Genomic DNA, 144,179 nt, shown 5'->3' with positions numbered 1-144,179 from the left:
GTACATATCAACCAAGTCATCTTGTGGACAGTAAAACGCAAAGACGTCTGTTATAAAGTTTACCATCTTCCGTTAATCACATGAACTCAGACATCCTTCAAGTGAAGAACTCTGTTTTTACCTCATATGCAGAAATAAAAAAAATTATAAGTTTTAAAAAGATGGACCTAACTAAGTTTGACGTAATGGACTAGCGTCACAAACGTAATAAACAAGGACATATGCACCTAGAAGTTACAACATCCCTTACATATAGTTACAGACAGATGACTGCAGACAGGAGCGATGACAACATGTTATAAATTCATCAATCGATGTCAAAAATACGTTCATTAACCGAGTTGTATGTGGACTCTTACTCCTATTAACTTTCCTTAATCGACAATGACAGTGATGAAATTTAGCCTAAAACATTCCACGTTCCATAAGTATTGGTGGCAACCTGTGAAGAAAGAAACAGTCTGAAGAATCTTGAGGAAAGCTGACCGTCAAAATCTGGATCTTCCTGTGCCAGAGCTCAAGGGGAAGTTACTCCAAGCTCCATCAATACCTAGGACAATGTCAGACTTGAATCAATACAATTGATATCTTCTCAAAATTCTGACAATATCAATTATTTTATACCAAGCATGCACCTGTACAGCAAAAAATGGCCCTCTGGCATGTATGGCTTTACATCCTACAATACACAGAATTACAGTCTAGGTGGTGATTGGGTTTTTATTTCATACTCATATTATCCATTATGCCCCGATTCCGGTCCATCATCCGCCATCAGAAAATGTATATTTGTACAGTAATTGATGTCTCCCTCGAAGTCTCTCGAAGGTCTTCGAGCAAGACCAAGTTGACCCATTTCCAAATGTTGCTTGGTAATCCCGCTAATTTATCGCCTGTAAAGATGTACATCTAATTTTTGTTTACGTCGCATTCATGAATGTTTTACCTGTTTCACGACGGAAACACATGGAAACCTCACCAATTCGCATACCAACATGAACGTTCTAAATGAATAATCGCAAAACCTATTTCCAAAACAACGTTCAACACACACTACCAAAGAGCTAAATAAAATATAAGAAGTAAGAAATTAGGGAAGAATTTCAATGAGAAGCAATCAACAGTTCGTTAGGTACCTTTTAATACCAACCAGCCAAATCACTGCATGAAAGGGGGCATCAGGTACCAGACCTGTTAACCGGTGTCCAGCCGACCACCCGGTACGGTTTATCGTGTGACTGGACTATTGTATAACCTGGGAATTTGTACTAAAACGATATCATTTTCGAGATGGATTCTAGCTACACAGAAACAAAGATACCGTCGTATCAATTTGACCACATAGCGGAAGACGTTGAAATTCGGATTTATGACATTGACATCTCCGACCAGATTTCAGATTCTGAGTTTTAACACTGAAATAAATTGTGCTGACAGCTCGTTCATGTTGGACTTATATGACGTAATTCGGCGAAGATTACCGAGTGTTGGCGAAAAAAAACTGCATGAAACCAGCCTCATTATCTAGTGATTTTATTTCCCACATTACCCAGATTAATCAAGCATTTTTCATTATTTTTTTAAGTCAATTTAACAATATATACAGGAGTAGCTAAATATGAATAAATAATAAATTTGCACACACATAGTTTAACTGCTTGAGCACCGACATCCGATGTTAAGAACACTTTAGGCAAAATTTTTTGCTGAGATCGCGATAAAAAAATTGTCAATCTGTAGCTTGACCGAGGTGGACGATCTTCCAGTCCCGAAGAATAGCAGACTAAAGAAACTTCACCTTCCAAATGATCCTTTTTACTAGGCATCAAACACAAGGTCCTTATCTGACCTGACTGAAAAATGCTCCCTAATGCAGCTAGTTTAGAACAGTAAATTGTCCTAATCGGTCAAAGCGGCTAACATGTAAAAGGACAGACGTCGATAATACTACACTGTAAATAGTACCGATGTGAATTTACAGTAAAACTTGCTGGCAATTTTCGGACCAGCGAATTTTACTGTATTTTTACATCGCCACAGTAAAGAATTTTATGAAAACCACAGATGTAAATTTAAGGTAAAAAAAAAAACAGCTGGTTAAATAACAGAATTATCGATAATACAGATAAAATTTTCTGCGGGGTTCGAACCACCGACCGCAGTCAGGAACCAAGTCGCGAGCAATACATGTCAATCGTATAGACCACTCGACCAACAGGCCTTCCACAAATATAGAAGGTAGCTGACCGGTAGACTTTACAGCGAACATGCATTACCCCTCTGATGATCACAAATGACGCAACTCTCTTAGGTGAATATATCAGACAATATATTTATCTGTCCATGTCTGATATCTGTATATATCTGAAATATTCATCTAATGGAGTGGCGTTAATTGTGATCATCAGAAGGGTAATACATATTCGCTGTAAAGTCAATTACCTTCTATATTTGTGGAAGGCCTGTTGGTCGAGTGGTGTACACTGTTGACACGTATTTATGACGATTTGGGCGTGACTTTTATTTGATTCAAAACCCGCAGAAAGAGTAATCCTTAATAACGATAATGCCGTCACTTAATCCACTGCTTTTACTGTAAATTTACCTCTGTAGTTTTTACAAAATTCTTTACTGTGGTGATGTAAAAATACAGTAACATTCGCTGGTCCAAAAATTGCCAGCAAATGTTACTGTAAATTTACATCGGTACTATTTACAGTGTAGCCATTGTATATCGCCGGTTTCAAATTCATGTGAACAATGAACTATCAACAGCAAGTGCAACGCCCACGATGCTGGGATTCGCTTTTCAAAACGATTCACCTTCGATTTTGGATTTGGATGGTATTCCTAATGTGATTTAAATTTTTCTATAACTACTGTTTTAGTGTTGCGGAGAAACATTGTGTTCGCTGTTGAAGTCATGAGGCGTGCCAGGCACGCCTATACGTTCTGCCAAGCAAATTTATACAGAAGCCAAGCGAATTCTTTTGTTGTTTCTCCTAAAATTCCAGATTCAGTTATGTAACAAAGGCAAATGAATGTTATAAAACACTTTAATGACATTATTTGGTCTGTTGCACGCTAAAGCTTTCAATAAACCCAAACCTTTATTCAGATGGCTTCAAAACTGTCAAAAGTGATTACCACTCGTGTAACACTTTCTATTTGGTAAACGTTGATGGTAACTGCACTACACCGGCGATGGGCATTACGCGTTACCCTTGAATCTAGAATTGAGAAGGTATATTAAGCATGAAATTAGGACTTATTCATGTAAAGAATAGTAGGTAGCAGATATCCATAATGATGGAAAGACGGAAGAAATGTTCTAGGCGAATACAATTAAATCCTTACCTGAATCGTGTACCATGCTAGTATATAAGCTGACAATAATTAAGCTAAGTATCCCAGTTGTGCTTTGACTGTAACCGTTCATATGTCCAAATTCAGCAGGATGAATACACATATCCTAGCCCCGACTTAAGCTCAATTAGTTCCACTTATAAAGCAGTGCGCGAGAGATCCCGGACACTCCGTCCATATTTCAAGTCTAGATTTAAGCCCGATTTCGTCTTGCTGAAGACTAAAGTCAGACATTTAGTCTTAAATAAGACAGATCATTTACCTGTGTTGGTCCTGTGTCAGCATATTGTGAATGGATGACGATTCATGCCTAGTATCTTTGGCACAGAGTTTTAGTGAGTAAGCCTTATGTACATGTCCACTATGAAGGGACCGGTAAGCTATATAAAGAAACCATCATCGTGATATGGCCGAAATAACATCAAAAGCCACGTTAAAAATCCTGCGAATACACTTGGATGTTGCAGGCTATAGATCAACCTAAGCTTGCCGAATGTTTTCATTTGTAATCCATTTGTTCAATTGGTATTTCACGCAGTATTCTCGAATTTTTCAATTCAAAAGTCTAAAATCTGCAATTAGTTTTGCCTGACGCAGCTAATTTTGAATACAATTGGTGTCTGCTGAGGTTTTTGTTTTTCCATTTACTCATGGTTAATACAGCTGAATAAAACAGACACACAAGAAACACAAACATCACAGTTTTATTGATCGTTAGTCAACTATGCGCCAAAATGATGATCTAATACAAATCTACCATTTTCAAAAGCACAATTTATATATCAATCTCTGACATAATCTGGTAATTGAATCGCAAATGAAATGAATCGCACGAAATCTACTGAAAGAATATTCTGTAGGTGAAAACATTGTGCAAACGTTGTTATTAGCAGAATAGGCATTTTTCATATTTTCTGCAAACCCGACATATAACATCATTCATTTATGCAAATGATATGCACGACTGCGGTCTGAACTCACTCTGTTGAAATGTCGGCCCAAGGTCACCCTACATACAAAGGGTTGTATCACGTATTTAAATTGTGTGGAGACGTCATGACGTTGCAGAATGTCGGGTCTTGTAGAACAAAACTGGACGTACACGTATGAAGAATGTCTGTTGCACCACAAGTAAGAGTGACAGGTTAAATGTAAATGAAAGTCAAATGGGCTGTAAAAAGGTTAAGCGACAATGTAAGTGCTGGCAGTACACGTATGAAGAATGTCTGTTGCACCACAAGTCAGAGTGACAGGTTAAATGTAAATGAAAGTCAAATGGGCTGTAAAAAGGTTAAGCGACAATGTAAGTGCTGGCAGTACACGTATGAAGAACGTCTGTTGCACCACAAGTCAGAGTGACAGGTTAAATGCAAATAAAAGTCAAAGGGGCTGTAAAAAGGTTAAGCGACAATGTAAGTGCTGGCTACAAGATATATACTTATCTAACCCTCAGTGACAAAACCAGTGCGACATGTTTAATGTGGCCTCGAACGTGTATACCTGCTGTTACTGACAATACAAAAGTTTACAGTGTCAGCCTTGCACGGTCAAATAGGTCACTCTGTGGAACGTAAGCAAACCGTCAGCACTCCAGAAAGAGACAGGATTGACTAGGTCAATATCCATGGATCTACACTCCGTTTATTGAATGTTGAAGCAGCATCACGTGGTTTATTTACGTTCCAAACTCGAAAGCGTAGACGGCTTTACAAACCTATGTCTACATAATAGAGGCAAAATGCCTTTGATGGTAAACGCAACAGCAAAGAAAGTCGGATTAAAATTTATATCTGAAAGCTTGACATGAATATAACAAAGATAGTCCAAAGTTTTGATGCAGGAACAGAGCAAATTGAAACAACGATGAATAGTATCTGGAGTATTACAATTGATTGCAATGAATAATATGAATAATATATTGTCTTTATAAGTGATGTTGTATTCATTCCGCCAGGCCTTTTAGAAGAATATCTTTTCTATATTTAAAGTCACCAAGGCCCCATGAACACGAAAAAATTTGAAATAAGAAAGAAAAAAAAAGACAAATGTCACCGCACAAATTCAGTAATCTATTATCAGAATGAGTTTGTGATCTAAATATACGTATATAGAGTGATATATTTGTCTGACGATTTCAGTTTATAAGTATACTACGGATATATACGTGTAAGTTGTACGCGCCTTACTTTAGCACTGCTGGCTACTGCGATCATCATCTCATTGATTTCGTTCACTTTCCTTTCCATTCCATAAGGATGATATAATTCGTTATGAATACGACGCCATTTTGTTCGTAGAATATCTTTACAACGGGTTTTTTTTAAAGACATCGTTCCCCTTTGCGAAATTATGACAAGGTATTCTGAGTTCAACAAGTCAAAGCGCAACTCGAAAACCCATTGCCATGTGCATCACTTCACATAAAAAGAAGAAAGAGAGGACAAACAAATGTTTTCGACGTTTTACATTTTCTCAGATACAGATGTTACTTAATTTTGAACGGTGGACACATCAACTGTTTTTCCAGTGGAGCTATCGGTCTGAGTAATTGGGACCCGATCCGGGACAACACAGAGCCCGAAAGCGAGCTCGGACGAAGCTGATCCGAAAAATGTAGACTATGGATCGACGATAGCGTTCAACAAGTAAATGGTGATTAGAAACTGGGAGAGAAAGAAGTTGAGTTCTGGCTGGTAATCGAGGTGTTGTCCGAGGTACGAGAAGAATAGCACGCCGGGACGTAGAGGATCACGTAGGTGAGATGGATCAAGAAGAAAGTTATATTTAGCGACCTCTGCTGGGCGTTCCTTTTGGACATCTCTCCTCCGCCTCCTTGTTCACTCAAATTTTCCCTGCTGCGTCTCCGGTAGCAGACGATTATCAGGAAAATGGAGGCGTACGTGATGACGGTGAGACAGACTCCAGAGAGGAGCAAAAAGGACAACACGCTCTCTGACCAAACGCTTTGTCCGAACGCTGACCTGCAGGCGGTGTACAACGTCTGACCTGGGGAATAGCGTATAAAGATTATCGGTAGGCTCAGACCAAGGCTCAAGCCGAAGATAAGGCCGATGACCACCACTTTCAGCAAGCGATTGTATTTGAAGCTGTGATAGGCCAAAGGCCGGCAGATAGAATACAGCCTGTCGAGGGAAACAACCCATGACGAAATTACCTGGTAGAATGCGCTGAAATACCCAACGGTCATGTAGAACAGCTTTCCGCATAAGTTCGTGGTGGCAGGATCCAGTCCGGCTTTTGTCAGTACTGTTAGTGTTATTCTGGTTCCAATGCTCAGAGCCAGGACCATGTCGGCAAAAATGGAGTTTTGCAGAAGGAACTTGACTCGCAGTTTTTCCTCTGGCCTCTTGGATACGACGTTGAACACTAATCCGTTCAAGACCAATGCTGTTATAGTGATACACATCATTGCTGATTCTACCAATATACTTGCCAGTCCGAAGTCTGTTCGCGTTATGTCCACGGAGGAATTATTGTTTCCGTAACTCCAATCCGTGTAAACCGTTTCATTGCCACCGCCGCCAAAGTATGCATCAGTGTTGTTCCCGTCCATCAAATTTGGTTCGTCATTCATAAAGTCTTGGAAAACAGATACACTTGTAAGGTTATCCATAGTCTTTCTCCCAGGTAAAACTATATATACAGAATAGTATCAAATCACTGAGATAATGCACAGAAACTGTTTCTTGGAAACTTTTATCTTGAATCGACGTTTTAACTTTGCCCTTTCAAGAAATATGATGTTCCTGAAACAGAAGAAGAGAAATCCATAAAATGCATTAACTGGATGCATTGTTGACACTGAAAAGTGGTAACGTTATCTTAATCAGATCACATGATATGTCTTTAAAGTCGATAATGACCTTTTACCATAACAGTTAAGATAATTTTACCCACGAGCCTAGTAACTTGGCTTTGATTATTATCTTTCATTGTATATCTGACTTTAAAAAGCATGGAACACGTCTATTATATGAAGGTATGTAAATGTTAGCTTATGCCTGTCTAATGTGCATTAATTTCGCAATACGAACAAAGTATACACATTGATTCATGTGTAGAAACTTCCAACGTGCATTACTCCCTCTGCCTTCAGGACTCATCCTACTCCTGCATAAGTCTATGAAAAAAGCCTCCATAAACCAGGTTTGAAGTGGATAGGCCAGAGGAGTGCTTGAACAACAAGATATTAATTGCATCTAACAAAATAAAGCAAAGCTATACCGCAAACAACGTCGTCACTCTCGATATATAACAGCACAGACATATAGAGAGTGGTCACCTTTTCCTGTCCCTTGCCTCGGCCGCCTTCAACCGAACATACCGAAATCTGTATACCGTTTGGAAACTCCGAGAGAGAACTTTCCTTTATCAACTGACAATTATTTTGGATGTGATAAAAGTAAAGACATGAAAGTCTCCACCAGAACTACGGTTTGTGCGTGTTTTCTTGGTCCAATTTATTCAAGTGTGTGAGTAATGAATGTAAATTATAGACGGTATATTGGACAGCTGGGCGGTAGCAATTATTCCTATCTTATCAAGAACCAATTTTATCGATGCGTGTGGTGATCCGAGGCGGGGCCAAAATTAATCAAGTGTGCGCCGATTTACTTCTACACCATGCTTCTAATTATCATCCCCGAGCAAAAGCACTTTTCGAAAAAAAAACACAGCAATCCCATCTTACATTAATTATAGCGAAAACATAGTCAACGCAGGACTTATTTCAGAATGTAATTTTACAATCGATAATGCTTCTATCTCCTTTAAACACTAACTCAAGGTGTGAATTGAAATAATATCTTCCTCTTGAAGTTCAAAGACTTATACGATAAAGATGGCAACCTTTCACTAATACATAGCGACTGTATCATGAAAATCTCTCCGGTAGTACGTGGGAAGGTCTGTCAGCAGCCTGCGGATGGTCGTGGGTTTCCCCCGGGCTCTGCCCGGTTTCCTTCCACCATAATGCTGGCCACCGCCGTATAAGTGAAATACTCTTGAGTACACCAATCAAATAAATAAATAAATAAAGTTATGAAACTGACTTTTTAAACACAAATTGGGTAATGAATGTAAAACTTCTCAGGAGAATTTCAAAGTTCAATTTTTCACAAATATATCGCGATTTTGTCATTGTTTGAAATTAGATTGAAAATTTGTTTACATTGTTGTGAAAAATGGAAAATGAAGTCAGGTGGATAGAGCACATATACAAATACGTTTACCTTACACGAAACAACGCAATCAGTACAAGCGAATGTGTTTTAGTTTTGAGACACTTCTTTCAATAAATATTGTCTTAAAAGACTACGTGCACTTATGGCTACATAAGTTTGGTAGATTATTCAGCATGCGGGCATGGTGTTTGTCATGCGTAACAACTGTACTGTATGGATGACCAGAGCTTTATTTCCTAAAAACCTGACAAAGAATCTTTTTCTCCAAACAAACCATTCCATAGCCGTTCGTATAAAGCTGCAATGTACCAAAACAAGCGAGATACCTGTTTTGGGTGCGCATGACCGGATTATTTTTCCGCTGCGAGACAAAAAAATGTATGTGGCAATGTTCAAAAACTGTTCCACTAAATACAAGGGTAACCATTCATGGGATGTTTCCATGTTTATTGATTTGCTTCAATTTCTCATTAATAACATCTATTTGAAATTCGGTGAAATTATATTCCAAAGTTTCTTAAGTTTTACAATGAGTATAATTCTCTTGTAAGTAAATATGGACAGAGCGTCTAGAATCTCTGTCGCTGTGCTTCATGATTGTGCCAAATTCCACATAACCCTGGACTAGGGGCTGTATGATCATCGTGCTGAATTAGATCGCCACGTGGGATGTATGAAAAGTTGCAATCAAAACGCAAGAGAGATACATATATATTTTGTTGTCGACAAGTGATATTCTACACGGTCTGAATACTGATTTCACTCAGTGGGCTAAAACATACCTTGCGTCTTTCCATCATTAAAAACTGTTGACTGCTTCGCTTTGCATGACGTCCTATTTTCGTACTATATATGCTTACTTAGTTCTTTTGTGGTTTAAATTCTGCGACGTCTTAGGGAACTGGCCTTGCCATTATTGACCTGGAACGTCCTTATTGGAACGTCTTGTATACGAATGTCTGTTTCCACGACTGATTGAAACTTTACATGGACCCGGACATAGTTTCAAGCCGCCAGCTTATACATAAGTAAAAATATAAATACAAATATACCAGAATTGATCAGCTTCATCAAAATGTAACACTGTAGTTTACAGACATAATTAGTGATCATGTGCTTTGTGTATGCCAGTTATGACCCGTTCTGCGTATGCAGACTGACGCACTCCGCGTAACGGCTACGTGGCGTAAACATACGCTGGTATTACCGCCATGTTATTACCTCCCATGTGTAAATTGGATAGTAGCGCCTTTCCATCGAAGAACTCGAAGAATGGGTCTGAGTGTTTGAAAAGTGAGTGCATGACGAGAGAATACATGACAAGTGAGTACATTTTGAGAGAATGCATGGCAGGTGAGTACATGACGAGAAAACACATGACGAATAAATGCATGGTGAGAGAATACATGACGAGTGAGTGCATGGCGAGAGAATCCATGACAAGTGCATTCATGACGTGAGAATACATGACAATTGAGTGCATTACGAAAGAATGCATGACATATGTGCATGACGAGAGAATGCATGACAAGTGAGTGCAAGACGAAAGAATGCAAACTCTAATATTCGACGAATTTTTGGTTGATTCGTGTAACCTTCAATCTTGATTTGGGAATAGTATTGGACGGCTTCTGCCTTTCACACTACAGCCGTAATTTTGAATAGGTAGAGCTAAACATTTCAGGCTACATACTAAACGACACAATGACTGAATTGTTGTGATACCTTACAGGTTGATCCTATAGCCCAATATAGTACAGCAATTCTGGCCGGATCGTACACCGACGGTCGGGGCATCGTACGCCGACCGTGTTTCCACACCCTCCTAATGGTTTGTCCAAAATATATTTGAACTGAATTTTGAAATATGCAAGTGCTATCTTAATATAAATTCTGTGAGACTTAAGTCCAGACTAAATGGCTGGCCTAAACGTTAATTCAGTTTTTGCTCAAGTGGGCTCTGTATTTTTTTTAAATTAGCCACAACTTTCAACATCTTCGCTGAAACATAGGGAATGTCATATGCTGGGACTACACAACTCTGGTCATTTCTCTGGTTACCTCTAGGCTTCCTTTCAAACACTGGTATACAAATCGTTTACCATAATGTACGTTCTAAGGCAATAATCACCAGAGCAATTTCAGGACTAAGAAAGTATACAAAGTAAGAAATTAGGACAGTCATGACACGATACTCCTGGTAATATCATCGGCAAAGTGTACCACTTCTTGTCCGTCTCATGCACCAGAAATAATACTGTGTCTGTAATCAAACTAATGCTGTACTTTCCGACGGTGTACAATTAGTACCTCACTGATAAGAGCTATGTACACACAAAGACAGATACACCATGTTTGTATGAATCAATATAGCACCCTGTACGAATGACACGCTCATTTGACGGAGTAGAACGCTAGCACAGTCAACATGTTCATATACCCATTGAAAGAGAATACAAAAGCATGTATCAATCAATGTGCCTAATCACGTGTCTACTACACCGTACCAGTGATGACTGTTTAGATTAGACAAAACCGCTACCTCGAGAAGTCCACTTATTTCTCACAAAATTCATTACCTTTATTTGTTTTAGATGTATGGAAGAGAAAAAAATTTGTTTACTTGTTTGTAGAGTTGAACAGAGAACGACGCGCTACTTCACTCACAAACACAGTGTTCCCCACCTGAAATCCAACAAGCAAGTTCGGTCTCTACTTGTTTCTAGTAAAATAAACAGCCTTCACGCGAAGTTTCTTAAGTTTCCTCATGAGTACAAGTCTCTTGTAAGTAAATATGGACAGAGTATTCAGAATTTCTGGCGCTCTGCTTCATGATTGTGTCTAATTCCGCTCAACCCGGGGCTAAGGGTTATATTTTCATCGTGCTGAACTAGATCGCCACTTTGGATATATGAACAGGTGCAATCAAAGTGCAACTGAGATACATATTTTGTTATCGACAACTTATATTCTAGCATGGTACACGATTTGAATACTGATTTCATTCAGCCGTCTACAACATCCGTAGCGTCTTTCCTACATCACTGGAAACTGTTGGCCGCTTCTCTTTGTATGATTCCGTCCTGCTTTCTTTCTTTCTTAGTTCTTTGTTAGTTTGTGTTAAACGTCGTTTTGAAAATTGGCCTTGCGATTATTGACCAGGAACGTCCTTATTGATTGACGGATGGTATACGAATGTCTGTTTCCACGCATAGATTGTCTTCTCTGTGCTTGGATACAATTTGTTAGTTCCAGTACTATAAAGCAGCCCAAGGCACATACTATATATATCAGATATTTATATTTGTAACTTCAGTCTATTCTCCCAACATATCAAAAGCAACGCATTTCTCGTATCGATTTTGTCTTTATTTTTCTTTTATTTTAACGTATTTATTTATTTATTTAATTAGTGTTTTACGCCGTACTCAAGAATATTTCACTTATACGACGGAGGCCAGCATTATGATGGGCGGAAACCGGGCACAGCCCGGGGGAAACCCACGACCATCCGCAGTTTGCTCTCAGACCTTCCCACATACGGCCGGAGAGAAAGCTGGACTTGAACACACAGCGACCGCATTGGTGAGAGACTCCTGGGTCATTACGCTGCGCTAGCGCGCTAACCAACTGAGCCACGGAGGCCCCGTATATTGAAGTAAAAGAAAGCTAAAATATGAAGTAAGGTTCAGCATACAGACAACTTAAAACTATGTAGAAATATACTTTCATTTATTTCTTTAAATTTTAATGAAGAGAGTTAAAGCCGTTTAAACTTTTTACTTTTAAGGTGGGCTTTATGGGCCATACTATCAGAGTTTAGAAACTCTGACGTCACACGAAGTTTTTCCAACTTTAATCACGACACTGAATGTTGTAATATCTGTATTAACCCATGAGTAAAATATTACTGTTCTCAGTAATGCTCTTAAAAACTCCTTCCTTCTAATGAACATCAGGAAAAAAGGTGACGTGACGTCAGAGTTCCTAAATACCGTCATAATGGCCCATAGAGCCCACCATAGAACTGAAATAATTGAATGCCTTTCAAAACTCTTTAAAAATCTAAACAAATAAATGAAAGTATTTATATACATAGTTTTCAGTTGTCTGTATGGTGAACCATATTTCATATTTTACCTCATATTTAAGCTTTCTTTTACTTCAACGAGGAGTATCCCACAGATATCGTGTTTTCTTTATAAACTGACGGCCAAAAGAAACTTTACGACTCCATAAGTTAAATTTAACCAGCCTTTTCAGCAAATTAATACCAAATTATTGTTGGAAAACATTGTACGAAGCATATTCCCATGTGTGACAAGCGTCATATACGCCCACACGAATTTGTTTTGAGACAACGAAGAAAGTTGAAAAGTCATGTGACCCATGGATGGACGCAACTTTACAAGTAATAAGTGTATTAAAAATGTTACACACAGTGTGCTGGACTTGCACACTGACTAAAAACCACCAAAGTAATGCCTCCGTTGAATCCAGCACGACGCGAGAGGGCCATGGGTATGGTATCCATGGGAGCCTCCCATGTCCACATTGCAAGGACCTTCGGCTGCCCTCGTGTAACTGTGTCAAACTTGATGCAGCTTTACAGACAGACAGGGCATACATCGGACAGGCCAAAAACAGGCCTAGGGTAACTACAAACAAACTGAGGCAAACAAACAACCGCATCATGCGTCCAAAAGGTAGTACCGTTTGGTGGCGGCAGCGTGATGGTGTAGGGTGGGATTTGTGGAGAGGAACGGACACCACTGGTCATCATCTACGGAAACCTAACAGCTCAACGTTACGTGGATGAAAGTCTACGTCCCGTTGTGCTGTCATTCCTTCAACAGCAGCCACGTGGTGTCCTGTACCAGCATGACAACGCCAGACCCCATACAGCTCGAGTTGTGCAGAGCTTTCTGGACGTGAACGACGTCAAACGTGCAGTTCCCCAGATATGTCCCCCATAGAACACCTTTGGGATATCATGGGTCGTTGTGTAAGACGACGGCCACACCTTGCAGCCAACCGACAAGAACTGGCACTCGCTCTCCAAGATGAATGGCAACGAATCCCTCGTCATCTCATCAGACGACTGACTTTTTCTGTGTCGGAGAGTTTTTGTATACATTGAAGCAAGGGTGATACTGATTGGTTTTGATTGATTTTTAAAAAATCAACTTTTTGTATACTCTGCCCATTGTTACCCAAGATGGAATGGATATTTTTCTACCCCTGCTCTGTTTGTTCACTTGTAAAATGATTTGAGGGCTGCTTTGTCCGTTCTTACTCAAGACTTTCACTATCTTAAGTCATTGGTCTTTTCAATATATTAAACTTCAGGCATCCTGTTTTTTGCTTTGGCAAAATAAATTGATTTGAACTCTTTTTAAAGTTTCTTTTGGCCGTCAGTTTATAACTGAAATATTATTCAGTACGGTGTGAAACACCAGTCTAATAAACTCTTTGTAAAGTTTATTTTGCCCGTCAGTTTATTACAGTTGTATAACAAATATTTTCAAATCGGGAGAGGTAATACTGGTCAATATAAAATGTTAGACGATAGTTCTCTTGTAATACTTCTTAAACATTGTTTGTACAGATGCTCGTTTTGTGTCGGTAGACTTCAGCCAAGACGACATCCTGCGGATTGGGAACAGAGGTCAAGAATCTGAAAAATTAAAGAACACAGCAATATTATACAGAAGCAGAGCACTTCATTTTTTTCCCCATATGTCGATTAGTGTCGCACTTGGCAGATTTTTCTTTTAGATACATTACCATGTGATTACGGTTCACACGTTACCATATTTATTTACAGTAGCCGGAAACAACATTTGCATTTATTTATTTATTTATTTATTTATTTATTTATTTATTTATTTATTTATTAAATAAATAAATAAATTCAAAGCTTTTTGGCTCCGGTTTATGTAGGCGGGGAATGTCGAGCGAGTACAGCAATTCCACGACGGTGTTCGTGTAACACATTCCCATCGCATGAACTATATATGTTTAAGCATAATAAGCTATTAATGTCTGTCTTAAAACCCATCCTTCAGTAAAATCGTTGAACCAAGTAGTGAACCAATTACGTCCTGCAAGCAATGAAGTGATTCTTCGTCGCAGTTTCACGCAAACACAAAACAAAATGTATAATGACATTCACTTAAGGGAAGACAAAGAGATAAAACTTGGCTACAAGCGTTCATAAGGTGATTAAAGTCCTTGGCGTAAAAATAGGCGTAAGTCGGTGACAAACAAAAGTTTTTTTTAAACAAGATCACCTGCAGGCGAGGTACAAGTTTGACGAAACAGTGTTATGTCTGTCACAAAGTATGGCATTAGTGAAACTAACGATCTTGAAAAAATGTGCTCGGTTACCAAAAATGACATGAAAGGAATGCATTATAAGTTTGGTAAAACTGGCTAAAAGTATTAAAAAGACAAGAGGCCGTATTTCACGTGCCATAAAATTGTCCGAATCATATATATTTATAAGGAAATGTTTTATTTAATAAAAAATATCAAAGTCAATGGAAAAAAACTGGGATGTTTAATAATTGAGTTCTTTAACACGGCTAGATATCGACATGATGTTTACAAGCCAGTCACAAAATATAAATTACATGAATCGAATAACCTTGAACTTATAGAGTAAAGTCAAAAATTCTTCTCAGTGCCTATGTGTATATTTGGTATAAATTTGATAAACCTGTTTACAACGATATGAACAGACAGACGGATTGGCACCGGCGGCTACCACAATACCCATACGCCCATTTGAACCCAGGGGTAAAAGAAAGCTAGCTACGATATTTTGTTTGTCACTAAAGAGGCATTGCAAATTGACGGAAAATCACAAAACGAGAAAAATAGCAAAGATTTCTAAGAGCAGCTTTGTGTTCGACTCCACGTATAGTTTTTTCTCAGTGACATATTCAGTTTTCTCTTTTATGATGGAGTAAAGTGGAGTGCCTGGAGTAAACCCCTGCAAATATCAGGAGATGTCTGTCTTCAATAATCTCTCTAAAAGAAGATTTCTCTCTTATACAACGTGAGTGTCACTGAATTATTATTAAAATTATTATTTCCCGAATGAAGACAATCATTTGTGTTTTTGAGGTGCATAATGATTGAAAGTTGAATGTAACTACCACAGAAACATACATGTATGTATCCAATCCGGCCGTACGTCGGAAGATCTTTCAGGAATCTGCGGATGGTCGTGGCTTTCTCCCGGGCTCTGCCCGTTTTCCTCCCGCGCTGGCCGCCGTCGTATAAGTGAAATATTCTTGAGTACGGCGTAAACACCAATCAAATAACAAAATAACACTTGATAGGAACGAGCTACACATATCGGTACCGTTCAATCTGAACGGTGAGTCCAAAGACGCATTACAAGCAACAGTCAAAACAGTAGAGATCAGTACAACTCATCGTTTTCTTCGTTTGAAGTTCGGATTGACTTACTTTTGCACAAACCACACATGTATGGGCAGTCTTCTGGCACGTTGCCAAACTGTTGGCAGAATGAAACTGGCCATTCCTTTCCACAGTAGTACGGATCTTCTGTTGGACAAACTTCTGATGATGGATACAATAATATACAACCAGTAAGAATTAAACAAATAAAGAAAAATTTGATAAAGCTGAATTTGCTTCGTGAAAAGAAATATTGTTTCAGTACATAAAATGATTGTATTATTTTCAGTGGACAATATAACTATAACCTATAACATTTCTAACTTACTTCTCGAACACCAGTTTCCTTGGTAGAGTTTTGTACACGAACATTTGCATGTGGAGAAATCCATCTTTCCGCCATTTTGACATTTTCGTCCTGGACAACGTTCTGTGGATCAACAGAAAGGACAATATAACACAATCTGAGAGAAAGCGTCGAAGAGCAAATGCTAATCGATTGTCAGATGGCGTTTGATGGTCACCGTTTTCTTTTTCTCGTCATTTCACATAAATGATCTGAACATCGATTAGAGTGTCTTGGTTTGTCCTCATTTGCAATGGTGTCTCGTCTTTAGCCGGTGAGGTACATGTAACCGTTTTGTACTTTTGTTTTTGTGTTTTTTTTACTTTTTTTCCTCCACACATGTGTATTGGACGACACTTCATGCTTTTGTTACATGCGACAACTGCGGCAACCATCGTCACAAACTGTTACGTTTATCGGTGTATCTGATGACAAAGGGGATGCGCCTTCCTCATACTGATTGCATCACAAGTGCTTTCTGGACTAGCGACGTCTAATAATTTACAGCTTTCCACACTGCAATTTGTTTGAAACTAATTCCGCGTAAGAGATGATGATAGGAGAATGTGCAGCATTTTACTATTTTCACTCACTGTACTGTAAGTTTTTAGTATTTTCTAATGTTCAGTTCATAAACTGCACAAGAGAAAGTTTAAATCGGTAAATAACGGGGGTTTTATTTCAACCTGGATGAACGATGCTAATGCAAATATTTGTCATAGACCCACAGTAACAGAAAAGTAAAAAAAAGGGACACAACTTCCACTGACAGAAAAATTATTTTAGCCCAACTTGATTTCATTGTGAAATATGCAAAAATATAAATCGTTTTATTTGTAGTATTTGGGTGATTTCTGAAAACTGAAAATATACTATACAGCACAAATCAGTGTTGGAGGAGTGATGGATAGAGACTTTAATTTAATGGTTCACTGTTCTTACACTCAAAAATTAATCTATTAATTTTAACCGAGTCTGCAGTCTGAGTGATGCTGGAATGTATTCTGTTATCATAACACAATATACTATCACATTCAACGTGGTATCCTGTTAATCTAATATTACCTTTATGTTGAATTAATAGAATATATGTGTTGTATTTAACATAACAATCTGCTGAAATAGCAAATTACACTCTAGGACCACTCAGACAACAGGCTTTCTGTTAAAATTACGGATTAATATTTTGTGTGTTTGTTCAATTCCGGAGGTGATATTTGAAAATATTCAACAAAAAAATTTGACTGTCGTCATACAATGGTGAGTAGCGTGTAGAAACTTAATCTTTCAGTTTTTCAATATATCAACAGTGCTCTAACCCGTCTTTGCGATAATATACGCTTGCGATGCCAAAAAAAAAAGAAAGGAATTTGAACAACATTGTGGAGAAAAACAAATCCTATGCAAACCGGTGAATATGTTTTTGATCTTACCTATCTAGATCATATGTATCACCTTTCATGTGTGTTGTCCAATCAATTTGAGTGACAGGTGCCGACTTGAAATTGAACATCAAGCAAGGGGTTTGCTTGATGTTCCATTTCAAGTCGGCACCTGTCAATCAAATTACCTGTTGTACAAAACCCGATGGCATCGTCCTACATTCTTTGTTTCAGCATTAATGGTTATGAAATTGAAGCAACACAAGCCGTCTCTCATTGAGTCCAACAGGACTAGAGAGAATATCAATTACATGTCCCATCTTATGCTGTGAATATACATCCAGAAATGTGAATTTCTTCTACACCTTTAATTTGACTTTACTCCCAAACGATAATCAATGCATAAAGGTATGCGTGGACCGTGTGTTCATTTTAACATTATATTACGCCGTCAGCTCGGTAAAGTTGGCACGATATTGCAGCACAACATTCGACACCATATTCGCCAGAATGCAGCTCATGCAGCTGCGAACATGGAGTTGAATGTTGTGTTGAAAACTTGTGCCAACTTTACTTTGTAAAACAACATTCATATGTATATAGGTGCATATTGTGCATGAATGTTACATGTAAAAAAGGTAGTTAAAAGCTCACCCAAAAGGACACAAATTTCATCCTTACTGCAAGCCTACAATGTTGGAAACATAAGACATATTTTCACATTTCAAACAATTTAAGTGTCCAAAATACCTTTTTAAAATGGGTGTCCTTGAAACTATAACCGGCCCTAGGGGTACATTTCTACGGTCAGTTAACATACAGTTCAAGTCCTAAAGGTCCTTTAGTGAATATTCATCAAGTCAGCAACTTGCCACACCGTCAAAGGGCATTTCGTTTGCAACATATCTGAAACTGTGCGTGTATGTAAAGGTGTATAGTTGTGGTCAGGAAACAAGGAGTCACAACAGAAGCAACAAAGTCGCAGATGTCCAGTATGCGCAATAAAGGACAGTATCTTGTTTAATCTTTATATTCGATGCCATATTAGACTGTCTCCAACATGCCTAGGTGTCAAAAATGTCCTCTACAAACTCATTTTACGAGAAAGATACATGACTAGTACAAGTCACAGATGCCCTGGAAAGGCGATTAAACGACACTATGTTGTCCCTTCCTAATATTCGACGTAATCTCAAACCGTCTCCAGCTTGCTATGGTGTCAAAAATGCCTTCTTAAAATGCCATTTGCTGACATCAAAACAGGTTTTATAAGGTCCCTTATAGCCCAAAAACATACAAGGCAAATCGCCCGTAGCAGGAAGCGGGCGGTGTAAAATGAGAACAAATACCAAGAATGAACTATCTGCTGTCGTTTACTCGCCTTTCCAGGCCGTCTGCGTCTGGCACTGTATGTTTTCTGACCCTTTACGTGGCCCTATGAAGCCTGTTTTGAACTAAGCAAATTTCATTTTTGAAAAAGCATTTTTGACACCGTAGCAAGTAGCAGACGCTCTAAGATAGCATTAAATATAAGGAATGAACTTCATACTGTCATTTAATCGCCTTTCCTGGGCGTCTGCGACTTGCATGTTTTTTGTAAAAAGAACTTTTAGATGACATTTTTGACACCTAGGCATGTTGGAGATTGTCTATGAAGGCATTGAATATTAAGAATAATCAGCATACTGTCGTTTAATCCCCATTTTAGGGCGTCTGCGACTTGCACTGTATGTTTTCTATGTATAAAATCATACCTTTCAGTCGGGTATCTTAATGGTACAATGAATTTTAGAGGACATTTTTGATACCAAGGCATGTGTGTGGGGGGGAGGGGGGGCGGCAGTCTAAGATGGCATTAAATATAAAGAGTAAATATGATGCTGTCCTTTATTACCATTACTGAACGTCTGCGACTTGCGTTGCTTCTGTTGTGACTCCTAGTTTCCGGATTACAACTATGCACCTTTACACACATGCGCAGTTTGAGTTATGTTGCAAACGAAATGCCCTTTGACACTGTCGCAAGTTACTGATTTAATCCGTATTTACTCCAGAGCCCATAGGGTTTTGACTGGATGTTAACTGACCATAGAAATATACCCCTTAGGCCGGTTATAGATAAAAGAACACCCATGTGAAGAAGGTATTTTGGACACTAAGCTCGGTCGAAATGGGAAAATATATTTTATGTTTTCACTAAGAATGAAATTTGTGTCTCTCTGGACGAACTGTTAACTACCTAGATAGCACGCTATTATACATGTCACATTCGTGCAAAAAGATGTGTTTATAACCAGCTGAATGTTGTTTTACAAAGTGAAGTTGGCACAAGACTCCAAGACAACATTCAGCTCCATATTCGCAGCTGCACGAGCTGTATTCTGGCGAATATGCTGTGGAATGTTGTGTTGGAATCTTGTGCCAACTTTACCGAGCTTACGCTGTCCCGAAAATCGAGGCGAGACCCGAGATGGTGGACGCAAAAATTTCCAAACCTACAAGTTTTTACTGATACATTCCTATTATACGAGTTGACATGAATGTAGCTGAGTAAATACCACCAAATCCACCCCAAAACCAGATCGTCAGCAAACCTCACCTGTCTGACAGACACTACCCTTGTACCTCGATTCACAGTTACACTTGCAACTGTCCACATCCAACACTCCATTGTTGAGACATTTTTTGCCTTTGCACGGAGCTGAAATTAAGTGAAAAAAATTAGTGATACATTGACGAATAGGTTTTTCCTTTAGACAGGCCGAATAGTTCTGATCATGTAAAAGTATAACATGGTCAAGGGTTACAAAACGAACTATGGGGCCTAATGGTACAGAAGCCTCTCAACAATGCGGTTGCTATGAGTTCGTCCATTTCATGCTAACTTCCTCTCCGGTAGCACGTGAGAAGGGTCTTGGATATCTCCAGGCTCTGTCAAGCCGGCGAAAAACAACAATCAAATTAGTAAAATAAATAAATTGCAGAAATGTTTTTACATTTTCTGTGACAAAAAGAACCGGATAAGAATTACCTTTGCACAGCCCACACATAATAGGGCATTCCTCTGGCACATTGCTGAACTGTGAGCAAAAGTTTACAGGCCACTGTGTTCCGCAGTAAAATGGCTCTGATTTGGGGCAGTTGACTGAAATATCAAGGAAAGGATTGATTGCTTGAACGAATGATTATGGCTTTACGCCACACTGGCAATATCCCAAGCATATTTTAGAGAAAACGTCCACTTTAGGAAATAGTCTAAGGCCTAAGATATGAGGATAATAGCAGTCAACATGAAGACGAAAGTGCATACTTACAATATCAGTTAAAATTCTAAAAAGAACCAACATTTATCTGGGTAATTAATAAAGTATATCCCACAAAACAAGTCAAACACCTTTGATTACTGGATGACATTAAATAAATCATTGCATACAGAGACGACTGGATAGCACTTTGGTCGAATATCCCCTAAGAATACAGTGCCAACCAAAACATGTTAGATGTATGCAGTCGGGAGCCATTCCGATCATTTATGATATTGTTTATACAACTTATTGTTTAAACGAGAATGCCGATTTAGGCATCCAGTTTGAAATGCATGACATCGAAGAGACAAGCCCTAGGTGCAGGAATTATCATAATAAATATCATAATACTGGTTTTTAGTCTTATTACTTGAAAATACAGATAGAATTTAGGTAGGAGTAGTCATGGAGGAATCTTAAGAATTAAGTCGTAGTAGTGAGTCGCTCATGCTCTCTAGTCGTAGAACTAATGCGACATGCCGTTTTAACTAGAAGTACTTACTCGTCTGACAAAATTTTCCTGTATATAATTTTGGACACGAACACGTGCAAGTTTTGAAATCCAATACTCCGCCGTTTTTACAATCCGCTCTAGGGCATTTTTCTGAAAAGGAAAGATTTGACAGTCTGTGGCACTGTACACAAACTTTTGCAAATGCATGCAAGTTTGCATTCTAGCATCACTAATGGTAAGGCTTTACATACAGCTTGGGTCAAATGGTTTACTCTAACGAGTTTAGTAAAGACAAAATAGAGACGAAGGCTACACCGCTTTTTTTGGGACAATATATATGTCATAGTTCTCGCTGAAATGAATTATTCTGATACTTTATGAATTCATTTCTGGATAACGTAATTTGTTCTTACCGAGACAACAAAACCTTAGTGCAAAACCACAGATGCTGTCAGGCTGTATTCTTAATCGTTTGCTTACCTAATCCCAACATGAAACGATGTTTTAATAGTTAGTGATATTGGTTTACCAACCTCTTTGACACTTGTCACCAGTATATCTGTCGTCACATTCGCACCTGCAGGAGTCCACATCCAGCCTTCCATTGTTCAGACACTTTTTGCCCCTACACGGTGCTGGCAACATGGGTAAATGCATAATGAACTATAGTAAAATTACTACGATTGATTAGCATATGCCTTAACTGACACAAACCTGGCTGATTCACTGACTGAATGAGTGCTTGATTCTATATATCGCCGTACTTGGCTTGATTTTATGGTTGGCGAAATGTGTTGCCGAATTACTTCCCGGTTTCCTTCACCCATTAATTTGAAACCTCCCTCGTATAAGGGAAACATTTTGATCATCAATTTATGTACTTGAACGGAGTTTTACGCCGTGCTCAAGAATATTTCTCTTATACGACGGCAAGCTACGTGCAATTCTAGAATGTTGTTGTTGTTTTTGTTGGATTTTTTTGGCGGGGGGGGGGGCGATTGGGGGGCAAATCTTACGTTTACAGACTCCACACATAAAAGGGCATTCGTCGGGAACGTTGATGTACTTCTTGCAGAAATCCACTTTCCACTCAGTTCCACAGTAAAATGGTTCGGTTGTCGGGCAATTTTCTGAAAAGAAAATTATGCAAAATAGCTAACAAAAAATTCTAGCAAGTTTTACTGTACTTCTAACCTGGAGAGTTTGGTAACAATCTGCTTACTTGGAAAATTTACATTAAATTAGTCGTGTTTTGTGATTGGCATTCTAACTATATCGTTGGAAGGTTAGAGCCCATTATACCTAGCTCCAAGCTAATGCCAAGGTGATAACAGCACCACTGTCTTCAGTTATTATGCACATTCTTATATACACACTCCCAGATCACGCATTAGCGTTTCAAGCCCATAAATGCATATAGCATTTTTTCAGAAGTATGTATTTCCTTTAATGCAAGCCTGTACAATTATAACATTTTCAAATGCAAGTTGTAGAAATAATCATGGAATTGAAAAGACAATATAAAAAACATTGCACTAATTAAGCGTGCGTTTTCATAACATACATTTGTAGTACATCGTGCAATTCTAGGAGAAATTTTCTCCCACTAGAATACAAGAATTTTGTTAGCATGTTAACTTTAACCGGTACATGTACATTCAAGACAATAGTCACAGAAACCGTCGCTTATTTATTGTATTTAAGACTTTTACTCACTTTTCTGACACAAATCGCCCGAGTACAGTTTTGAACAAGAGCATTTGCACGAGCGGAAGTCCATCTGGCCACCGTTTTGACATTTTCTACCAGAACATAAGTCTGCGGTGAAAACATAAGGATTGTTTATCTTGTAATCAAACAAATAAATGATTAAGGGATGTCAGATTTTAAAGTTCCATTCATAGAAACTTAACTTTCTAATCTCTAAAAAGCTTCGGACAAGGGATACATATAACAACCCTTCGAATTGCTAGTTAAATGCATGAAAGGACAGAAGTATAGAAGGGGCCGAACGTGTCGTATTGGGGTGGAGCAAATGGGGACCAATAAGACGCGCCAATGGACCAATGGGAGCAGCTCCTTCGGCTCCTTCAGCAGGTGCGTGACGTCACGCGTGAGAGCAGCTCCTTCAGTTCCATTTTGCACCAAAACTGACACATGGGTGAGCTCCATTTCGCGCCAAAACTGACCACTTTTCCAGACAGAGCAATTGCCGAACGGTTTGTACCACTCGGAATGTGAATGACATCATGTCTGGTTCCAGGCGAATGCTGATAGGAAATAAATTCGGCACGGAAAATCTACTGTCCACTCCGTTACTGCAATATTATCTCGTTCACTTGGCTGCTGCGAGGCTTGGTATTGATCTTGAAACGCACGGTACCGTTGAAGGGTGTGGTGATATCGCTGTATTTTCTCATCGTTCGAGAGAGTCGTGTCGTGGAGGATCGATTGCATCTCTTGCATCCGTCCTTCGCGCGCTGACGTCACGCGCATGCGCCTCGCCTAAAAACCCTATATAAATGAGTTAATTGCTCAGTCGGTTACCGCGCTAGCGCAGCGTGATGACCCAGGAGCCTCTCACCAATGCGGTCGCTGTGAGTTCAAGTCCAGCTCATGCTCGCTTCCTCTTCAGCCGTACCTCGTCTGACAGCAACCTGCGGATGGTCGTGGGTTTCCCCAGGGCTCTGCCCGGTTTCCTCCCGCAATAATGCTGACCGCCGTCGTAAGTGAAATATTCTTGAGTACGGCGTAAAACACCAATCAAATAAATAAATGAGTTAATTGACAAGACAACGCATTTCACCCGTTAGGTGTGACTGTTACGTCCCTTCTCTAGTCTTATCACTTTCATTAGCATTTCGGTTATATGAAGTTGGTGTCTCTTTATAGCAATTTGGGATGTGAAGTGCACACAAAGCATTTCATGACTTAAACTGTACGACAAGCTGGCCAGAATAAATGATTTATCAATCAAACTGTTATGTGCGCCTATACTATTTCTTATCGTTCTCTTTGTCTGATATCATTTTAAGCCAATATAATTTACAACATCTGTCACATTCTTGAAAGCCACACCCGTAGCACATATCTTCTTTTAACACATCTGACACTCACCTCCCTCGCATCTCTCCCCAGTAAAGCCAGGCACACATTCACAGCCGCACGTTTTAACATTCAGTTCGCCGTCGTTTCGGCAGGTTTTACCGCTACACGGAGCTGAACGGAAATAAAATAAACATGTGACTTAAATGACAAACTATCTTGTACGTATAACTGATTGTTCTGTGAAGAGAATGTTAGAATTCTTAACCTTAATATTTATATTTCAGAACATGCGTCAATATGCACTGAAGTTCAACACTGTAAACATAGCAACAAGCAACATATTTTGATGGACTTTACCCTGATTAAAAACAGTTATTTTATCCGTTTGCACTCTCAAAAAGGAAAACATTATACAAAACTTCAACCAAATTCATTTTAATTAGAAATGAAAAGCTTAATATAGAGAAAGTATTTGAAATTAAGGTATCATACCCGGTACCTTCATATAAAACCGTAACCGGTAAGAAACAAATTTTTAAAAAAACGTGTGCATAATAAATCTGAATACAAAAATCATTTCCCATAAAAAGTGAAACAAGAGTGAGACAAAAAATAAAGAGCGCGTCATAAAAATACATTGTATACACTGCATGGATTTTGTTTCCTTCCCTTTGGCACTAATTCAATCTGGATGAATACTTTCATTTGTTTATTCTTCAAATCTATTCATAATCGACCATTGGGTTAAATAATCCACTTTCAAGTCTATGACTGAGTCTTCTATCTTGTCAGTTAATTAACTGTCAGAAAACCGATTGGCTGGTCAATTAGACGATCAACTGAATGGTCGTCAAAGCATGCAAATTACTACTATGTAAGCACAGTTAGAATGAAACCAGAGACCAGATTTACCGGTTACGAGTGACAATTTGCCTGGTTTCACGCTGTCGTCGCCGTTCTGGCTTTGTCGTAGTCTTTTATATTGCGAATGGCGTTATTTCTGCAACAAAACTTACCTTTACAAATACCACACATTATGGGACACTTTTTACGGCCGTTAGCATACAATCTGCATACGTCAGGAGGCCATACAGACCCGCAATACCATTCATCTTTGCTCGGACAGTTACCTGCAATCATGATTTTTGGTGAACAATACCATTTTCCCCTCATTGATTGTATAGCACTTTTAAATATTCGCGCTTCGTAATTCTGCGAGGTGTATAGGTGTAGGACATGCCTTGGAGGTATTATGTGTTTGGCTGCTCCTGGTTAAGGTGTAATCGCTTCGTCTCACAAGGCATTTGTTCAGTCCCGTCTTACACAGGCCACTTTCAAGATCCCAGTTCTTCCATTGTTTTCAGACCGTGCGTGACAAGACTGTTCGACCATGTCCTTTTCTGTGACCTTGCCTGAAGACCACTTGTTTTGCACCAATATGCACACGTGAGAAAGTTTGCCAAACAAAAGATCGCTCATTTACTCTAGGCATTCCCGTTCCGCCATAGTAAGAAGCTGTGCAAAAATCAATCCACACCCAAAATCCTCAATAATTTTAAGAAACACAACAGCTAATACTTGCGGTGAAAATCCGCGTTACCAACCACCATAGCAATATGCCCAAATCAACATCACATTCATTTGCACCCGTAACTTTTAACACAGACTACAGACGAAGAAACATTTCTACTAAATCTTAGAATGCTTGACCATTGATATATCGCATCTCAATCTAGCGCATCAACAGTTATTCAAGAATTGTTCCCGGTGTACCAAAATAAAACCACAATAAGGCTTACATCAAATATTTAAATGTTAAAATGAGTAAACGAACAAAATTCGCAACACCACGACATGTAACAGACACCAAATAATGACTGCTCCCTCAAGACGATATAAAATCAACCCAATATATTACTTTTCAACTTCCGTCGCTCGATGACTGTCCGCCTACCAATGGCTGGTTCTGCGTGGGGATTAAAGTTTAATAATTAATTGAAAAAAATTTCCTGCAGGCCTTTCTATTTCTGAAAACCACTTATACCTTAGGTAGGGGGCCTCCGTGGCTCAGTCGGTTAGCGCGATAGAGCAACGTAATGGCCCAATAGCCTCTCGCCCATACGGTCGCTGTGAGCTGAAGTTTAATAATTAATTGAAAAAATTTCTTGCAGGCGTTTCAAGTTCTGAAAGCCTTTTATACCTTAGGTAGGGGCCTCCGTGGCTCAGTTGGTTAGCGCGATAGCGCAGCGTAATGGCCCACTAGCCACTAGAGGTCGCTGTGAGTTCAAGTCCAGGTCAAGGGAAGGTCTGACAGCAACCTGCGGATGGGCGTGGGTTTTCTCCAACCATAATGCTGGCCGCCGTTGTGAACTGACGACCAAAAGAAACTTTACGACTTCAACGTGAGTTAAATTTAACCAGCCTTTCAGCAAATTAATAGCAAAATATTGTAGGAAAACATTGTACGAAGCATATTCCCATGTGTGACAAGCGTCATATACGCCCACACGAATTTGTTTTGAGACAGAGTTGAAAAGTCATGTGACCTATGGATGGCCGCAACTACACATGTAATACGTGTATAAAAGCGTTACACACAGTGTGCTGGACTTGCATACTGACTAAAACCACCAAAGTCATGCCAAGTCAAGTCCATAACAACGCGAGAGGGCCCTGAGTACGGTATCCATGGGAGCCACCCATGCCCACATTGCAAGCACATTCGGCTGCCCTCGTGTAATTGTGTCAAACTTGATGCAACGTTACAGACAGACAGGGCAGACATCAGGCAGGCCAAGAACAGGCAGGCCTAGGGTAACTACGCCCAGAGGAGACGTGTACCTGTGCACCTTACAACTGAGAAACCGCTTCATGACAGTGACGTCATCATCAATCAATGCCTTAGGTCACCGGGTCAGTCGGTAAACCGTGTCCAGGAGATTCATGGCTCACGCAATTAGGGCCTATCGACCATTCAGAGGGCAGTTGTTGACAGCCGAACATCATCGCCAGAGGTTGCGATGGGCTCGAATTGTACGCCGTTGGCAGCGACGTGTTTGGCAACGTGTTGTTTTCACGGATGAAAGCCGCTTTCACCTGTTCCGCGACGATGGCAGACAGCGAGTTTACCGTTGAAGAGGCCAACGAACGGCTGTATCATGTGTCCAGGAGGTGGTACCGTTTGGTGGCGGCAGCGTGATGGTGTGGGGTGGATTTGTGGAGAGGGACGGACATCACTGGTCATCAGACGACTGACTTTTTCTGTGCGTCGGAGAGTTTTTGCATGCATCGAAGCAAGGGGTGGCCACACGCGATACTGATTGCTATTGATATTGACGGATTTTAAAAATAAACTTTTTGTATGCTCTGCCTATTGTTAAGCAAGATGGATTGGCTATTTCTCTACCCCTGCTCAGTTTGTTCACTTGTAAACTGATTTAAGAAATGATTTGAGAAATGCTTTCTCCGTTCTTACTCAAGACTTTCGATATCTAGTCATTGGTCTTTTCAATATATTAAACTTCAGTCATCCTGCTTTTTTGCTTTGGCAAAATAAGTCGATTTGATCTGTTTTTAAAGTTTCTGCTGGCCGTCAGTTTATAACTGAAATATTATTGAGTGTGGCGTGAAACACCAGCCTAATAAATAAATAAATAAATATACCTTTGCTAATCAAACTCTATAACGAATCATGCATGAAATACCCAGTTAAGACTCTGTGAACATTATCATCTGACCAGAGTCACAAAGTTGTGGCATCTGTATGCAAGTTATTAACGCAAGAGAATTTCACATTTCCTGCTGAAGCAACAAAACATTTCACCTCAAATCCACTCAGGTGTTATAATATTAATTTATTTTATTAAACTTTATATAAGATTGTACTCGTGTAATCATACACGTAACATTACACTCAAGGGTTTTGTGTGCAGATCTCAAGAAAAAAAGGTTTACTTACTGACTTCACATCTGTCCCCTGTATAGAATGGCGGACACGAACATTTACACGACTGGAAGTTGGTCAACGTGCCACCATTTTGACAGATGATTCCTGGACATCGTCCTGTTGTACAATATAATATATCTTACCAATAAAGGCGGTTAATTATACTTTTGTGATGCAGATTTGAACAAGAAATGATCCACCGTGACAAAGTCTTCGCTTCATTTGCAGAAACCATTTCAGGTTTAGGCCACACTTTTTTTCAAAATGACTATCGACTGATGTTTTATATGTGTAAAAACTGAAGTCGTATTCACAAAAACTCACCTTAATTGTAAATAGCATTCCATATAGGCATGTTATTATAAGGTTAAATGTTTGTGTAAGAAAAAAATATGTAGTTATAATTTGGATCAGGACAATAACCCTTTTTAACACCGTTAAAAACACCGTCTTACCAAAATGTATGTAGAAATACAGAAGGCAAAGCAAACGGATAAATTCACTTGCACAGGACAGGAATACAGCTACTGTTTTCTTGATTTCCATCAAATTTCATGTACACACAAATGATAAATATTTAGAGTTATTGTAAAGTAATCTCTTGCATTTATAATTAAAATACTTTTAAATTTTAAAACTTACTTTTTTCACAATAGCTGCCGGTGTACATATTTGTACAGGAGCACCTACAGGTCCGGAAGTTAACAGATCCGCCATTTTGACAAACAATTCCACGACAAACCTCTGAGTGTGAAATGAAAGTATATCATGAGCAGGTCATAATAATATGTATCTTTATTGCAGTCGGCCATTCTTTGACCTCGGGCAGATTAATTATGTTAAAATTGAACTATACGTTCCCTTTTTGACACCATATATTTAACTATAAATTATTTCCATTCACCTATTTAGGTCTAACACCCTGGGTTGAAAGAGGTACAGGCTTATCATTATATATTGATTATTTGGCCAGCATGCTTGTACTTACCAGTTTGACAAGCTGTACCAATATACCCTGCCTCGCACTCACACTTACAGGTGTCTATATCTAGCTTGCCATTATTCAGACATTTTTTCCCACTGCAATGAGCTAAAAAAAATTCACGCCATTAATGGACCCTTCATGCAAATGAAAACGCAAACACCATAACCCAATTGCTCAAAAATGTATTGTAAAAGGAGGGGCGTTCCTGCTTCATTGATTTTGCATCAGGATGAAACTGGCTTCACTATTCAGGTCTTCAGGTTAAGCATTCCTTAACCACTTAATTTGGAAGACATTCCAATTAATAAGAGAATCTTTTCTATTTTACATATTATTCATGCAACACCATAATCACACGGCTAAATTTCTTTCAGTAAATGCTGCAGTTCTGAAACGAGATACAAGAAATAAAAGACTGGTTATAGCATTCGTCACATCAGAACTGTTAAAGTTTTACTGGCCAGACAAAACAATTTAATTGTGGGTAATTACCGTCACATATACCGCACATGTACGGACAGTCTTCCGGTACGTTGTCGAATTTATTGCAGAAGTTCTTAGACCATTGTGTTCCACAATACTCTGGGTCCGCTTTCGGGCATTTTTCTGACAATCAGACATTGAAATGTAAAAATGTTTATCATTACAGAGGTTGAAAGTGTGAAAATCCGTACTTTAGAAAGAACTTTGAAGCAATCCGGTGTTAATATAATCATATCTTATGGTAAAGGAATATAAAAATAACTTATATAAATAATATATAAATAAATTATAAATAATATGTAAATCCAAAGGACCTATTTATGCATCAGTGTTTTGCTTTATTCGTCAAAGCTTAACAGTTTTGAGTAACTTTTAAGAACGGTATAAGTGTATGTTACCTCAAACGTACACACGCGCCATTTAAGTTCAGACTTAGCGTACATAATTACGCTCAAAGTGGCTTGGTATCAAGGTGAAGTAGTATTCAAAACAATCAAAACAGCACATATCAACATCCTTCATGTCTCGTTCAAGTCAGGAATAAGAAACAACCAAGTGCCAGAAAACAGTTGCCATAGAATCGATATGGTGGATTACCAATGACACCTCAGTAAAGTTTGTGATAACTTACTGATTTCACAAAGATTTCCTGTAAATGGCTTTTTACAGGAACACTGACAGGTATCCGGATTCAGCAGTCCGTTATTTTGACAGGACTTTCCGCCACAAGGCGCTGAAAAAAAGACACACGTGGGAATATTTTATTTATCTACACCCTGAAAATGTGCGTTTCGTTTACAAAGATATTTCTGTTACACTTCGTAAACGCGTCGTGGTGTTAATTCGTAAAGACAATGTTTTCAAATTAAAGAGATATGTTTATTAAAGCAAACGTGTGAAATGTTTACACAGTAACGTTGTGAATAGAACACAAATAGTCCAGTGAACAACTGTAAAAATGTAAACACGTTTAAACATTTACTATGTAAACATGTCACAGGACACTCAAACCCACTAAAGAAGATAATTCAAAGAATTAGTGCAATTCCACTTAATTAATCTTGTTTATGCCACCCAGTGCATTAAAATTTGCAGGTTGACCGAACAATGTTGTACGGCGATGACGATCCCTTTTCAAATGGACGTCACTGTTGCAATAGCGTCATACATAGGAAACGATCATTGTTTATTACTGAGCGTTACACGTTCTTTTCATGATGCACTCACCAGAACACAGGCCACACATGATGGCGCAGTCTTTCTTTACATTACCAAACTTGTTACAGAAAGACCTTGGCCAGACAGTTCCACAGTAGTAGGGGTCCAAACGTGATCCACAACTCACTGTGAAAAATCATATTAGTTTTGTTACAGTTGTATCACACATATGGAAAAGCGGTTGAATATGTCTCAGGATTTCGTCTCGAATGAAACTATGACTTTTGTTTTCAAACATAACGTATATAAAATGAACTTGATGACACTTTCAGGGTATTCCCAAGCCATAACTACCTCTACCATCACATTTAATCCTTAAAAGATTAATCTAAAGCTAGATGAGTGAAATCAGATTAAATTTATCTCTGGTTCAGTGGAAATGTGAGCATTTGAGTATATAATTCATTTTAGTGTTTACATAAATCTAAAGAAAAAAAATCGAAGTAATTTTAGATGTAGTTGGCGTTGTAGGTCTGCTGAAATTATCTCGTGTGACATGTAGTAGTCTCAATCGAAGTTCATGCAAACCTACACGAAAGAGCACCATGGACCGTCTGTAAAAACTATGGTCCCGGATAACAATGAAACGAGTGGAATCTAGAAAATACCTTGCCCAGTGATACTGAATCCACGCATCGAGTGAACTAGAAATGGATTTCACCAGTTCTCTACAAAGAGAAGCCAGACAGATGGAACAACAGTGCCCTCTGCACTTTTTATGAATTACTACATCTGCTTCCCTTCACAGAGGAGTGGAGAACCCCACTGAAAGGGTAACCACCTGACTTGCCTTAGTGTACTGAAGTTAACACGTGTTTCACAACTGACTTTTCAAAAGATATAGTTTGGAACAAACATTTACTCACGTGTTTCACATGCTTCTCCCGAAAATGGGTATACACAAGAGCAGGTGCAATTTTCTGAAATTATTTTCCCATCGTTTTGACACTTTAGGCCAGGGCATGGATCTGTAAATAGGGCGAGAAGAAGAAAAAAAATGAGACATCAGTTAACGCACAGAAATGTGCGGGTCAGTGGCAGGAATATATTTAATTATTTGATTCAAGTTTTACACCATATATTTCACTTATACGATGACGGTTACTGTGCCTTCCCGTGTATGTCAGAGATGAAGCTAAGGATGAAGATGGCTGTTAAGCATAGTCTGGAAACCGTGAAATATGCAGGTCAGTGTCAGGAATATCAGCAAAATTTATCAAGTCTGTGGAACATTTTCAGGAGAACAGACGTAGTGAAATGTACGATGAAATTGAGGATCACAAAAGTAGGAGAAACAGTATCAAAGACATGTGACCAAGTGAAATATGTATAACATTGATAAAAAAACAAATACCGGAAAATTTTTCATTTATACGTTTTCAATAATAATAATAACAGTACTCAATATATCTACAAAGAGGTAACTTACCGATCTCACACCTGTCTCCAACAAAGGGGTGCGCACAGGAACAGCTGCAATCATCCGCATTCAATGCCCCGCCATTTTCACAGGTAACACTAGGGCAAGGGTCTGAGAGAGGACAAAAGTAATGCTTTTCAAATGGTTTGACCTAAAGAAATTCGGTCCTATATATACCTGTGCAGTTTATTGTTATTAATCACTGCCTTTGTGGTGACGTTCTGCGAGGAAACTGATGATGTATTACTCTTTCATTGGAAGGGAACAACTGACAATTCAGTTTTTCCCGTAGTTGCCACTGAGCGAAAGTTTCAGGATATCATGCTCTCAAAGTAGTGATTTATTCTATTGTAATTGCTTGATTGTTGCACGTCGGACTGCGCAAACATCCATACGAGCGACGTAGATCGCTCAGTGTCACCAATGTCCTACAATCTGTGAGAGGGAGAGAATCTACAAACTTCTTGTCCAAGGCCAGGTTTGAACCCACATCTCATGTGTTCTAACACCTGAAAGGCACGCACCTCTTACCACTAGACCACAGATCGCTCCATTAAAGTATTAACAAGGTATAGAAATTGTATGGTCAATAATATGAAACAGCCTCGTTCGTTCATTCGCTTAGAACATTCCTGGCGTCTATCCAGCAAAGATGGAAACTGGTGACTGCTTGGTATGAATTTTGTGCCTTATTTACTTTCTTAGTTCTTTGGTGATTTGTATTGAACGTTGTTTTGGAAACTGGCCTTGCGATTATTAACCTAGAATGTCCATTTTGGTTTGACGGCTGGTAAACGAATGTCTGTTTGACACATGAATTCAATGTTTTGACTCTATGGGCAACACACCCACAAAACATTATCATCAAAGTTTCATCATTTATCAAATGTCCTAACAGCCTGAACAGTAACATATTCTCATTTATATTCAGTCGATTCAGTCGATTCACATTTTCTGATATATGTACATGTATATGTGTGATTAAATCGACTAAAGGATAAAATACACGATTTACTGATACTTACGTCTTAAACACCTGGGTCCAAACCACGGCTCCTTACAACGACACTGGCATGTATTTATGTCCAGGAAGCCTTTGTTAAAGCAAAACTTGTTTCTACAGTCTGTAAAACAACACACAACAGCATAATCTACAGTCTACCGTTTCAACTCGTTCTTACGCGGATTTGAACATAAAAAACAACACAATGTATCTAACATCCCATCAATTCAATTCTGTTTACTGAATTAACGTGTCTTTAATCTATCATCTAAAATGTTATATCCTAACAATTCAGGTTTCCAGGTCTTTGTTACGATATACATTCGTTACACATACAGTCAAGCAGCACACTTACCACACAGCTTTCCACCAACACAGCTATTTGGACAATTTGCACATGACCTCCCTTCGTTATAAGGTCGGGAGAAACTTCTTTGCCTGTAACAAGAAAAATGACCGATATGCCATATGCTATAGTAGCAACGCATTCGCATTTCCAAAACCCACACAAAGATGAAGAACAAGAGCGTCACCTCAAATAACAGTATCTAGAACGTGTGCTCTCTAAGAGCGTCTGGATATACAGCTTAAAATGGAATCTTAAATGGAAGATAACCCTATATGAGTTTGTTTATTGTAGAAACATTTCTCATGTAACTTAGACAAACTAAGAAGAGTTTTTGCGCTTCGCATTCGCCTAACAATGCAACATTGGAGGTCAACAATTTGAATTTTACAGGCCTGTTTACAAAAGAAATTTATCTTAAATATTATTCTTATAATGTGGTAAAATTTCTTTTATACTGAAATACTGAACGCAATAAAGAAAAAAATGAATAAAACTTACGATAGTAGATAGTTACAGAAGTAATGGTTTTTATATGACGATTGGCATCTGGCAAATCCACATCCAATAAGAACAGAGGAAGCTGTAGCCAGCTGAAAAGCACATAAACCATTCTGTGAGTTAAGGGTAATGCACATGAGTGTCTGTTCTTGTAAAATATCTACTGATTTTTAGAAGAGTATTACACTACTATCAGTAAAACTTATATACACCGGTACCAGTATGCACGTGGGTTCGAATTCGTAGTTTGGAATAATTTTGTATTTTGTGGATAAACTATCGACGAGATATGCTTGACGTTAATTAAAAACCTTATTATTCTCTTCTGCATGTTTTGAATGCTTCTTAGAACAAGGTAATTGTGAAATGTGAAAATTTAGAATATGACGGACGCGTCATCCAATACATGTAGTGACCTGGCTCTTCGCAGCTGTGAAGAGCCTGTTTTTGTAAACGTTGTTGTCAGTTGTTGATTGATTGCCTGATTGTTGTTTAACGTCATTGTGACCCATTGGTGGAGGAAAGCTGAATGACCCGGATAAACCACCAGCCTTTGGTAACTTTCTGACGAACTTTCCCGCGAGGGACGTACATACATGCACGCCACGTGCCTCGTGGTCTTCAAGGAACTTAAGCGCAAACCGCCTTACGAGCGCCATAGACCGCGTATTTCTGTAAAGACCACTACGAAGTGTGAGAGCGGGTGAATCCACAAACTGCATGTCCAAGACCGGGACTGAACCCTCACTTCGTGTTCTTCGTGTTGTCAATATGACACTGGAGCATCAGATAAACCTCTTTGCTATACGCTTAGCAGGGGGTTGATTTAAATAGAATGACAGTCCCGTAATCTTTACCCCTTTTTGAGTGAATGTCGCTAGTAAATCTTTATCTACGGCTACAAGTATTTTATTCCGGGAGATACTAAACTTCTCCCAGTTCAGATTCCCCAGCGTTTGAACATTCAAAACTTAAGCCTCTGAGCCTTTACCCGATACCTGTGGCTGTTATTCAGCACATTCCGCAAACAGTCCCGCTCTGGGTAAAGGCATTTCCATCAGCTGCCTCCAGGCAACGATCAGTGTACGCCATATTTGATCGATTACCAGGCCGCAGATGTGACTTAGTCGAATTTTTCATCAAATGTGGTATAAAATGGATTCAAATAAATAAGTACATTGGAACAATCACTCAGACAAATGGCACAGACATATTACTTTTGTTGTGTGCATGCATTATTCTAAGGAATGAAACATTAGAACATCATCGCATATTCTGACCAAGCCAGATGAATCTTTCCTCACAACTGTGTCTGATCTGATAATCCCCATTGATTCCATTCAACTGAGATATGGTTTATTCTGTTTTAGAGAGCCAATCAAATAAGCATATTCAGGAATCCTAAGTGCAAGAGGAGATGATTCCACTAAGAGGGTTTAAGTACATATCAAACTTGTAACAAACTTAATTTTGTACTAACAACGGAGAAATTAGTCCTGTAAGTGATAAAAGATTCTGTCTGAAAGTAAACATGTACCAATTAACCCATGTGTGCTTTGACACCTAGCAAAGTACCAGGCAAATCAATTCGCAAAGCGGGATGTATAAAAGGAAATCAATAACACACCTGATATTAATTTTCTTTAATCTAAGTTACTAAAAGCGATTGAAGCCCACGCGCTAAAAGTTCAAACGATGCCTCCGACCCTAAACTAGCAAAACTAAAATCCTGATTTTCCAGACTTTTTCTTCCCTGGCACCTCAGTGTGAAGGGTTGGTGATGCAAGCATTTCTTGCAGTTAAAATGCATCAGTCCAATTCCGTTGTTGTCTTCCCCTCATCAATGACAGCTGTTTACCGCTTCTGCTTGCAAGAATTCGTCCTGATCTTTAGCTCTGTTATTCTTTCGTAGTTATTTAGTTATTGCGTTGTTTTGAGAATTGATCTTGCAATAATAGACCCGGAATGTTTGTATATGTTTGACAACTTGCACACCCATGTTTCGACACGTAGATTCGCTGGTAAATTCATTTAGCATTATTTACTTATTTGACAGCATTTTATTTGATTGATTGATGTTTTACGCCATACTCAAGAATATTTCACTTATACGACGGCGGCCAGCATTATGGTGGGAGGAAACCGGGCATAGCCCTAGGGAAACCCACGACCATCCGCAGGTTGCTGTCAGACCTTCCCACTTACAGCTTGGAGAGGAAGCCAGCATGAGCTGGACTTGAACTCACAGCGACCGCATTGGTGAGAGGCTCCTGGTCATTACGCTGCGCTAGCGCGCTAACCAACTGACCAACGGAGGCCCCCGACAGCATTTTAACACCATACATATGTGATGCCAGCCAGATTGATAAGCGCGTAAGGAAACCGGTATATACCAACGGCCACTCGAGACACTAGTGAAACGTTCCACGAGTTTCCCCTATCTCATTTTTGAAATGCAAATAGGCTCTTGCTAACTTCATGCGAGACGACACAAAAGAGCCTGCACCGTAACTGCCATCAAGGCCGCGTGCACAATGGAGGCAGAAGAAACCAGAAAGGTGAGAACAAGACTGGGGCTTTAGCATCTTAACCAAGCAAGTCCGATCTGGATTGGGCTGAAAATATCCCCAGCTGACAGAAACATCCACTGGAGAGGTAAAAGTACACAAACCATCGTGATGCATGTAAAATCATCTAGTGCTGGCCAATCCTTATTTCAGCTTTAACAAGTTGTCAACTGGTACATTAGTTGCCATTGATCCCATTGATATTAATTTATTTTGATTGGTGCCTAACGTCATTCAAGCATTTTTTTCTTCAAAATACGATCTCACGGTTGGAGGATATTCGAGTGTCAGTGTTAAACCACTGACCATTAGCATGTTACCGACGAAATTTATCACGCGTGACGTACAAATGTGTACATCACATCTTGTACTGGTTGAAGACTTTCTTTCTGTAAGCACAGCGATGACCACGTACCCACCTGTGTATAGTGGCCTATTTCCCTCCAGCCTTCAGGTCCCAAGTATTTGGCGGGGTCTTGCCCGTACCTATACTTGTTAACCTCTTGGTACCAGCCTTCTACAGCCCCATCCCAGCTAGCATAACCGAACGCTCCGTTTTGTCCAGGGTACATTCCGTAAGCTGAAGGGTAAAAAAATTTCAGATATACATCTTTTTTTCTATTTTTAATGTGCACGTTTGAGAAAATGGACGTATGACCTACCAAGGAAATAATTCATCAGCAAATAGAGTAAAACTAGACTAGTGACGACAGTGTGAAAGTTGGCAAATGGCAAACGGTCACACGTAACCAGTGAAATCCTGCCATTTTAGAGAACCTGAAAAATTTATCTCAAATACATATACAAAGTAAGGCATAAGAGAAAACTGTCAACATTTTCTGATTCAGGCAGTTTAATTATTTATTCTTCGCGTGTTGTCTTCATGCTGCAGAAGGTAAAACATGGCAACGATAACGTAATAATGTGTAATAAGTCACTCACTGCTGATGTCATGGACATTTGACTTTTGCTATAACTGAAACTTAAATTAACATTTGACATTCTTTAGAAGTTGGTGATGAATCAAGTCAATGTAATATGCTTGACAAAGGTGCTCTACACGTGCACTGAAACGCTGGGCTAAATAAATAAATCAAGTTTTAATCCATGGCATGCCTTTGACTAGACACAAAATATTCAGGTTGTAATCCATGGCATGCCTTTGACTAGACACAAAAAATTCAAGTTGTAATCCATGGCATGCCTTTGACTAGACACAAAATATTCAAGTTGTAATCCATGGCATGCCTTTGACTAGACATAAAATATTCTTGGTATTAAAATATTTAATATTTATACCCGGTATATATCTGCTCATCTCCAGAGAGCTTTCGTGTCCAACAACGCACTGTTTGGCCCATTTTTCAGCAATTTTCGCAAGTTCGTCGTCCCAGTACTGGTGATAAATAAAACTGGGCATAAGTATTTCGATTTATTGTGATGATTTCAGGTATATGCTTTGACTTGAACAAGAATTTGCATTTAGCATATTGACAAACGAACTACATTATATTAAACTTACACAAACTACTTCTCAACACACATAATGGATACATACAATGAGGCAGTATGCACGTCACGTTTTAAAGCGTCCTGAAAAAGACGATTCAATGCGACCAGAAATTATTAGACGTTCTGCAGACACCTGGGGACTGAAACTCATGAAAATATACAACACTCTGCACATACATTAATGTATATATAAATACTATATTTTCGGACATTATCCTCATTATCGCCCTTAAATAATGAATATACAGGCTTGCCAGCATGCATATGGGCACTCTGAAATATGTTTACCATTTTCATCATGTTTGTTGCCGTGGGAACGACTCGCGCCCTGTGGTAATTATGTAACTCAAGGATTCTGGCGATGTCTTTGCGGCGTACACCTGAGCTGCCTTTGATGTAAGTCAAACTATCCCTGGCACACATGGTGCTGTTTGTAACTTTCTCGTAACCATTTATACACGTCGATCCCAGCTGAAATGAGCATTTATAACAATGGAAGAATTAGTAAGCATGTACTGTTTGACTATATCAAAGTATAAACTTTATTTGACATATATATGCATGCTTGGGTTTTAACATCGTACTTACCAGTTTTCACTCATACGACGACGAGGAGTCTTGTGGGATGTGTAAATATACTGTGTCTCCTTGTATATGACAGTCCCAGTGCTGCCGCTACTGAAGCATCGTACCGATGACACCAGACATGACACCCCGCGCCAAGCGAGGCAACAACAAGTATCATTTCCGGTATGACCCGACCCGATTTTTTAAACAATATTTAATTTTGAGGTATGTTATAAAACATTTTATGAAAGAACCTGAACTCATGTCTACCAGTTTCAGTGTATAATATGTCACGACTGGTACCACGACTGGTACAGTTAAATAGGTTGCGTAATGCATCTTAAAGAAGATTTTCTAATATTTCACCTAGATGTGCAAAACAATTACCTCATAATTAGAAAACAATATCATGAGGCGGAATAAAGGACTGATTTTATTCTCCGACTTCGAGGCAGATGCTCCAACCATTAGGCCACCGAAATGGTTGAGTGCAGCCTTGATTTACTGATGTATATACTTGCGGTGTGCATTCATAGCAGATGTCGATGATCATATACTATATACGCAAAAGCACGGCCAACAAATGCAAAGCCGCAATAAACTGGCCTTTATACACTTTTATACAGAATTTCACCAACTTCGTGAATATCCGGCATGAATGTGAGAATGTTTTCTGAAATAATAACATGAAAAACAGTCGTGCAGAAGTTGTGACTGGATATGCGGGCTTTGGTGAGGAGTGTTCCTAAGTTGAGGGCGTTTGACCGCGTTGGCCTGTTGATGGCGAAACCATTCTGCGCCATAGCATTTCTACATTATATGTGTCATGACAGTTAGGTTTGATTTACTGAGTTACAGCCTTTTGTTACAAAGACCCAGGAGCTTTGTTACCGCAATGCGTGGGAAGGTCTGTCAACAACGTGCGGATGGTCGTGGGGCTCTACCAGGATTACTCCCACCATTGTGCCGGCCGCCGTCGTATAAGTGGAATATTTTTGAATAGTGCGTAAAACACAGATCAATTAAATAAATAAGACGATGGCAGGTGATGGCGTAAGTTTTACCAAGACGTCAAAATTTTACACCCGAAAAGTCTACGTCTGAAAAGAAATAGAATTAATCTGGATTAATCTTAAATAGTCAAATGAGCGGAAGGTGTCATTCAAGCACGGTAATTGCATACGTTCATACACTTGTAGAATTACCATTGGGTAATCGGGTGGAAATAATGAGGTTGAAGCTTGATAAAGAAAGAAATTAATCAACGCTTAAATGAACACATTTAAGTAGTGACGAGTTGGTAAATAACCGGTTTTCGTACAGGTATATTGATACAGAAATCATATAAATCGAAGGAGAGCAGGACATTAAAGGAGCGAACATCTAATTCTTGTGCAGAAAAGATACGACACGCATGTGGCATACTACAGTTTGTATCAAATGATAACGAATTTACCTGTATGGCATTCGGATCCGGTTTTCCAACTGCAAGAAAAACCAACAAAGAAAAAACATATTTTATCTATTTCAAAACAAAAAGTAGGTGACTTAAAAACAAAACACACACATTTAACATAAAAGAAAATTTAGTTCCAGTACAGAAGCATCAGAGTAAACAGACCCTAAGTTACAGTAAACAAAAATCTGTTCTACATGTTTTGGTGAACCAGTTATTTTCACCTTGAATTTGCCACCTTCAAAATCGTGAGCATCACTGCATGAAGAAAGCTCTGAGGCAACTGTCGTGAGCAGGGGCAATGAATGTTGCATGAATTAAATATACATACATCATGTGTGAGATAAAGGAGTACTTTATCTGAAGACATAGACTCGTGTGTATCCCGTGCAGCATTTAATCTAATCTTTTTTGTTGCTGGTGGTGTTTTTGTTGGCTGTTTGTTTTTTGCATGCTTTTGTGGTTTTTGCTGGTCTGGTTGTAGCATTTGACATAATAATGACAGGATTAAGGCATTCATTATTCATATATATTGTTCATGAAAAGGCATGTTTGGACCCACACTTGAATGGCTCAGACTGAATTATTATACTCACTACACTTGAATCGCTCAGACAGCATCATTAAATACTAACTGCACTTGAATCACTCCGACTACATCATTATATACTCACTACACTTGAATCGCCCAGACAGCAGTATTATATGCTTACTACATTTGAATCGCTCAGATGGCATTATTATATACTCACTGCACTTGAATCACTCCGACTACATCATTATATACTCACTACACTTGAATCGCTCAGACTGCATTATTATATACCGCACTTAATACATATGAATCGCTCAGAATGCATTATTATATGCTGTACTCAATACACATGGGGGCCTCCGTGGTTCATTTTGCTAGTCTCTCACCATTGCTCATGCTGGCTTCCTCTCCGATCGTACGTGGGAAGGTCTTGCAGCAACCTGCGAATGGTCGTGGGTTTCCTCCAGGCTCTGCCCGGTTTCCACCCACCATAATGCTGGCCGCCGTTGTATAAGTGAAATATTCTTGAGTACGGCGTAAAACACCAATCAAATAAATAAATAAATCAATAAATCAATAAATCAATACACATGAATCGCTCAGATTACATTACATACCAACCACATAAATCGCTCAGATTGCATTATTATATACTCACTATATTTGAATCGCTAAGACTGCATCATTACATACTCACTACATCTGAATCGACCAGACTGCATTATTATATACCGTTATTATATATTCACAACAGGTGAATCGCTCAGACTGCATTATTGTATACTCACTACATTTTAATCGCTCAGATTACATTATTATGTACTCCCTACACTTGAATGGCTCCGACTACATCATTATATACTCACTACATATGAATCGCTCAAACTGCATTATTATGTGCTCACTACAAATGAATTGCTCAGCCTCCATCATTATGAACTCACTACACATGAATCTCTCATATTGAATTATTATATGCTTATTACATTTGAATCTCTCAGATTGCATTATTATATACTCACTACACTTGAATTGCTCAAACTGCATTATTATATACTTAGCACACTTGAATCGCTCAGACTGCATTATCATATACTCACCCGATACTTGTGTTGTGACACAGGACCAAATCATCAGTGTCCAGATCAGCTTCATCTTTTCAATCCAAATATCTGCAAACAGAAGAAAATGTATTCATTAAGAACGTTCAAAATCGTAATGTGCCTTTTTTAATCGGCAGTGTATCGATAATATAAAAACAGTGTTAACATATATATAAACTGGTGTGGTACACCATTTGGAAACTGATTTCATCCATTCACCTAGAAATACCTTGCGTCTTTTGGACATCGTTAAAAACTGTTGACTGTGTCTCGTACGACCAGAACAGATTGAAGTAAGAGTGTTGTAGAGCAGAGGCGCGGCCTGTGCGACTGCTCCACGAGAAGCAGGATTTCTCAACGATATTAGACAATAATCACGTGATAAAGAGATTCTACGACAGACACACGAGTATTGTACGACTAATCCACGAGTGTTCAACGAGTATACAGAAGTGGTACGACTTTACTACGCCAATGTCACGATTGTTCTAAAACTAACGTGCGAGTCTAACACGAGCTTCCCCCGATCGAGAAACGATTTCGACTATACGACTGTACTACGACAACAGTAGGACTGCAGCATGACTTGTACGATAGAGTGCCGAGTACAACAACTGCTCTACAACTATACCGCGATACATTTACGACTTAGCACGAGTAATCCAAATTTTCAACTTGTTCCAAAAAAAAAATCCGACTCACCAGGAGTGAGCCAGATCAGCACGACCTTCCAAGGATAAATTCATGACCTTTCACTGACAACGCCCGCGTCGCCCCGACATTTCACGAATTAAACACGTGGCGCACTCGGCACTAAAAATCGGCAAAACTCGGCTCCGTGTGAGAGCCCCTTTAAACTGTGCAGTAAATGACGTATTGTCACTGGCTAACTAACCGTACAATGAATGACTGGAAAGAGATCTGAAAGCGACGTAATTCTGAAAACAGACAAGCTTTTTCTGCCATACCACTTGCATTACGAATTCATTGCCCACAGCTATAACCTCCTGTATTTTATATGTTTGTGTGTCCATTAACAGCGAAAGATTGCAAAACTATAAACTATGAAGACTACGAACTATTTAAAAGCATTTAATGCAGTGGTGAAAGATTTACGAATGAATGCATTTCTGGGAGACTAAAAATAACAAGTTTCCCATATTAAGTATCTTGTATACATTTTTATATGTTTGTATGTTCATATATATTAAAGGATTGCAAGGTATTAACCAAGCAATTAGATTTAAAAGCATCTAATGCAGCGCTGAAGGATTCATGAATGAATTTATTTATGGGAGATTGAAAACAACATGTTATGCATGCTAAATATTTTCTGTCGGTGCGTTATAACAGACGTTTGACAGGACGTTTCATACAAGAAAATTTATACTCTCGTAGAAATATTAAATCACGGCAACGCTCTTTCATATTGTAAGAAATCGAGGAAATGTAACGGTTAACTATCCCCAATGCCGTGTAGTTTATACATGCCACATTCGGTACTTCTACACGAATCTCATATTTTCCATTGCTGGACTGATCGTGATTTTGGGGTGTTCTATGTGGCATGGAAGATTTTTCAGAAAAAAAATCTGAGTTGAGCCTTAACTAGTCCTTTATCAGTTGTTGTTGTTTCTTATTAAGTACCCAATTGACATTGTCAATATTTAAGTGACACGTTTGGCATCAATAGCCTCTCGTTTTCTTTGATTTCTTTAAATCCTTATGAAACCTAAATAAGGGATTTAAATTTTTACTTTTTACGCTTTCCTGAGTTACCGTTGGCATCAAGTGTGCATTCTACCAAAACAAATCCGACTATGTGGACATCTCCCTTACATATACATGCGGAGCCGTGTGTCAAACGATGGCGTTTCAATGCTTTAATTCTGCTTCAGCCACAGTATGCATGACAAAACATGATTCAAGACATTGTATGTATCTATGTATACACGTATGCTTGTTGTTTTACGTGGTACTTCTCAAATTTTCAGTCATATGACGACAAGGTGTGTGTACATACACTATACTTGTTGTAGCAGGGCGAGATCATGCCACCAAAGTGCTGCCCCGACTGAAGTATGATGCCAAAGACACCAGACATGACACAACCCCATCCAGTCACATTATGCTGACACCTAGTCAGCCAGTCCTGTTACCTTGCTCTATAACCTCTAAGTGCTGCACGCCAAACGAGGCAGCAACAAGTACCAAATCTTGTGTTTGATCCAGGGGTCTCCCGACTTCGAGACTACAATATATTGTTATCACGGTGAGTGTTTACTCCACATGGCTGATCTCCAACCGCTCACAAATAAATTGGGAATGTTAGGTGTATGATAAAAAGAAAGAATACAAAAATAACCACTGTCCTTAACAGGTAAGCGAAAAATAATACATATAAAAATATAACGCGGTCATTATCTCAGCACCATCCTATTGTGCAGCCCTCACCTTGACACTGTTGTTTCTGTTAATTTCAAAAAGTATTTTAGTCATTTGTTATTGTACTTAAGTCGGTCTTGTTGATGGTGTATTTGATGTACACATTTTGCATTCTACCTGCTTGACAAGCATGCGTTAATTATTACAATTTTCCGCCCTCTTTAACCCTGAACCGATACATCAGATAATATGTCAACTCTAACAGATAGAACAGATACACGTGTCAAGTGCACATAGCTCAAGGCGACATGGGCATGCGCGAATGGTCATGTGACAGGTACTCAGAGCTGTAGAATCCGTATAGTTGGGCCTTCGTGGCTCAGTTGGTTAGCGCGCTAGCGCAGCGTAATGACCCATGAGCCTTTCACCAATGCGGTCGCTGTGAGTTCAAGTCCAGCTGCTTCCTCTCCGGCCGTACGTGGGAAAGTCTGACGGAAACCTGCGGATGGGCGTGCGTTTCCCCCGGGCTCTGCCCGATTTCCTCTCACCATGTTGGCCGCCGTGGTATAAATGAAATATTCTTGAGTACGGCGTAAAACACCAGTGAAACAAATAAATAAACAGTAGAACCCGTACATGTGAACTAAGTACAGATGATGATATTTGGCACTTGTATCAGTTTTACTGTTAACAATACAGCTTAACCACACTGTGGTCTTACACACATCTATTTTGCCCACCCATCGTGGAATATTAATTGACCAATTTCTACATGACCAACTACATGATTGCAACTAAAAATTAATGATCTTCTTGAATGAAACACCAATATTTATTTATTTATTTATTTATTTATTTATTTCATTGGTGTTTTACGCTGTACTCAAGAATATTTCACTTATACGACGGCGGCCAGCATTATAGTGTGAGGAAACCGGGCAGAGCTCAGGGGGAAACCCACGACCATCCGCAGGTTGTTGACAGACCTTTTCACGTACGGTTGGAGAGGGAAACACCGATAAAATAAACAAATAAATAAATAAGTGAAAGTCAACGTATGATTATGGCTTAACGCCAGTTCGACAGTATATTTTAGGGATGTCGTGACGAGATCATGTATAGCTCGTGACCATACGTAGGTAGATGCCAGACCTTCCCACGTACCGGCATAAATGAGTTAATCTGCACTGTCATCACATTTATCAGTGTGTACTGTTGTACACACGCTTGTACAGTTATACCATTGTTGAACATCTTTTGCTTTGACTTCACCTGTTGTAAGCTTCACGTCATCATATGCACAGGTATACATCACACATGAGAACACATGTCACTCCACATCTTAGTTAATTCTTCTCAAGCCATTGTAATATAGGGAACGTATGCGTGGCTATTATTTTAAGCATTTATAGACGAGCGTTCGGAATTTAAAAAAAAAAACACGACTGAGATAAATAAATGTACTGTATAATCTTCTATATTTAAGCTGCCACTTCGATGCATGCAAGTGGCCAAAATAAATTGTTCTTAAATTGCTCACCGACAAACCGAACCGACAGCAAAGGTTAATTTTTCCCGAAGTTTTAATCATTAAAACTTACTTAAGTATACATATAGTGCTTTTTTGTATCCTCTACATAACATTGAGAACTGAGCTAAACTTGTCTAACAAGCATTGTCAGGGAATCAACGACACCTGTTCAAAGGTTAAAGTGATATTAGCTTAATATACATATTGCAGGCCTGTCATCAACCTTCGGATGGTCGTGAGTTCCCCCCGCGCTATGACTAGTTTCCTCCCACCATAATGCTGGCCGATGTCGTATAAGTGAAATATTCTTGAGTAAGGCGTAAAACAGCAATGAAATAAATAGATAAATAATACATACTACAAATGTATCAACAACTAGACTTAAAGTGAATGAAACTTACCACTGTCCAGTTCATACTAAATATTCTTTACAAACATTCCCAAATGTCATCTGTGTCAAGTCAGGAGTTCAAATATGTATGCACTTTATAAAGACAATGAAAAAAGAGGAAACTAATTATCACTCAATATCCGTATCAACTTACTCAAGATGAGTCTTACACGTATAGTAAACGCACATGTACAAGATACGAGCTGAAATACTTGAAATTGTTTGCATCCTTCAAAGATAAAGTTAGCACCGTTAAACAAAAGGGTCATTAGCTCGCTGTCTTACTCAGTCGGTACACAATACGCATATGCCTTCTGCAGCAGATCAGAGCTAACCGACCATAGAGATGCACTGCGGAGCTGATGATATCAGACATTAACGTACTTGATAAGTAAAACCAGAAGAAACGGCTAATGAATGGGCTTGGTTTAGTATTCATACATTTCTGTGCTGTTCTGTGCTATATACCAATAGATATGGAAAGTGAATGCCCAAGTAGCAATGTCACTCTCTATATACTATTTTGATGGTGATAGTAGATTGAAGGAGAACAGCTACTGCTGAATAAAGCGCTGATCGTTATATTATAATATCCCACCGCAATAACACTGTTCTGTGAATTAACGAGTGAATGAAAGATTATGATTTAATGTGACTACTGCAATATTGCTGCCATACAGCGGTGAGAACATTGTTCAAATCCGATTTCGTTGCGGTAATGAGAACATCCAAAATCAATCAAAACAGGCAAGACATTTTAAGGCCATCTAAAATAGCACAAACTTCAGCTAAAATTCAAAATCATATATAAAATATGTCATGCAGAAAAGAGGCCTCCGTGGCTCAGTTGGTGAGCAGCGCAATGACCCAGGAGCATCTCACAAATGCGGTTGCTGTGAGTTCAAGTCCAGTTCATGCTGGCTTCCTCTCCGGCCGTACGTGGGAAGCTCTCCCAGCAACCTGCGGATGGTTGTGGGTTTCCCCACGGACTGTGCCCGGTTTCCTCCCACCATAATGCTGGCCGGCGTGGTATAAGTGAAATATTCTTGAGTACGGCGTAAAACACCAATCAAATAAATAAATAAATAAATCATCCAGAAAATTGTATTTTACAACATATAATTGTATAAGAAAATGCAGGTTTGATGACGAAGTGGATGACATCACACAGTAGACACTCAGAAATATAATATTCTCATCGAGAATATATTTGCCTGTTATTTGCCAATTAGGGCACCTCATTGATACTACTTGGTCTCCTACTGGAGTCCTGCTGCTAACGGAAGGAGAGGCTGCTATTATTTAAGCATTTACATGAACAGTTGGAATAACACCCTAAATGCCTGAGGTAAACTGACAATAAACCGGTTTTCGCTGGTTATGTTCATTTCACCATTTGCCAACTATCACACTGTTGTTGCTACTGGTTTCTACGTACAAGATGAGAAACCAAGAGTAGAGAGAAGATTTGTAATCCTGTAGGAAATGGATAACCGCTAGTGACTCAACTCTCAAAGAGAAATTACTACAGGTTTTTGACATGGAAATGGCAACTTCTGAAATAAAACCAAAAGAAAACACATTTTTTTAACCACCTAAAAAAATAAAGCCACGTTTAAGCTATGTTTTGTAAATATAATTTAAAAATCTACAGGATCTATAGAATCTGGTATACCCTCATCGTCTTTGAATACTCAATGGCAACTTTGCCGGCGACGTTGTCCAACAGAGGAAACATACAGACAACTGTTTATTCTAAAACATTTGCCAAATCAACACAGCCAACGAAATAAATCTTCAATTCACTTAGAGTTACTTGGCCTCACTCTTTGGAGACATTCTTTGAATATTACATTGAAAACCAATGACAGGTAAATAGCATACATTGTGATATGGATGGACGTGAATATCAGGTGAAATACATTAGTCAAAGTTCAAACAGGAATATAGGATCCGTTATGATAAATAGGAAATTCATATGAGTTCTGTTGTGAACTCGTTAAAAAACGGACACATTAATGGACGAAGACCTTGGTATACAATACATTTTTAATGTGATTGTGTGTTAAATGTAATGACAACACAGCATTTGGAGTAATTATAGTCCAGTGACGCCTAATAACATCATTGCATATATATTAAGCCATTGTGCTAGGGGTCGTGTAAATTGCTACTATTTATCCATTTAAATGAACAGTTAGGTAAATTAACAAATGGCCGTATTTCACCGGTTACGTGTGACGACTAGCTATCACACTGTCGTCGCTGCTTTGGTCTTACTCTCAACGCTCTACGTCTTTAATTATATTTAGCCTCATATAACCTTGAGACTATAAAAGATAACTCACCAAATCACGCATTTACGTCAATCAGCACAAAACCACAGAAACAGAAACATCTCAAACCGACTTGAATTGTACAATGCATACAGGTTTTTAGTGAAGTGTCATATTATTGACGATGGGCAGGAAACGAATAAACTATCGGTGAAACAGATAGACGAGCAGATGTCACCCGGCGACAGTGAAGTACCTTATATTGGCTTTTGTATTGTTTTGATGGCGCCAGTGTCAAAAAAATATATGGAGCCAGTTGCGTAACCAGCATATACAATATTTAGTACTTCACATGGCATACGCATGTACTCTTGACAGCAAACACTTGAGATATGCAGATGGTCCATGTTGTGGTATTGGACAACAGAATTGTCAGATCCAGAGAGGTGAGGCTCAACGAGTGTGAAGCATATGTTTCATTGTAGCGAAAAAAGTGTACCTGCTCAGTTGGTACTTCAAACTACTGAATTTTTACGTCGATGGCACATCCAGCCATTGTCCGATTCTTTACTGTCCAAACAATCAGAAGTCAGAGGCACACAAAGGGAGGTAACTGCAGTGGCATAAAAGTACGTGATCGTTGGGTAAAAGGAATTGTTGAAATGTTACTAAAATCTCCACAGCAACAAGTGCTTTGACGTGCAAGAGTGCTTTGATTGCTTTTCTCTTTTTCGATGATGCAACTTCTGTCATGACTACACCCACTTAGTCCATTGTCACATTCGGGGACATGAACTTAAGGAGAAACCTATGAAAGCCGGATGAGGTACCATTCGAGCGGTTTGCTCCGTCCTCGTGTTGTGCGTGGCGCGGGACGAGGTGTCCTCGTCCGGCTTCCACATAAACCTGTTTCAAAAGATTTTATAAAAACTTGGAATCTGATATTGATTTATTTAGCTAGTTAGCTAGTTAGTTAGTTAGTTTTTTTTAATTTTTATTATTTTAGAAAAACATCTATATCTTAGATTTGTATTAATATTAATGTTGGCCTTTATAGACCCGTTTTATGTATTTCTTTAGCGCAATATTCCTAGCCCTGGACCACAATATCATAAAGTAATGCAGCATATATGCGCCAATACAAATGTCTTTCTTGTCGTTCTGTAGATTTCTTTATATAAATGGTAAACTCAATAAGAATATTATAATTATAATTAAATTATTATAAGCACTGAAAGGTACATGAGGGCTATTTTATTATCAAATATCATAGCATGCACGCAATGTGTTCAATGCAGATTGTGTCACAGGCAGTTATTTCTGTCAATCAAATATGTAGCTTACATGTAGGCCTCCTACGTCTTTGCAAACACTGTGTAACCTAGAACTTTTTCCAATAATGCTGCACAACTGAGGATTTTTTTTTTAAGAAAAAGTTGGATACTAGCGCGAGATCCTTTGTTATTGCCTTGTGAACGTGAGATCTAATGCTGTATGCGTTGCTTTGCTTGAGTGTGAGATGGTTGGCTATTGCCTCGTGAACGAGAGATGTATCTTTGTGAGCGTTGCTTTGCTTCAGCCAGTAATATTTGTACAACATGTTTTGAGGGTATTGTGTGACTGTGTACTGACCAATGGAAGCCAAGAATCACTCTATGAAGTATAAAAATAAGTCAGAAATCATAGTTGGTTGGCAAAATGGTTAACAACAGGGAAACCAATTAAACTTTTCGGAAGCAAAAGCACATGCAGTATTAACGTGAATTCTGAGGGCCTCCGTGGCCGAGGGAGTTAGCACGCCAGCGCGGCGCAATGACGCAGGAGCCCCTCACTAATGCGGTATCTGTGAGTTCAGGCCCAGCTCTTGCTGACCGGCCCCGATGGCTCAGTTGATGGAGCGTCCGCTTTGGGGGGCGGTAGATCCAGGGGTCGCGTCACACCTAAGATCTTCTTGTAGCTTCCTCGTTTGGTGTTCAGCATTAAGGGGATAGTGCAACGACTGCTTGGCCTGTATCAGTATAATGGTTCGGGTGAGACCGCTTACTTGGTAACTTACTTCGGTAAGTCGTCTCAGTGAAGCAGCGCTAGATAAAAGGGCGGTGGTAATCCGTCCTGCAATATTACACATGCATTTACTCTAAGGGCTCATTAGATGAAAAATTGTTAAGTACGACCTTAAAACCTAAGCACTCACTCACTCCAGCTCTGCGGCGGTACGTGGGAAAAGGTGTTATTTTTCCACATAAGTGATGTGATATTCTGTAAGAATTGTGTTTGAGTGTATGTTGAGAAATAGAGTATAGAGTCATGGCGGTATTGGAACAAATTCATTTGACCAGCGAAGTCTGTCGTTCCTAACGGATAGACATTCGACATGGTGCCAGAAATGTCAGATTTACGTCGCCAAATTCGATCCTCCAGAACCCTTTGTCTTCGAGCACCCAACAAATTGCGAATGATGGAGAGATTTCTGCGATTTCGTCACGCCTCGAAACTGTACTGGCAAGATAATGGCGACATGGAGGTCAGCTGACTGATCTACGCATCGGGTTCCCAGGCAGAACATGTATTCAAGTCCTTCGTCTTTGAAAAAAAGTCTTTCGACTTTGCAGTGGTTCTTCAAAAGTTCAACAATCCCGAAGAGAAACACGGTGTTTGAACGAGTACAGTTTCATCAATGCAGTCAAGGTGAGACTGTCGAATCATTCATCAGAAATCTATATGAGCTCAGTGAACACTGCGAATTTGGTGATAGCAGAAATTCATTTATTAGAGACAGAATTGTTAATGGGTTTTTGGACAAACAAGCGTCACAGAAACTTCAAATGAAATCTGACCTAACACTAACAAAAGCGATTGATTTTGCCCGCCTGTCAGAACCTGTCAAAAGTCAAAACAAAGCTCCACAGGACAGCGCTAACGAAGTAGGTCACGCTCCTCGAAATAGAACTATAGTCCATGCCAGACATAGAGGTGGCAGAGTTAACCGAAGCCAGGGTGAAAGGTCGAAACATCAGGCTGGTACTGAACAATCTACTAGACAGCAACAGCCAAAATGAACAAGCTGCAACCTGATACGTGTGCGCAACAAATGTCCAGTGAAAAAGGCAACTTGTAATCGATGTCATAATAAAGGGCACTAGTCACACGCAAACTTGGTCGTGGGGCCATCATAGGATAGAAGTGAAACAACGACTGACAGACTCACCCGTGTTAGCGTTAGAGCTAAAGAAGCCAACCATGGTTTCAGCAGACGCACCCGAATACGGAATTGATGGTGTCCTCCTCCAGCTCCATGGATCCAATTTGAAACCAGTTGCCTACCCATCGAAGTCCAAGTATAATGATAAGTTAGTTCAGGTTCGTACAAACTGGTCGATTATTATAATTCAAAATGAGATCTTGTTTCGTGCATTTAGGTCTAAGAAACCCATTCGTAAGGTATACGCTTGGTTCAGGGCAAAAAGCAATCAAATATAAGTTCAGCAAGATCTGTTAACTTAACCTGGAGAAGTGAATTTCTCGAAATCATCTCCAGAAAAGCGTTATCATCAAGTTCAACATAACAAAAATCAATAGAAAAAAGTAAATTACTAATTTTTTTTTTCAAAAAAGAAATCGAAAAATTATAATTGAGCTTTTAGTATTGATGGACTTCCATCTGCATTGAAAAAGGTAAATTCCGGTTCGGGGCTCAGTTGGTTAGCGCGCTAGCACAGCGCAATAACCCAGGAGTCTCTCACCAATGCGGTCGCTGTGAGTTCAAGTCCAGCACATGCTGGCTTCCTCTCCTGTCGTAAGTGGGAAGCTCTCCCAGCAACCTGCGGATGGTCGTGGGTTTCCCCCAGGCTGTGCCCGGTTTCCCCCCACCATAATGCTGGCCGCCGTGGTATAAGTGAAATATTCTTGAGTACGGCGTAAAACACCAATCAAATAAATAAATAACTCTAATTCCGGTTAACCCAACTTAGGAGCAATACCGAGCAATTTTTCAGTCATTTGACGACGAAGAGTCATTAGTGTGTCATGTGTCCACATGTACATATACTGTGTCTTCTTGGGACACGGCGAGTCCATGCCAGTCCAAGGTGTTGCGGCCACAGAGGTATCGTGCCGAAGACACTAGACGTGACCAAGTCAAATTATACTGACACCGGGCCAATCCGTCGCTTTTCCTTGCTCTAACTTCCTAGTTCTGAGGCAAAGCAGCAGTACCGTTACCAGTACTAGTGTTTGGTATGACCCGACTCGGGTTTGATCCCAGGTATCCCGACTTCGAGGCGGGTTTTACAAATATTCTTCCGAGTAGTGACCTGGAATGCCCTTTGTAGTTGATTGTTTTGGAGCCTAGATGCACGACACCATGACTGTAAGTTTACCACCTGAGGGTCTTGAGACTTTTTATAATATTATTCGGAAAGCTGATAATTCCCCGTCTATATGAAGGGTGGCGTGCATTATTCCATTTGCAAAATCGGTAAGCTAAATAATCGTTAGTGGCTAAAGGACGGTGGTATCCGGTTTGCTTCACCCATGAAACTGATCGCCATCGTATAAGTGAGAAATTCTTCCCACGTACGACCGGAGAGGAAACCAGCATGAGCTGAACTTAAACACACACAGCGACCGCATTTGTGAGAGGCCCTTGAGTCATTGTGCTGCACTGGCACGCTAACCATACCCCCGTGGAAACCCCTGAACAATATTGGTTGCGATATGAAGAATAGCTGCGAGGGTTTCATAATTAGGATCAGGTCGTATACCTGGCGACGTGTAAACAACTAGACTCTAGGTTTCTAGTGCAATAGGGAACTTGTTGATGAAACACAAGCTTGACAACAGTGGGGGGGTGGGGGATCAACAGCTTCATCAATAGTAAGCCGGTTGTTGCGCGCTGAAGGGTGTTGTACCTCTCGTGTGTGAGGATGTTTAGTCGTTATAATGTATCTGCATTGACTGAATGAATGAATGAGGTTTAACGCCACAGAGGCAATATCGCAGCCATACATGCTGTGACAAGAATGTGTTAGGACCAGAAACAGTCGTGGTTTTCTACATAACAATGTATGAACACAACCAAAATCAACTTGAAATGGAAAAAGACAGACACAAACAAGAGCCGTTAAGATTTGTAAAAAAAAGTATAGATTAAATACTTATTTTATATTATATACAAACTAAATCTGATTGGTTGAGGTAGTTGACTTAGTTATTTGTTTGATTGGTGTTTTAAGCTGTTCTCAAGAATATTTCACATACGACAGCGGCCAGCATTACGGTGGAAAGAAGCCTAAATCTTTTGATATAGATACCAATAACTTTTAAATATCCAATGACAGCATCGTTAGCAACATTGACAAGTAATTAAGACATATTGTCAAGTGTGTAGAATCTTCGTCAACTGTGGGTTAAACAGTCTGAACGGTCAGCTATACGAAAAGGCAACTGTCAAACTGACTCATAACAATATCGGGAGGTTTTCTGATTCATTGTATTTACGATTTTTATCGACTTTTGTCAGCAAATAATGGAACACTAAACACAGAAGAGATTCAGATACATGGCGGCAGTCATGTTCGGCTATTTGGTTCTTGGGCTCTTCAGTGTTTGGAGGTAATATAATATACCCTTCAATGCATAACCTATCCACCACACTCCTCATGTCTGATGTGACATCGTCTCTGCATCTTTCTACTTTATCTACGTAAAAGTTTGCTTTACTACTGTTGTTTGTATGTCTAGGAACGTGGGGACCTCAGTGGTCTAATGGTTATTGTTTTCTTACAGCACAGTGATCCAGGAGCTTCTCGCCAATGTGAGTTTAAGTCCAGCTTATGTTGACTTACTCTCCGGTCTGGCAGCAACACCTGGATGGTCATGGGCTTCCCCTGGGCTCTGTCCACTTTCCATCCGTCGTTGTATGATGAATGAATATCAGTTCGTTCTTCAGAACGGTGTAAATCACCAATCACATAAATAAATAAATAGGCCTATAAATCCCAAAGGGTAACTTTTTGTATAATCATAGGCTTACAACAGGGCGGTAGGGACTTTGCTTCTTCCCCAATGTTTGAAGCCCTTCAGGCTCGGAACAAAAGAAAAAAACTTCGTATTACATAAAATCTTAATGTTTTAAATTATGTTAACGTTGTAGGCCGCTTGTCATCGTGTGTCAACAAAGAGGCCAGAGGAATACTGGAACATTAACCGTCCATATAGACTATAAACATACATTAAACGGATTGGTCTAAATGTGGGATTAGGGTTGCGCCTTTGCTGACTTTTGACAGCGGGTCTCTTCTCTTCGTCTTTCATCTTTAGCCTCCATCATATCGGCCTAGGCCAAGGTCAGTTCCCTTAACATTGCCACGTGATCATTTCAGAAACGAGTGTCTCGTTAATTTCAGGTGTTCACGAAATTCGGTGAAATGCTGTATGAGTGTAAGTAAAAGGCATATTATTTCGGCCTTGTATTGGATGGATGTTATGGAAGTTACAGAATAAAACCCTAACTGAGGTAAATTGACAACAGGCCGAATTTGACCGGTTATGCGTGACAATTTGCCATGTATCGAACTGTCGTCGCTGCTCTGGATTTAGGCCTACTCTCTGTGCTGTACCACTTTTGTAGTTTTGCATAATATATACGACCATCAGGGTCTACAAGCAATACAGATTAGGACAGGGAATTTATAGATCCCCCTCCTCTAACTGCTAGTGGGGCCTTGGTGACAATAAGCGGTTGAGGGTGCTCTTTCGGCCGTTTGCCTATTGTAACGTTCGTTGAAGACCACTTGTCTTCCACCAGCATAGTGTGGATGTGTGGTAAAAGGTCACATGTGAGAAAATTCCCTTGAAGCTTGTCGAAAGTCTCTGGTTTTTGCCGGGCTTTCGAGTTTCTTCCACCCACAAAGTCCACATTTCAGTCACTGCTTTTAGTTGTCCTGACTGGTGTACATGTTGTAGATAAAATACTACATTAATCGGATAATCAGTGATAAACCAAAGCAATTCGCTTCATATTTGTTTTATGAACCCCAACCCTGGGTCACCAGGTACATGTAAGGTCTCCAGCCCCTGTTAGTTTGCTATTCCTGAACACGTCGCTCACACAAGCTACATGTGATGCCAAATAGTGCATCCTTACGCTCCGAAACTTTGGCGTTAACAAAAGATGGAGACAAGTGGATGACAAGGGCGGAGAGATTTCTCTGCTTGTCTTCAGACCATTTGTGTTACGAAACAAACGAGTCTGGCGTACGTTACCTGAACTTCAACAGAACGCCCAGGGCAACAGATACACAGCCATCATAACACTTTACGCAATTCACACAACAGCAAAAGGAAAACATGGATGAAAAAATAGTTCCTAGACTTGATGCAGTTTATACAATGTAAAGGAAACTTACAAAGTTTACCTTCCTGTGTGACGCACATGAAGGGTAAAATCAACACCTGAGAATGCAGTTTCCAAGCACTTGCAACACTTTTTGGACATTTCCTTCCAATTTCAGCACAATTTCCGCACAAGGTCTGCGTACCTCCGCAGGAAATTGATAAATCTAGGTTTTTTCACAGGGTCTGATTTATTTTCATAAATGATAAAACATCAAGCATATCGTTTAATGCTGATCTGTTACCCTCAGGATGTGCTTGTTTGATACCAAGAGACAAGCAAGTTGACGTGGTGACTTATCGGTACAGTATCAGATGTCTTCAAGGGGAGAATCAGTTGGCAAAGTAGGTGAATGGTAAATTTGCTCTTGACAATTTAAAATAAGACAATCATAAGCAAACGAATAAAAGAGGTGAACTTTTAAACACCTTACAACCAACAAGGAATCGTCTTGAACTTAAGATTATGTAAAATCAAATGGGGCAAAACAGGCGAGGAGTGGCTACAAACGAGGAGTGGTCTAGGGACATGCAACTTTCACAACCATGTTCAAATCACAATACAACTCTTTATACCTACCTGTTTGGGGAGTTTAACAGTATTGTATCTGAGGCTATCCTCCACATAAGGATTTACTACTCCAAGAGAAATTGCTTACAAAACATACACAAGATGCCTAGCACACGTACACATTAACTGTAACAAATTTGTAGAGGGATGTTAATGTGTACCGTGCATTCAGCTTCTTTGTGTACACTTTAAATGTGTACCAAGTTGTGTACTCGTGCTTGATATACGTCTTCTTTACATGTACAAATCACACATGTGTACAAAGCGCTACACATTTGCTTTTTCAAAGTATATAATATATATATATATACAACTTTGTTTTTTTTCTCGGTCTGAAATGGTTTTCTCTCTGGCTCAGCCATGCATGCCACTGCATACGGAGCGTGCAATTTGCTACTATATACGCACTTTCATAAACAGTTAAAATAAAAGAACTGAGGTAAATTGACAAGCAGTCCGATTTTACCTGTTACGTGTGTAACCATTTACCAACCATCACACTATCGAGCCGCTCTTGTTTTACTCTCCCTCTCTTACCATTTTACTTTAGTGTTTTGTTTCCTACTTTGTTTCTTCATATTAGTTGCCATCCTGTATGGAAACAGAGCGTTATGAATATGAACTATTTTCATTTTTTTCTAAATTTTAGACTTTTCATCCAGTTTTTAAAATGAACTTAAACCATATTTCCTCTAAGCGCGTGTATTTATTGAATATGTGGATTTGAGAGTTGGGGGTGGGTGTTTAAATTGCATAACAAGAGTTCCCAATTAACTGCAGTCAGTCAAAAGGAGATACATTTACCTCCCATACAGGGCAAACTTTTTTCAATCTATTCCGTATACTGGTATCGTGAAGATGTAGGCCAACAGGCACCCACCAAACAACCATCCACAAATCATTTGTTGGGACTATCACCTCAACCCCCAACCCTAACCCTGTCTGCAGAATTATTTAATTTTTAAAATTTTTTGAATGGGAGCAAATAGAATACAAGAAGTATAGTAATACGAGAGACAAAACGCTACCAAGGGCTTGTCCGGGAATTGAACCCGGGACCTCTCGCACCCTAAGCGAGAATCATACCACTAGACCAACAAGCCACCCACACCCCACTGTCAAAATTTAAGTAGTGACAAATGGTGCATGGTCGGACGTTTGTCAGTTCCTTAAAATTGTTTTTGTGTCTTTACTGTATGCAGATTCATGTGTTTTTCAAAACATATATACTTCCTAATCAGTGCCGCGCCAGAACAGTATGTCTTATTTACAGAAACCAGCGACTACTGTACTGTAAGTACGTCAATCATTACAACAACAACAATCACGTTACCGGCGGGCTACTTTGGCTCTCACTTTCATCCTCATCGGTACTCGATAAAACAAACTATGAATTTAAATTTTTAAAAATGTGGTTTTCTAACTACACCTGAAATTTTACACAGAAAATGTGGGGCATTCCAGCGGGGCGTAGCCTACATAACTCCGCCCACTTTATTCTAGGGTATAAACAAAGACACGTGGTGCTGTTTTAGCACCAGACTGCATGGGAAGCCGTTTAAAAGGAGTTTAGAAGTCTTGTCACGTGAACTCGGACAAGTACCTTAATAACAGACAATGAAAGCTCCATTGTTACGGTGATAACTTTACAGCTGCCATACCCAACTGATTATACATTCATTTATGTGATTGGTGTTTTCACTTATAAATTTTCGATCACACAGTGGCAGCATGATGGTTTGTGGGCGGGTGGGGGACACAGACCTTCCCATGTACGAGCACAACGGGATCCATCATGGGCTAGACTTGAACTCACACCGATCTATATGATGAGAGGCTTCTGATCGATTCACTGTACAGCACTAGCCCCGTAACCACTTGGCATAATGAAACCACTTTGTAATGAAAAAAATAAAAAATTAAACTTTATGTATGTCAGCTACCTTGCCAATGAATATATACATGTGATCTAGTGTTGTCTTTTCTTCTAACTTCCGTGGTTGCAAAGCATGATCTGCTCTTAGGTAAGGGGATCACATATAGAGGGCTTGCATGTGACATCATCACATTGGCAAAAAAAAAAAAGCCAGGAGTCACGGTGCTCCAAATTGACTACCAAAAGTAGGTCATACAGCCCCTCTTTTGTCTTGATATCAGCTAGATTGATGACAATCCAAGGTACGTACTTGCGAATATCTCTTTTGGGAACTGGATTTAAAAGAATACAGGATTGATTCCAATTCGGTGTCGTGTGAGATACGCAAGTCCAGCTAGGTTATGCCCAGCCCAAGGTGAGTGAGTGAGGGCTTGGGTATTAACGTCGTACTTAACAATTTTTCAGTCATATGACGACGAAGGAATCCTAAGAGTGCATGTAATGTGCCTCCTTGATGGAGAACAGATTTCCACCGCTCTAGTGCTGCTTCATTGAGACGCCTTACCGAAGGCAAGTAATTAGGCGCCTCGCCCGAGCCATTATACTAACATGAGTCGTTGCACAATTAATCCCCTTCGTGCTGAACGCCAAGCGAGGAAGTTCTAAGCTTAAGGTGAATTTAGGTCTGGCAGATTTATTCAAGCGTGAAAAAGCCTGTATAGTATAACCCAGGAAACTACAAGTGTACGTGTCTCAACTCAGCCAAAGATCAGCACTGATTCTGTGTCCCTGACATGAAGGGGTGGTTATGTCACATATAGCCCTCTATATACCAGCCTTCCAGAAAAGATATTTGTTACTTTAAAATGTTATAGAGTCAGTAATCCAGGGCTGAAACAGTGAAAATAAATATTGCTTTATAATTGGCGGTTATCATATATATGTTCATGCATATATACCTGTACGTATGTACACTTTCTGAATTGTGAAAAATGTTTTCCATGGAAATCAGATTTACAGGGCTTATTATACCAATTTGGCGCGAACACTTCTCAAGAGAGTGCTACTTTTCTTCATTGATAAGACAACTGAAGAGTGGAAATCAATAATTTCATGTAGATTCTCCGGGCGCCATAAAGTCTACATTTTACAACCGATCGTCCACTTCATTCTTCTCTTAATTTTTTTCTATCACGTCCACATGTATACTAACCACCTTGAACATTGTTCGCATACTTGGGTTGCGTTATTTTGACGCTTTGACCGCCAAAATATACCCTCAAGAAGTAGCTTGCTTACATTTGATGCATAACTCTTAAGCGATCGCTTTTGTGTTGTGTTCACAAATGTTTGTGTTTAAAGCCTCCGTTACTGTATCCTTGTTCCACTCACACAGTACACACGAGTACTTCTAAAGCGCGGGAAAACAGCGTAATGATATTCGAGTTGACAGTGGGTCAAATAACTGAGGCACAAATGTAAAAGATATTTCTGCGTTTAATTACACGTCGCATATACATATGAACTCATGTTCTGTTTTGTAACTCATCACTGCGCTTACCTTGTTATGTTATAAGCTAAAACTTTCACAAGTACAACGACCTATTTTCAACGGTGTAATTTGTCCTGACGGTGCTGCCCCTGTTTGACCCCAATGACCTCTCATTGCCCGCGCTTTACGATCACGTTGATCGCATCTTTGTGCAGAAAGGACTTCGTTAAATTGGCGAACGGTGTCTGTGGGTGATCTAAGATTCAGCAACTGAAATGACGGTAATTATTCGAATAATTTATCATTAATTTAGTGGCGTACATATAAGCCTGCACACAGTTTTCTCTGTCGTAGACGACGAAGTTCGGTATGTTGTTTCTCGGCTACTAGTCGAGCTGCGCGGCTCGTCGAGTGTTATCATCAGACCTTTTAGTCCATCCAGATGAACTCAGTGTGCATATTCTGACATTCATCCTAACACTAAGTGCATCGCCGACTCTTAAACAAATCGCCGCATAGCCCAAAGTTAAGGTAAACACTCCTACCGAAACGCCCAGCTTCGGTCATAGACTTCCACGGGGACAATTTCACTGAAAAACCGGCTCGAAGCCTACGTTATTTTTGCTATCCACCGATTCCCCAAAACGCCCGAATTGTAATATGTCAGAACCAGCATTGGTATACCATCCTTCAACAGTAATCCAGCCGTTGAAACTTTCGAAACCCAAATCACACTGAGTCCATCTAGATGGATTAGAGATCTTTAAAAATGGCTGCTTTAGTTGCGTGGTGTTTGTTACTTAGATGTGTTGAGTGTTAACAGATATACGTGGAGAGCTAGCACTAGCCTGGTAGTGTGCTTGAAACAGTAACATAGATTTGCTTCTGAAAAATTTCAGTTCGCCTAAATGCTTAGTCTGAGACCTCGATCTAAGGGCGGCATATATATAGAGGATCTCGGACGAGTGACCATGTCGTATCAGATTTATTAAACGAGAGTTTAAAAATTTGAAAAATGAACAATTTCATTTGTTTCAAGCCTCGGGCGCGAAGTTTTTGAGTCAACTTCAACAAAGTTGATCCTACATGGCCACGAGTTTTGAGATTCTGTTTATCTCATAAATGGAAAATCTAGAAAAAGTATAAAATGTCACGAGTTTTGAGATTCTGTTTATCTCATAAATGGAAAATCTAGAAAAAGTATAAAATTATCCCTCAAATCGTCGAGAGGTGACAAAAGTTCGACAGAACATCTACTCTCGTAAGCTTAGAGAGGATTTCTAAATTATCAGCTATATACATTAAAACACAGCAGCAAATAATCGTTTTTAAACGGTTTACAAACATGTCTATCAAGGTAAGACTTGGTGAAGTCGCAGGAGAAGCAGACAGGAGTGTAGCACGTTCATGAGTGTGAGCGTGCAGTTGAAATTTTATGGGCCCACACATACTGACATTCGCAAGGCATGTTCGACTAGTCTGCATTTTTTTGAACGATTGTGATTGACTGAATATAGTGGATGGATATTCATCATTTTCGATGTGGATGTTGAGGACTCCACCAGAGATCCCCCACCACCCCTAAAGATTGGTGCACGTGACCTGATTTCCATCTTCGGCAAACTGTGTTAGATGCAAGAAGTTCAACTAGTGCAGGCAAAGTTTGGATCAATGTTGTTTGTGGTAATGCAGTTGCGGAAGTAAACGGACGAGGCTGGGAGGAACTGACAGTAGAGCCGAGAAAGTTGGATATTTGGTGGTGCTGGCTATCTGAAGTTAGGTTTAGTAGACACATTAGTATAGTAGACAATTTCCCGTATGTTGTTTGTTAACGAGTACTGTACCTGCAGTGGCAGCATGTGATGCTGTTGCGACTTTATGTAACCGACACCGTGAAAGTTCAGCAATATAATCAGATATACTCTTACTTGTACATATATTTTGCCAGTATTTAGTATATTTTCTGGCATTGTCTATAGAAACTTTCAGTCGTTATGCCATTATTTTGTCCCAGAAATACAGTCCAGTCCATGTGTAGCTTCTGATCGGCTGATTTTTATGAATGAACTACTGTGAGCCAATCAAGTACATGTAGCTCTCATGTAGAGGTGGGATTCGATATTTATCCCACCCCATGTCCGGGGTCACGTTTATGGGATAAATGCGGGGACTGCTGGCACCCCTCCTTAGTCCAAGAGATATGTGGATCCATTTCTGGTATAATGCTTACAAAGAGCTACCCTTTTGTTCAAGCGTAGGGAACAACAACCCGATTTGTTAGGCCACAAAGTCAACACGGCATGTAAGTGTAAGTCACAAGTGTGAATTATCAAGGATTTACTGGTCATAAAGAATACAGAGCGTGGAAAAAATTGTCAGAGGAGCAGAGAATGTCTTATCTAACATAATTTAGTGTAGTTTTACCCGGTTCATCCCTGTACTGGTTCATTTTGCCCAGATTTTAAAATACTGATATTTTAACCTGGAAAACGCGTCAGCTTTGATCTACGCCTAACCCCACATTTAAAGATCAGAGCCGTTACCCTTGGCTACCTACATGACTATGCTCAGGCTTTATGTCCATGTTGTATATGCAGTCTGTGTGAGCCCATAAAAAGAATGATGGATAACTCACTGGAATATGCTAAAACGCCACTCTAGAATTGACTTTGTGCATGTTAAATTTTTGTTCTTTTTACCATGAGTATGTATAATGGGAATGGATGTTTCACTAAAAAGGAGACCAGAAAAAAATTTACATTAAATATAACTGACGTAGGACAAATGTAACATGTTACGCTCTAAAAATATATGCTTGACCCATGAAAACCTAAACATAAACTTATCTTTAACATTTACTCTCGTTTCTAACATCAATAGAAATTCAGTTCATCAAAACAAGTGCAAGTGAAACTACATGCGAGCAGAGGAAATGTCCATCAGAGAAATTGTGCTCAGAGAGCGTGCATCTGTAATGGCACAGGGTGTTAGACCAATACAACCAACTGACTAATGAACAGATCTTTGTAGATTTTCCATCTGTTTTGTAACAGTCATGTAGGGCTGCATTCTACATGGGCTACATTTCACAAAGACCAGTGTTCTTAACTTAGTCTATGATTACTTGTCCCATTAGAGTCGCATCTACCACTAACCCCACTCTTCACGTTATTGTAGTAACTTGTTCTTACATTAATATATTGCAGGACCCAGTTTCCTCTGATCCTTTCTCTACTGCCACAAGTCCCTCACGTTCCTCTAGGTCGAGGAGGGCTAGCCGTGGGGACCCAGTCACCTCCAGTCCAAACAGAGATTTACCTCCCTTTGAAGATGACTCAGAGCTGCTTGGTGAGCCAAGGGATGAGGCTGCGGAGGCAGAGGAAGATGATGGAGAAGAGCTGTTCGGGGATAACCTGGAAAGGTACCAGCTCATCATTAAATTTTTTCATAGGATCCACGGCATGGATGTTCCACGCTTACAAAATGACCTATAAAAGTATTCAAGCTGCGCTGGTTGTCGCAGTTTGTACGCGAAAACGGAGATTGTGACTGTCGTTTGAGGTACTTGAATTTGTATTTTAAGTACTTGAAAAGTTCTTGAATTTTTTGGCCCGTCAGGTGTGCGAACCCGGGGTTCAAGCATTACATTTTCAGTCCTCGAAATTTTGTGCGAACGATTGTTTTGTTCGCGCAAAGGTTACGCAAGATTAAACTGGCTTAAAGTTTTTTGCGTTTGCGCGAAAAAACAACCATAATCTTAAAAACATATTCATGTCCATCAAATAGTCCATCTTTGCTACTAATTAAACGACTTTTTATGTTTTTATTTTTATACCTTCCGGGGCCCTCCATGGCCGAGAGAGTTAGCACACCTCTCACCAATGCAGTCGCTGTGAGTTCAAGTGCAGCTCATGCTGGCTTCCTCTCCCGCAGTACGTGGGAAGATCTGCCAGCAATCTGTGGATGGTCGTGGGTTTCCTCCCACTGTAATGCTGACCACTGTCGTATAAGTGAAATATTCTTGAGTACGGTGTAAAACTCAAATAAATAAATTTGTATCCTGACATATGAAAACCTTCTGCTCGTAAAACAACACTATAAATTGGTGCTTTTTGGCCTTATGTAATTTATCGTCCAGTGGCTCGGGTTCAGAAGAGTATCTGTCTTGGGCATCAAAAGGGGTTCCAGCTCCTCTGGAGTGTAGAGGCCTGCAACTTTTCCTTATAGTTATACCGAATCAGAGAGTGGCAGATGAGTTCATTGATGTGACTTTTGTTGTAGAGATTACCAGGCCATTCCTGCCTTGGATAGATACGACCAGGATGTGCTGGATGATGATGATGACTACTCAGAGCTGTCTCAGGGACAGCGCTACGAGGCAGAGAGGAGCATGCGCAAACGTGACAGAGAGGAGGGAAGGGCTACTGGCCGCATGAGACGGGGACTCATGTATGGTGAGAAAATCCAACTTCCAAAATAAAGCTGATCAGTCAGTGGAAGGCAGATAATTCTCACGCACGTGAAAGCTGTAAATATTGGTGCCATGAATATTAACGCCCTGTTACTGTACGGTAAGATGGGTCCCTCAGATGGTCATGGGTTTCCCATGGACTGTGCCTGGTTTCCTAGCACTATAATGATGCCTGCCTTTTTGTAAGTGAAATACTGCAGATAATTTCCACCATGACTAAGTTGTACACATTGTGAGGATCCAAGAAGGTGTTTTAAGGCCAGTTTGGAAGGTGAAATAATGTAACTCTACCAAATACTAAAATGTAAGTTGCAGCAAAGAAAGTAATATTTTTTTAAGTTAATTTGTCTCTAAAAATGCACATTATGCAATGAAATCTGTTTCCTAGGGCTCTGAATGGTTTGCTCCCAGCATAATAGTGGCTGCTGTCATATAAGTGAAATATTCTTGAGTACATCACACCAATCAAATAAATAACTAAATCAACTACCTCAACCAATGAGCACCAATCCAGTTTGCCTCCAGCCATACAAATGAGGTTTTTGGTGTGTTAAATTGCGAGTGTCAAGATCCCAAGGTAAATGAAAAAAGTAATTTCTTCCTGGATAGATTAGGGGGATGTCACTGCTTTGTTATAGATGAGTCTGATGATGACGAAGAACGGCCAACACGGAGGCGACGAATCGCTGAACGAGCTGCTGAGGGCGAAATGGAAGATGAAGAGGTATTGCTAACTATAAATGTGTGAAGTGCAAAGAAAGGTTTTAATGTTAAGCAGCATGTACCAGTCATTGTAAAGTGTGAAAATGATTCTCAGCATGAAATAAGCATTCAGGAGCAAGACATTGTGATTTGGTGTGTGATTTTCAATTTCCGAATGTTTTCTTTATGTTCCATTCATTCATTTAGAAAACTACATGCAGTAAAACTGAGCCTCAGTAGTGCTAAGCAAATTTTTTTCTGGCTTGTCTGAAAAACAGAATTGTTAAATATAATATGAAAGGCCAGTGGTGACCACATGACCTAACTGTGACAGGATCATGCTCTTCCAGTGGCCATTTTTGCCAAGATCTGCTACACTTTGTTCAGAGTAAGTTTCATGATTATGAAATGTAACGCAATCTTTATTTTTTTATATTATTAGATGACATAGCATGTAGAAAGTTTTACAATTGAGTTTTTTAGATTTTCTTTTTTTTTCTCCATTCATAAACCACAGAAATTGTGCATGATAACCGGTATCAGGATTATTATAGGAATCAAGACAAAGTATGCAGTGTCTGTTAAATGCTATGTTTGTGTGTATTTTTAGATGATAGAAAGCATTGAGAATCTTGAGGATATGAAGGGACACTCTGTCCGGGAGTGGGTCTCCATGTTGGGACCAAAGACAGAAATTAAGAACAGATTCAAAAATTTCCTACGAACTTTTGTGGATGCCAAAGGTCACAATGTGTATAGGGAGAAAATCCGACAGATGGTGGAAGGCAAGTTTATTTACCTCAGTGTTTCTCTCATTATTTTCATCAACCTCATAACAATTACACAGATTGTACAAGAATGTTATTGATGTTACCATTTAACTTCCTGTTGTTTGCTCATTTAAATATTGAGATGAGTAGGTTTTATGTTATCTGTTTCTGGTGGGGTCCATTTCTTTAGAACTTGATGGCATTTGCAAGTGTGCATCTGGTCATTGCTCTCAACATTTTAATTCATTGCAATTGTGGGAAAATTTGTGATATTCATGGGGATATGACATTGACTCTTCTTTCTTTCTTAATCTAATTATGACTTAATTTGCAGCTAACCGAGAGAGTTTAGTGATTGATTACAACATGTTAGCCTCAGCAGAACAGGTGTTGGCTTACTTTTTACCTGAGGCACCCGCGGAAATGTTGATTAACTTTGACGAGGTAAGTTTTCAGTATTGAACATATGGACTTGTGAAAAATCTCAGAGAAATCTGCATGTACGTATTAAATTGGTTCTTTTATATTTAATATTGTTTTGACTAAGTTTTGTGTACAGTTTCAATTTGTGGCTCCTCAGAACCTCAGTAAACCGTAACCAACTTTTTCCGTAAAGAAATTTTAGTATTTTCATTGTGGACTACTGAATTGACTGTTGTGTTTCTCTTCAGGCTGCAAAAGAGGTCGTGTTCAACATGTACCCAAACTATGAGAAGATTGCCAAGGAGATTCATGTGAGAATAGCAGAATTGCCTCTGATTGAAGAACTGCGCTCTCTCAGGTAAGATTAAAGGAGAACAAATTCAGAGAGTAAACCTCATTTTGTTTAATGCAGGTAAGTAGAAAAATCGCCAAGTACTTGTCATGATATGGCTGAAATACTGCTGAGATGGCGTAAAGCCATAAATATTCATTCATTGGTCACCACACCACTGGTGCAAATCATTGGTCAGTTGGCTTGGTCAGTAATATCTCTTACAAAAATTTATTTATTTGATTTATTTATTTGATTAGTGTTTTACGCCGTACTCAAGAATATTTCACTTCTACGACGGCAGCCAGCATTATGGTGGGAGGAAACCGGGCGGAGCCTAGGGGAAACCCACGACCATCTGGTTGCTGCCAGATCTTCCCAAGTACGGCCAGAGAGGAAGCCAGCATGAGCTGGACTTGAACTCACAGGGATCACATTGGTGAGAGACTCCTGGGTCATTACATGCAAAAATTTAAGTGAATACAAGAGAGTTCATGGTAAGGCAGTGAACCTTATTCAGAGATTGGCCCTGGTTTTCTCCAACCTTAATACTGGCCACTGTCACATAAATGAAATGTTATGGAGTACGGTGTAAAACACCAATCAAATAAATAAATCAAAGATTGGCCACATTCCACATGAATATAAAGGAAACATCATAGACTGTGTGTTAAATGATCAGCCTCAATGTCATGTTCAGTGGCTGCTCTTTGAAACAGTTTAGATTTGTTGCAGTCGAACAAATCCAACATGAAAAGCCTTCAGTTTTTTTTTTTATTTTTACACATATTCAGAAACTTGCCAGTAAAATTAAGTCCCTTGTCTTCTTTCTTTCCCAATTTTTTAAATTTTTACTGTCTTTCTACTATGATGACAGGGTTCATTATAAGTAACACATAACTGTTTATGGACAAATTATTGTAAAACATACCGCTTGAAATAAAGATAAGTTTTTTGATAAGATGGCAAACATGTCCTTTTTTGTCTGCAGACAGCTTCACTTGAATCAGTTGATTCGCACCAGTGGTGTGGTGACCAGCTCAACAGGGGTTCTGCCTCAACTCAGCGTCATCAAGTACGACTGTAACAAGTGCAACTTTGTCCTGGGGCCTTTCTACCAATCCCAGAACCAGGAGGTCAAGCCAGGGTCATGCCCTGAGTGTCAATCATTGGGGCCGTTCGAAATCAACATGGAGCAGGTGAGGGGTAGTCATTCACACACGTGTTATTGGAAACTTTTGTGACAGGTGTCAATCTGTTGTAAATCTTTAACCTTTTCAACCACAATAGTACTTTATTCAGTGAATTTATGCACATAATTAACATGAAAAGCACGTCAAACATGATTTGTCTGTGTCATTAAAGATGTAAGCTTCATAAAACTGTGCAAATTATTTCTCCACACGCCGCCGTTCTCTCAGAATGTTTCCAAAATATTGGTTGCAGAGTGGGTTGAAAGCGTTAAAGAATTAGAGTAATTAACAACAGAGGTGTTAAAATTTACATTCTTGTATGGATGGATGGATGGTGCAGGTATTTGTGGGCTAGGTGTGGGTATGATGTGACAGGGTTGGGTCCCATTTATGGGCGTTAACATGAGGCTTAAAGTGATGAAGCACCAAAATGTTGATTGGTCCCATTCTGATAAAAAGGGACTCGCTGTCAACATAGAAAATGTGAAAGAACATCCAGGTGTTAATGCAGGTGAGGGATGCAGAGTTCTTGATTGACAGGTGTCACTTGAATGTATAATGAACACAATATAGTTGCATATGATTATTATGCTTGTTTTACAACCTGATTGAGTGGTGTCAGTTTCCGCTGATCTCTTTGACACCAGTGCATGTGTTGCTTATCTCTCTAAGAGTGATGTAGAAAACTTGTTTGACTTTTAGAGTGGTGGATTTCTTCTGATCTCTTATATTTAGGGCATTAACGCATCCAAACAAAAAAAGTAGTGTTTGTTAATGAACCAATGAAACTGGTTTGAAGAAAGAGCTTTAACAAATGAATACTGCAGTTAATTATGTAGTTGATGTATGTTTAATGTAGCGTAACTCTTCATTATTGCAGACAATTTACAAAAACTACCAGAGAATCACAATTCAAGAAAGTCCTGGCAAAGTGCCAGCTGGTAGACTGCCAAGATCTAAAGACGCCATTTTATTGGATGATTTAGTGGACATGTGCAAACCAGGAGACGAACTGGTGAGTGAGGGAAACAAGGAGTTGAAATTTGTGGTAATAGACGATATGAGTATGTTTGAAGTTTTTCATAACCAATTGTAATAAGTCACCAAAAATGAATGCATTATTCTCCACATAACAGTTTATACCTGAACAGATTGGTTGTTAAAAGTCCTTGGTTAAATTGTCTTTGGAAGTGCTTTGCAGTTCCAGTACTAAACATTTCAGTTACATTAATACAGATGATTTCCCAATCATTTGTTAAGTATTTTAGTTCTTTTTGCCTGACAAGTATTCAGAAAATGTGTCCTATTTCTTCATCAGGAATTGACAGGAATTTATCACAACAACTATGACGGATCGCTCAACACAGCAAATGGCTTTCCTGTATTCGCAACTGTTATCCAAGCCAACTACATTACAAAGAAAGACGACAAATTGGCTGCGAACAGCCTGACTGACGAAGACATCAAGGCCATTGTGGCGTTATCAAAAGACGAGCGAATCAGTGAGAGGATTTTTGCCAGCATGGCACCCTCAGTGTATGGACACGACGACATCAAACGAGCAATTGCGCTAGCCATGTTCGGTGGAGAGCCCAAAAACCCTGGAGGCAAGCACAAAGTGCGCGGTGACTTAAATGTGTTGTTTTGCGGAGATCCAGGAACAGCTAAATCGCAGTTCCTGAAGTACGTAGAGAAAACGGCGCATCGTGTTGTCTTTACAACTGGACAGGGAGCCTCTGCAGTTGGTTTGACAGCCTACGTTCAGCGTAACCCAATTTCCAAGGAATGGACATTGGAGGCAGGTGCTCTGGTGCTGGCTGATAAGGGCATCTGTTTGATTGATGAGTTTGACAAGGTGGGTGCTGCTGATTTATTTGAGAAGTTTTTCAAGTCATACTACTTTTAGAGGTCAAAAATTTTATTTTGACTTTGCACAACTTAAAATTTGTTGCAAGAGAAATGTAGTAGACGCAAAAACAATGGCTGCACCATAGCTGTAAATAATTGTAATTCCCTTTCAAGAACAAAAAATAATTGGGAAATATTTATTTACTAATTTATTTGATTGTTGTTTCACGCAGTACTCAAGAATCAGCCAGCATCATGGTGGTAGGAATCTGGGCAGAGCGAGGGGGAAGCCCTCAACCATCCGCAGGTTGCTGGCTGACCTTCCCACGCATGAATTGTGAAATAAACAGCAAATATAATATAATACTGTGAATCAACTTGCTGCAGCAAGTGGACATTTAATGAGTGAAAATAAATGTAGAAGTGTTTTCAGTAAGAAAACAATATTTATCACATGGTGTAATCAATCTTTGTTACAGATGAATGATGCAGATAGGACAAGTATTCACGAGGCCATGGAGCAACAGAGCATCTCTGTGTCTAAGGCTGGTATTGTCACCTCACTGCAGGCTCGCTGTGCCATTCTGGCTGCTGCAAATCCTATTGGCGGAAGATACGACCCTTCCTTGACATTCTCAGAAAACGTAAGTTAGACTTCAGAAATAAATGGAGCTGAAAAAACTGTACACACATTAAAAACTGGTTATCTCCGGTGTGAGACTTTTACTAGGTTTTTCTGATTTAACTGCTTTTCAAAAAAAATTTCAAAATTCTCTCTCATGGGTCTTCCCCAGTATTTAGTTGTTATTTGCTTTAATTTTTGGCTTTAAGGAAAGATTTGTCCATTGTTTGTAAGGTTGACCTGTGAGTAAATTCCAGAAATTTGTTCTTTTCCTTGTATTCGTTCTAACCTATTGAGAAACTAGAGCTATCATTAAGATTTCAATCTCATCCTTGGTTTGCTCGGAAATCTTTCGAGACATATACGTTGTGAATGACAGTCAAAATGTCTGAAGTAGTTGGCCACATCTTTTCTCCGATCTTGATTTTGAACTCTTTAACTTAAGTACATACAGTGTGTTAATAGTTCTGAGGTTCGAAGGGAAAATTTGAAAAAAAAAAAATATTTTATGTGATGGTAAATGTTTATTTTTCTTTCCATGAACAGGTTGACTTGACGGAGCCCATTCTCTCTCGTTTCGATATACTGTGTGTGGTAAGAGACACAGTGGATCCTGTGCAGGTGTGTCATTTCTTAATTTATCAAAAATAATGTAGTATGATTTGTTGCATGTTCAGATTTGTTACTCTAAAGTGTAATATTTTACAGTTGTTGTACCTTTGACAGTTGCTGGGGAGATTTTTATATGGAGCTTCAGAATTTGTCAATTTTACCCTAATTCTTCTAATTTTTGGGACAGCTGGTCTGCTCTTTTTAGCCAATACACAAGTTATTGTAGCAGGATTATTTAATTTCCTTTTTCACATGGTTACTCCATCTAATGAACAACATTTTTCAAAAAAAGAGGGGAAGGAATGTAATTCCTTGCTTTCAGCACTGCTAATGTCTGTGCTTAAAATTAGAAGAATTAGGGTACAACAACTGTAAAATATCTTTTCAGTGGTCCAATTTTCTTCTTGCCAAATATTTCATCATTTACATTATTCACATCCCAGAACTGCTGTACTTACATGTTGTTGCCCTGATATTTATGTTGTGAAATGTTGCTGACATGGTGTGAAATCGTAGTCGTTCACTCAGTTCCATATTTTGTTCTGGCAGGACGAGAGACTGGCTAGATTTGTGGTAGGGAGTCACATGAAACATCACCCAAATGCCTCAGAAGATGCTATGAATGGAAAAGAGGTAAGATAATACTTATAGGGGCCTCCGTGGCTCAGTCGGTTAGCGCCCTAGCGCAGCGTAATGACCCAGGAGCCTCTCACCAATGCGGTCGCTATGAGTTCAAGTCCAGCTCATGCTGGCTTCCTCTCGGGCCGTGAGTGGGAAGGTCTGACAGCAACCTGCGGATTGTCGTGGCTCTGCCCGGTTTCCACCCACCATAATGCTGGCCGCCGTCGTATAAGTGAAATATTCTTGAGTACGGCATAAAACACCAATCAAATAAATAAATAAATAATACTTATAAATATGTTATTGTTTTTGCTTCCTTTTAACCACAAAAAGAAGAAAGATATCTGATTTTCCGTTGGTTTTCTGTAAGCTTTAGAAAACTTCAAACAGTCAAATTAATTTCTAGTTAAAGGCAGTGTGGTTTCAGCATGAAATGGGTATGAATGTTGACAAGGGAAAAATTAATTTAAACCACCCAGTTGAATTTCTTGAATACCATGGAGATGGCCTTTTTATATTCCTCAGTTTAGCTGAGCATGAAAGCTGTTGTAAATTCTGTTTTTATATATAAATAAGAGAACACCCACTGCTGTTTGTGAAATGTCCCTCTTATCTAATGACCTTGAAAAAACTGACACAACTGTCGTGAAGGGTAACTGTGTCAAGTGTTCAGGTCTCTCTTAACAACCTAACTTCCAAAGAAAGTAATGTGGTTGCTGTGAATGTCGAATTTTTGGCTGTATGAAGTCTTGAAAGTGGATAGATTACAGTATATTCCATTTTGGCTATCTGATAAGAGGGAATTGTACAATTTTGCCAAGTTACTCAGTTGAATTAAATGTTTCATCATTCACTCGCTTATAAATAAATAAATCATTAGATAAACCCTTCTACAACAGGCATTCACCCAGTAATTGAATCATGCCTGTGATATGGTGTTGTGTTTCGCTCCTCAGGATGGCCTGACTAACACGACAGGACTGGAGCCCATCCCTCAGGAGTTGCTGAGGAAGTATATCATCTACGCCAAGGAGAAAGCTCACCCTAAGCTTCATCAGATGGATCAGGATAAAGTGGCCAACATGTACTCTGCCCTGAGAAGGGAGTCAATGGTGAGCTACAAAAACACTATGGGGTCATATTATAGTTATCTGGGGCATTGCCCAGGATGAGGGTTACTGGCACTTTGTATTTTGTACCCTGTTTGCTGAGTAAACTAAGGAATGAATTTATACTGCAAAAGACCTATCAGATTCTGTGCAGAAGACTGATGTATTGGCTATTTCTAACACCCACGTCAATGTTGTCACACATAGACCAAGGGAGATAACCTTGTCAACAGATGAAATAGGGCATCAGCTACCGGCTCATGACTGATGTTGGCACATGAGAACAGTGGAATTTTGTTTTGATAAAATAGTGTTTCCACTGGTCCTTTTTATTCAAAAGTTTTGAAGTTCTGATGAATAAGCTTCCAAAATAGTATCTTTAATCATTATATCAAGGCTTGTATCTAAGCTGAAAGTGCTGGAAAACAGAGGATATTAGGCTGTAAATGTACATGGCAAACGTTCTCCTTCACCTGTGGAGAAGTTGATGAAAGATTGATGGCATGTAAGTCTGTCAATCATATGGGGGAAAGTTTATCAGCAACTTGATTTATTGAGTGGCATTAAACAATCAAGAAATGCTGGTATTTATAATGTAGCACATAACCTGGTGTGGATTTTATTGCCAATTGCAATGCTGTCAAAAAGACATCACTGTCAAAAAAGCTCAAAAAAAGTTCTTGCATCACACAATCTAAATCAGGTGCTTTAGATCTTTGTGTGTGTTGGCTGTGGCTGTAACTCTGGAGGTTTTTCAAGTGCCTCGTGAAAGCTGATATTCTCTTCCCTTGTAGAAGTGAAAATTCGTCAGTATGGTGTTAAACACCAATAAGAGTAAAGATATAAGTAATTCTGGGTGTGCTGTTCACAGTGCTTGACTGCTGGTTATACAAGCATGCATTGTCCACATGAAAACGGTCAACCTGTGTGATGTATGATGGTCGCTGGTGTGTGATATGTGAAGTCTGTGATGAAGCATGGTGTGTGCAGGTGTATTAGCCATTTATTCGTTGGTGAAACATACATATAAAATGCGTGTATCACTATTTTTTCAGTCAACGGGCAGCATCCCTATCACGGTCAGACACATCGAGTCAATGATTCGTATGGCGGAGGCCCACGCTCGTATGCACCTGAGAGATTATGTAAATGAGGATGATGTAAACATGGCCATTCGCATCATGCTCGAGAGTTTCATCAGCACACAGAAATTCAGTGTCATGAGAAGTATGAGAAAGGTGAGTAATAAAACTTTGGTGTACATCTGCACGTCTGCTGCTACTCTCTTGTAAGGCAACGCCGATTAGAATGTTTGTTTTACTGGGAGAATAAATACTTTCTTATTACCTGAGATGGGTATAAAAATAAAACTGAAAAATGATCTAATTTGTGGGAGAAGCAGTCTCAGCAATTATTTGTCCTAAGAACATATTAACGTGATTGGAAAGCCTTGAAAAGATTGAAAAACAGGAATAAAGTCATGTCAGTGTGCCCAAGATGAGTTGTTTTCTTCCATGGATTGACCACGCTTGTCCAGTTGTAATGACCGTGGTACTGAGTAGTACCACAATTTTAGACTCGGTACCTGGTCGCACCACATTTTAGACTCGGTACTGAGTGGTACCACATTTGGTTTTCTCCAACCACAATCGGACCACTGTTGTATAAACTAACAGCCCCTGAGCATTTTAACATGCGTCAAATATCAAGAGTACATCGACATGTATGAAAGGTTTGAAGATTACTGCCCTACGTCATTAATCTGCTATAATATGCCTTTCCATAAGTTAAAAGCACTGATATTTTCTTTTTCTTTTTTAGACTTTCAGTCGTTATTTGGCATTCAAAAAGGATAACAATGAGTTGTTGTTGTTCGTCCTCAAACAACTTGCTCAGGATCAGCTGTCATTCCAGAGAAACCGGTTTGGGATGGATCAGGATGTCATCGAAATTTCTGAGAAAGACTTGGCTGATAAGGTATTAAGTGCTAGCTTACACCAGGTGTGGGGTTAATCCCAGCCCTGGACAGGGATTTTGTAGGTTCCCAGGCTGTCTGAGAAAGACTTGACCGCTCAGGTGTTAAGTGCTAGCTTACATGAGGTGTGGGTTCCATCCCAGCCCTGGACAGGGGTTTTGTAGGTTCCCAGGCTGTCGGTGAAAGACTTGGTTGATAAGGTATTAAGTGCTAGCTTTCACGAGGCGTGGGTTCAATCCCAGCCCTGGGCACGGATTTTGTAGGATCCCAGGCTGTCACTCTTCGCGGGGCCTTGGTTGACTACAGGGGGTTTATAGCATAACATAAACATTCACAGAGGGCCACTTGTCTTAAGTTGATGTAGTATACATACCTGTATATCACATGTTAGAAAGTTTATCAGTAACTTGGTTGAGGAGGGTAGGTTACACTGGGCACTCTGGTTTCCTTCCTCCTTGAAACCTACTGTCACTGATTAGCATAGATATAGCCAGAATTTGAAATGCGGCTGCCTCATTTCCAATTTTGTCCTATTTTCCCTATCTCTCTCCCATGATAACTTTGTTTAACGGAGACACCCCTCTGGCTAAACCTATGCTGTTTAGTGAAATATTCTTGAGTATGATGTTGATCAAGTGAATAAATAAATGAGGCATTAAGTATTAATGGGACTTTTTAATCAACAATATAAACTCAGTAATAATCTTGAGACACAGAACAAAAAGTTGGCGGTCAAATGTTCATATTGGAAGAGATAAGTACTGTATTGCTGCTGTTGACTTCAAAGTTGTTTGTACAGTGGAAATGGTCTGCAGATAAGTAGTACACACTGATAAATTCCAAGCAAGTCCTTGTTTATCTGAGTACATCATCATATGTTTCCTCAAGTTAGTTTATGGGAAAGCAGTATTGGCTGGACATAGTGAGTAAATCTTGAGTTACTTGCAAAAAGATTATGCGAACTTGTCCCTCGTCTGGGTAAGTGATTTGTGTTTGCATTAGATATTCCTACACAATAATGCCTCCTTCACCAGACTTCAGTGCTTAGGATTGATGCCACTGATCCACTAATGTCATATTACAAGTATTTATACATCGTCTAATACTTTTTTCAGGCAAGACAGATCAACATTTTCAACTTGACAGAATTCTACAGCAGTGACCTCTTCAAGTCCAACAGATTTTCCCATGATTCCAAGAGAAAGATGATTGTGCAGGCATGGTGATATTTTTGGTTGAATGGATTGTTATATTCTGGCAAGGCTGGCGTCATGAGCCGTGCATGAATCTCGAGGGAATCCTTCATGTAGGCTGACGTGAATCAACCAACGTCAGTGCTCTGTGCCAAGGACCTCCAATGATGCCAGTGTTGAAGTATGAACTTGAACACAGGGAAGTGCTCAAGGTACACAAAGTGTGCCTTTGTGTCCCAATAAAATCATACTGAAGATTCTGACTTCTTGGCTATGTACAGTATAAAGGACAGGTGGATTATACAGTGGCAAAAATGGACCATTTGCTGATCAAGTACGGACAAATGATACGGAAGAATATGTGATGTGGATGTGCTGACAGTGTGTCTCTTACCTGCATAAGTACATGTATGTGTATGTCGGATTTTATTCCACAGTTAGGTACAACTCAGAATTTTTAATAAAATTTGAGAATATTTAAATATGAAATTGTGATGTAAATATTGAGATGCAGAGTGTTGCAAATTTTTGTTCGACAGTTTAAAGAAAAATTAAATTTTCCTGGAAAACAGAAAAATATAATTCACTTTTGAACTCTTAACAAGCTGAAAAACGCAGCACTAACATTTTGTGACAAAAAATCATGCGTCCTAATATAATTGCAGCCCACTTCTGAAAAATATAATCATAACATGTGCTTTTTATGTTAAAATTTTTATAGTATTGAAAGAAAATTTTCATAATAAGTGGCATAAGTAAGTAATACCAATATCTTACATGCACAAAAGATACAGAGCAGAGCTTTGTACGAAGACCAGTTAATCCGGGCTGATAAATCCATTAAGAATTGCAATAAGCAGCAGCTAATGAAAGTTTATTATGTTTGCCTATTTAGTTCCATTTTATCGAAATTTAACTAAGTGATGATGTCAGGAACAGTTATGACCATCGTACTACATGAGCACACTGATTTAGTTCAAAAGAGATGCTGTGTAGTTCTTTGAAATGGTCTGTATGTGATGGGATAATCGGTTACTTATCTGCGCTTGTCAACATTGTTATGAAATTTGAGCAGAAGACACCAATGAAGACTTTAAATGCTGTTGTTATTGCTGATAGAAAAAACTTTGTATAGTTATTTTATACCATGTGAAGACTTTGTTTTATTTTTGAGTGGGGGGCTCTGTGGCGGAATTATTAGCGCGACAGTACGGCACAATGACCCAGGAGCTATACGTTTGAAAGTCTGCCAGCAAGCTGCAGGTGGTCCTGGTTTCCTCCCACCATAAAATGACCCGTCGTCGTCTGAGAAAAATTCATGAGTACGACGTAAAACATCAATCAAATAGATGAAATAAATACTTTGAGTAAAGCCACCATTTCGTGGTTAGCGTGCTAATGCAGCCACATGACCCAGGAACCGCTCAGCAATGTGATGGCTATGAATTCAAGTCCAGCTGATGCTGGTTCGCTCTCGCGTACGTGCGAAGGTCTGGGATTCCATTCTTCCCAGCGTAATGCTGACTGCCGTCATGAAAGTGAAATATTCTTAACTATGGCATAAAACTCCAATCAAATAGACAAGTAATATTTTTTTTATAAAGCCACGAGGATTGTACACGGCGTGGCTTGTTTACCCCTTCCAAAGGGGTGAATGAGAATCCGACAATACTCACGACTAAGGTAGTCGATCTTACTGATATGAGAGGAGTAGGTCCGCATCTGTGACTACTGCCTATAACTTACCCTTGATGCCCTTAAAAGCCATGTGGCCTATTCGTTTGAGGCCAGCCGAATGCGTTATCGCTGGAAGATCGTCAGAGATTATGGTATCACTAAAGATCTACTGATCGGATGGCCATCTTGTTCAGAATTCTTACGTGCTTGGTGGTAGGAGCATAGAAGTCCATAAATCTGAACAGATTCTTTTGAATCGTATGCAACAATTTCCCAGAAGCCTTCATTGAGCATACAGTTCGAAAATTCAGTGTTAATACTGAAACCGCCTCCATTACATATAAGACATTCTGTTTTAGCATGCAGATGTGGCCAATAAAATTGTGCGACGCGAAAAAAGTACAATGGGGAAAGGGGTGCTCGTAGAAAATGCTAGTGTCGTTTCAATGAAGACGGAGTTGGGTCGGATGTACGAGGTCATTAGCGTCAAAGGTGTTTTGGTGAGGCAGCAAAAACACTTGTCCGCGCTTTGTAACATACGACAAGCACACGACGCGGTGGTAAGACTGAAAATAAGATTGAAAGGGACGTCGAATTCATGTAAGGCGAAATCAGGCTTTATCAATTTATTGTGATGTTTGCATGTCATGAGAAGACATTATCTTGGAGAAAATTCTCGAATCTCACTGTTATCAGCTGAAAGCGACATTAAAACCTATGCAAGCTGACAACTGAACCTTGATGCATCAACAAATGAACCTTCAAGCTATCACAAAAGCATTACGACAAGCCTCCATGATAATAAGGAAACCAAGACAACCCTTAATACGTTATGGCTTCTCTTGATTGGTCCGATGGAAAGAGACTGACGGGCTACACAAAAAAAGAGACACAAACCGCGAAGAAAACAGATTATATTTCCGTTGTGCATGGTATTGCACTGCTTCATGCATGTTTCACCCTTGTGTACAAGCTATAGTCGAGCCACAAACATATCGAAAAAAGTGACATCTCAAAGGAGAGACTAAACTAGTGTACAGCTTTGGAGTAAAAAGAGTAAAAAGCCCAGTATGTGCATGCTTGAAACATTCGTGGAAGTTTATTTTCTGAGTTAAAACAACATGAATGTTTTGAGAGCCCTTTCTTGTTCAATACCTTCTACTGATGAGTGGGAAGTATTCCAAGGTTTCGCTGTGATATCTCACGCATGAAAATGAAATATTTAGCATACAAAATGCAGAAGTTCAAGGTTTTATTTTAGTATTTCCTTCATGGAAACAGCCGAATATGACATGGTGAGAGTTAGAAGTTTAGAGCTGAAGTCATCAAATTAGAAAACAGCATTCAAAAGGATTGCAGCCTTTCACACAGAAGAAAAACTGATGTTTTACCGAATCAATTTCTTTGCCACGTTCAGAACATGAAGGACTGTCACAAATACCATATTTACATAATAACTGTCTTGATGGGTATATAATGTGTAGAATTTTGAATGGCAACTGTTTCAATTTTTCTGTCACGTTCTCTTGTGAAAGAAGCCGTATTGACTCGTCACTCCATGATTCTCCACTCGGAACGCCAGCTATAGGGGCCTAGTTTTACTAGTTGCCAATTTTGTCTTTAATATTGAATAAGAATATTTTGTACAGATTTTGGGATCATTTATTGATAACCTTCCAACAGCTGGAATTTCAACCTTATCGTTATGTCTAAAGGTACTTAAATTTACCTTTTTATTCGCTATAAACGAGCTCAATGCTTTGTCCAACGTATTCCGTACGATACAATTGTCATAATCAAAACCGCTTCTACATTCATTAAATACCGGTATGTCTCATAACGATAAACTTTTGCCTTCGTTGTTCAGAACATCTCTGATAAAAGCAATAGCTAGTATCAAAATACATCGGCTTCCTATAATAGAAGACATTTTTATTATTCCAATAAAGTCATCAAGTTTGATGAGCTGGTTTGACACCTTCATTCCTAATTTCCTTCCAAGCATGTAAAGCATTTGTTTGTAGATTTCTTGTAACTTTATATTTAGTTTGGGTGAACTATATTTGCAATAAAAAAGGAATCTCAAAGACCCAGTCTGATTAAACATATCGTTCATCATCAATTACTAGTAACAAGGCTCGGTCCCAGATAAAACGCCTTATCCACGAGAGCTTTAAAACCTTATTCGTGATACTAAAATCCCAAGCTGACAACTTATTTATCATAGTTGTTCTTTTGGGAATTTTAAACTTGAGGGTGGTGTCAAGTGGTAAAGTGATGTTAATTCATTGAAGAAGCAGCTGTTCACAATGAACATCTGAGAAGGAGCTCATTGACTAACAATAGGAACATCCTAGTCTTTAAAAGTACAGTAACGCAATACACTGGCTCGAGATACCAATCTGGCCATGTGTACCTATCCTTGTTTGCTGACGTCGCAGTTGTCCCCCCTGTAGAGCATGACGTAGTTGGTGAAATTATGGGATAGATTTCAGCGGGTCAGAGTGTTCGCATTTCTTCCTAAAATTCTATCCACGAAGATCAATCGGTTCGGGTTTGTGGGTTTATTAATATGATCAGTTTTTTTTTACACTAGTCATTTTTCTCGGATTGCTATTTGATCCAATAGAATTGAAAATATCCAGTGCAGCCCCACATCGGGAAATTTGCATATCGGGCTTGTGGTTTACTTTCCCATTTTTCTTGATAAGAATGAAGAAAATCTGGGCTTATTTATATCCTCCACTATATGTAAATTTATTTCGAATATCTTAAGTTGAGATTTAGTGAGAATTTATCTTAGTCAATGTTTACAATGTTTTGATGTAAGCCCGGACCACTGTCCACGTTTTCCGCCACTGAGAAACGTGGATTTATTTCAGCTCTAGTCAATCAAACTGGAAAGAACTGTTTTCCTGTTCAAAATAAAGAACACCGTTAACTTATGCGAAGTTATGGGGATTTAACTACTTAAGCTAAGATTAACACTTAAGGCTACTTCAAGTTATTGAGACATTAAGGATCTTTTTTTTTTACAGGAATTAGACAAATTGTCGTTCAGATGGCATTAGTTACAACCCAGATGTAACTTAAAAGCACGGTTGTCAACAGTGCTCCTTAAGTCTTCACTTCCAGATTTTTTCTTCCTTCCTTCTGTGATTAACATGTGAAGTTTGCAGATTGTGCAGCTTTATCTCAACTCAAAGTTAGTTGTCAGACTTTTCAGGCATACTTACATGCAAATGAACAATCCAATCCTATTTTCTATTTATGTTAAATATTCTATTGTCATCATGGGCACAGTGTGGGGTCAACACTTTGTTATGATACCTTTAATAAATCTATGGTAATGAATGTATTGAGTTTTTCTAGTAGCCTGTATACTTTGTATTGGTGCCTACAATGTTTTAGCTTTTGTTTGGCTCTAGAAATAAACTGCACGAAAGTGGATGTAATAATTTGCTCAAAACCAAATGGCTTGTTCGCCTTGAATTCTGGACATTTCACAGTGTTACTCTGATTACTTAAACAAACTTCCACAATTTTCCACAATAACAAGAGAAGACTGTTGACAACAATTTTTGTTGAAAATTAAATGTATGTTGTGTACAACACGACTCTAACCAACACCTGAAACAATTTTATTGATGAAGCCTGATAAAGTAGTTCTGCTCGAGAAGACCAGTGATGAGGCCCATGTTTGTCGCACAGGCTCCAAAGGTCAGGCTTGTCTAGCGCTGGCAGTGATGTAAAGTGAGTGTAGAGAGGGGCTCGTGTTGTGTAAGGAGTAGGGGATTTGTAAAGATCCACATAAGGTTAGTTTGGTTGTTTACTCTGAGCACACCAGATTCTTCCACCCATAAACTTGACCTGCAGAATTCTTGAGATTGGCATAATCCCATTAAACGCTAATGGATCAATCTAACAGTGTACAAGTAAAGTACATTGCATTTAATATGAATGGTAAGATTTTTGTTGTTAATCCCTAGTTGTATCTGTGGGTTTGTAGAACCGCCAGTACTGAAAGGATGGAAGAAGAAGAGCAGAACAATGGAGTGATCATTCAGGAAATGCTGGTCCAAGGGGAGAAACTTGTGAACCAGGTGACGGGTGAGACGATGACAATAAACCTGGAGGATGCTTCACAGATTGTACTGCAGGAGCCAGATGGAGGTGCGACAGGGTTACAGGGGGCAGTGCACGAGGCGGTGCAGATCCAACCGGGTACATATCAGATCCTGACTGGTGAGGAGATACAACTTGGGGAGGAGATGGCCGGGCAGGAGGTGGACGGAGTGACGCAGATTGAGGTGCCCCTAGAGATGCTGCAAGAGGCTGTAGAGATGCTTCAGGGGCAGGACATTCAGGGAGACGCTGTGGAGGCGGCCATTGCTAGTATTGCCGCGCGCCACATGGAAATAGCGCAGGTAGGCGCAACAGATGCAGAGGGAGATATGGACATTATGGAGGTGACCCAGTCCGACATTGACGCAGCCAATGCTCATGCTGCATATAATCCAGAGTTACTGAACTCCACTGAACCAGATAAGGCTTTGCCAGACACATCAGAGTTGGAAGCCCTGACTGCCAGTGACAGGGACAACATTATCACGGTAGCTGATCCAGAGACTTCCAAACCTTCTGTGGTTCTGGTCTCTCAGAGTGCTACGGCCACGAGTTCAAAACCCAGAGACATGGTATCCCTTCTATACGGGACAACGCATTCAGCTGTTCCTATACCTAACACAGTGCAAAACAGTTTATCTTCAGAGGCTGTGCCCCTGCAGACTGTAAGCAATGCTCAGATACCCCAAACTGGTGCTGAAGTCTCTAAAACAGCAGCTACAACCACATCAGAAACAGCTGATGTAGATACAGCATCACTGCAACAACCTATCTCTAATTCTGTGGCGGAATTGAGAGGGGATTCCGAAGAAAGCTACCTGACTGTGAATAATTCATCTAAGAATTTAGCTGATTCAAGTGCTGTACATGGTGATGCTACGTCGATAAATTCTAAAGGCACTCGCTTAGTTCAAGAGAACCCCCCACCTATGGAACCTCCTCCCCCACCCCCTCCTGATAAAAAGCCAGATTATTCTGAGCCCATAGAGATCAAAGAAAACATGGAGATATTTGTCGGCTCTAGGAAATGTATCGTTCTGCCTAACCCTGACACTGGCAAGCTGTGTGCATATCCCTTGATACCTATTGGAGGTAAGTGATATGTTTACACCAGAAATTTTTCAGATGCAGTGACAACAAAAGTCACACCATGTACTGTATTTCACCGGAAATTTGTCATGTAAAAAGGCACAGCCAGAAGCACACAAAGGCCTTTAAGTGATGCGTTTGATGTGAACACATAAGCTTTTGTGATAAGAAAGTAATCAGACTTCATAAAACCTCTTACGTGGCCCTGTTAGGTGGACGAATCACAAAAACTGTTAAGTGGGCCTATAAGGTGGACGAATCACAAAAACTGTTAAGTGGGCCTATAAGGTGGACGAATCACCAAAACTCTTAAGTGGCCCTATAAGGTGGACAAATCATAAAAACTCTTTAAGTGGCCCTGTAAGGTGGACAAATCACAAAAACTGTTAAGTGGCCCTATAAGGTGGACGAATCACAAAAACTGTTAAGTGGCCCTATAAGGTGGACGAATCACAAAAACTGTTAAGTGGCCCTATTAGGTGGACGAATCACAAAAACTGTTAAGTGGCCCTATAAGGTGGACGAATCACAAAAACTGTTAAGTGGGCTTATAAGGTGGACGAATCACAAAAACTGTTAAGTGGCCCTATAATGTGGACGAATCACCAAAACTCTTAAGTGGCCCTATAAGGTGGACAAATCATAAAAACTCTTTAAGTGGCCCTGTAAGGTGGGCGAATTACAAAAACTGTTAAGTGGCCCTACAAGGTGGATGAATCACAAAAACTCTTTAAGTGGCCCTGTAAGGTGGACGAATTACAAAAACTCTTAAGTGGCCCTACAAGGTGGATGAATCAGTCAAAATCTAACAAAATGTGTAACTTGCTAAATGCTAACTTTGGGTGAAATACACTAAGATTCTGCTAATGATCCTACCATGTCGTTTGAAAGTGAGTGTTCATTAACCCAAAAATCTAAATTTTATTTAGATCTCAAAACACTTCCTATGCTGCCTGTAATCTCATGTTTAAATACAATTCCAATACTTCTCTTGGGCCAACTGCAACTTTAGAATTTGCCTTTTATTTTCTGAGTAAAATTCCATGGCCTGAAACTTTCCAAAGTGGCAAATATATACTGAGTACATCTACTAGTGGGTGGTTAAATATTATGCCGAAGACATTGTGTTTGACAATTATTAAGAGAATGTCCAGGGGAAAGAAAAAAAGGGGCAGTATATGAATCGTTTTAATTGGGCTGCATCGTGCTGGCAGGAAAGAGGAAAAGAGGCAGACCGAGAAAGGAAATCAAAGTTGAACCAGTGCAAGAAGAGATGGCTGAAAATGGAGAAGACAAAGAAAATGTGAGCGGGACAGATCCTGCACCAGTGCCAGGCAAGCCTGTTGAATCCCAGGCCGATGCGGCAGAGTCTCTTCTGGAATTGTCCAATACAGGTGAATATTTAACCTAAGAACTTAAGGCAGTTAAAATAAACTAAATCAGCATTTCAGGAGTTCCATGAGTTCTTGCAGGGTTCGACGAGACAGGGTGCAGATTAACTGGGGTAAAAGGCGTGATTTTGAGCCATTTGCTAAACTGAATACACATTTTACATTGTCAGGTCTATGGCCTCAGTGGTACTGTTAGCAGCCTCTGTATAAATCACATCTGTTAGCTGCATTAGTTTGGGAAAGCCCCCATTTTATCGCACTTAACCTTGCGTGAACTTCCGAGACTCATGAAATACATGTACCAAATTGCCTTATTCTGATAGCTTCATGATAACATTACCTTGGAAACTTTTGAAGCCAACTTGGATTTTCATAAAATACAGAAATACATATACATATAAAAGGCTGTCTATTACTTTTTGCTCCAGTCCTCTAGTTTGGATAGTGATACCAGTTTTGGGGTATACATTCAAGTAATTACATTCACGTAATGCTACTACAGTTCTGGTTTTCTGCAGCTGTTTCACCAATAATATCTTTTATTGACTTATTGAAAAGTTTGTCTGGAATATAGTTGTTTTCCTTAGATCTCCAGAACAGATGGTTCCACAGACATGAAATAATGAGATAGGAATTGACGCAATACTAGTGGTCAAAAATTGTCGTCATCCTACATGATTTAATGGTGCCATCAATGTACATGTATTACATTCTATTTAGAGACATTGTAAAACATCATCATGGAACTGGATAAAGTACTACCTGTGACATAAATCAAAAGACATACAAAAATATGAAAATTTGTCCTTTTTGTGATAACCTGGGCTTTATTTGAGGTCATCATTTTTATTTTGAGCTCCTGAAAACGAGTGCATGAACAAACAGTTTGTCTCTCTCTTCATACGTACATGTCTGAAGCTGTGTTTGTGACGAAAGTTTTGAATTGTTGATGAAAACATTTCAGGACCAGATGGTGTAAGGAGAAGCGGAAGGAAGCGTAGGAAAGCCAGGACGTTAAAAGGTACTGATATGTTTGTGTCTGTAGATAAGGTATATAGGTAACCAAGAATCAAGACACTAGGTTATTGAAAGACGTTTCATGAATGTCCTACCATCACAGGCTGAAATACTGCGGTTTTGTGAATACTGTCGCCTCTTGCAAATTAAGAGGATTTAAGTTTTCGTTGGATTAGTGCAACAAAATCTAATCAAATTGAAGAGGAAAGCGGGCAGGAAAACAAGGGAAATAAGTGTGTAAAAGGTGTGATACTAACAGGTTACAAAGTAGTCTCCCTTCACATACATTACTTCCTCCTCAGTGATAGTCACATTATTGATGTCGTTTTTTCTCCTTTCAGATTATTCCATTCTGAAAGGATCCAGTGATGAAGAAAGCCAAGATGACTCAGAAGAAGAATTTCACATATCTGACCTTGATCTGTCTTCTTCTGATGAAATGATTGAGGACTCTGGTGATGAAGAATACAAGCCCAATGGACCAAGGAAAAAAAGAAAACCTGATTACAACAGTAACCCAGCTTTGTTACTAGGTAACTTATGAGTGGCTGTGAACATGCTTATTATTGCTTATTGAGTCTATCCCTTTAAATCCCTTTAAATGGTCGATTTAAAGAAAGTCAAGTATAATCCATCACAAGCAAAATATCTCTGTTTTTGTTCACGCTATGTTTTACTTGTTATCATGGGACCTAGCTAGTATAGACAGTTAAAGCCTTTGCCGACTCACTGCTGCGACTGTCTCGACTCTTGACCAGTGTGGTTGCTTGTTTGAATCCAGCTCTTACTGCATCAGCTGCTGCATTAAGTGAGGAGGCATGTCTAGTGATTAGCAAATGCGAGGGTTTTACTCCAAGCACCTTGGTTCCTCAGTGAAAAAACCTGGCTACTGTCATATAAGTGGGAAATTGTTGAGTATGACGTGAAACTAGTCCAATAGTTAAGCAAAGTACTTGATACCTGTGTGTAAGGTCAAGCTAATCTTTGTCACATGTTTCAGGTCAAAAGCGCGGTCCTGGTCGCCCCAGACGGTACCCTCACCCTGGGCAGCCAGCCCACCCTGCCCAGATACCTGCCATCTTGGTCAACGGGCAAACTATCATGATTCAGGTCTGACAGAACAATGTACAATTAACATAGGCTAATGGAAAAGTGAAGTCATTTTTCCTGTAAAAATGTTACTGCACTTTTGCCTTGTGAAACTGAAAAAGAAAAGATGTACATGCATGTATTTACAGACATACAGCTCATTCTGGAGAAAAAAAGAAAAAAGATGTAGACTGACTCTTCAACCTTTTTTCATATGAAAAAGCAACTTTCAGTGCAATTTATACACATTTTTGGGTAGGGTTATCTAATTTCAAGGCTTCACAAAAAGTACATGTACAGTTTTAAAAATGAAAAAAAAAACAGAAAAATTCCTTCAGATTATGACTGAATAAACAGTGTACAAACATGCAAAATACAATACATACATACATTTACAGACAAACAGTTCAAAGGGCAGAACTGATGTTTGATATAAATGTACAGTAACTTGTTTTGAGAACACCAATAGTATCTCAGGGAGCATTACATTAATATTTTGGGGGAAAGTGGCCTAGAAGTAAGACGAAATATTTCAGCCGTTTCATCATATGGCAGAGTTTATGTCATTTGTGAAAGACGTACATTGTAATCACATGTAGTGGGTAGCATCAAAGACATACATGTGACATTGTTATTAAATTCTATGGTGTGATAAGTTTCCAGTGATAATTAGGGATAATCCCTTTCCTTATTTCAGGCGATTTTAAACCCCTTTCGCAGATTCTTAATTCTTATTAACAGGGTCTGGAGAATGTTACCTCAGCTGGTCGTCCCCTGGCTCCTCTGATGCCCAAACCCCCACAGGGCACCACCCCTACCTCCTCACCACAGGTAATCATGATCAACAACAGCACTACCACAACTGAAGGGAAGGACGCTCAAGGGTCAGGTAAGCCTGGAAGGAAGTAATTTTCAGTCTGTTAATCTTGATTATATTATTCATATATTGTACGTAATTGTATGTAGATCCAGTGTACGAGTTTTATTAAACAGTTATGAATGTTATTTTTTTTCTGTTTTGCCAAAGCTTGTTAAAAAGCTTGAAAGATTTTTGAGTATGGCTTTAAAACTAGAAAAGAAGAAAAGGAACAAAGAGAATAAAATAAACACCATGTTTGTAGTTGAAAAATGATTTGAATAAAGATAAACAAAAGATAAGTTCAGTCTCAGAAAGTTATGGGAGCAGCCATTGTGTGAAAAAGACCCACCTTGGCCTTCATCTAAACCAGGCTATCCATGAACATGGTGGTCTGCATCTGGATATGAAAAGGATTTAAACAGCTCTTCACTATGGCCAGAATAAAGAGAAATGTAGAGTATTCTCCCTTTGTCTGTAGTGCAAGAATTTGTACATTTAGTTGTTGAAGAGGTTTAGTCTCAAAATGGAGTACAGTTTATCTTATCAGGCTTGAAAATTTAAATGTTGTATTGATTTAAATGTTTTAATAAGAAGCTTCTGATATGTGACAGTAGCAGAAGCCAACCAGGCAGCCACCACTCTGGAAATCCCCACCTCCGTGGCGCAAACTGCCGATGGTCAGGCCACCATACTACAGTTCTCAGATGATGTTGTCAATATGCTGATGAAGAAGGACCCAATCAAGTTAGGTAAGTAGATACTCTCTATAGACCTCTATTCACAAGGCCGCACACTTTTGTGTCTGTATCTCTTGTGACACCTGTTAACGCCCAATGTGACAGCCGTTTACAGGTTCTTATGTCATAGCACATAGGAAAGCACAAAGACAAGACATCATAAAGTTTCCTGATCCAGTACTGTATTATGACAGATATACAATAAGAGTACATGCAAGGTTCCTCAAAAATACGAGCAACCAGAGTCTCTCGCTCGACTGACTGACTTTTTTTTTTATGTCACTGCACAACGCTCTTACTATTGTAGGTGTGAAAACGCAGGATCATATAGTTCTGTATTTAAATACGTGGATCAAGGTTATCACGTTTCTATGTGTCAAAAGAAATCCTTTCATTAATTTTAGTATTTGCTAACAGATTCACAGTGACAAACCGGTCACTTATTTTTTGTTGGTCCTGGGTTTACAGTATCAAAAGGTGAAAGGATTAATATATGTATGTTTTAGTCACCAGGATAGATGGGGTATGGGTAGACGTGACCTTAAATTAATTCCCAGGCTCCTAGTGTTTGTGCAACTTTAGTGACACTAAGCAGTTAACAGGACTCTTTTGTATGTTTGGTCAGTCTAATGGTCATTGAAGACAACTTCTTTTGCACAAATATGGTGTGTAAGTCTGTCTGTTACACAGGGAAAAAGTTCGCTGGTAAATTGCCAAAGGTCGGTGGTTTACCCCAGACACTCCTGTGTCTTTCACATATAAAAGAGACTGCCATCTTTAAGTGAAGTTATTACGCCTAGGCATTAAACAAGTTAAAAACATGAATACAACACCAAACAGGGTAGAGGTGGCATACCATGACCACATCCTTAGCACACCTTTAGCTGGCCTTTAGCATTCCACAACCATTCCTGACACATTTTCCTCTAACTTGAGTTACCACAGTGATCTGGTACATGATTGGCCGATTTTCCACAGCCAATCCAACAATGTTTGCTATCTTGTTTGTTTTGATGTATTCAAGAGCTATTGTTAGAGGTTTGTTGAAAGCAGTTAATCCAATTTTGCCAAATTCAGATACATGTAGATAGCAAAAAAATATAATTGTTTTTTTCTTTCTTTTTTTTTTACTCTTTGTTTTTATTGATCAGGTGAAGTGAATCTTATAATAGTGTTCAATATTCTTACTGCGGTGTATGCAGTGATATAAAATCTTGTGATAGCAGAACAAGAGTTTATCTCTTGGACATGCACAAATTAGCTTAAAATGAAAAACTCTCAAGCGGTGTTGACAACCAATAAATCAGTTTGGCTGAAAGGTATGGATTATGTATAAACATATTTTAAGGAATATTGAGCCAAAGCAATCCCAGCTTATGTGGCAGATGCACAGGGATATAAAGGCAAACCAAACTTTAATATGTCACAAACCCACAAGTAAACAGCAAACCAAACATTGATATGTCATAGACGCACAAGTAAACGGCAAACCAAACATTGATATGTCACAAACCCACAAGTAAACGGCAAACCAAACATTGATATGTCACAAAACCACAAGTAAATGGCAAACCAAACATTGATATGTCAAAGACGCACAAGTAAATAGCAAACCAAACATTGATATGTCACAGACGCACAAGTAAACGACAAACCAAACATTGATATGTCCAGAGGCACAAGTAAACAGCAAACCAAACATTCATATGTCACAGACCCACAAGTAAATGGCAAACCATTGATATGTCACAGACCCACAAGTAAATGGCAAACCAAACATTGATATGTCACAGACCCACAAGTAAATGGCAAACCAAACATTGATATGTCACAGACCCACAAGTAAACGACAAACCAAACATTGATATGTGACAGATGCACAAGTAAATGGCAAACCAAACATTGATATGTCACAGACGCACAAGTAAATGGCAAACCAAACATTAATATGTCACAGACCCACAAGTAAACGACAAACCAAACATTGATATGTCACAGACGCACAAGTAAATGGCAAACCAAACATTGATATGTCACAGACGCACAAGTAAATGGCAAAACAAACATTGATATGTCACAGACCCACAAGTAAATGGCAAAACAAACATTAATATGTCAAAGATGCACAGGGATGAGACAAACCAAACTTATGTCACTTAAGAACTTAAGAAACCACTGTGGTTGCCCAATGGTTAGAGTGGTCTGCCTGGAAGAGAGATCCAAGATCACACCAAAGACTTTAAAATCACCTGTTGGTGCCTCACTTGAACCCTGAAAGGCAAGACGAAGGAAACATGACTGGTTGGCCGGGTGTCCATATAATGTGAGCGGGTGGGGTGTCATGTCTGCATGGTATCTTTGGCATGATACTTTTATGGCTGCAGTACTTTGGGAGCATGGACTTGCCCTGCAACAAAAATACACAGTATATTTACAAAGACCTAATGACTCCTTGTGTCATATGAATGAAAAACCATTAAGTATGACATAGAACCCCAAGCATGCATACATACATACAGACATACACACGTACATACAGACATACACGCATACATTCACACATAATAAGACTGAGAACTATTGCAATTTGACCTCATTGGTCCAAACGTCTAGCAACCATCTTCAGTTTACACACATTCAAGAATTGGTTCTGTTTCATTTAATTTTTCAGTTTAATACTGCTTAAGTATAAGTTGATACAAAACTTGCAAAATATCATCAGTGCATAATCATTCAAATTAAAAGAGTCTTTCAAGTAACAGTTTAATTCTGATGCTCTTACTGATCAGTAATGTTCTTGACCATCTCTTATTTACCAAAAATCATAAATTTTTTTATATATTTTGTAGTGCTATAAAATGCTACTTTTCAATATGGTCTTGATCCACATTTTGTTATCTTAATCCCATCCAAGGGTTATATGTGAACATTTTAGTGACGATAGCATAGTGGGACTTTGGTGGTTCTTTGGTTAGTATAACCACATTACCAGAGTTATTAGTGTTTTTTATGGCAGTGGTGAACTGGTGGTTGTGCAGCCTCCCACTGTGTGTTCCCGCTCACTGAGAATCTCCTCTAACTGAAAGCATGTGTGCTGGGGTCAGAGGTCACTAACACTGCTAGGGCTTTTCTATGGTCCAGGGGCATACAAGGTGGTAAATGTTAACCAGGGGGGGAATCCTAGACCTACCCTGTATTTGACCTAAAAATACACCCCCCACCCAAAAAAAAAAGATTTTCAAAGGCAAATAAAAACATAAATTATTCTTTTTGGCATTGAAACTTGCATTTCTCAAGTAGGATATCATCCTACCTTCCAAAATGAGATGAAAACTCCTCCTTAGATCTGTAGAACTGTCAAAATTTTTAACTTGCATGTAGTCTTGGACAAATTTTTAGGTTAGTGATAATATGTGTGACATGTTGCTGGCTCTCTTTACTACTGAATGAACTGTGGGAGGGGACATGGGGGGGAACTATACTTTACACTCTACCTCCAGCAACCCCTCCCTTGACTGATTCCTACACTAAAGCTGGCTCTACCCTAATTTCTCAACATTTATGTCATGTGTAAAGAGGTTGAGAAAAAGGAACATTCATGTTTGCTGTACTGTATGTTCTTATAGCCCAATTTATACGTGGAACCTGGATTCAAGACTTGTGTATTTAAATTTGTTGGAAACAATTTATTCAATGCATTCAGACTGACTATTCATAGGGAACTGATACTGGATTTCGCCTACAGTGTAAAAATGCACTGTCAGGAGCACATACAAGAGACTTTACAAGAAATTAATCAAACTTCACAAAAAAAGCTTATTTGTGGCGAATGAATCTGTCAAAATCAGACAAAATATGTTAGTTGAAAAATGTAAAACCTTAGGTGAAATACAGTTTATGTTTCTGTCATTTTGTTATTTTATATGTAAAGTTATTTATATATTTATTTGATTGGTGTTTTACGCTGTACTCAAGAATATTTCACTTATATGACGGCGGCCAGGAGAAAACCGAGGCAGGCCCCGGGCAAACCCACGACCATCTGCAGGTTGCTGACAGACCTTCCCACTTACTATATGTAAAGGATTTAGCCATTATTTATGTGGCCAAATGCATATAAACATAGTCAAACCTGGTGCAATTAAGCATTATGGTACCATAATGTACATGTATATATAACCAGAAGAATATTTAGGCCATTTGTACTCTCAGTTACGTACTAAATAACTAAACTAAAACATGCACACTAGGTCAAACATTACATTTCCTATAACTACAAGTTGGGAATAATTACTAGAGTAATTGGATCTTTTAGAGTTGAGTATCTACTCGAGAAAAGTTAAAATATCATTTGCTGTGAAAGATTTTTCAAAATATTCTCCTCAAATATGCATGTTTATTCAAAATTATATATTTGAATTAAATATAATTTGTATGGACATAAAAACATACATTTTTGGGGTTAGGCAAGACAAAGTTTATTTCATGTTTTACAGGCAAGCCAACTCCCCAAAAATCCCCTTTTTTATTCTGTCCAATTTTAATGTTTTTTTCATGATTTTTCTGTATTGTAAAGCTGGTAATGTGCAGGAACAATCCACATTTTTTACAAATTATACAAATAAAAAGTAATGTTTTGTTTCTATTTTTATATCCTCCTCCAACAAAAAAAAACAAAAAAATAATTCTGACTGTATTTAAATTATTTTGGCCGTCCCAAATTCTGGAATGGACAACATATGAATAGGCTATATAATTTTCTGGTGGAAGAAATGCCATCATTTTGCTAGAACATCCATTGTGTCATTGCTGGTTTTGGATGCAGCGAAGTTTGCAGGTTTTGTCAGATGTCTGAGATTAAGGGCAATGGTTTACTTGGTCACCCACAAACTTTCCAGCAGGTGTATAAGTGAAAAGAGACCTCCGTGGCCAGCACGATGCAGTGACCTAGGAGCCTCTCACCAGTGCGGTTGCTGTAAGTTCAAGTCCAGTCCATGCTTGTTTCCTCTCTGGCTGGGAAGGTCTGACAGCAACCTGTGGATGGTCGTGGGTTTCTTCTGAGCTCTGCTTGGTTACTTGGTTCCCCCCCCCTCCCCCCCCATGATGTTGACCGAAGTATAAATGTAACATTCTTGAATACTGTGTAAAACACCAGTCGAATAAATAAGTAAGTATAAGTTAAAAATTCCTAATTACAGTATTAAGCAAAGTTAATGAAAGCCAAAAATGTCAATACAATAGAGAGTGATATTTTACCCATCATGAAGTTTCCACGCCTGCTGGGAGGAATTCTATTTAAACAGCATATATGTCCATGATTTTCTTCATTTCCCCTGGCCCTAGAGCTACATGCAGTTCCATGAATACTTCATACTATGACCCCAGCAAACTGTAGACAGTGGTGTAACTGTGGAAATAGTTGTTACTTCTCACACCCTCTTGCCCCAGGAGCAGTGAATGTTTTATTACCCTGGTGAATTAAGTATATGTAGGTGTAATCTAATAATAACAGAACGCACAGAGTAAACTCTTTGCTTAGTTTCAACATCTTCGACCCTCTGGTCAAAAGCCTCGGTTTTCTCATGGTTTATTTTTGTTCAGAAAATTTCAAGTGTCCAAACCCATTTATTCAAAAGTCTCAATTTATTCAATAGATTGTATGTACCAAGTTAGAGAGGGTGAAGGGTTGGGAAGGGAGAAAAGCTTTTTAATAGGTATTGTTTTCAGCAGCGCCTTAGGTATGGAAAAGTCGTGTTTCGGAAATTCCAGCCCTGTATAGTCTGGGACACTGTCAGTATTATGTGAACCCCGCCTGGGAAAACACCAGCCTGTTTGCTCCTTAGATAGCCAAATCTCTGTTTCTGTCATAAGTTGATGGTTGGTCATTATCTGAGATCACTGAGAGCTCCATAGGGGCACAGATAAATGAAATGGCGGAGGCGGGAGAAGATTGATCAGTGAGAGGCAGGGGAATGTCAACATCACGGGCCATCTGTGAGCTGAATGGGTAAATGTGTAATGGGCAAAACTGGGCCAAGCCGTTTTCCAGGCCTTATGTTATGACGAAATAATAGAGTATGTGTTCAGGACAGTATCTGGTAATCTAAGGTTTGGTGAACATGATGACGACCAGTCTGCACTTAACCTATGTCAGGGGAGCTTGTACTATTCAGAGATATATTGAAATTCTGCAGCCTTCTTATATGCATATAAAGAGGCCAGGTCAAATTTGATGTATATTTGTACACCACAAAGAATTTGATGTTGCAGATGAAGGCACGTTTACACTGATTTCGCTGTTCAACTTCAAAGCTTCAAAAGAGTTTACAGTTTTACAAGTTTCGACAAGATAATTATCTTAATGTACTGTCTAACTAATTATTGTAAACATTTAACTCTCACACACCAAGGAAAATTTGATAGCAGAAATGTTTCTAGCTAATCAAGATTTTTAATATTAACTATGCCTTCCTTTAATTTTTTTTAAATTATAAAGATATAATTGGAAGTTCCAATAATGAAATTTGAATTTTTTTATCATCATTCCGTCAGATTTGATTGTGTAGGAAAGGCTGTTTTTTACGGAGAAAATATTGTTTATCAATGAAAGGGTTTAATAATTATCATAGTTTAAAATCAGACTGACATTTATATTCCAGTGTTATTGGCTAGGATGTGTTTTGACACAATTTACTAAATATTTCCTATATTACTCTATTTGCCTTAAAATTTACATTGAAAAGCACTTATCTAGACACAGGTCATAAAATATTACGTTTAAAAATTATCATAGTTTAAAATCAGACTGACATTTACGTCCCAGTGTTCTTGGCTCAGATATGTTTTGACACAATTTACCAAATATTTCCTGTTTTACTCTGTTTGCCTTAAAATATGCCTTTTTAGACATAGATCATAAAGTATTACGTTTTCTTGTTGAAATTTACACTTTTCCCCGTAGAATATCCATCCTTCCTTCCAGCAGAATTCAAAACACCTTTCTAAGGTCTGAGCTCTCAGAATCTGGCAAAATCAGTAACTTAGGCATGAAAAAATTTTATGTCACATGCAGTTATGTATTTATGTAGCTTAGCTGTTAACTTTCATGTTTAATAGTAATATAAATTTTCAAAAAAAGGTCTGATTTTAATGGTCCTGTTCCAAATCAATAAATCAAGATCATGTCTGAAATGAATAAAACAAAAGCACATTCTCTTTCTTGAAATCGAAAGCATGTTCAAATTATAGACTTGTCCAGAATCAGTATACATTTATTAATTTATTAATATTTTTAATAGGTTCATGTCTCTATCAAATTGAATTAATGGAAACCATGTCCATCATTAGTAAATCCAAGTCTAAAACCAGGAAATCGAAATTAAAATAAGCTAGGTAGGCAAAGGCTATTTACACAGTAATTATTAGCACAAACGTGTACATTTTCAACCCTGACATCATTAAATGTACATGTGCTTTGTGTTGTTGTTACATAAATCCACTGGCATGTAACTTCTGCTGGTAATGTTGTTATTGTTTCACTATACAGCTTCTCCCGGTCACATCACATATTTACTTGTCTGTCTCCATTCCTGTCACGTCGTAAGTTCACATGTAGGTCTCCCACGTCATGTCTGGTCAGCACCTGTAAGTTTACCATGCCGAATTATACAAAACACAGCGATGTAAACACAACACGAGGTCAGCCCAAAACTATGTATATGCCGAAGAAAGGAAAATCTCATGGCTTTTTGGGCGGAGGGGTTTTAGTTTACCCGGCATATTGAACAGGCGGTGGGAACGTTTCGGTGGAATTGAGAAGTCATTGTTTTTGTCTGCCTCGCCTTTCACCGACAGCTGATCGACATGGTTTGGGGTAAATAGTCTAGTGCATGTCTGTGAGCTGCAACATGCGATAAACTCTCTGTGACGTCCAGGTCACTGCGTGCAGTTTGTACATGTGGCCATGTTAGCATGGGCTGACATTTGCTTTGTCAGTACATGTCCATGGAAAGTTTCTTGTTGATTGTTGTTAAATGACCTAAAAATTTGTCCATGACTAAGTTGTTCATTTTTTCAGATTCTGGAATTTATTTAAATTTTAGAAAGGTGCTTTGAGGGGTGTTTGGAAGGAAGGATGATATCCTACTGGGAAAATGTAAATTTTAGCACCAAAAGTAATGTCTTATGACACTTATTTGCCTCCAAAAATGCCCTTTTGTGGTCAAATTGTGATGTCATTTAGAGTAACGCATGTAGGTGTGAATATTTCCAGAACCACATTAATGAATTACTGTAATTTAATTAACATCACTGTGTGACTGAGGCTGTACATTAATTATGACTGAGGCTGTACACTTATTTTGACTGAGGCTGTACATTTATTGTAACTGAGGCTGTACATTTATCGTGACTGAGGCTGTACATTAGTCATGACTGAGGCTGTACATTTATCGTGACTGAGGCTGTACATCTATCATGACTGAGGCTGTACACTTATTTTGACTAAGGCTGTACATTTATTGTGACTGAGGCTGTACATCTATCATGACTGAGGCTGTACATTAGTCATGACTGAGGCTGTACATTTATCGTGACTGAAGCTGTACACTTATTTTGACTGAGGCTGTACATTTATTGTGACTGAGGCTGCACATTTATTGTGACTGAGGCTGTACATTTATTGTGACAGGCTACTCATTTATTATGACTGTGGCTGTACATTTATTGTGACTGAGGCTGTACATTTATCGTGACTGGGGATGTACATTTATCGTGACTGAGGTTGTACATTTATCATAACTGAGGCTGTACATTTATTGTGACTGAGGCTGTACATTTATTGTGACTGAGGCTGTACATTTATCATGACTGAGGCTGTACATTTATTGTGACTGAGGCTGTACATTTATCATGACTGAGGCTGTACATTTATCATGACTGAGGCTGTACATTTATTGTGACTGGGGACGTGCATTTATCGTGACTGAGGCTGTACATTAGTCATGACTGAGGCTGTACATTTATCATCACTGAGGTTGTACAATTATCGTGACTGAGGCTGTACAGTTATCGTGACTGAGGCTGCACATTTATTGTGACTGAGGCTGTACATTTAGTGTAACATGCTGTGAAGAAACAAAATAATGAGGCGAAGTTGTATTTGCACATCTTCTCAAAGCAAAGTGAAGTAAATAAAAAGTTAAATTTTATTCACACGTAACGTTTATGGAATGACATATTGATATTTTCCTAAAATTGTTTGCATGAAGTGGGTTCGTAATCACTGATAACAATGTATTTGAAATATGCCTATATTAAAATATAGGTATGTGTACATATGTACTGTCCGGTATATGGAGTCTTTCAAAATAATCCAGATTCCTGTCTCCAGCAGTATGAATAGAGTACAAGTGTAAAGTTTGGGTCTGCTGTGTAATATAATGTGTTGTCATTCTGTGAGGGCAAACCCTGGCGGTTCAGACAGAGTTCAGTCTGTGGATATAGAGATGCTGTACTTCCTGCCTAGCTGACTCATTCCACAACCTCAGGCCAACCTTCTGTAAATGTTGTCAGGGTAACTGTATGACATGCTGTGGGGACACCTTCTGAGCATAGGCCTCCACATTAAAGTCAGGCTTGGAGGAGATGGTACAAGTTCAAATCTAACCCTTGTTAGTTTGTTTTCCTTCTTACTTGTGCAAATATCCAAAGGGTTTCTTTTAGAGGACTTCAAATATTTTTTTTCATATTGAATAGGGGGAAGATTTTCACCTTGCCTTGCACCTGACAAACTTTATGTCTTTATGACAAACATATCCAGGGAGAGTTAGATTTATTTTATTTATTTGACTGGTGTTTTATGCCGTACTCAAGAATATTTCTCTTATACCACGGCCATCAGCATCATGGTGGGAGGAAACTGGGCAGAGACCTTCCCACATACTGCCGAAGAGGAAGCCAGCATGAGGTGGACTTGAACCCACAGCGACTGCATTGGTTGGAGGCTCTTGGGTCATTGCGTTGCACTGGCATGCTAACCACCTCAGCCGCAGAGGTTCCGAGGGAGAGTTAGATTTGAATGCAAACCTGTCACTGTAAAAGATATGTCTTTTTGAGTAAAATGTACCTGAATTAAAGATACCTCATATATTTGCGAGTTTTACGGATGGCTGTGCTTGGACGTCTTTTAGAGCCCAAATTAAGTTTAGTTGTCAGTTTTTCGGTGCAAAAATAATTAACATGTTTTGTTGATTAAAAGAGAAGCAAATTTAACTCCTAAGTATTGGAAGGATAATGAATTAACTTCAGTGTTTACCTGTTGTGTTATTCAAAATAATTTTCTTATATAATTTCAAAGAAGCATATTGTAGTTGTTTTAGATTGCATATAGTGGTAGCTGTTGATAAGGACTGAAATAATGAAATAATACATGGCTAAATTTGTTTCATATGATGTTGTCTCCAATGTATAACATAATGTCAGCTAAACATTTACTATATCATGGCCTGAAGATGGGTCCTTTGAGGAAGTGATGCCTGTGAAAAAGGACAGTCATGCCAGAAATAGTCAATTCTTGGTAGATAAAAACAAGCCAACTTGACTTTTGGCGCCCTTTCCCCCCCCCCCCCCCCCCCTCTCCCTGGTCGGTGTTTCTTGGTCTTGTTTGATGGAGACACATGTAGCTCAGTAGTAAGTGAAGCTGATGAACCCCCTCCCCCCCACACCCATCTCTTCATCTCGTCATCCCCTCTCCCCCTCCACTTCCTACAACAGGAAGTCTCCTCCATCGGTTTGCTGCTATATGCACGTTTTTTTGACAACTGGCTGAGTATACTCTTATGAAAAAGAGGAAAGAAAACATTCCATGGGGTAATCATCTTAATAGGACTAGACTGAGTTCTCTGAGGAGTCGGATCCAAGTGTCAAGTCAAACCCGACAGTGTCATAAGTCCCCAGTGAATAACGTCCCGTCCACTGCTGCACATCTCTGGGTCACTGGCATCTTAGAAACATTAGTCTGCAAACTCCATAAATCCATATGTGCCCCCTTCTCATACATCACTGGCAGTCTATCTCACTGTTCTGTTTTTACTGTATTTGATCTAAAATTTTGTCCATGCCTAAGTTTTTAATCAGTTTCCCTGATCCTGACTGTTCGATAATATTGATCCAATAAAAGTGCTTTGAGGTTGGTTTTGGTAGGAAGGACGATATTCTAGTGGGAAAATGTGCAAGTTTTCAACTCCAAAAGTAATATTTTGTGATCGCTATTTGATTTGAAACTTTGTTAAGGCGAAATTTTTAAGGCTATTACAACCCTGTATTTCACCTAAAGTTCAACAATTTTCAAGTGGCACATTTTTCTTCACTCAGATTGATTAATCCACCTGATATAGTTTTTAAGATTTTTTTCATGAAGTTTAATTAAAATCTTACAATAAGAACTTTAGTCTTGGTACAGGTAACATAAGTATCATTTTAAGACATTTTATATGTGATTATAAAAGTGCATTTTTACATACCAAATTTTAGGAGAAATACGGTAATTACTTTAGAACAACTTTTCAAAGTATCCCCGAAGTCCCAGACTTGTCGATTTCTTGATCGTTCTCATGTGTGACGACAGGAAAGTGATGAAGACACTTGCATTCCACTGCCAATCCACCTTGAATTAGTACATATATCTTATAAAACTTGAGGGGCCTCCGTGGCTCAGTTGGTTAGTGCGCTAACGCAGGATAATAACCCAGGAGTCTCTCACCAATGCGGTCGCTGTGAGTTCAAGTCCAGCTTATGCTGGCTTCGTCTCCGGCCATACGTGGGAAGGTCTGACAGCAACCTGTGGAAGGTCATGGATTTCCCCCAGGCTGTTCCCGGTTTCCACCCACCATAATGCTGGCCACCATCGTATAAGAAATATTCTTAGTACGGCGTAAAACACCAATCAAATAAATACATAAATAAATATAAATCTTGATTTGCTGTTGTAATTCAGTAGAGAGGCTCCTGATACCCTAAAGTACTTGTACCCAGACAAATCTCTGATCATTGTAGCTTCTGTAATTTTCTATCACTTGGGAGGCTGGCACTTTAAGAAATAAAGAATATTAAGTTCTAAAAATTTGAATGAAAGTGGCAACAGAGGTTTTGCCTTCTCCTCGGCAAATGGAAACCGATAATGAATTGAAGCTGTCCAAGAAACCATCAACAGACAGATCACTGAAGACTGACAATGTTTGTTCTTTACTTGTTCATCTCTGAGTAAAGCCCCTAGACACATTTTTATTTATTTGATTTATTTGATTGGTGTTTTACGCCGTACTCAAGAATATTTCACTTATACGACGGCGGCCAGCCTTATGGTGGGAGGAAACCAGCAACCCACGACCATCCGCAAGTTGCTGTCAGACCTTCCCACTTACGGCCGGAGAGAAAGCCAGCATGAGCTGAACTTGAACTCAGAGCGACCGCATTGGTGAGAGGCTTCTGGGTCATTACGCTGCCCTAACGCGCTAACCAACTGAGCCATGGAGGTCCCTCGACACATTTTTAAGTTGGACAGTTAAAGCAGTTGTCATCATTAGTTTATGATAACTGACTTGCTGTCTTTGCTCACTTGTTTACACACTGCAGAAGTATATATTGCTTACTGAATTAATTGAGCTGAATGTACAAGGATATAGCTCATAGTTTTCAATTGATTCTGTTTTTTTTTTTTATTGTTTTTTGAATTGAAGTAAAACTTATTATTTTGACTTTTTTCTTTGTGTTATTTTTTTTTTTTTTTTTCTTATTTAATTGCCCTAATTCTTCTGAATTTGGGGAGAAATATTAGAAGTGTTGAAAGTAGAATAAAACATTTCTTTACCAGCCTTTTGGAAAAGTAACAATATGAATATATTGTTCATTATGAGCACACCAGGTGACCCAAAAATTAGAACAAATAGGGTATTTGTTTGTGGAGATGAAGAATGTCTTCATATCTTACCTACAATAGTGATGCAACCTGCAGATGGTCTTGGGGCTTCGCCCCAGGCCCTGCCCAGTTTCCTTCCACCATAATATTTGCAGGCGTCATACAAGTGAAATACTATTGAGTACCAAACACCAATCAAATAAATAAATAAATGAATAAATACAATAATGATGATTTATGTGTTCTATGTATCCTTTAGGTCTGAAGGCCCCTGATATGGACCTGGAGAAACTGAAGTGTCCACTGTGTGACTTCCAGGCCTATTATCCACAGCAATATCAGGAGCATATCTTCTCCCATCCAGATGAGGTTCACAAGTGTAAATGTTGTCAGTACGGTACCCTGGACGAACCAGAACTCATCGAGCATTACAAGGTGGGTGTTTCCAGCTATTTTTGGGTAGGAGCAACTCACGCAGAGTAAGTCTAAAGCTATACATAGATAGACTGTGTAACTTGGAGCAATGGGATAACCAGGTACTTTGTTCTGACTTCTGAGAAAGCATCACAGAGCTACTGGGCCCAGTAGATGTTTATTTATTTATTTATTTGATTGGTGTTTTATGCCGTACACAAGAATATTTAACTTATATGACAGCGACGAGGATTATGATGGGAGGAAATTGGCCCAAGCGTTACGGTGCAGGTTTTAGCTGACCTGCACAGGCTTAATTGTGATTACTTACATGTACTTCTGCTGACTCAGCAGTTGCCCAGAGTAGAACATGTTCCGCTTTTCTCGTAGCATCCAGTTGTATACAGATACAGTAACTGGTGAAATCCAGTGGTTTCCTCCTGTGATAATACAATACCTCGTGACGCACTTTGTTTTTGTCCTATGTTTATCTAATACCTGGTGACATACCATAGTTTTCTCCAAAGATTGTACAGTACCTGGTGACTTACAGTATTTTCCTCTCATGATTGTACAGTCCCTGGTGACATGCAGTGGTTTCCTCTCATATTTGTTTGCCACCTGTGGAGTGCAGTGATTTTCTCCATAGTTTTCTCGTATGATAATACAGCACAATACAGTGGTTTCCTCCAATGATCGTACAGTACCTGGTGACATGCAGTAATTTTCTTCTATGTTTATCCAGTACCTGGTGACATATGTCCATTTATGTAGTGCCTGGTGATATGAAGTGGTTTCCTCCTAGGTCGATTTATGCAGTGCCTGGTCACATGCAGTTGTTTCCTCCTATGTTTATCCGGTACCTGTTGTCGTACAGTGGTTTCTCCCAATGATTGTACAGTACACGGTGACATGCAGTGGTTTCCTTCTATGTTTATCCTATACCTGGTGACATGTAGTTTTTTCCTCCAACCATGAACCTGCCTACATGTACACTTGTTAAAAACAGGCGAAGTTGTGTTGAGTACAGCATAGAACGCCAATGCAATAAATACAGTGCATGCATGCACATGTGATTCTGTGCTGTTTGTAAATGCAGGCGTCTCACCCACGCTCCATCTGCCCAGTGTGTAACTTCACCGCAGAACAGCCCTACGTTGTCAAGCGGCACATGTCTAGACACGATGAGAAAGGATGTACCTGTCAGATCTGTGGCAAAGTCTATAAGGTAGGAGGAGCTTGAAAAGCTAATAGGTGTTGTGTTGTAGCTGATATAGATGATATCATGTGTGATATGATAACAGTGTTTCCTTGTCAGGGGAGGGGTAGGTAGCTCTCTGGACTGAAGTGCTGCGTCTCCCTGAATCAACTGGCCTCTGACCAGTGAGGTGGCAGACTTGAATCTAACTTGGGCTGGGGTGAGCTTATGAGAGCACAAGCGTCTCTGGCACTGTAAACCTGACCATTGTTCATGTACATCTCAGTGAAACATTCTTAAGTGTGGCATTAAATGTAACGAAAGACTCGTATCACAGAGAGTAAAGCCAGAGCACCCAACAACAGGGTGATAATTAGCAATAGTCATATGTACCCGGTGGAATAGGGCTTTACTTCAGTTAACCTCTTAAACGTTTTTTTTGTTTAAACTGTTAATGAACTTGCTTAAATTGTAGCACATTACACCCCAATAAGCACCATGGCTTAAGCGAACTTAGGTAAAAAAAGTACTGTTATGTTAATTGCAATTTATTAGACATCTCTTGTCTGGAATTAAGCACAAACCAGATAAGTAAATAAACTTAAATCATCTATTGGTGGCCTTACTAGTACATGTACTTAACCCATCCCCTTTGGCTGAGTGTTGTCTGAGGAAGTACAAGCCTGGAAGTATACATCAGTAGCAAGGCAAGGACAATGTCGTGCTCTAAATAGCATTCTGACATGGACCAACTGTTTGGTGCAGGACAAAACTGCCATGTGAATAACATTGTAAAGATTTCAGTAATGTGAATAACTGGTAGATTCGCCATTTATGTCCTGCTCTAACTTGAAAATTATTTCCAGTCTTGAAATGTCATACAGAGGACAGCCATGAACCAGTTTGATGCAGGTTTAATGAAAATTTCTGGCTCAGCACATTGTCAAATGTCCTTGAAATAAATATACAACTGGCTAAATTGTGTATGTTCTAGGACCAGTACATCTTAAAGATGCACCTCAAGCAAGTTCACATGCCGGCAGATGTGCTGTATGAGTGTACGGTGTGTGGAAAGAAGTTCACAAGAAAAGCTCATCTCAAGCGCCATCTTCGCACGCACGAAGTGGAGAAACCATTCAAGTGCCCTCACTGTGAATATAGGTTTGTGAACATACCTTTATTTTCATTAACCTATGCTTCTGCCAAAAAATAAAAAAGCAATGGATCTGGATGTACATTTTGTAGGCCTATCTGTGTTTGTGTCTAAGTGTTGGTTAGGTGAAGTAACTCATTTTGTGAAACCTCAGATCAAGTTCCAAAGCCAGCTTGATCCATGCTCAGCTTTTGCCCATTTAGCGTATGATGTAAATTCATTCGGATGTTTTTGGACAAAAAGTGTAAACGTGTCCCTAGCACATTTTAACATTCATAACCGTGGCATTTCAGTTCAGTTATGAGAGTTTCCTTTGCATTTTGTGAGTGCTGGAAAAGTTGCTAGATACCTGAAAGAGAATTACCATAATTCTTTAACTGCTTCTGCAACCAATATTTTGAAACATTCTGAGAGAATTGTGGGGTGTAGAGAAATAATTTGTGCAGTTTTATGATGCTTGCTTCTTTAATGACACAAACAAATTATGGTTAGTGTCATTTTCATGATATTGTATGCATAAATACTAGTAATTGGAGCTTTGGTAAAAAAATTACTAAAGTAACAGGTAGCAGCAGGTAGGTGGTTGCCTCCTTCTACTGAACACTGTGTATATAAGAAATACAATTTTGATTCTGCAGAGGGTGTGAAAAGTCTGATGTAGCCAAACATTTGCTAATCCACGAAGAACCCAAGTATGTATGTGAGATCTGTGGTAAGGCATTCCGTCACATCAAGAACAAAGAAATCCATGTCAAGAGGTAAGCTCTCGGTGATGTGAATTTACTGTATAGATCTCATATTTTCTTATCGACCATCTTTTTACATCATGTACACGGTTCAGTATACATTACATGGGCATGCAGCCTAACATTTCTAGATTTCTGTTTGGCGAATGCAGTGGCTTATCCCAAGTGGATTAGTCAGTCAGAATCCTAGAATTTTCTCTGCATTGTGTACTTCAGATTCTATGTCTCTTCATAATTTATCATGGTTGGATGTGAGCTGTGAAATGCCTTGTAAATAAAGAACTCCAAAGGACATCCTAGCCTGTCACTGTGTAACAAGTGTATTAACCATTCGCTAAACTCTTCTGTGAATGTTGTACACGAAGCTAAGAATCCCAAGTACCAGATTTTATCCCTATGGTAAAGGAACTATTACAAATTCTTTGTAAAGTAAAATTCTAAAAAATTATTTTTGGGTAATCACAATTTCTAGGTAATTATGATAGTAAGACAGTATGATTGACCACAGAATTTTTGAAAACATGTTTCACACAAATTTTGTGGTGGTTAATTCCTTATTTATGAAGGTCTTTTCGTTTACCGTTTTGTGCTCTTTGCTTTCTTTAGGCACAGTGGGCAGAAAGACTACAAGTGTGGTATCTGTGATAAATATGGTTACACCTTTACTGACATCAGGAAGCACATAGAGAGGACACACTCTGATGTGAAAACCAGCATGTTTATCTGTGAGAAGTGTGGCTCTTCATTCAGGGATAACCAGGCCTTCAGGGTAAGTCAACGCCCTTGACTTAGCGTGTACATGCTGGCGTTCTCTCTGGTTGTGCATGGGAAGGCCTGCCAACAACCTGCAGGTGGTCGTGGGTTTCTCCCGGGCTGCGCCCGGTTTCCTCCCACCATAATGCTGGCCGCTGTCGTTTAAGTGAAATATTCGTGAGTACGGCATAAAACACCAATCAAATCAATCAAATAAACCTTAGCCTGTAATAAAGCATGGGGTGGTAATTGCAGAAAATCTGCTTTGCCTTGTATTGCCAATCTCCTGCTTGTAGAAAATGTACATGTAACAGTGTAAAAAAGAAAGGATCAGCTTGTCCCAAGATGGGTCTGAAATGGTTAGCTCTCAGTAAGTGTCTAAGCACAGGATTAACATATTTAAGCAGATCTTCAGGGTAGAAGTGGTCAATTTTCCCCAAGCTCTGCTCTGGTTTCTAACACCTGTGTACATGATCATCTTCGTATAAGTATGTATGAGTTGAATGCAATGTCACAACACCTTGCGCCAGTAGGCAAATCTGTTTTATTTGAATGCGACTTCAAACTATCGCTATGTTTTGTCCACAGGAGCACCATGAGCAGGGCTGTGATCAGATGACCATTGAGCAAGCCCTGTCAATCACTACAGGAGAGACAGAGACTGGTCAATCCACCATACAAATACCCGCCTCTGTCCTACAGGCTGAGGGCCAGCCCATTACCTACGATGGCCAACACCTAACCATCGGCGGCAATCAGGTCAATATCACAGTCCAACACATGAACCTGGATCCTGAAGGTGAGAACCTACCGTGTGAATTTTGTCCAAATCTCTCAACCTCTTCACAAATAAACAGGCAACTTAATCTTTGAAGTTATTCCGTGAAGAAATTGTATTTTTGATATAGTCTAATTCTTCAACCTTTTCTACCGCCTCTGCAACCAATGTTTTGAAACATTCTGAGTGAACTATGCAGTGTAGAGAGAAATAATTTGCACAGGTTTTATGAAGCTTGCATCTTTAGTGACACAAACAAATCATTTTCATAATAATTGTATGTGTAAATTCCAGTGAAAAAAGTGCTTTAGTGATTGAAAAGGTTGAAGATTTACAGTACTATATTTGCTCTCTCTATCTCTCTCTCTCTCTCTCTTTCAACATAACTCGGTTTTTTGGCGATAAATCTGCATACTAGGTTACTAGCAGTGCATGTTGTATGAAGTTTTTGTTCCAGTTACTCTTAGCTGCCTTAAAGGATTAGTGTCCAGTTTTAGCTAATGTTCCCAGTTGTAAAGACTATAATCTGTTTAAACATTTCATTAGCGGGAGGGCTTCAGAGAACCATAATAATGACTTTAAATCCACCAAAACAACAGGTTTACTGCCCTAGCTGATCTCCAGCTGGCCACCAGGCAGGTGACGTCATAGATGGCCAACCCAAGTCTAGCTGGCCTAAATAACCTGGAAATTTTTATCAAAACAGTCATTTTTGACATGGATTCTAACAATATTGAAACAGACATACTGCTGTATCAATTTGAACCCATAATGGAGGAGGTTGAAGTTCCGACCTATAACTCTCACTTAGCTGGCCAGACCTCAGAGTTTTTCAGAAGTTTCATTTCATCTCAAGCACTCTGGCTATAAGGACTGGTAAGCTATAGCTTACACTGTACATACCATGTGTTTATCTTAGAATGTTATATGTATTTACTATCCTTTCTCTCTATCCACTTCAACATAAATATTCTATTCCCCCAGGTATTCTAAATTCATACCTGTATGCGACGACAACTGCGTGATATTGTCGGCATTCCAATTAGCCTACATGTATGCCTATATAATCGTGTACAATATAAACATAGACGTCTTGTTAGTGTACTGAGATATGCTATCTATCAGTTTTAAGTTGAGTTAAGCTTGAGACTTTGATCAATTGCGGCCACATGTAGTAGTTAAATCTTTCACGTCCTGCTAGCCATACTCTTCTCGTAGATTTCAGACGAAAAATGGCAAGAACAGATGCGGCCGTCTTATGTGGGTACAAAACCCTTCTGTCTTCCTGATGGTCAAATTGTCTGGAAACTTGAAAAAAACAACAGCAGAAAACTATTTTGGAAGATATTCGACATACCTGTTGTCTCTCTTATAGCTTTTTTAATGTTGAATTAAATGGGGAAGCTCTGACAGCTCGTAACAGTAAGGCTTGTGTAACATAATTTGGCAAAGACTACCGAGTGTGGGCGGAAAAAATGCATAAAACCATCGTCATTATCTAGTGATTTTAAGTGCCATATTACTCCGATTAAGGTACCCTTATTTAATAATTTTTTAATCTCAATCTAATAATATATACAGCAGTAGCTGATTATGAGTAAATGATAAATCTGGACACTGATCTTTTAAACAGATGTAATATAGGAATGAACACAGTGTAATGCTGGAGACCAATTGTAAGCCAACTCTGCATTACATCATGGCTGTCAGTGGGTAATTACATGGTACATGTAGCACTGTAAGTGCAAAGAAGGTACCAGATCTGTTAAAGTTTTCTTTACTGAAACTTTTGAGAGTTAGTAAAAGTTTGTGGGACACAAATGGCTGGGGACATTGGTGACCATGTTTTTACATGTGTAATCAATCGTGCCTTGTAATGAGGCATGTTTTGGTGTAGCCCAACAAGCCATGTTATACCATCACATGTACTTATAGCCTTCCTATATATCATATATGTATGTTGTCCAGGAGGAAATTTCACAGACCTTTACAGTCTCAAGTTCATCCTAATGGATTTAGTTTTTTTGGCCTTTGTCAAGTCAGCTTGCCTTCAGTCAGAGATTCATGGCATTGATTCCACTACATGTTAATATTAAAGATAAGAGCTTAATACACAGCTCAGTTGTAAAGGACTTAATTTCTAGTACCGGTATTCAAGATGAGTTTAGTAATGACCATGATTTTAAAAGTTATTTAACAGTGATGATACGTCGACAGTTTATTGCATAGCGTTGAGGAAAGGGTGAATAGTGGATTAAATTATAACAGTTAAACTTCACTGCCTGGGTAAGTTTTCAAGAATTTAATGCCTATCAATCTTAGGCTCATTTGTGCAAATTTCAAGATTATCATGAAAATTTTCAAATAATACTTTAAATTGTGTAAATACAGAGGAAGGGCTGAGTTTTCAACAGCAGGATATCCATTGTTTGCGACGTGTGTGCATATACATCCAACTTAATATAACCAGTAGATACAGCCAAAATGTTGCTCTGAGAAAAAATATCTCTTTCATTAGGCATGTGAAATTCACACACATACACTTTCATCATTGTTTAAAATAGAATTTTTTGCTTGTGTTTTATATCACTTTGTGACAATATATGTCATTCGTTTATTACAAGTATGCCGACAGAAAAATATCTGGCCTGAATACTAGTCATTCCTATATTAATGTGGAGGAATTTGCTTTGATTACCCTTTTTTTTTTTTTTTTTTTTTTAAATTATTTGCTTGTATATTTTGGCGGCATGTCATGCATGTTATAAGCACATGTATTTTGGCTGTCAAAAGATGCTCTTTGAGGCATGATTGTTACATAACAGGTGTATATGCCCTTATTATGGTGAAGGGACAGCAAATACATTCTTGCTCTATTTCCCATGACATACTTTATGCTGATGGCATGTAAAGTGTCTGGGTGGAAACAACATGCTAAGTGAAAGTTTTGTGATCCAGCCATGCGTGAGATAAAGCTATTGTGTGATTCAGGAGATTGGGTTGGGTTGTCTGGGGCTCTTTTCTTCTGTTCTAACCCTCCTGGGTATAGAGCATGACGTGAATGCCTCCTTGAGTGTTGATGTTTTTTCTGTTTTTGAAACGAAATTAAGTCGTCTAATAGTCACAGGGTGAATCGCTGTTGTAATATTGCATGTTTGAAAGAAAATACAAGAAATAATATAACCCTAGTTATTTCATTAGAGGTGTGCTCGGTTAATCTATAAATCAACTGTTAGTCTGGAATTCTTAGAGAAAAAGGAAACACAAGTGTCGCATCACTAGTACCCAACATATGTATGGCAAAAACAGAAACCAGGGCTCATTTGACGTAGGTAGAAACAACTGAATTCTCAGGTTACAGAAATAACTTGTATCTAGTTAACTTGGTTAGAATTGGTTTGCTTTTGATTTTCTCAATGTTTTTATTTTTTTTTTTGGCTCACTTTCCTCACTGCAACATCATAAAAATGGAAAGGTATGCTTCTTGGATTTTATGTGTAATTCTTTTTCCATGCATTTATACAAGTGGTGAATTGTCATCGATCCTGGAAACTTCTGAGTTATTCAGAACATTGAAAAAAAAAATTGTTTGCTTTGTCCTTGAAAGTATTTGATTTTCAGTGACATTGCGCCTTGGTCAAAATGGCCCAGTATTAAATAAGCTACCAAAGTAGTATTCATTAAATCTCCAGATGAAGGTTTGTACTTAAAATGAAAGATCTGTATTTAAAATGAACAGTTTGTACTTAAAATGAATCGCCCGTAAAATGCTGGAAAATATAGGATAGTAGGTCTTTTAAAGTGTTTTTCAAGAACGTTTTTCCTGTCATATCTTGGATATTGTGGCTGAATTTGGAGTTGAGCAATACCTGTTAGATCCAGGATCAATTTTGAGTCAAGTCAGGCCTGCAGGGAGATCCAGGATCAATTTTGAGTCAAGTCAGGCCTGCAGGGAGATGCAGGATCAATTTTGAGTTAAGTCAAGCCTGCAGGGAGATCAGGATCAATTTTGAGTTAAGTCAAGCCTGCAGGGAGTTCCAAGATCAGTTTTGAGTCAAGTCAAGCCAAGCCTGCAGGGAGATGCAGGATCAATTTTGAGGTATGTCAAGCCTGCAGGGAGATGCAGGATCAATTTTGAGTCAAGTCAAACCTGCAGGGAGATGCAGGATCAATTTTGAGTAAAGTCAAGCCTGCAGGGAGATCCAGGATCAATTTTGAGTCAAGTCAAACCTGCAGGGAGATGCAGGATCAATTTTGAGTAAAGTTAAGCCTGAGAGTTTCAGGTTCTGTTCCTGATTTGGGTTATGCTTGAGACTTGAAAACTGATTGTGGCCTGCCGATGGTCATGAGTTTTCCCCTGGGCTCAGCGCGATTTCCTCCCACCATAAAGTTAGCATCCGTCATATAAGTGAAATATTCTTGAGTATGGCCTAAAACACCATTCAAAACTGATGATTTTTACATTTCATTGCCTGTAAAAAAAAGCTTAAAATCGAGGCGGAGGAAGACTTTGTGTAATGTGTGGGGATAGGCTGAGTACTGGGTGATTTGTCATAGTCTTAACCTTGTCTTACTTTCCAGTGAGGTAGCACTATAGATATGTTGGCCCAGGCACTAGCATCGCCCTGCATCAAACAGACAGTTTCATACTAATTGTTGTAAGAGGAAACTGCTTACACGACCGTGTATTTTGAGATTTCAAGATTGGTTCACAAACTTCACTGTGTAATCTTCAAAATTTTGCATATTGAACGGTTTCCTTCTTTCTGATTTTTTGTTGGTTTCTGTGCAACATAAAGAGCTTCACACATGGTAAATTTTCATAAAATTTATAAATTCCTTGAATTTGCGAGAGTGTTTTCTTATTGAAGTTATTGACTGGTACTACATACATAAATTAGTCATACTTGATGTCATTGTTCTACAATGGCCTTCGTCAACGCAGGCCACCAGAGGTAATTGACATGCCCTGGATATTGCTGCTAAAGGTGCATGTGTTCTAAAGATCATTGTAAGTAAGGCGGCTTATATAACACATGCTTTAAACATATTCAGGATTTCTTTATTATTACTTTTTTTTTTTTTTTCTTTTTTTTTTTTTTAAATTAGTTAAGGATTATCCAAATAGCATTTCCTTTTAGATATGAAAAATTGACCTCTTTGTGAAGATCTGTGAGAGTAAGCGTGAACAACCAGTGTAGTTTCCATGCCAAAACTGTCTTTCAGTCTAAAGGTGTGCTTATAACTTTGGGCAGATTATTTCCCTTTGATCATAAAGCTCAGGTAGCAACAGGTTACTGGTATATGTACAACATATATACGGCCAAAAGGGTTTAAATACATCTCTTCAGAAAATGCAAACATTCTTTGAGCTTGACAAAAGTGCACACTGTAAATATTCAACCTTTTCAAACACTAAAGCACATTTTTTCCGTGGATTTTATGCACACAATTATTATAAAAAAAAATGGTGGTAAAAATGATCTGTTTGTGTCACTAAAGATGGACTCTTCCTAAAACTGTGCGAACTATTTCTCTATAACCCATAGTTTTTTTCAAAATGTTTCAGGATATTGGTGGCAGAGATGATTGAACAGGCTGAAATTTAAGGTTATCTGTATATACTGTGGAATTACACAAGATATTTATTTGATTGTTTCTTTTTTTTTTTATTGCCACACTCAAGAGTTTTCCTCTCACATGATGATAGTTAGGTTTATGGATTAAGCAGATCAAAAGTCAGGATTTTGATAGTTATTTGTGCTGTCAGTTTTTTTTAAAATGATTGAACTAATGCCGCAGTGAGGTTTATTGTTTTGACATGCTCTGCCCTTTCTCTTCTCGTTTGGAAATTAACATCACTAATTAATATGTAAATCAAGGCGAAATGTTCAGATGGATTATGTATGTAAATTAGTGAAATTCTGCCTATCTCTATGGTACATGTTGTTTGAGAGTTATACGTTATGGCAGCGTTACCCCTTCTCATCAGCTGTAGACATTATAGCCTGAGGTTCATTATGGGATAATATTGATAACAGACATCACAGTCACATTAACGTGGACTGAAATTTATTAGTCCACCTAGTTAACACTTGTGACAGTATCTTCTTTTGATCTCTATGTCACAGAATATAAATTCAAGGTGAAATTGAATGACAAAAGTAAATATCTTGAGCAAACAGGATTTTTTATGTAGATTTTTTTGATGAATCATCCACATGTAAAATACATACATTGACCAGGTACATTACATAAATATTAAAGTGACATTACTTTACATTTTTATTTGATACAAATTGACACAATTGAAGACAGGGCCATGTTCACTGCTGCTAATGGAAAGCTGTCTGTCTATAATGGAGAACATCAGCTTGATATTTTCTCACGATTGTGACATTTAAATAAAAAATAAATATAAACATGAAAGTTAAATTTACATTACAGACCTTAATAAACTATTTGAAATGCCATGATGATTGATATGGTTAATGTACAGGGTAGAGCAAAAGTCTGGACCCATAGGCAATTTACTATCTAAGAATTTACACTTCACAATAAGTGTTCCAACTGACTTCCACCTTCCTCCAAACTTACTTTCTTACACCGGAGACACATGATCTTTGCACATTTCGAGGCATAGAGTTATTCCCTCTTATGATTTCAATTTTTTGTGTGATGTTATCTTTTAGTGCTTTTAATGTTCTTGGTTTGTTAGCATAGACCAGTGATTTAAGATGTGCCCATAAAAAAAAATCCAAAGGACTCAAATCCATAGATCTTGGTGGCCAATTTGCTCCAACATGTATATATGTATATACCTCAGCCCCCTTGAAAATTATAGACAGCTTCATTTTGATTGTATTTAAACATGCCCTTATTACACTGAAAATGTAAATGAAATACCCATGCGCTTTACCAAAGTGTTTTAAGTGGATTACCTATTCACTTTAGTCTGACAGCAACCTGCGGATGGTTGTGGGTTTCCTCCGGGCTCTGCCCAGTTTCCACCCACCACAATGCTGGCCGCCGTTGTATAAGCGAAATATTCTTGAGTACGGCATAAAAACACCAATCAAATAAATAAATAAATAAACCTATTCACTTTACCAAAATATTTGTCACATCTCCCTGAAATTGGATGCTGTGTCATAATGGGTCATGCACAACAGATTCATTGCATTCTTTTTAGGTGCGACCAAACATCTTTATAAGGCTGTCGGTCTGTATGTCTGTCTGTTGGTTGATCAGCAAATGGGGAAAACGCTTGACATCTTTCCTTTCAACATGGGTCTTCTATCACTTAACATGGGCTAAAAGTAGTGCTATGAGTACTGCATGAAACTAAATTCAAATAAAAATGGAAATAAATAAATAAATAGTTATAAAAAAGTCTCTACAATATGTTTGATTTTTTAGATCAAAATTAGTGAAATTTATGGATAATGATTAGTTTATCGATGTTCAAGAATTGTTCATAGATTGCAATAGGTCATGGATGAAAAGTTGTATTTGCTCTGTTTTCTTCCACCCATGAAACTTGCCACAATGTTAATAATTCAACATTAAGCAACAATCAAATAAATAAGTGAATAAAAGCTTTATTTGTTCCCCTAAAAAGTTGGATAGATAGATGTAACTTCCCACTTTGATTCTCCACATGTAGATGCAAGAATAATTTTTTATACTCCAGATGGGTTTGTAAATGAAGCCAGGTTTTCTGTAGGCTTTTCTTTGTGGGAAACATAATACTGTCAGGGGCAGGGAAATGCTTTCAACATGTGTGTGTGGTAGGTTTGATACATTCCCAGTTTGTCTTACAATTGAGTGACTTGGCTTGCCAGCTTGTAATAAACATTACCCTCTCTGGGCTTTCTTTCACAGACTCAGAGTTTAACCATGGAATTCTTGACAGTTTTATCTGCATGGCTGTAATTCTGACTTTGGGTTTAGAGGTCTGGGCCATCTCTATTCAGTTTTCTAGAATCACTGACAGATGTGTTTTAACAAACAACTCTGTGAATTATGAATAACACCACATACATTCTGTTGTAGCTGCACGTTGGTTTAGGCAGAAATGCAAAAGTTTGATATCTGATGTATGTAATATGGCTAACATGTGATGATGTTTAAAAGCATTCGGGCACTGTTTGAAAAACAGATTGTTCAACAGTTGTTTTTGCACAGGTCACTGACAGATTTGGTTGATGTGATAATCATAAAATGTTAATAATGCAAATCTGCTTATGAACATAATTGTTTAGTCTGTTGTTTGTGCACATCTGTACATACATGGCTGCAGACAACTTGTTTCCTGGTACCACACTCTGGCTTGAACAGTTTGGTCTAAAACAATATGAAAACTTTATTTGTAATAAAATGGACCTGGCCCCAACTTCATCCAAAACATTGCAAATTCTTTATAGGTATACAGAGAACCTAACAGCAACTGGTTCTGAAAAAAATGTAGATACAGTACTACTTTAATGTAATGGCCCTGTTCAAAATACTAATGCTAGTGGCTGTGACACTTTGCCTGAAACAGCAACTTGGTGTAAAACACTGCAGATATTTTGTCTTTGACTCTATCGCTGTAACGGCAACTTGGTGTAAAACACTGCAGGTATTTTGTCTTTGATTCTATGGCTGTAACAGCAACTTGGTGCAAAACACTGCAGATATTTTGTCTTTGATTCTATGGCTGTAACAGCAGCTTGGTGTAAAACATTGCAGATATTTTGTCTTTGACCTTTTGGCTAAAACAGCAGCTTGGTGTAAAACATTGCAGATATTTTGTCTGACTCTGTAACAGCAGCTTGGTATAAAACACTGCAGATATTTTGTCTTTTTTCTATGGCTGTAACAGCAACTTGGTGCAAAACACTGCAGATATTTTGTCTTTGATTCTATGGCTGTAACAGCCACTTGGTGCAAAACACTGCAGATATTTTGTCTTTGACTACATGGCTGTAACAGCAGCTTGGTGTTAAACACTACAAATATTTGCCCTTAACTATATGGCTGTAACAGCAGCTTGGTGTAAAACACTGCAGATATTTTGTCTTTGATTCTATGGCTGTAACAGCAACTTGGTGCAAAACACTGCAGATGTTTTGTCTTTGACACTGGCCCTATGTACATGTGACCATTTGCCAACTATCACACTGTCGTTCCTGCTCTGGTTTTACCCTCTATACTGTAGTCTTTTATATCTAACAGCGTCTTGATGTGAAACACCTCAGAACTTGTATTTAGACTTTCATGACTAACGGGAGCTTGGTGTAAAACACTGAAGATGGTTTGTCTTTGACGACTAAATTCTTTAGCAAGCTTTGTCTAAAACAACATAGATACTTCATCTTAATATTGTACCTAATAATCCATATTACCAGGCCTATCTAATGCATAGATTTCATTGAAATGGAAGATATATATTGGCTGCATGACTGGCAGAAGTAAAGTAATATCCATTCAAAACGTTTGTTGTAATGAACATGGGCACGTATCTTGAAGTGCTTCCAGATTATGAATCAAGATCGTAAACAAGATAACACTGATGAATGGTTTATGGCGTTAAGCCAAGCTAATAAGTGAGCTGACTGTAAATGTGTTGTTCAGTGTGTAGTACTCAAAATGCTGATTATGTGCTTAATAGCCATCACCTGCAGATTTTGGGGCAATTTACTGCTCAAGAATTTGCCGGGCAATACAAATTATACATGCTAATACATGTACTTTGAAACATCAAGTCAATGTCAATATTATGATGCAAATTATGTGGGAAAGTAAAATTATTTTAATGTAAATGTAAATGTGGAGAATTTAACTGACCTGTTTTATGCATTTGGAATTTAATTGGGTTAAGTTGTTTTCCTTTTTTCCTTGTGAAAATATATTTTTCCAGAATGCTATATACGATTTCTAGTGTGACAAGTCACATTGGCAGGTTGTTTTAGTCTCCATTATCTGAAGAGTTCTATCCAGAGACCTGTTAGGGATAATTCCAACTTTAAAAGTGACAGCCTTCATTCCTGATTACTTTGGGCTAAGCCATCTTGATACATGTACTGTATTTCACCTGAAGTTTAGCATATTTCAAGTCACACTGTTTGCTTGATTCTGATTTGTTCATACTCCTCATTGGGCCTTAAAGGTTTTTTATGGAGTCACATCAACTTTTATCATCAGAAATTGGCATCAAAATAATCATTTTAAGGCTTTTATCTGATGCTTTTGAAAGTACCTTTTTTCATACCAAACTTCAAGGTGAAGTACAGCACTTCATTGCTATAGGTTTAAAAATTTTGATGCATCTACTTCATTGCTTTGAACTTGGCAAATTTGACCCATGTATTTAATTGTTTGGGGCTACCGATGTACTTAATTGCTATGAGCTTAGCAATCTTGATTCGTCATTTCTTTGGATCAGAAGTCAAGGATAGGGCTACAAATATGGTTTAGTGCATATACCCTCCAGAGAAGTCAACACACTGATTGAAATGTTACCAGCATTGTTTTGCAGTGAGGCAGCACTGTCAGTATCTCACCCATGAGACTGGCTATCAGGCTGTTCAGAGACACCATCATATGTAATATGACTGAAATGTTGTTTAAAAGCGACTTTAAAAAAACTTCCAAGCACACGAAGAGAGAAACAAATGCTATTCATGTACCTAAACAAATTGACTACTCCATGTAACAGTTTGTAATAATATCTTTTTTGTCATTTCACTGGACATTTCTATTTAACAAGCAGAAGTGTGTCTGAAAATTGCAGTTGTAGTTAGGTATACATGTACACTGTGCATCAGAAAGTTGTTTGTTGAAAGCTGCTGAAATCACGCATGCAGTATTGAAGAGAAACTGAAAGCTGCACTGAGCAGAGAAAAAAGCTGGCCAAAAAAATGTTTAGAGGGCAGAAAAAAGAAAGGAAAAAAAGTTTAATACAAAGTGGACGGCAGTAAATAGTTGTCATCATATTGAGCAACAGTCTGGCACTATTGATGACATACATTTTAGGACTAAATATGCTGAAGTTAGTTTTTTTTTATACAGTGGCCATATGCACATGTATGTTAATGTACAAATAAAAAGGATAGTTATGGCTTTGAGTGTAATCAGTGCCTTATCTATCAGAATAAGAAAGGGAGTAGTTAGATGAATAAATATGTTGTAGATGCCCGGAGGGGTCAACACTTTAGATGGGTGAATAGCTGGATTTACAATTAATACGCAGGTGTGTAATACATTTGATTCAATTAGAGTTTTTTTGTTTCTAGCCGCGAGTCAACTATTGGGCCCATGGAATTTAATTTTAATAGTATGAGTGGCTAATTCTTGTTATGAAAAGAAACATCTTGTAGAGGATTGGTGAATGAAAAAGCTATGACAAGAATTTATATTTATGTAGATTTGTCAAAATGTACACAGTATTTACCTAAATGATGATAGAGGGTTTCACCAGCCTGGTAAAAAAAAATACACTAATGTAAACTATAGATGATTATGAATGGCCTCTACAAAATTAGTGGCAGATGACTTTTTTTTTTTTTTCTTTTTTTTTCATATTATTTTTTCTTTCACTTGGCCTGTTAAAAGAACTGATTAAGGTGGCAGGCATTTATACGAGAAAGAGCTCCACTTCAAAGGGAGATAAGACAAAGGGACATCAAAATTGTCATCACTCATACTCAATTCTCTGCATAACGATCTTGTACATGAATGTATTTGATGTTATTCTGCATACATCATAAAGTTTCAAACACCTTTATTTTAAACCAAAGCCATAAAAAGGAGGATTTAGTGATTTTGTGGAGTTGCTAATTTTGACAATGTTTTGCCTGTTTTAGAGTCTACAGTTGGTAGTTTAGATATTGCCATCTCTCCAGCCAGACAGGGTGTTCAAATCCAGATTCTGCTAGCTCTGCTGTGTTAGTAGGAAAAGTGTGAAGTGGTTTTTTTCTGCTCACATCTTCCTGTTTGAAGATTTTACGATCGTAACATTTTCCTGAATAAATAATTATCAGAGCTGCTAGAATTTTTGTAGTACAAGTTATATTGCCACAGTGTAACAGAGAAACTTTCTCAGTGATTTTCTCTGGTGTTTTTAATTCTCATCTGGAAACTAACCAACATACTAAAGTCTCAATTCATAATGGCCTCTCAAATCTGCAGAGAAGACTAATAAATCCTCAACCTTATGAGTGGTTCCGACATCGTTTGGAACGTCCCAACGTCCCAACGTTTTGTCTAAGGTATTGTTTATTTTGGCAAATGAAGTTACAGCTTGTAACATCTCCAGTACAGGTACACCTGAAAGCACATGTGTTTGTATGTACATGTTTTGGACACATTAACCGAATACTGCCAATTCTTCAGATGTCATTTGTGCATTGTCGTTGAACCTCATAAGTGCGAATGATTTAGGCCATGATAGGGGTGAAATATTGCTAACTTAAGCCATGTAATCACAGATTCATATTAAAATGCAAATAATAAATGTCTTGTACTTTAACAGGGAAGGTCAAGCTCGTAAACTTTGTAGGCGTGCCCACTAAACAGCTTTCATTGAGAATGACTAACCATTTGAACTTCTATTCTTTATTATCATCACTAGTTACGCCTACGCTCATGTACGTGTATTTACCACTGGGGCGATGGTCTTTCCTCAGTACCATTACCATATAAGTATATATACCACTTGTGGCAATGGGAGCACGTTTTTATTACTTAAAAGTACTAGCACTTGTTAGTGGGAATTTCCATTCGGCCATTCAGGGTAGCACTGAATTACAGAAGATCGGAGACCACATTTGTGTGTGACCAGCAAACTAAGCCCTTCAACACCTACATCCCCAAGTACTGCTTATTCAGTCTTGTCCTAATGAAGATTTCACAAAAATTGCACCATTATCAGGACAAAATGGATACACATAAAGAAGTGCTGCAGCTAAATGGCCATTGCCCAATGTGCCTACATGAATTGTTCAAGATTTCATGATTTGTATGAAGTGAACATCCTCATTATAACCTTATAGATGTCTGCTTTAGTCTATTTCATGCCCTTCATAATGAAGAGGTGTTGGCGTGGATGTTAAAACATAGTCCTGGATAATGTAGTTTTTGTCTCTAGGTGGAGAAGTTTCTAGGTGAAGCTTTGAGGTGTCTTCTAGGTTCTGTATGTGGAATCCTCCATTTCATATGTTTATTGCAGTATATTTCAATGTGAAATAACATTGGACCATGGGATAAACTTGAACATCCTGTTCTGACTGTTTGTGGAGCCTTTGCTGACGATAAGCAATTGACAAATCTCGGGTAGCAGTTTACACTGTCCATTTTGTATTTACATTCATTCAAGACCACTTGTCTTCCATCAATGTAGTGTGCATATCTGTACAGCACCTGTGTAAAAGTTTGTGAGTAAGCTGCCAAAAGGTTATTGGTTTATCCTGGGTACTCACCTACCCATAAAACTGTCCACCATCATATAGCTGAAATATTCTCGAGTAAACAACTGTCAGATAAATAAATGAACATTAAATGAACATGGAAATAACTCGATCATTTGTAAAATTTAACCAATACCTTAACACTTTCTTAAATCTGTATACTGATTACTGGTACTGTTTGTAAGTACTTTAAAGAAGTTGTATTATTTCCAGAAAACTGTAGATGTACAAATATAATACTGGTTTGACAGTCTTCTGCTGTATATAACATGTTAGATGAACTCCAAGACAAATGAATAATGTGGAACAGGTTTGGATATCTTGAAAATTTCAAAGAAAAAAAAGACAAAGTTATAAAGATTATCAGATGTAATTGACCATCCCAGCATGGCTGCTGTCATTCTTTCAGTGGGGATTTGCTATAGACTCGTGCTGCTTTTTGTCAGCCATCTTAGATTTATGTCCCAATTGTTTCCGCCCTAGTGCAGATTTTATGGGTTTCTGTTTAAATGGGCTGTTGACTTAATTCATGTCAACCTGTTTTGCATGACTTCCCCATTCAGAGGTGGTGGGTGGTACACTCCAGCCAAACAGAAACCTTTGATGAGAGATCACCCATTCTCACATTACATGTTCATCTAAAGTTTCGTCCATGACAAAAGTACTTATTTTGCTGGATTCTGAGAGTTTTATTGATCTTGAGGTTTGAGGTGTTATTTTGTTTTGAGGTGTATTTATTCTACTGGAACACAGTTTCATTTTCATCTCCAAAAGAAATCTTTTGACAAATGACAAATGACCTTTATTTTCTTGTTAAAATGCATTTTTGGAGATAAAATTTTAGCTCATATCCACATGTATGTAGAACAGTAAATAATTTCAGGTTTATGTTTTGATGGGTTTTTTTTTAAATGCATGTTCTAGCTAGTTTAAAATTTGGTGAAAATGACATGTCAAAACATGGAGAAAAAAATTCCCAAAAAGCAGGCGTGACATACAAACTTTTTCGGCATTTCACCCCTGTGTAGCAGATTTTATTGGCATTTTATTCTGACAGAATTAGGGTGAAGAATTATTTCTCCTTTAGAGCAAATTTTATAAAAAGGTTCCTCAGTACAGCTTGACAGGTTTTACTGTATACATACCGTGGAATATCGGCTGTAAAAATAGCTGTTTACCTGTGTACTCGGTAACACTTGGACAAATATTTTTCACACAATAAACCAGCGGTTAAGAGTTATTTGCAGGTTAAAGGGCCTATGTGATATGGTCTCAATTTTGATGGGTGTAGAGGAAACAGCGTGGGAACATTTCCCTCAGTCTAGAGCGACATTCGATTGTTCTCTCTCCTGGAAAACATGGCTGATGCTGAATAGATTGTGGGTGGGTGGGCAAAACTGTTATCAACGTGTAGGCTTGTTTCCGCTGTTACACAATTAGTTAATAATCTTTCTCGTTAACGCCATCAATCAGCCGCCATATCAACAAGACTACAATTAAAATCTAGACTGGATTCTTAGTACGATTCATTCGTGAATTATGAGGCATAATCACCCTCACACCTTTCACCGTAAAGACTTGTTGGGGTTTTGTTCTGTTTCTTGTGATGTTTTTAAGGAGAAATGTTCTGTTATGAAGTGCCTTGTGTGGACAGAGTTGTTTGTAGCAGAGTGCCTAAAGTTGGACTGCTGTACCCTTGTCGTAACACAAGCTTGTAGCCTGTGGTGTAGGGTAAAAAAAGTGTCAGATCACATACCTGTGACTTCTCATGCAGAAACACAGAATTAGGTCACTGTGAAGTAGTTAATGCACATGATTTTAGTTGTGGATAGGTTGATACATATCCACTACCATTGCAGGAATAACAAATCAGGATCTGATTAATAGTCCCCTGGTATTACAGAGGACTATAGATTTGCACCTTGTGTGTCAATCCGTCACAAATCTGTTTTCTTTATATTTTTTTTTTCTCAAAAAAATCCTATTTTTTATCCTATTATGGCCTTTCATTAGTTTTCCAGACAGCTTGGATATTCTGAATTCAAATTTGGTACATGGCTTCACCGGGACAATTACAGCCCAAGATTGGGTTTTGGGCTGTTTCTTCCATTTTCAACAAACCTGTGTGAGTTGTTGACTTTGATTTGGCATATCAATAGATGTCCAGATGTATTAAAAACGCTCTGTGTTTAGCAAAGACTGGTTTGGAACGTGAAATATTATTGGTAAAGAAACCATCATGAACATTTGAGTTAGTTGTGTACCGACCATCTGAAAAATGTGATTTAAGTTTAAATTAAGTTATGACAGATGAGTGACCTCCCTTTGTCAAGATGATGTCATGATTTTACGGTATGGTAGGGTTACTTTATACACATCTTTTTTATGGCTGTCCGAAGGACTTTCCACTGGGGACATTCATTATTATTGCACTTACTTTAGAACAACCAATGCTGTTAAGCAAACCTCAGAAGATTATGCTTTCTTGTTTAGCTTTCCTTAAAACTTGACAAACTTTACGTATCTCAGGATTGAATCACGTGCACGTAGTCATTCAGAAAAATTCATTCATGTATTATCATTTTTGTTGTGAGCAAACTTTGCTGAAAAAGTTGTTTCCAATTAGAGAAGAGCCGTATCATGAACTAAGATCGTGTACAAGCAAGCAAGTAAATATTCCTTTTCCCCACACAGAACAACTTAAGAAAAGCTTGTCATACTCTGCGGCTGTTCTGCCTGCCTTTGTGCAATTTACCTCCTCAGTTAAATCGTTTAAAAATTTGTACTAAAAGTGACAAAAACATAGCAAAACCTTGTATGTCTACATGTATATATATATATATATATATATGTATAACTTTGAACTGATTGTTCCATGTAATTTTTTTTTTTTCCTTTTTTTAATAACCTGTGTAACTGCCGAGTGGTTGTGTGAGTGAATGGAGGGCCTCGGGGAAGATCAATACTGTCATATTGACTGAGTTTGTTACCCTCTGAAAATAAAGATATTATAATTATTATAAATATGGTGTATGTGTAAATATAACTTGCATCTTTATGTCCCAACATTATGATGAGGGAATGTCACATGTCAGCCAGTCATAAAAAGAAAGAGTGCTGCGTAGTTTTGTAGGAAATGTCAAACTTGTACAATATTTTATGAAGTTACAAAATCTGCTACCACCCCCAGATGGTTTCACGTCTGCTCTGGCTGTCAAGGCTTTGATGCTCAAACTTGTGTGTAATTGCATCCAATTCTGGCCAATCTCCATTGAGCTTTAATATAAATGAGTTATGATACTGGTTGTGGCTGTGGTTTGTCACAGCTATGTTTTAACAGAGCTTGGTTACACTTTGCGAACAGTGAATGCATCATCAACACTACATCAGGGGAATTAACATAGCACAGATACCAGACGACCCAATATTAAAATCACCCTTTAATGCTTGACAGATGAGGCCGAGCTCCAGATGCTTCTCTAGTTGACGACGGCAGCATCACAGCTCTGGAAGTTTTGTCCTCTCTTACTTTTAGTTTTAAGATAATCATTTATAAATCTGTATGTGAAGGTTTGAAGACAAATATGGATTACGAATCTTTATATATGAATCTTTTCAACCACTAAAGCACTTTCTTCATTGGAAATTATTATGGAAATGACCCCAAATATGATTTGGCATCTCAGAATGTTTCAAAATATTGGTCACAGTGGTGGTTGAAAATGTTAAAGAATTGTTAGATATAATATTGTGTAGATATTTCAGGCAAGCTGAATATACTTATGAACACACATCAGAACATTTTGTTGAAAATGTTGCACAGTGCCGTCCTACATTTACATTTCAATACATTTTAGAAGTACCTGAGATTTCCTTTGATTGCTGTGAAATCTGACTTTACTATTTCTAAGCCAAAAAAGTCACTGTATGTACATGATAATGTACCTACTCCTTTCAGAACTACAAATGGAATACAACTAAAACAGTTAAGAAGAATTCTACTGTTGCTGCTTTTATACACTCTGGGTTTCTTCATACTGAAAATGGCTTTACACACCAATATGTTCATGTATGTTCTTTTCATAATACACAGCGCATTGACCCAGGGGCCTTCAACCAATGCGATCACTGTGAATTCAAGTACAGCTCTTGTTGGCTTCCTCTCCAACCAGCCATCAGCAACCTGTGGATGGTTATGGGTTTCCCCCACATTAAGCCCGGTTTCCACCTATCAAAATGCTGGCCACCGTGGTATAAGTGAAATATTCTTAAGTACAACATAAAAAGCCAATCAATCAAATGAATAAATAAATCTTTTCATAATATCTTGCAACATGTCTTAATTCTATTTTCTGTTATTTTGTAAAAGCAAAATTGTATCCTTGCTCGTTAATAAGGGATCACTCAAGCAAAATGACTTGTACTTTTTAAGACTGGGAATTCAAAGAAACTTTCAGTATTATCGAAGTCTAATTAACTTTGTGCATAAAATAGTTTAATTACACCTTTTTTGTGGACTAAAAAAGGCTGAAAACTTTGTGTATTTATGTTAGTGCTGGTATGCGTCTGAGGCGGTAACCAGACTAACCAGACGCTGGCCTCCTGGATTGCTCAATATCCTCCTCCCCCACACCTAAGCTGACCCAGATACATTGTACACCTAACTCTGGTGGGCCAAGCATGGACTGCTGCAAGGCACTCCACTATCTCCAAGTCTTTATATGCACCACATTTACATTTCTCAGCAATCTTATGAATGGGCTTGTCCCCTGTGGTTCTGTAAGTAGGACAATGTTGATTTCAGCTGACTCAAGAAGCGGGGAAGAAGGTATTCAGCTCTGACCACAAAAATCCAGTAATAAAAAATGCCCCAAGGCAAACATTGTTTGTTTCCTTCTAATTTCTCAGGGAACACTGAAGGCAGTAGCGCTCTCTGCTGATTCCCATAGTGTTGACTGGTAAAATATACCTTGAGATGCTCTGCCTCTGTATTTTTTCTTATGTAGAAATTTACGGTTTAATAATTTCAATATTCATCCTTGAAAAACGACAATAGTGAAGTTTAGCCTTGCAGGCTAAAATGTGATATAGAAAACCTAGCCTCAGCCGTTTCCTTTTTGAGACCTTTTTGTTTTACAGTATGAAAATGCTATCCACAAGTATTTTTTGAGTAGGGTTTTAGAAAAAAAAATATTCATAGGCCTTTATCAGTTAGGATAGAATTATGTTTAAACAGGATACTTTACTACGTACAAACTTATGAGCTTGCATTAAAAGAAGACATTAGTGGGGACAGAAAACATGAAAGAACCTCTGCTAGTCAAGTAAAGAGGCTCTTTCAGAAGCATAGTAAGGCTTTGAAATGATACTTTTGATACCAACACTAAAGTTTTTTCTGATAAAGTAATCAAACTTCACAAAAAAATTTTTTTTTAACAGATACAGAATCGATTCTGATTGGCTGGTGTGAGATTATGCCAAGCCTAAGCTGAATTTTAGTTATAGCAGATTTATTCAACAATGACCAAGGCTGCAGGATTGTAATCTGTGAAACACCATCTCCACTGTCAGCCAGTCAGTATCAGTTCTGTGTCCCTTGTAAGGTGGATGAAACAAGATAAATATCTCGCTCAAAAATGCTTAAAGTGAAATACATTGTTTATACACAATATACACAGTTTCCTTGAAGTTTTTTAAATTCAATACTGGTAAGTTTTTGCTTTAAGACTTAAAGGATGGAGTTAAAATCTTTTAAATCTTGCGATATGTAATGTTATAAAAGATATAACTATGAAGAAGGTAACCGAGAGGACTGGTACATGATTAATAAAGAGGACTGCTACAAATATCCTTTAACTGTGTGACACGTGTAACTGTGTGACACGTGTAACTATGTGACACGTATAACTGTGTGACATGTTTAACTGTATGACATGTGTAACTCTGTGATGTGTATTTTTGTTACGTGTAACTTTATGACGTGACTATTGTTACATAAGAGTGCATCAAAATAACTATTGCCATTCATTGTAACAGGATTTTTAAAGAGGATTTATTTAGCTGAGAATATATCTGTATGGGCTGCCAGTGTTTGCTTTTTTCTCAGTCAGAGTGAGCGGGCAGACTGCTACAGAGCAGATTACCCGCCTGTGACTAGAATGACAGTATCAGGTGTGAATTTATCCAGCCGTCAGCGTGATCAGATCAGCAGTGGATTTTTGTCCATCTGAGGCTTGATAAATTTCTGTGATTACTCCATTCTCTGCCCAATTTTTCCCCCACCTACATCTAGAATCATTAGTTCCATCTTGTAATTATAAGGAAGTAAATAGGAAGTGTAGCGTGCTGTGCATGAAAAATACTGATAGAAGAATAATGTCTTAATAGTAAAATAAAATGTACTGAGTATGCAAAAGAAAACTCATGGCACAAAGTTTCTGATCTGGATACCTTATCATTTGACTGGAAACTCAGAAAAATTTTGGAATTGGTTGTAATTTGCTGATATTTGCAGACGTACTATTCTGCTGAATTGAACAATAATTAAATGAAGCATCATTTGAAGTTTGTCTTGCAAATATATGTGACTTATAGCATTGGTTTATCACGAATCAGTGTGGTACAGAGACATGTCACTGACAGTCTTGTTTGTTTTTTAACCTTCCAAGAATTAACCATACCCGTACTCTATTAACATGGATATATTTATTTTTTGTCTCCACATTTTTCTCTCTCTCTCTCTCTCTCTCTCTCTCTCTCTCCCTATTTTTTTTTTTTTTTTTTTTCTTCCGCCCTGGGTGTTAGGAAGATGATAGCTCCATTCAGCACCTAGTACCCTGTTTCTGTGGTAGATTTTTCAACTCTCTTAAGGAAGTCAGTGTATGGTGCTTGTAAGAAATGGAATGTTACAAACATCTTTTGGGAGTACTGGGTTTCTGTTTTCTTTTTCGCCTCTGAAGTCTGGGTGGTGACCTGAGCAGGAAGTGGGGTCAGAGGTTAAGGGTCACCAGGTTGTGATGACCTACATAGATTACTGTGACATACCTCAGCACATTCTGGAAAGCTTCTTGTCTCCCTCATACTGTCTGTCCTCAACTCAACTCTGAATATCTCATCATAAATTAATACAATACATTGGTTTTGACATAGCTATTGCCCTGTCTTGAAACAGATTTTTCAGTGAACTGAACTATTGTGACAGATTATATCTCTGTGAAAAATTACACAAGTGTATAAGTTTTGTTCTCATGCCCTGTCTTAAAATACAATTCCACTGGGCTGGAAAATATAAAGTCACTTGTATTTTATATCTCACTATTGTGATATATGTGATATACTTAGAAATATAAATTTTAGCCCTAGTCACTTTGTTTATGTCTTTCAACATTTCACTGGTATTTGTGGATAAAAGGTATTCAAGTCAGTGTCATAGTCATTGATTCATAGTTTAACCCTAGTATCTATGCCTTCAGACATCTCACCTAGAGTTCAGGTTTATGAAGATTATTTCAGCCAGTGTGTTAATGATTAGGAAATTCTAGCCTTAAATTTAAAAGTTCCTTACCAAGCTTGCCACATATTACCAACATTTTGGTTTTCAGTCACTTCAGAATCACATTTATCCTAGCTAAATATGCTCAGATCTATCCATACATTAGTGTACACAATTTCATATTTGTATCTTTCCTAGGAATGCTTTGACACACAAGTGTATTAATTATGAAATTTAAGTGAATTGTCAATCAGAGTTTGAGTTATAGATAGAAAATTGCCTCAGTTTGTAAACACTTTGACCCAGTTGTTCGAAAATGTATCAGCAGTAGATAAGCCTGGTATTAACTCTGTCTCGACTTAAGTCACAATTAGTTTTGTATTAGGCCTAGTATACTAGTATTAAGATTTAAGCCTGGCTTAACAGTTAATACATGTTTAAACATCTGGCCCTTTATCTTTTGAATGTTCATAACCAGTTTCAGTAATCTTCTACCACATGTACACTTAGACATTGGCATTCATCTTTGGTGATCTTGGTCATTTTTTTTTTCAAGATCACTTGGGTCATTAAGCTATACATTGTGATCCATGTGGGTCTGTAAATATGATATCTTCTGTTCTTTTTTTCAAGGCCCTTGGGGTGGTTATATTTTGTGACAGACTTGTATTAAAACACAAACTCACTTGAAATCGTAGGCAGTTTTCACCCGAAATTCACGGTTGCACCTGGATAAAAATACTTTTGTTGTGACCATTCTCATTGGTTTGTGTTGCAGAAGACAGCATTATGTTGACAGAGGAACAGTTGGCAGAGGCTCAGATTGCAGTTGCAGATGGCCAGATCGCTGTGACGGATGGGGGCACTCAGGTGATCAGCACCGCCCACATGGTCACTGATCTAGTGGAGGCGGGATTGGCTCATGTCACTCCAGCCGCAGAGGTGGGACTGGCTCAGGTCAATCAAACTGTTGAGGCAGGTGAAGAGACACTGGACCAGGCAGTGGTCATTTCGGCAGAGGAGGCAGAAAACAGCATTGTCCTAGCATAATTCACGAGTTTCCACAAATATATGAAGATTCATGCTCTTTGAAAGTGTCAAAAAGGATATAGGAAGTTGTAATTTCTTGTAGGAGTTTTAGCAGAAACATAGGAACATGGTACATGTACCTCAAAGCCTTGCAGAAATCTGCCAGCTCATGACCATCAAGAACAGTTGTCTTTGTCTTGTTCCTTGTTCTGGACTAGATCCTGGGTGATTTTAGCTAAAACCATTATCTTGACCTTTGATGGCTGTATGATGACCTTGAGACTAAAGTTCCAAAAAGTGAAATGCAAGACTTGTTTCAATGCTGGTGCTGTAATTGATGGTGAAACATAGTCCTTCAAACTCCAGCATAATGACTTGTAATGTGTAGCTGCGGATTTCAAATATATTTAAGGAATATTTTAACCAGTACAGATTTCACCTCAATTTTTCACATGGCTTTTGTGCCACCTGCATTATTGCTTGTGAAAACTTCAACTCCAGTAGAAATGCATGACAGAAATATAGGATTGTCAAACTTTTTACTGCTGCCAATGTAATGTATTGTAAACAAGATGGCTAGGATTTACTACTGGGTTTAAAAATCACTTTAATATGAATTTTAATACTGTGAGATCAGTGTGTATAAAGATAGACAGAATAGGGATCAACTTGATTTCTTGATTTTTGCATTTCTTCTTTTTTGTCATTAATGATCAAATTAAAATTGCTGGGTAGTGCTACAAATTAGTGACAATTAATAACCTCTGTAATCATTCTGTTGAACAATCTAAACCTTGCAGAGCAATTTTCTTGGCTGTCTTTGTGATTGTTTTCTCTAGATCCACTAACGCTCGTCCATGAAACAACATTGGTTTTCTATTTCGATCACAGTTCTCATTACACCCATCTCTTTTCGTGTGCACAAGATTTAGATCTCAGTGGCTTTTCCGTGGGGTGTGCTGATGAATTATTTTTTTTCACATAGCATTTTTACTCATATTTTATGACAGGAAAAGACTACAAAAACTAGCTAACTATCTAGCTCAGCTGCCTCTTCTTTTTTAGTTTATCATGAATTCTTTACTATTGCCATCTTTCTGAAAATGCTGGGCATAATTGTGTATGATTTGACTTGGCAGCTTTTTGCAAACTGATGTTATCACATTCTTAAAAATAGTTTATTGACATTACTGTACATAAAAGTTATTTATTTTGCATATTGTTAATACATTACTCATGTAAAGAATGATAATAAGGTAATAAATTTTGGTACAAAGTCCGACCAAGTTTATCAGTTTATTGGAAGTTTTGCTTTTATACTTGATTGTTATTTAATTTCGATTGCAAACTTTTGTAACTACACTTACCAGAGAAAATATACCATTGCTAATTTAGTACATAACTCAAGTTATGGGTGGAACATGCGGTGTCAAACATATCCATGAATAAGAAAAACGCCAAGGCTTGATCTGCATCCATGGAAGAGCTTCGCGCTCTACCTCGTTTCCTCCCACCACAATGGAGACCGCCGTGGGTTAAAGTGAAATGTTTTTGAGTATTGTATAAAAAAAAAATCAATCAAACAAATAAATGAATCAATGCCAGAGTTTCGCCAGACCATATACGTTTAACATTAAGCGGTCTTTTTACGTCCCCAAACTTCTTCCAGCGGATATCCCGAGACGGGGCAGTTAGTTGATGTGTTACTTGGACATTCTCCTGGTTGATAATTTAGTGAGGTGGCACTAAAGGCTCACCCTGTCTCTTGAAAAGATAGGCTTCATATATCCGGTGGGCATAAAAAATGGACCGTGCTTTGATGCTGCATTACTCCATTATCCTTTGTTCAAACCCTTTCAAACTTTAGACATTCAAATGGCATGATTTTGTTAATATACTAACCAATTTTTAATCATAGCTTGAATAATCTGTACACAGGGTTAAAATGAAAACACAGGCCCAAAAACGCACGTTCTGGTGACCCACACTACATCACCTGTCAGGTGTCACCAGTAGAGCGCGCTCTGCACCTGTGTGACACGCATCAAGAACTGTTGGAAAAAAATTACTCTTAAGGAGATTCGGGACTCAATCAGTTCATGGAAGAAACGTTTGCGCGCCGTCTACCAAGAATATGGAGGACCTATTGATCACCTGTTCAAGTAAAACAAAGTAGAACATCATCTTGAAATGTCCGGAACATGCGTTTTTGACTCCCATGAACAGAAATCTTAAAGGATGAAAATGAAATTTCGGCTGAATACTTAGGACGTAATGGCTTTTGAGTGGGTAAATTTTTAGAAGGTGACGTAAGAGGGTTTCGGAGATGTTGAGTGTCAAAGTACGGCTTTTTTTTATGCCCACCCGATATAGAGGGGAAAGGGTTCGTGCTAGTTTTAAAACGACGTCATTGGTAACGGACTAAATGTGCTCAACGTGTCAAAGCTGTACGCCACATAACACATGGCTTTTTTGTTAATCGGAGGTCAAATATATCGCTTTGTTGTCTGAGACCGTATAAGGTTGCAATCAACACGTAAGTTAACACAGCCCTCTGAAATTCGTCGAGCGCCATTTGGAATCACGAGACTGCGTGTCCGACTCCTGGTTGCTTTTCAGTTGACAATGTTGTTGAATGTCAGAAATAAATGCCTAATTTATATTTATTTCATGAGTAAATTTATTGCATTGTGTTAATAAACGCTATATACTCAAGAATTTTTCACTTATAAGTATGCGAAAGGTTTATGAGTGGGGAAAAGCTGAATATATCACCGCCCTTTGTCAAGTACAAAACAAACCTTCCGACTTAAAGCCCAGGCGGGGCCTCCGTGGCTAAGTTGGTTAGCGCGCTAGCACAGCGTAATGATCCAGGAGTCTCTCACCAATGCGGTCGCTGTCAGTTCAAGTCCAGCTCATGCTGGCTTCCTCTCCGGCCGTACGTGGGAAGGTCTGACAGCAACCTGCGGCTGGTCGTGGGTTTCCCCCGGGCTGTGCCCGGTTTCCACCCACCATAATGCTGACCGCCGTCGTATAAGTGAAATATTCTTGAGTACGGCGTAAAACGCCAATCAAATAAATAAATAAAGCCGCGGCGGAAGCAGCTAGATCTGTATTCGAAGCCGCGACCTCATTGGTCACTGTCCAGTCAGAACAAGCCATCGCTTTAACCGCTTGAGCCAAGTAGAGTTCTAGGCTTGTTATTGACGACGGCAACAAGCAAACACAAAACAAACAGATGCATAAGTTTGCGCACCGTAGATGGGAGTTGCGGTTTTCATACTTTTCTGTTTATTTCTTTTTTTTCTACACTTCTCGATTTGGACAGGGTTTCTTTTCATTGCGAGAAATGTGATGGGGTAGGGTCAGGCTGCCCTTCTCGTAACTATATATCCCAATAGGCTTTAACCGAATTCTTTGTCACAACCTAGCTGTCAAGAATAACGTGGTGTCAGTGCTAAATTTTGAACAAAAGTCTCTTGAACTCCGTCTTTATGGATATCTCAGCTAACCTTAAAAAAAAATTAAATGCTAGCATTACTTAGGCATTACTTAACAGAGCCTTTTCCGATTCCGAATCTGATCAGTGCTAATATGTAGCCTATACCGAGACTTGGAATGGGCCAGCATTGATCTTAGTGAGGACGTGTTATAAATATGGACGTTTTGAGATACGGGTGCAATAAAGATGAACCGCCGTTATATGACTGAAACAATGCTGTATAAGCAACATTAAAAGTAAAGTAAGGCAAGGCAATAACTCTAATTCAAGGAGAAAATCACAGGCTGCGAAAGTTTGGCTTTCTTTGATGCTGTTCTACCGTTTCGCCTTACCTAAAGTTTGCCGGAACAGTATTCGAACCTAACAATATTTGATGCACCATGATAAAAACGATCATTATTTTGCGTACAGTGACATCTGTGTGTACTACCCACCGTAGTAGAGTAGGTAAACAAATAGCATGTGCTTTACAAACACACCCAACGTTGCATGTGATATTGGTATTGTTGATTAAATTAATATAAAATATAAATATATGTAAATACATATTTATAGATATATATGCCTGTAATGATGAATAAAAACATTTCTTCAGGCTCATCAACATCCTCACATTGTTTTAGCGCCGCGTTTTTTGAAAAACAAAAGTTGAGAAACGCTGGGCTTTCTACCGAGATTCGCTAAATTTGTACTTTGTCGTCTATCCAAAATACTCCGATACTCAAACTGCATGGCCTAAACAGGGTGCCATACTTCATTTTATGTATGGTTCGCCATGTATTATCTGCTTGCCAACAGCAAATAAATTGTTGCTGTTTCTAAGGAGAAACCTGTTTCTACCCCTTCCATGGCAAACCTGTCTCTCCCACGCGTGACCGCGGTGTATAGCGCACTGGGGTCAAGCCGACCTTTAACTAACCACGTCTTCGTCACACCATTTGATATCGCTGTCATCAGACTGATCAATTCCTTTTCTTAAGAAGATTTACCGTTCTAACTCCCCTTTGTTGCTAGTTTTATATTTGACTAGAAACCTTCTATTTCCGGTGACAATGACCTAGTCGTGGTTCAATGTTACGCTCTGCTGAAATGTTCTTATCTGCTGAAGACTTATTTGTTGAAGATATTATAATGTGTGTTGAAGATTCATGTTACAATGTTTGTTGAAGATTTTTGTTAAAATGTTCAACACACTGACCTGTCAAACAATTCGACCGTTAACACACTGATTTGTCAACCAATTCGATCGTCAACACACTAATCGGTCACACTAACCAATTAGTCGTTAAACCAAATTGTAGGTCAGTTAAGCAACCTTACTGTATATAGCATTGTATTATTTACTTATTTATTTATTTTACTGTTTTTTTTTTACACTGGAGTGAAAAATATTTTACTTGTACCACGCCGTCCAGCATTATAGTGCATTGGAGGAAACCGCGAGCACAGCAATCAGTCAACATATAGTCTATTAACTATATTCGGCCCAGCACCGTAACTAGTTAATTACTGTACTTACCCCATTGGTGTTTTACAATGAACCCAAGGACATTTCGCTGTATATGGCCCCCTTTATGTTTGTGGCTGAAGAAACGAAACAGAGCTCGAAAGAAACCAACCCACAATGAACGAGGCACATTGTGGCTGATCTGAAAAGTCGCCCCAAATGTGCAGTTTTATAGCAATAAAGCGAAATATGGTGGTGAAACATTTTTCCAGTAAGATGTCATCCTATGCCTTCTAAACATACCTCAAAAACACCTTTCTAATATTGCTAGAGCTCTCAGAATCAAAAACGGGTAAATTAGTTTGGCGCGAAATATGAGGCCAAATACATGAGGGCCTACATGAAGGTCAAAAATTTGTTTTACTGGCGCAAAACAAATTTTGGCTCAAAGAATCGATTCAAACGATTGGGTTATATTGTTGATTGTTTATATTTTTCTTGTTGACATGAAATTTTCAGCTATTAAAATTATTTATTATCGTGAAAGAGAGAAAACAATGAAAACCTGTTATATATAGTCAAATCCGTCTTTTCTGAATCATCGGTTTACCTCGTTCTCCACACAATATACGCTGACAGTTGCATGTAAAACCCAAACCGACCTGTACTGCCCTTTTCTGGAGCAACGTTGTGTCAAGCGCATTTGCCATGCTAACGTATGTGTTTTCATGTAGGTTAAGTCAGGTGCAACTTTTACGACTGCATTTTAAAACAGCCCAAACAGCAGATTCCAAATGTTTTGTGTTTGCTCAAATATCAGACATTCCATCCAACATCGATCCATTGCCGCCCAAAGTAGTTCGAGCCGATACGCTTTTCGTTCGAGTCAAGTGCACTATTGGCTGTTCACGCGTTATCAGGTGAAATCTGTAACTCTGGGGCATAGACTATAAATGAGAATTTGCGAGTCACATGGCCTGTCTGGTCGAGAAAAGCTAACAGTGCACCTTAATTTTCGTTTATTCCTGCCTTTGCGATGACTTATTATTGACAAAATGGTAAAGCATTATGGCAGAGTCATTTACTGTGTTATTTCGGCTGCGGCCTCAAGTCAGGAGGTTTGTCAGGTAACTGGCGAAGATCGGTGGTTTCTTGCGGGATCAATGGTTTCCTCCACCATTAACCCTGACCACCGTCATCTAAGTGAACACTTAAACACCACTCAAATATAAAACGGATAAATAAAATCAAACGAACAATGGTATAAATCCAGCTTGGCCCCCGAATTGCCTATATGCTACGGGGGTGGGGGGTGGGGGGAAGCATTCTACATTCCTTTTACGTGCATTGTCCATGATCATTGTATATGTACAGTAAACAAGCTACGATTCTGATGTTTTGGCAAAGTAACCCTTTTTCCTCTAACCGTTCTTGAACTCCCACCCAACCCACCCCTTCTCATTGCCAGAGCCGCCGGGTGTGACGATAGTGGGTCAGTCTGCCCTCACGTGTAACCAACACCCACCCCTGTATGCATTCCGTATGTCCTCAGTCTATCTAGGTAAAGCTTTTTGAACCGATGAATTTGTCTTTGGATTATTCTCAACTGATATATATGGGCCAAATTAAGTTTTATGAAAGACGGAAGTGTCCCATCAAGCTGTGTACTTATGTATACGTATATACATATCAAACTTTTGCTGTCGTCCTTTTAACTCGTTGTGATTGATGTCATTTGGCGCCTAGACTATGAGGTGGGCACACATACCCCGTCAGACAAGACTATGATCTATAGTAGGTCAAGGCTCTCATATCCGGACTTTAATCTCTCGAACTGAGCGACCCCGATTCATCAAATCCACTGAATAGACATATATGTACATACCTTCGTATATACACAGGTAAAAGTGTATGCTGGCTAAGAATTTTAAAGCAGTATATGAGAAATCTTGTTGTTGTTTTTTTCAACAGGATATACAGTTATTGTTTTCATCAAAGCTCTGGATTTTTTGCTTGTTTGTTTCTTTGTTTTGGTTTTCTGTATAGAGATATAATCCACATCGATTTTGTATACATATCTTGTATAGATGTTATAAAACTTGAGACGACTGCTAAAACGCCACAAAAAGCTGTTCTTTTTTTTTTTGTTCTTTATACTTCATACTGAATCTGATCATTTTAAAAGTAATCGGTAAATTTCAAGAACCTAGCATATATTATAATCGAGGTAACTGTTCTCTGTAGAGAGAAATTTTGAGATGGAGACAGGACATCAACGTTAAAACTCTCCTTCATTTACTAAGACATGAATATCAAATGACATAAAAACAATACAGTTCTGAAAATTAATACGACCTAAAAGAAGGCAGAAATTAGCCTCCGAAAATCTGCAAGTTGTTAGGCTTCTAATAAAGCGACACGACCATAAATATAAACGACTGAGGCATATAGAGAGTAAAACCAAAGCATCGACGACGGTGTGATATTTGGCAAATGGTAACAGGTAACCGGTGAAATCCGACCTCCTGTCTGATGAAGTGAGTGAGTGCTTAGGGTTTAACGTCGTACTAAACAATTTTTCAGTCATATGACGACGAAGGAATCCTTGGAGTGCATGTAATGTGTCTCCTTGTTGTAGGGCGGATTTTCACCGCTCTTTTATTTAGTGCTGCTTCACTGAGACGACTTACCGAAGGCAAGTCAGGCGTCGCGCCAGAGCCATTATACTAATACGGGTCAACCAGTCGTTGCACTATCTCCTTCATGCTGAACGTCGAGCGAGGAAGTTACAACTTCTCCTTTTAAGGTCTTAGGTGTGACTCGACCCAGGACTGACCCTGGATCTACCTGTCTGATAAAACACCGATAACAATGTTATGGACCACATACTGTAACCAATCTTGATACATTGAAATCATTACATATAATTTTCCATCGACGAATGTATTTGCTAAATTTGACCGCTTAATACCAGTTTTACTGAATTCTTTCCAGTTACTTTTTCCTGTTTGTGATGCATGCACCTCATATACCAGCTGTCATAGTTATTTTCAGTTGCGATTGATTGAATTGTTGATTGTCTTTAAACGCCGTATACTCAAGAAGTTTTCAATTTTATTCATCGGTGGTCAGATTTATGGTCGCCGGGGAAACCGTAGTGCCGAGGAAACAGGAGTGCCGTGGAAACCGGAGTGCCCTGAGTAAACCACGGACCTTCGCCAAACAAATGAGAAACTTGTTGACAAAGCCGCAGTCGAAACAGCGAGGGCTGAGTTCGAACGTGAGACTTCATTGGTCAAAGGCCTGATACTCGCCGCGAAACAGCTGACCATCTCAGGTCCGTCCGTCCGAGCGTCTGTCTGTCTGTCGGTCTTTTTGTCTGTATGTATGAGTGCATGTATGTATGTATGTTTGTCTGTGTGTCCATCAGTCGTTCGTTCAAATTCTTGATACCCTGTAACATGGGTCATTCACCACTTCAAGCGAAGAACCGGAGTACAAGACGACATCGACTTTCTGCACGGATGTCGCGGCTAGTGCCAATTTGTATCGTAAGCTGAATGAGCAGATCGCATCTCACCACGGAAACGAGGACGGTGCATAATCCCCTCGCATAGCGCCTCGTGGGTCACAAATAAACCAAATATGGCTTATTTCACTATGTATACTGTCCGTTGTGATACCGTTTAAGACCATTTTTCATTTATTATGTATCATGCGAATAAAAGTATTGCTTTTATTATACTTTATACTAGTTTATGTGTGCGAATGAACAAAAATGTGTCCTGGATTCACCGACACAAGTTAATTAGTATTGCAAGTTAACCTATGACACCATTCGGGCGATTAGCACTGTCCTCGTATATGAGGCGCGGGAAGAGATGTCCTCATCCGGCTTCCATAAATTTTCGGTTTGTTATATAAAAGCCTTTGCATTGGCTAACTATAAGCTATGCTGTCTAATAAGTCGCTGTGATGCAAAAATATACACCGTGTAATCTGAATTCACGGTGAGCTGAAAGTAGATTTTCTCAAACCAAGAGAAGAAGTTGATTCGATCTCTTTTTAGGTAGGGGGGGGGGTCTTTAAACACATCAGAGGAAACGCTATTAGACTTAAATTGCATACAAGCATGTACTTTTTTCTTTTCAACTAACCAAATTCTTTGTCCAATTATTTATCATGTGTGGGTGTCTTGAGCTCTGAGTGTTCTTTGCGGAGAGGTAACGAGTATATTGTATCCCGTGTATACAATGTTCTAAAAACTCTCTCTTCACAGAATTGTGTTCAGCAGACCATCTATATATGAAAAAAAAAAACAAGTGATAAAATAAAATTTGCAATAATAAAATTACAGCGCAAAGGGAAAAAATCTTTGACATCTTAAACACGTACATTATACCGACATCGAGTCGGTTTGCAGTAATAACTCATGTTAAGATGACCGATTTTCTTTTCAAACTTTCGTTGGTCCTTGAGATATAAGGAATATATAGTTAAAAAGTAAAAATGGTAAAAAGATTAGTAAGTAGAAATTTTACAGTAGCGGCCCTCTTTTGACAAAGTAATAGACAATCTGCTTGAACAGCAAACAAGGGCACTTGTCATACCAGTTTGGTGTCAATGGACTTCCGGTGTTGAATGGACAGACCTATATATAACCCTGCTTGTTCCACATACACACAGGCGCATACGTAACACATATAAAAAAAAACACACACACAATTACCTTTAGTCTAGGTATCCAATATCTGCTAACTATATAGACACCGGCTGTCGAAAATATTTCTTTGAAAGACGGGAGTTTGTGCATAAATGCAATTTCAGTTTTGTTATATATATAATGAGCCAAAAAGAGCTAAGTATTTCAGGTGTCTTCCCACCATAACGCTGGCCGCCGTCGTATAAGTTAAATATTCTTGAGTACGGCGTAAAACACCAATCAAATAAATAAACAAATAAAATAAATATAGCTTATTTTACTTAAAAACAGCTGTTGCCTTTTATGTATACTGTAGGCTAATAAACCGTTTAAAACTATATTTTCGGTTATTATAATGTATTATCAAAAGTATTCCTTTTTATACACTGTATACTAGTTTATGTGTGCGAATGTACAAAAATGTGTCTTGAATTCACTGAGACAAGTAGTGCAAGTTGACCTACATGTTTTTATATACACATGTCTCTAGATCTATACAGTGTATTCTGCCCAAACGTTTTCTAGCCTAAAACTACTCATAAATCTTCAAGATCTATTAATAAAGGTAACAAATTCGTTTTTTCTTTACTCCTGATAAAAATAGGCCTGTGGTGTTTAAAATATTGTATCAATATATAATACAAAAATCCAACTGTCCGTGACCACACATGTTTTATTTATCTGACTATTGTTTAACAATTCACAGAAGAATTTTTCACTTAAACCCGAACAGCCCTTTTACGAGCGGAGGAAACCGAAATGCCCGGGGGTAAACCGCCGAGCTTTGGAAAGTTACTGACGAACTTTCCCACTTGAGACGTAGTGATATGCACACAGTATTGGTGGAAGACAAGAGGTCTTTAACGAAAGTTAGACTGTGAAAACTACATATACAACACGAACGTCGTCGGCCGCGTATTGTCACCAAGGCCTCCCAAACAGTGAGACCAGGGAACTCTACGATCAATGTAAACGTCAACCAAAATATTTCGTCTCATGCAAGGCGACGTGTGGAACTAATTAGATGGAGTAGTCTCCCTTAGTCCATTGGCTCAAGGCATTCGTGATGTGTGGGTATGTGGTTGGTCTGTATTGTTCACGTTAAGCGGTAGGGAGAAAGTCTTCTTTTCTTTCGCCATAATTATTTATCACCTTAATTTCTCTCTTGAAAGTGGAAGTTTTAACCTCGAGCAGATTTACGGATTCGCCAGAGGACTGTATGAATATAATTGTGATGCAAGGAGAAGTTATGAAAACAAACATCATAGTGTCCCCAACGTTGGTTCTCTCATACGCCAAAGGCCAGCTGAAATATAACTCAGCATACCGCTTACAAATAGAGACCTCTGCCTACATATTTGCTACATTACTTGCGGCAATAGGGTTAAAACACTTAAAGCCTATAAGCAGATTCTCTGTCATAGGTTATACGTTCTGGTAACTTGAGCTTAGGTTATTTTGTGGAATGGAATGATCTAATATATTTTTTAAAACCCCATAAAATACCTCTAACAGCACAAACTATGAGAATAAATATAAAAATATGTCGCAGATCAGTGACACACTCCCATGGATGCATATGAACATACGCATAGTCCGGTATGTTTTATAAACTTTCTCGTAAAAGAAACCTTTGCCCAGCTGTAATGTTATACACACAAACAGCTGTTTAAAAAACACAGTCCGAACAACTGATTTTAATAATACTTGATAAAATTTACCCAGTGTTGTTTACAAAACATATACTTTAGAATTATATACTTGTTTCTTTAATCGAACATGTCGTGAAAATCTATGCTAATCCTTTGCAGAATAGGCCTGCAGATGTTGATATTTGAGCCATACATTCACTGGAGTCATATATGTGGCAATTTTTAAACAATGTCGGCTGATATTTATGTGCAATTGAGCAAAACACCACTTCCGCATGTCTTGAAATAACATATTTCTTGGTGTCACTGGGATTTTTTCATCATCTTCACCCTGCATTTTTCCGCGCCATGAAATCGACTTGAGCTTAAAGCGAATATCATTTGTGTCAACAATAATTTTTTCACTCCCTCCGCTTTCGGTAAAATGTAGAAATAATAAGTTAAGGGGAAAACAATTTCGGAGGAGTCATTTTGAGTTGGAAAGCTGATAGTGCGCCACGTGGCCGCGGACGAGGGTACCGGAAGTTGGGCACTGAGGAGACGCAAAAACTGTCTGGCAAAGCACAAATGGTTGAAATAATAAGATCTGTGGTCGACCGGTTAACATTCCTTCTCCTCAACATTTTGTTCGTGGCTGTTAAATTGAATATTAGCTTGTTCTCGGCAGTCGTCTGGCAACTAGATGATGGGTAAACTTTTACGGCACTTTTTGCTTGGCTTAGTCAATAATACCAGTGCCCAGATATGTCACAATAAATAGCCCACCCCTCATCCTCACACTACAAACCCCACCACCGCCAACACACCAAATAACCGATTAGGACACGGGTTTGCCTCCTTTTTTTTACCGAGTGACAAAAATCTTACACAAGTCTTCCGACAGCTGGCCAATGGCTCACTGTGACATTTTTTTTCTTGCCGCTTTTTTGTTTTATTTTCGTTCCATCCACGCTTACTCAGGGCACTTGCATAGCAAGGAGACTTGATAATCTTTCTCACAAACGCATATGATGTTTCAGGACTCGTAAACAGAACTGAATGAGGTACTATCTACAGATTCGCAGAATTTCATTACCATGTCAATCATACTGTTATAATCCCACAAGAATAAACACCTATTAATATAGTCTTGACGAAACAAAAAAAATCGGCTGAAGAACCATAGGATACTATTGTGAAAGAGGGCATTGGTTCGAAACTCAGATTGAACTCCGATAAAGAATACCAAACTCTTCATTGTTGAAGAAGCCATAGAACATCAAGAAATTTGCCATAAGCATGGTTTCTACTTTCAGGTGGCGTCGTCGTAGAATACATGAATTTATTTACTTATTTATTTCATTGGTGTTTTACACCGTACTCAAGAATATTTCACTTATACGACGGCGCCCAGAATTACGGTGGGAGGAAACCGGGCAGTCAGGGCGAAACCTACGACAGGTTGTTGACAGATCTTTCCACTTCGTTCACTTACATACACGATGGCCGAATGGTTAGCGTGCGTGCCGACGCAGCACAATGACCAATGGACCAAAGTCCAGCTCATGTTGCTTCGTGATTTCGTGATGTGTGAGATTTTCCGCCAGTTACGTGCGGATAGTCGTGGATTTCGTCCCACAATATTGCTGGCAACCTTCGATCAGTGAAATATTCTTGAGTAAACACCAATAAAATAAAGAAATACATATACTTACGTTTTGTATAAATCGTATTATTATTGGTTCAGGTAAGCTGTATTGCTGCCTTGCTATAAATTCAAAGGCAAATTCGCTTATAAGCAAGATGGAATAATTATTATGTATAGATGTATAATTAATAATTATACACAGTCTGCAGCTAGTTGCTGAATTTAACTTTAGATTATATTGTCCTCCGTGTGTGATATAAAGATATGATTTAATATATGCATATATACATATATGCACTCCAAGTCTTTAGTAGGTCTGATATTAAACACAATGAGGTGTGATAAGTATGATTTATTTTCCCCCTATTGCCCTGTCAGGCGACTGTAAGTATAAATAGACCCTCAAGTGTGGGTACATAGACATCATATATATATATATATATATATATATATATATATATATATATATATATATATATATATATATATATATATATTCCCCCGGCCCAAGTCTCCCGGACCACACGTAAGGAGCTGTCGAGGTTTAACTTGTCTTCATCGAGTTCGCGCAGAAAAAAAATACAGTCCCGACCGAGAAAGACAATGATGCGGCTAGAAGTATATATATTACTGTGGCCCCGCAGCAGGCAAACAAATTATGGTTTTATCGCTGTTTTATCGCTGTGGGGAGAGTGTCAGTAACAATGAATTGTTTACCCACTTCTTTATAACGTAATGCTTCAACCTACACGGCTTCCACCTTAATCACCAAACTGGTATTTCATAGGCACATATACCCATAACAAATCACCCACACTCACACCAACCGTTAGATATTTAAACCTTTCAATAGGCTTTTACGTTATGGGGGATTTTAATGGCAATATTCAGTGCTAAGGGTTTGCCTTATACATGCTGAGAACAACCGAACTGGAATCTGCCAGATTTTTATGAACATGGGGTAAAGTGTTAATTTACTTACATTTAACTTTTGAACATCAGCGCAGTCATTAAAATTGAAGATGATGATGCTAAGAATGATGGTGATGTTGTGGATGGTGGTGGTGCTGAGGTTGATGGTGATGGCGAGGATGATGGTGATGAAGAGGTTGGTGGTGATGGGAATGATGATTATGGTGATGGTGAGGTTGAGGTGATGATGAGGTTGATGGCGATAGAGTTGATAGTGATGATGAAGTTGATGGCGATGATGTGAATAATAGTAATGAGGACGATAAGGATGATGGTGATGCTGAGGATGATTGTGATGCTGTGGGTGATGGTCATGTTGAGGATGATGGTAATGAAGAGGTCGATGGTGATGATGACAAAGATGGTGACGCTGACAATGACCTCGACGAGTTTCGATTTTTTTTTTTTTTTTTTGATTGGTGTTTTACGCCGTACTCAAGAATATTTCACTTATACGACGGCGGCCAGCATTATGGTGGGTGGAAACCGGGCAGAGCCCGGGGGAAAACCCACGACCATCCGCAGGTTGCTGGAAGACCTTCTCACGTACGGCCGCCAGCATGAGCTGGACTTGAACTCACAGCCACCGCATTGGTGAGAGACTCCTGGGTCATTACGCTGCGCTAGCGCTTTAACCGACTGAGCCACGGAGGCCCCTGACGAGTTTCGATGGCCATTGTTTCTTGTACAATGTTGCCGTATTTATAATGTACTACCACAAGCACAGTGACATGAACAGTTGGAATAAAACCCAAACTGAGGTAAATTGACAAAAGGCCGTGTTTCACCGGTTACGTGTGACCATTTGCCAGCTATCACACTCTTGTCGCTGCTCTGGTTTTTCTCTCTATGCTCTAAATCTTAACTATAGTTATTTATTTATTTATTTATTTAGTTAATTGGTGTTTTACGCTATACTCAAGAATATTTCACTTATACGACGGCGCCCAGCATTATGGTGGGAGAAAACTGGGCAGAGCCCGGCGGAAACCCACGACTATCCGCAGTTTGCTGACAGACTTTCCCACGTACGACCGGAGAGGTAACTATAGTTAACTGAAAACCTTTTCAGCATTCAGCATAGCCTCACTTGTAATAGAAATTCTCTAACGATGTCATTATGGTCTCAACACACATTATGATATAAGTGTGGTGATAATTCAAATGTATAGGCAATGACACCGATGAAGACAATGTTGTGAATGAAACTGATGGATTTCACAGGGATGCGTATGCATCTAAAGTCCGACAATATGAAGGTAAATGAAAACTTTTTAGCTTGACAAACCACTTTATAAGTCGTTCAGTCTCTCTGCCTGCCAGTCAACCAGGACCATTGAGCTAACCAGACGCCTTTGTGCACGACGACATGGACATTTTGCGGGCTTTCGCAGCTATTGCTAATTTGCGCTTCTTAACAGAGAATGTGCGTTGCAGTCGTATTTTCACTGTCTTCGTTTCTCAAAATATAGGCGCGAAAACAGCAGCATGAATGGCCGTATTAACTTCCATACAGTAGCCCATTTACTCAGGCTTACGTGGGAGATAACAAAGTGCTATATAGCACAACATACTTTCTCAGAAATACAGATTTGTTTCTTTCTACAACGGATGTGCCAGTTCCGGTATGTCCTGACCTTTGACCCCCCCCCCCCCTTCCCTTCTAAACCTCCTTAGCAAATGTCAAGGAGAGATGTTTCTATTGCAGTAAATATTTCTGTAACGCTGATATTGGCTGCATTATAGTTGTATTTTTCTACCTTACGCGTCAATTCAGCCGTATTTACATATGTAAAATAATAGGTCATTTACATGTAGTTCGACCCTGGCATGGGTGACTAAATCGGTCAGTTGTATTGCATCAACCTATCAGTAACTCATGGTCGACCGCTGATTGTCGCCAAAGTCATAGAACAGTAAGAGCGTGGAAATCTACAAACGCCCTGCCTAAGGCTGGGTTCGAACCATGTATAGCACGTGTGTCCTTCGTTAACATTTGTAAGGCATACTCGTACTCTTTAATAATAACAAAAAGTTATCGGTTTCTGATTTAAAGGTGCCATAAAGCCTTTTACATATTGCTGATGAGTTCTTGGCCTTCTGTACCAAATATAACACCGAGATGATAGAGGCATGCGTACAAAACCGGACACTATACCTATAAGGCTGATCGCGCATGCATCAGACAAACTCGCCTGCTTTATGACTATGAAAGAATGTTTATAGTCATGCGGTAGAATTTTTAATGATTATGAAGATGAAAAACACAAAACATTTTCAGAGGAGATTTCTTTTGGCGGTGAATCGAGTACAAAACGATTTAACCGTTAAACATCGGGTTGGGGTGCATGATCAAGTGATACATTATCTGCTGACCAGTCGCGCGGACCTTTGTGAA

The 144,179-nt window shown here is 38.8% G+C and overlaps 3 protein-coding genes and 1 non-coding gene across 4 annotated transcripts; 2 read left to right on the top strand and 2 right to left on the bottom strand.

Moving 5' to 3' along the window:
- Positions 1–37,337: 37,337 nt before the first annotated feature.
- Positions 37,338–52,003, bottom strand: LOC135461479 (venom allergen 5-like). Its single transcript, XM_064738604.1, has 6 exons — positions 51,970–52,003; positions 42,176–42,247; positions 40,541–40,569; positions 38,806–38,988; positions 38,305–38,401; positions 37,338–37,585 (listed from the first exon to the last, which is right to left on the bottom strand). Exons 1-6 carry the CDS (start codon positions 52,001–52,003, stop codon positions 37,338–37,340), a joined length of 663 nt encoding a protein of 220 aa, XP_064594674.1.
- A 5,755-nt stretch (positions 52,004–57,758) lies between these two features.
- Trnap-agg (transfer RNA proline (anticodon AGG)) lies at positions 57,759–57,830 on the bottom strand. The gene has a single exon. It is a non-coding gene; the product is annotated as a tRNA-Pro (tRNA).
- A 2,452-nt stretch (positions 57,831–60,282) lies between these two features.
- On the top strand, positions 60,283–77,099 carry LOC135479084 (DNA replication licensing factor mcm2-like). The gene is made up of 17 exons (XM_064758809.1): positions 60,283–60,376; positions 63,302–63,516; positions 64,377–64,549; positions 65,205–65,290; positions 65,879–66,053; positions 66,373–66,482; positions 66,710–66,819; positions 67,784–67,991; positions 68,866–69,000; positions 69,304–69,840; positions 70,313–70,477; positions 71,002–71,076; positions 71,617–71,700; positions 72,645–72,800; positions 73,853–74,035; positions 74,619–74,774; positions 75,888–77,099. Exons 1-17 carry the CDS (start codon positions 60,371–60,373, stop codon positions 75,996–75,998), a joined length of 2,685 nt encoding a protein of 894 aa, XP_064614879.1. The 5' UTR covers positions 60,283–60,370; the 3' UTR covers positions 75,999–77,099.
- A 3,034-nt stretch (positions 77,100–80,133) lies between these two features.
- LOC135476165 (uncharacterized) lies at positions 80,134–129,153 on the top strand. The gene is made up of 15 exons (XM_064756096.1): positions 80,134–80,196; positions 81,652–82,859; positions 84,071–84,250; positions 85,212–85,268; positions 85,606–85,797; positions 86,265–86,374; positions 87,095–87,242; positions 87,824–87,961; positions 101,125–101,300; positions 102,379–102,507; positions 103,472–103,638; positions 104,269–104,388; positions 104,983–105,145; positions 105,718–105,928; positions 127,629–129,153. Exons 2-15 carry the CDS (start codon positions 81,671–81,673, stop codon positions 127,898–127,900), a joined length of 3,252 nt encoding a protein of 1,083 aa, XP_064612166.1. The 5' UTR covers positions 80,134–80,196; positions 81,652–81,670; the 3' UTR covers positions 127,901–129,153.
- Positions 129,154–144,179: the final 15,026 nt, after the last annotated feature.

The sequence above is a fragment of the Liolophura sinensis genome, chromosome 1, assembly GCF_032854445.1.
Source record: "Liolophura sinensis isolate JHLJ2023 chromosome 1, CUHK_Ljap_v2, whole genome shotgun sequence".
In the NCBI taxonomy this organism is placed as follows: domain Eukaryota; kingdom Metazoa; phylum Mollusca; class Polyplacophora; order Chitonida; family Chitonidae; genus Liolophura; species Liolophura sinensis.
The sequence above is the reverse complement of the archived record's forward strand: the minus strand, read 5'-3'. Positions and strand labels throughout refer to the sequence as shown.

Excerpts from the sequence above, each read along its gene's own strand:
- LOC135461479 (XM_064738604.1), bottom strand. The coding sequence starts at position 52,003 with ATGGTTGGCTTCTTTAGCTCTAACGCTAACACGG. Across the intron at positions 38,402-38,805 it reads CAACAAACATGATGAAAATG|TACTGGGACGACGAACTTGC; the intron begins GTAAACATATTT and ends ATTTATCACCAG. Across the intron at positions 37,586-38,304 it reads GATGAGCAGATATATACCGG|CTTACGGAATGTACCCTGGA; the intron begins GTATAAATATTA and ends TTTACCCTTCAG.
- LOC135479084 (XM_064758809.1), top strand. Across the intron at positions 63,517-64,376 it reads TTCGGGGATAACCTGGAAAG|AGATTACCAGGCCATTCCTG; the intron begins GTACCAGCTCAT and ends CTTTTGTTGTAG. Across the intron at positions 71,701-72,644 it reads ATGCTATGAATGGAAAAGAG|GATGGCCTGACTAACACGAC; the intron begins GTAAGATAATAC and ends TTCGCTCCTCAG.
- LOC135476165 (XM_064756096.1), top strand. The coding sequence starts at position 81,671 with ATGGAAGAAGAAGAGCAGAACAATGGAGTGATCATTCAGGAAATGCTG. Across the intron at positions 102,508-103,471 it reads TCTGTGGCAAAGTCTATAAG|GACCAGTACATCTTAAAGAT; the intron begins GTAGGAGGAGCT and ends TGTATGTTCTAG. Across the intron at positions 105,146-105,717 it reads GGGATAACCAGGCCTTCAGG|GAGCACCATGAGCAGGGCTG; the intron begins GTAAGTCAACGC and ends TTTTGTCCACAG.